This window comes from Salmo salar, chromosome ssa26 (genome assembly GCF_905237065.1).
Source record: "Salmo salar chromosome ssa26, Ssal_v3.1, whole genome shotgun sequence".
In the NCBI taxonomy this organism is placed as follows: domain Eukaryota; kingdom Metazoa; phylum Chordata; class Actinopteri; order Salmoniformes; family Salmonidae; genus Salmo; species Salmo salar.
Genome location: NC_059467.1, coordinates 42,021,310 through 42,165,488, shown reverse-complemented (window position 1 = coordinate 42,165,488; position 144,179 = coordinate 42,021,310). Strand labels below are relative to the sequence as shown.

At 44.8% G+C, this 144,179-nt stretch overlaps 3 protein-coding genes across 8 annotated transcripts; all 3 read right to left on the bottom strand.

Moving 5' to 3' along the window:
• Positions 1–3,398: 3,398 nt before the first annotated feature.
• Positions 3,399–27,925, bottom strand: LOC106587728 (kinesin-like protein KIF23). 5 transcript variants are annotated; one of them, XM_045708377.1, is made up of 24 exons: positions 27,803–27,925; positions 24,222–24,288; positions 23,967–24,095; positions 23,765–23,870; positions 23,519–23,655; positions 23,108–23,226; positions 22,704–22,874; positions 22,440–22,481; positions 21,020–21,132; positions 20,812–20,933; positions 20,188–20,290; positions 19,028–19,107; positions 18,795–18,914; positions 17,629–17,791; positions 17,306–17,467; positions 16,739–16,905; positions 16,408–16,581; positions 13,462–13,668; positions 9,651–9,905; positions 6,028–6,264; positions 4,688–4,776; positions 4,292–4,370; positions 4,101–4,153; positions 3,399–3,977 (listed from the first exon to the last, which is right to left on the bottom strand). In XM_045708377.1, exons 1-24 carry the CDS (start codon positions 27,814–27,816, stop codon positions 3,965–3,967), a joined length of 2,922 nt encoding a protein of 973 aa, XP_045564333.1. In that variant the 5' UTR covers positions 27,817–27,925; the 3' UTR covers positions 3,399–3,964. The 5 variants fall into 5 exon arrangements, with proteins under 5 accessions (XP_045564333.1, XP_045564335.1, XP_045564334.1 ...); XM_045708379.1 differs by lacking the exon at positions 9,651–9,905; XM_045708378.1 differs by lacking the exon at positions 22,440–22,481.
• Positions 27,926–29,299: 1,374 nt separating this feature from the next.
• On the bottom strand, positions 29,300–39,186 carry LOC106587730 (membrane progestin receptor gamma-B). Of its 2 annotated transcripts, XM_014176335.2 has the most exons (8): positions 39,060–39,186; positions 38,564–38,691; positions 36,681–36,886; positions 35,253–35,379; positions 33,906–33,950; positions 31,282–31,378; positions 30,445–30,589; positions 29,300–30,109 (listed from the first exon to the last, which is right to left on the bottom strand). In XM_014176335.2, exons 1-8 carry the CDS (start codon positions 39,111–39,113, stop codon positions 29,865–29,867), a joined length of 1,047 nt encoding a protein of 348 aa, XP_014031810.2. In that variant the 5' UTR covers positions 39,114–39,186; the 3' UTR covers positions 29,300–29,864. The 2 variants fall into 2 exon arrangements, with proteins under 2 accessions (XP_014031810.2, XP_014031811.2); XM_014176336.2 differs by lacking the exon at positions 33,906–33,950.
• A 15,066-nt stretch (positions 39,187–54,252) lies between these two features.
• On the bottom strand, positions 54,253–139,135 carry LOC106562708 (D-glucuronyl C5-epimerase B). Its single transcript, XM_045708959.1, has 6 exons — positions 138,932–139,135; positions 100,669–100,778; positions 85,742–86,271; positions 70,235–70,486; positions 61,006–61,298; positions 54,253–58,679 (listed from the first exon to the last, which is right to left on the bottom strand). Exons 3-6 carry the CDS (start codon positions 86,256–86,258, stop codon positions 57,948–57,950), a joined length of 1,794 nt encoding a protein of 597 aa, XP_045564915.1. The 5' UTR covers positions 86,259–86,271; positions 100,669–100,778; positions 138,932–139,135; the 3' UTR covers positions 54,253–57,947.
• Between the last annotated feature and the right edge of the window lie 5,044 nt (positions 139,136–144,179).

The following is a 144,179-nucleotide window of genomic DNA, read 5'->3' as shown; positions in this document are numbered from 1 at the left end:
CAGTTAAAATATAACAAGAGAGGAAACGGAACACTAGTATGCTCAGTTAAAATATAACAAGAGAGGAAACGGAACACTAGTATGCTCAGTTAAAATATAACAAGAGAGGAAACGGAACACTAGTATGCTCAGTTAAAATATAACAAGAGAGGAAACGGAACACTAGTATGCTCAGTTAAAATATAACAAGAGAGGAAACGGAACACTAGTATGCTCAGTTAAAATATAACAAGAGAGGAAACGGAACACTAGTATGCTCAGTTAAAATATAACAAGAGAGGAAACGGAACACTAGTATGCTCAGTTAAAATATAACAAGAGAGGAAACGGAACACTAGTATGCTCAGTTAAAATATAACAAGAGAGGAAACGGAACACTAGTATGCTCAGTTAAAATATAACAAGAGAGAGGAAACGGAACACTAGTATGCTCAGTTAAAATATAACAAGAGAGAGGAAACGGAACACTAGTATGCTCAGTTAAAATATAACAAGAGAGAGGAAACGGAACACTAGTATGCTCAGTTGAAATATAACAAGAGAGGAAACGGAACACTAGTATGCTCAGTTAAAATATAACAAGAGAGGAAACGGAACACTAGTATGCTCAGTTAAAATATAACAAGAGAGGAAACGGAACACTAGTATGCTCAGTTAAAATATAACAAGAGAGGAAACGGAACACTAGTATGCTCAGTTAAAATATAACAAGAGAGGAAACGGAACACTAGTATGCTCAGTTAAAATATAACAAGAGAGGAAACGGAACACTAGTATGCTCAGTTAAAATATAACAAGAGAGGAAACGGAACACTAGTATGCACAGTTAAAATAGAACAAGAAGGTGGAAACGGAGAGCTCGTATGCCCAGTTAAAATAGAACAAGAAGGTGGAAACGGAGAGCTCGTATGCCCAGTTAAAATAGAACAAGAAGGTGGAAACGGAGAGCTCGTATGCCCAGTTAAAATATAACAAGAAGGTGGAAATGGAGAGCTCGTATGCCCAGTTAAAATATAACAAGAAGGTGGAAATGGAGAGCTCGTATGCCCAGTTAAAATATAACAAGAAGGTGGAAATGGAGAGCTCGTATGCCCAGTTAAAATATAACAAGAAGGTGGAAATGGAGAGCTCGTATGCCCAGTTAAAATATAACAAGAAGGTGGAAATGGAGAGCTCGTATGCCCAGATAAAATATAACAAGAAGGTGGAAATTGAGAGCTCGTATGCCCAGTTAAAATATAACAAGAAGGTGGAAATGGAGAGCTCGTATGCCCAGTTAAAATATAACAAGAAGGTGGAAATTGAGAGCTCGTATGCCCAGTTAAAATATAACAAGAAGGTGGAAATGGAGAGCTCGTATGCCCAGTTAAAATATAACAAGAAGGTGGAAATTGAGAGCTCGTATGCCCAGTTAAAATATAACAAGAAGGTGGAAATGGAGAGCTCGTATGCCCAGATAAAATATAACAAGAAGGTGGAAATGGAGAGCTCGTATGCCCAGTTAAAATATAACAAGAAGGTGGAAATGGAGAGCTCGTATGCCCAGATAAAATATAACAAGAAGGTGGAAATGGAGAGCTCGTATGCCCAGTTAAAATATAACAAGAAGGTGGAAATGGAGAGCTCGTATGCCCAGTTAAAATATAACAAGAAGGTGGAAATGGAGAGCTCGTATGCCCAGTTAAAATATAACAAGAAGGTGGAAATGGAGAGCTCGTATGCCCAGTTAAAATATAACAAGAAGGTGGAAATGGAGAGCTCGTATGCCCAGTTAAAATATAACAAGAAGGTGGAAATGGAGAGCTCGTATGCCCAGTTAAAATATAACAAGAAGGTGGAAATGGAGAGCTCGTATGCCCAGTTAAAATATAACAAGAAGGTGGAAATGGAGAGCTCGTATGCCCAGTTAAAATATAACAAGAAGGTGGAAATGGAGAGCTCGTATGCACAGATAAAATATAACAAGAAGGTGGAAATGGAGAGCTAGTATGCACAGTTAAAATATAACAAGAAGGTGGAAATGGAGATCTAGTATGCACAGTTAAAATATAACAAGAAGGTGGAAATGGAGAGCTAGTATGCCCAGTTAAAGCATGTGGTAATTATTACATATTCACGTGACCGTTTGTTGGCATGGAAACACATGTATACGCGTCATGTCAAATGTGTCTGGTAAGGATGCAGTCTGAGGAACTACTGGATAAAACCTTTGCATTAACACCAACCAATCTACACTGTCCAGACCATGGTTACCATCAGACAATTCTCCAAGTCAGAATAACCTGTAGTGCCATATGGCCAGTCACAAAATAAGTGCCAATATTAAAGGCCCCTGTTATAAAATGTACGGTATCTGCTGCCACCTGCTGTTAGTAATGATTATTACAGGAATTCCCTGTAAAGCTCTCCTCGGTGTGCTGCAAACAGTAGTGTGTTTGAGTCATTACATTATACGGCTAAAGTAAGTCATGCAACATTATAGATGAAAGACACATGTATAAAATGTATCTTCAAATATTAATGAACATTAAACGTGTTCTAGTTGTGTGATGGAATTTGACCATGTAGATAGGCTCCAATTATACACACATATCAGCTAGCCCACATGGAACATGCTGGGCCAGGTTTACAAATACTTCTGAGGCTTAGTGAAATTACTCAGCATACAGACAAGTGGAATCAGGCAACAAGAAAATCTAAAAATTTTCTGCCTTTCATTGCGTATGTTCTTCCCACAAGAAAGATGTTTCAAACCATTGACAGCCCAAAAGCAGCCCTATACAATAAATATGCCCGGACCATTCGCATCATGCTGGTGGAATGTAACCTGCCCAGGAGACTAGCAGATAGTCTGCAGTGCACAAGACTTTAGCAGGGGCCCCACAAAATATACAGATTTGCTAGTGAGCGCTTCTGTTTGACATTTCTCATCAACTGTCAACAGACCAAAGAATGTCGAGCAAACAGCACCAGCCACATAAAAATTTCAGTTTGTTAGCATAGCACATTGCGTGCTTAGCAAAGTCTTAAAGCACTCCCTTCCATTTAAAAAAGGCTGGTGCCTGTGGCTGCCTGGCTGGGGCAAATATAAGGGGATGTGAACTATAAGGACACCAGTTATTCAGACAGGAGTCTGGCAGTGGTGCTGCTAAGATGGGGAAGGTTGGGTTAGGACATTAGGTAGAGTGTAGCACTGTTTCCCCTAACATTACTGCTGACTTAAAGTAATACAATTAATTTGATAGATTGGTACTCATGTTGCCACACCAAATCTTTTTGGATGCCAACTGGTTTCAATTGATTATGTTTGGGGCCTGCAGCGCTACACCTACCTCCAAAGCAAGACCTGCCATTCACATGGTTATACAGTAATATAAAAAAGGTGGTTAAAGATAAGATTCTCATTTCTTGATTTATTTTTTTTACAGTTTTTAAATAGTACATTCCTTCAAAAATACATGTATTTGCAGTCAGAGTCTGACCGGCAGGCTTTAGTAAAGTATATAATTGGGGTCGTTGAACTAGCAGCTTTCTACCATTGATTTTCTGCAGATTATGTGTCTGAATATAGGTCTATACAACAACAAAACAAGTACCTTGAAACAGAGAGAGAGAAAAAAAGAAAGTTACATTTTGTCATCTAAATAATCTTTGGGTGTGAAAACGCAGTGAAGGGAAGTGTCATAGGTGAAGGTAGTAAACTATACAATGACACGCTATACAATGTGATAACTTGTAGTTCTCTTATCTAAATCATCTAATACAAATCTAATTGAAAAATGTCCCTTTTAAGCTACGGTCATGATTAAATACAACTCAGGTCTTGATCATCACTTGTCTAGAAAAACAGTTATATAAAAAGTTTGACTTTAAAAAAAAAGATGCATAGTTTAAAGTGAAGGTAAGTTCACTAGTCCAATGCGCAAGACAAATCCAGCATAGACAAAGATGATCTGTCCAGTTCCTACTTTCTGCGTCTGAAAGAAGGGATGGAGAAAAGAAGAAGTGGAATTTGTCAACAACAGTTGATTAGTCAATACTATGAAAACATGCAATGTTGTCAGTCAAAATCCCTACTGGAATGTGATATAAATGCTCACTTCTGATAGCCAATCTGGAGACCAAGACCCGAGCTTGTGCTTGCCACTGGTGCCTGTTGGGAGAAAACATATTTTATACCCTGGGTCACACCAAATGTCTAGCTGATTTATACCTTTATGAGCAGGTATCATTACAAAACTCTAATGGCCGTTTTACTCCAGCCTAGGTGAATGAGTGATGGACAGCTTACCCTGTTCTCTCTGTCGTTCCAGTCCATCTTGTTCTCATCATGTTGTCCTGGCCCGTCTTCCGATGACCTCCTCTTACGACTTCATGGAACAGAAAATATTCACATCAGGTCTCTGAATGACTTACACTAAAAACATAGCCAACATTTATTTCAAGAAGATGAGACAGTGAGGTAATGTCCTCATCTCAACAGAAGATGATTTCTGATAGGGTTGCAAAAGGTTTCCAGAAACACCACTTGGAATATTCCTGGAAATAAGCATAAAATATGGAATCCTGCAAGCGGGATTTCGGGAAACCTAGAAATGTTGGGAAAGTCATCAGAATTTTGCAACGCTAAACACAACATCTGGCAAAGTGTCTGCATAATAACGGATAGGTTGGCCAATGGGCATACCTTGAAGCAGTTGGGCATTCCTGTCTAAGTGTTTCGATGTCTGTGAACTGCACGGCTTGTCCTCCACCTCTCGTTCTGAACACGTCTCCCTGAAGATGGACAACTATCAGATTAAGAGATGTACCACGCAGAAAGACTCAAAGTGAGGGATACAAATGCATTCCCCTTCACAGGTAAATCAGGTACAGTGCATTCGGAAAGTATTCAGACCTCACAACTTTTCCCACAGCCTTATTCTAAAATGGATTAAGATAAAAAAAAAATTACTAAATCTATACATAATACCCCATAACGACAAAGAAGAGTTTTTATTAAATTTTAAATAAGTATTCAGACCCTTTGCTATGAGACTCGAAATTGAGTTCAGGTGCATCCTGTTTCCATTGATCATTCTTGAGATGTTTCTACAACTTGATTGGGGTCCACCTGTTGTAAATTCAATTGATTGGACATGATTTGGAAAGGCGCGCGCACACACACACACACACACACACACACACACACACACACACACACACACACAAAAAACACAACACACGTGAAGTTAGGAACCACTAAGATTCCAACTGAGCAATCGGGGGTGAAGAGCCTTTGTCAAGGAGGTGACCAAGAACCTGATGGTCACTGACAGAGCTCCAGAGTTCCTATGAGGAGATGGGAGAACCTTCCAGAAGAACAACCTTCACTGCAGCACTCCACCAATCAGACCTTTATGGTAGAGTGGCCAGACGGAAGCCACTCCCCAGGAGAAGGCATAAGACAGCCCGCTTGGAGTTTGCCAAAAGGCACCTAAAGGACTCTCAGACCATGAGAAACAAGATTCTCTGCTCTTATGAAACCAAGATTGAACTCTTTGGCCTGAATTCCAAGCATCAGGTCTGGAGGAAACCTGGCACCATCCCTACGGTGAAGCATGGTGGCGGCAGCATCATGCTGTGGGGATGTTTGTAGCGTCATACCCAAGAAGACGAGGGTGTAATCGCTTCCAAAAAGGTACAAAGTACTGAGTAAAGGGTCTGAATACTTATGTATATGTATCCATTATGGGGTATTGTGTCTAGATAGATTAAATTGTTTTTTCTCTCTCATCAATGTTTGAATAAGGTTGTAACGTAACAAAATGTGGAAAAAGTCAAGGGGTCTGAACACTTTCCATGGTTGTAGCAGTACAAATCTCTATTTGAAACATTATTACTACTACTACTCATTGCTCAGGTATCAATATTCTATAGTAGTCGGAAAGATTCAAACCCAAAAAGGTGAAAAAGTCTAAAATATGAGACAGAAACAAAAAAAAAAGACACCAATTGAGGAATTTTTCCCCCCTCTTTCTTTTTTACCTTGATCAGTTTGGTCTGAATCTCCCCATCGGAGGCAAGCTCCTGATGCGTGAGAACATACTTGTGGCATTTAGACAGAGCTTTCTCGCTGGCCGCTGACACCTTGATTGCATTGGGTATGATTGGCTGCATGACCGTGTCTAAATCCAAATTAGAGAGTGGTTTGTGATCTACCCATCGCTCCCCACCCGCTGAGTGTGAGCGTCTGTGGTGCAGGCGAATCGGTGTCCCCGTGGTCTGGTGGGTCCCATTTAAAACAGTGAGGAAAAGACAAAAATCAGGGAATTATTGACAGTTGTGGTGTTAAGGGCCATTGGGTTAGTAGTAGCAGCGTCTACGGCGGACCGGCGACAGGCATTAGTGTGGGTAGAGTGGGCTGGCAAAACATAAAGCCCACGGTTTATACACAGTATAGTTTGAGGTGTTATGTTTAACAGGTATAAATTGGACAATCCTCTATGCTCTGGAGGTTCAAATGAATCGGATATGATTAAGATAATTTCCCTTCCTGTAAGCTAGGCTAATGGAAGACCAATGACAGGTATACTGTAAGTCAATATACAGTGGCAAGAAAAAGTAGGTGAACCCTTTGGAATTACCTGGATTTCTGCATTAATTGGTTGTCAAATTTGATCTGATCTTCATCTAAGTCACAACAATAGACAGTGTGCTGAAACTAATAACAAATTACTGTATTTTTGTCTATATTGAATACATAATTTAAACATTCAGTGTAGGTTGGAAAAAGTATGTGAACCCCTAGGCTAATAACTTCTCCAAAAGCTAATTGGAGTCAGCTAACCTGGAGTCCAATCAATGACGTTGGTTAGACCTGCCTTGCCATATAAAAAAAAAAGAAACTCAGAAAATGTGAGTTTTCTATTCAGAAGAAGCATTGCCTGATGTGAACCATGCCTCGAACAAAAGAGATCTCAGAAGACCTAAGATTAAGAATGGTTGACTTGCATAAAGCTGGAAAGGGTTACAAAAGTATCTCTAAAAGCCTTGATGTTCATCAGTCCATGGTAAGACAAATTGTCTATAAATGGAGAAAGTTCAGCAGTGTGGCTACTCTCCTTAGGAGTGGCAGTCCTGCAAAGATGACTGCAAGAGCACAGCTCAGAATACTCAATGAGGTTGAGAAGAATCCTAGAGTGTCAGCTAAAGACTTACAGAAATCTCTGGAACATGCTAACATCTGACGAGTCTAGGATACGTAAAACACTAAAACAAGAATGGCGTTCATGGAAGAACACCACGGAAGCCACTGCTGTCCAAAAAAAGCATTGCTGAATGTCTGACGTTCGCAAAAGAGTACCTGGATGTTCCACAGCGCCACTGGCAAAATACTCTGTGGACAGATGAAACTAAAGTTGTTTGGAAGGAACACACAACACTACGTGTGGAAGAAAATAAATATATGCACCGCACACCAACATGAAACCCTCAACCCAACTGTAAAGTATGGTGGAGGGAGCATCATGGTTTGGGGCTGCTTTGCTGCCTAAGGGCCTGGACAGCTTGCTATCAGACGGAAAAATGAATTCCCAAGTTAAAGACATTTTGCAGGAGAATGTTAGGCTGTCTGTCTGCCAATTGATGCTCAACAGAAGTTGGGTGATGCAACAGAACAACAACCCAAAACACAGAAGTAAATCAACAGCAGAAGGGCTTCAGAAGAAAATACGCCTTCTGGAGTGGCCCAGTCCTGACCTCAACCTGATTGAGATGCCGTGGCGTGAGCAGTTCATACCCAACATCCCAGGAATATTTCTGAACTGAAACAGCTTTGTAAAAGAGAGGAATGTTTCAAAATTCCTCCAGACCGTTGTGCAGGTCTGATCCGACTACAGGAAACGTTTGATTGAGGTTATTGCTGCCAAAGGAGTGTCAACCTGTTATTAAATCCAAGGGATCACATACTTTTCCCACCCTGCATTGTGAATGTTTACAGTGTGATCAATGAAAAGTATAATTGTTTGTGTTATTAGTTTAAGCAGACTGTATATTGTTGTAACCGAGATGAAGATCAGATACATTTGTATGACCAATTTAGGCAGAAATCCAGGTATTTCACACACTTTCTATTGCCACTGTATATACACATCAGCTGCCAACATTATGATTGAAACCAGGTTAGATATGAGTTTTATAGCAGCAATCTATAGCATTATGAATTGATGAATGGATTGTTTCATAAGAGTATTATTAGTACTTGGTAGTTTATTAGGATCCCCACTAGCGGTTGCTGAAGCAGCTACTCTTCCTGGGGTACACAAAAAGTCTGAGGAGATTTGTGAATATTGTATATGTGAAAGTGCTGAAAAATGTTACTTACTGTACGTAATACAGCCTACACTAGCGGACAATGTAACATAAAATGGGAGGATAATGGTGATGATAAATGTGATGAGGACACCCTGGTTATCAGTCCTGTGGTGGCCATTACAGACAACCAAACACATATCAAGCAGCTACTGATGCAATTCTGCAGGATGATTGTTTAAGGGTCTACAAGCATAGCAGAACTAGCTACGGTACATCTACACACATACAAACACACAGATTAAAGCCTACAGGACTACAAGCATAGCAGAACTAGCTACGGTACATCTACACACATACGAACACACAGATTAAAGCCTACAGGACTACAAGCATAGCAGAACTAGCTACGGTACATCTACACACATACAAACACACAGATTAAAGCCTACAGGACTACAAGCATAGCAGAACTAGCTACGGTACATCTACACACATACAAACACACAGATTAAAGCCTACAGGACTACAAGCATAGCAGAACTAGCTACGGTACATCTACACACATACAAACACACAGATTAAAGCCTACAGGACTACAAGCATAGCAGAACTAGCTACGGTACATCTACACACATACAAACACACAGATTAAAGCCTACAGGACTACAAGCATAGCAGAACTAGCTACGGTACATCTACACACATACAAACACACAGATTAAAGCCTACAGGACTACAAGCATAGCAGAACTAGCTACGGTACATCTACACACATACAAACACACAGATTAAAGCCTACAGGACTACAAGCATAGCAGAACTAGCTACGGTACATCTACACACATATGAACACACAGGACTACAAGCATAGCAGATCTAACTGCTGTGATATCAGCGTCGCAATTTTTTGTTTCCATGGCTAAAATTAAAACACGAAACAGACCAAACTCTTGGGCCCTTTAAAAACCTGTTATATGGTAAATACTGTGTTATAGCTTGGAACATGACTCTGGAAGACAACATAGTGATGTTTGTTTCAACAAAAGGACTGTTTTCCAGAAGTTAAATCCACTTTGTGTTTCCTTTTCTTGCCATGACACTAACGAGTATCGATACTGGTATCAGCCTGGTCCTAATAGCTAGCACATGTACAGTAGGTAAGTATACAAACCAAGCAGCTACAGTTCTATCCGGGTCTAGGGTGCAGTTCTATCCGGGTCTACAAGCATGGCAGATCCAGCTACTTAAAGTTCACCTCCTGATTTCCAAGACACAGATGAAGCCAAAAGCAGGACTATGCTTAATCTTTGTCTGGGAAACCAGTCCCTTAGGGTGAAATTCTAACACACACTAACCCTTGAACTTGACTCTAGGTCTAGCCCATATGTGTGGCTGGGGCCCGGGGCCTCTGTCTCAGGGGCCCATCGCTGGCCTCTCCTGCGGCCCACACTGCTGCTTCCGTATGGGGTCGTTCTTCCGTACGCTCCGGGTGTCCCGGGGGGGTCCCTACCTATGGGGAACCTCTGCTCCCACTCAGAGATGACGGAGGCTACTGACAGACTACCAGCGGAGGAGGAGGGTGGAAGGGGGTGGCACTGAGCTGTGCTGACCTGGTGGTGGTAGCAGGAGGGAGTCTGGGAGTATTATATGAAGTCTGTAGCATGGCATCTACAACACTGTATTCACAACGTTGTAGGTAACATTGTAACAAATAGAACCAACACGATGCCCTATTCGGGTACATGACAGACAATCATATCTGTTCTACAGCATACAAGTTTCTATCTGAACACTGTAATGTCACAAATGTCAGCAGAGTGAAACAGACACTACATGCAGGGGGCCAGTAACGGTCAGACAGCAGAGTGAAACAGAGACACTACATGCAGGGGGCCAGTAACGGTCAGACAGCAGAGTGAAACAGAGACACTACATGCAGGGGGCCAGTAACGGTCAGACAGCAGAGTGAAACAGAGCCACTACATGCAGGGGGCCAGTAACGGTCAGACAGCAGAGTGAAACAGAGCCACTACATGCAGGGGGGCCAGTAACGGTGAGACAGCAGAGTGAAACGAGACACTACATGCAGGGGGCCAGTAACGGTCAGACAGCAGAGTGAAACAGAGACACTACATGCAGGGGGGCCAGTAACGGTGAGACAGCAGAGTGAAACAGACACTACATGCAGGGGGCCAGTAACGGTCAGACAGCAGAGTGAAACAGAGACACTACATGCAGGGGGGCCAGTAACGGTCAGACAGCAGAGTGAAACAGAGACACTACATGCAGGGGGCCAGCAACGGTCAGACAGCAGAGTGAAACAGAGACACTACATGCAGGGGGCCAGCAACGGTCAGACAGCAGAGTGAAACAGAGACACTACATGCAGGGGGCCAGTAACGGTGAGACAGCAGAGTGAAACAGAGACACTACATGCAGGGGGCCAGTAACGGTCAGACAGCAGAGTGAAACAGAGACACTACATGCAGGGGGCCAGTAACGGTGAGACAGCAGAGTGAAACAGGACACTACATGCAGGGGGCCAGTAACGGTCAGACAGCAGAGTGAAACAGACACTACATGCAGGGGGCCAGTAACGGTGAGACAGCAGAGTGAAACAGAGACACTACATGCAGGGGGGCCAGTAACGGTGAGACAGCAGAGTGAAACGAGACACTACATGCAGGGGGGCCAGTAACGGTCAGACAGCAGAGTGAAACAGAGACACTACATGCAGGGGGGCCAGTAACGGTCAGACAGCAGAGTGAAACAGAGACACTACATGCAGGGGGGCCAGTAACGGTCAGACAGCAGAGTGAAACAGACACTACATGCAGGGGGGCCAGTAACGGTCAGACAGCAGAGTGAAACAGACACTACATGCAGGGGGGCCAGTAACGGTCAGACAGCAGAGTGAAACAGACACTACATGCAGGGGGGCCAGTAACGGTCAGACAGCAGAGTGAAACAGAGCCACTACATGCAGGGGGGCCAGTAACGGTCAGACAGCAGAGTGAAACAGAGACACTACATGCAGGGGGCCAGTAACGGTCAGACAGCAGAGTGAAACAGACACTACATGCAGGGGGGCCAGTAACGGTCAGACAGCAGAGTGAAACAGACACTACATGCAGGGGGGCCAGTAACGGTCAGACAGCAGAGTGAAACAGAGACACTACATGCAGGGGGCCAGTAACGGTCAGACAGCAGAGTGAAACAGAGACACTACATGCAGGGGGCCAGTAACGGTCAGACAGCAGAGTGAAACAGAGACACTACATGCAGGGGGCCAGTAACGGTCAGACAGCAGAGTGAAACAGAGACACTACATGCAGGGGGCCAGTAACGGTCAGACAGCAGAGTGAAACAGAGACACTACATGCAGGGGGCCAGTAACGGTCAGACAGCAGAGTGAAACAGACACTACATGCAGGGGGCCAGTAACGGTCAGACAGCAGAGTGAAACAGAGACACTACATGCAGGGGGGCCAGTAACGGTCAGACAGCAGAGTGAAACAGAGACACTACATGCAGGGGGGCCAGTAACGGTCAGACAGCAGAGTGAAACAGAGCCACTACATGCAGGGGGCCAGTAACGGTGAGACAGCAGAGTGAAACAGAGCCACTACATGCAGGGGGCCAGTAACGGTCAGACAGCAGAGTGAAACAGACACTACATGCAGGGGGCCAGTAACGGTGAGACAGCAGAGTGAAACAAGACACTACATGCAGGGGGCCAGTAACGGTCAGACAGCAGAGTGAAACGAGACACTACATGCAGGGGGCCAGTAACGGTCAGACAGCAGAGTGAAACAGAGACACTACATGCAGGGGGGCCAGTAACGGTCAGACAGCAGAGTGAAACAGAGCCACTACATGCAGGGGGGCCAGTAACGGTGAGACAGCAGAGTGAAACAGAGACACTACATGCAGGGGGGCCAGTAACGGTCAGACAGCAGAGTGAAACAGACACTACATGCAGGGGGGCCAGTAACGGTCAGACAGCAGAGTGAAACAGACACTACATGCAGGGGGCCAGTAACGGTGAGACAGCAGAGTGAAACAGAGCCACTACATGCAGGGGGGCCAGTAACGGTGAGACAGCAGAGTGAAACAGACACTACATGCAGGGGGGCCAGTAACGGTCAGACAGCAGAGTGAAACAGACACTACATGCAGGGGGGCCAGTAACGGTCAGACAGCAGAGTGAAACAGAGACACTACATGCAGGGGGGCCAGTAACGGTCAGACAGCAGAGTGAAACAGAGCACTACATGCAGGGGGGCCAGTAACGGTCAGACAGCAGAGTGAAACAGAGCCACTACATGCAGGGGGGCCAGTAACGGTCAGACAGCAGAGTGAAACAGAGCCACTACATGCAGGGGGCCAGTAACGGTCAGACAGCAGAGTGAAACAGAGACACTACATGCAGGGGGCCAGTAACGGTCAGACAGCAGAGTGAAACAGACACTACATGCAGGGGGGCCAGTAACGGTGAGACAGCAGAGTGAAACAGAGACACTACATGCAGGGGGCCAGTAACGGTCAGACAGCAGAGTGAAACAGAGACACTACATGCAGGGGGGCCAGTAACGGTGAGACAGCAGAGTGAAACAGACACTACATGCAGGGGGGCCAGTAACGGTCAGACAGCAGAGTGAAACAGAGACACTACATGCAGGGGGCCAGTAACGGTCAGACAGCAGAGTGAAACAGACACTACATGCAGGGGGCCAGTAACGGTGAGACAGCAGAGTGAAACAGAGACACTACATGCAGGGGGCCAGTAACGGTCAGACAGCAGAGTGAAACAGAGACACTACATGCAGGGGGCCAGTAACGGTCAGACAGCAGAGTGAAACAGAGACACTACATGCAGGGGGCCAGTAACGGTCAGACAGCAGAGTGAAACAGAGACACTACATGCAGGGGGCCAGTAACGGTGAGACAGCAGAGTAATAGTACATGTGGTCTAATGACACAGCACTTCAACCCACCATGCAACACAACGGTCCATCAACATTAGACTAGTTCCACAGTCAATATCTATTACAATAACGTCAAATCACAATCATTTATAGCTGGAGCGATAGATGGATAGAGAAAGAGAGCGAGGGAGAGACGGCGAGGGAGAAAGAGAGGCAGTGACAGGGTGTAACAACTCACGGGCAGTGGTGAGCGAGATCTCTTCTCAGGGGCGCGAGGCTGATCCGTCTCCCGGGAGGCCCTCTGGGGCTTGTCTGGGGGACGCTGCTGCTCTGAGGTGGCGCTGCTGTTGCTCTCTGATACGATGGCCTTCAGCTGCTTCAGCTTCTCATCCTTCACCCACAGCTTGTTCTGCATCTCCAGCTGCTTGGCGTTCACACGACGCTCCTGAGGTAGCAAGAGAAAGACCAATGTTAACTACACAACTTCAACAAAATGTAAGTAGCACTGAACTACAATAAACACCACACCTACCCTCAACTATGTTTATGACCCACAGTCTGGGGTTAGTTAGCAGCTGAGTGACCCCCCCCCTCACAGTCTGGGGTTAGTTAGCAGCTGAGTGACCCCCCCCACAGTCTGGGGTTAGTTAGCAGCTGAGTGACCCCCCCTCACAGTCTGGGGTTAGTTAGCAGCTGAGTGACCCCCCCCAACAGTCTGTGGTTAGTTAGCAGCTGAGTGCCCCCCCCCCACAGTCTTGGGTTAGTTAGCAGCTGAGTGCCCCCCTCACAGTCTGGGGTTAGTTAGCAGCTGAGTGACCCCCCCACAGTCTGGGGTTAGTTAGCAGCTGAGTGACCCCCCCCTCACAGTCTGGGGTTAGTTAGCAGCTGAGTGACCCCCCCTCACAGTCTGGGGTTAGTTAGCAGCTGAGTGACCCCCCCAACAGTCTGGGGTTAGTTAGCAGCTGAGTGACCCCCCCCTCACAGTCTGGGGTTAGTTAGCAGCTGAGTGACCCCCCTCACAGTCTGTGGTTAGTTAGCAGCTGAGTGACCCCCCCCTCACAGTCTGGGGTTAGTTAGCAGCTGAGTGACCCCCCCTCACAGTCTGGGGTTAGTTAGCAGCTGAGTGAACCCCCCTCACAGTCTGTGGTTAGTTAGCAGCTGAGTGCCCCCCCTCACAGTCTGGGGTTAGTTAGCAGCTGAGTGACCCCCCCTCACAGTCTGGGGTTAGTTAGCAGCTGAGTGACCCCCGCCCAACAGTCTGTGGTTAGTTAGCAGCTGAGTGACCCCCCCCCTCACAGTCTGGGGTTAGTTAGCAGCTGAGTGACCCCCCCTCACAGTCTGGGGTTATTTAGCAGCTGAGTGCCCCCCCCCTCACAGTCTGGGGTTAGTTAGCAGCTGAGTGACCCCCCTCCACAGTCTGGGGTTAGTTAGCAGCTGAGTGACCCCCCCCCACAGTCTGGGGTTTAATAGCAGCTGAGTGACCCCCCCGCCACAGTCTGGGTTAGTTAGCAGCTGAGTGACCCCCCCCTCACAGTCTGGGGGTTAGTTAGCAGCTGAGTGACCCCCGCCCAACAGTCTGTGGTTAGTTAGCAGCTGAGTGACCCTCCCACCCTCACAGTCTGGGGTTAGTTAGCAGCTGAGTGACCCCCCCAACAGTCTGTGGTTAGTTAGCAGCTGAGTGACCCCCCCTCACAGTCTGGGGTTAGTTAGCAGCTGAGTGACACCCCCCCAACAGTCTGTGGTTAGTTAGCAGCTGAGTGACCCCCCCTCACAGTCTGGGGTTAGTTAGCAGCTGAGTGACCCCCCTCACAGTCTGGGGTTAGTTAGCAGCTGAGTGACCCCCCCCCCTCACAGTCTGGGGTTAGTTAGCAGCTGAGTGACCCCCCCCTCACAGTCTGGGGTTAGTTAGCAGCTGAGTGACCCCCCCTCACAGTCTGTGGTTAGTTAGCAGCTGAGTGACCCACCCCCCCCCTCACAGTCTGTGGTTAGTTAGCAGCTGAGTGACCCCCCCCCACAGTCTGGGGTTAGTTAGCAGCTGAGTGACACCCCCCCTCACAGTCTGGGGTTAGTTAGCAGCTGAGTGACCACCCCCCCTCACAGTCTGGGGTTAGTTAGCAGCTGAGTGACCCCCCCCTCACAGTCTGGGGTTAGTTAGCAGCTGAGTGACCCCCCCCTCACAGTCTGGGGTTAGTTAGCAGCTGAGTGACCCCCCCCTCACAGTCTGGGGTTAGCTAGCAGCTGAGTGCCCCCCCTCACAGTCTGGGGTTAGTTAGCAGCTGAGTGACCCCCCGCCCAACAGTCTGGGGTTAGTTAGCAGCTGAGTGACCCCCCCGCCCAACAGTCTGGGGTTAGTTAGCAGCTGAGTGACCCCCCAACAGTCTGTGGTTAGTTAGCAACTGAGTGACCCCCCCTCACAGTCTGGGGTTAGTTAGCAGCTGAGTGACCCCCCCTCACAGTCTGGGGTTAGTTAGCAGCTGAGTGACCCCCCCTCACAGTCTGGGGTTAGATAGCAGCTGAGTGACCCCCCCTCACAGTCTGGGGTTAGTTAGCAGCTGAGTGACCACAGAAAGAGTGGGGGCGGGCTGAGGGGAGGGGGGGGGGGGCTGAGGGGAGGGAGGGAGGGCTGAGGGGAGGGAGGGAGGGAGGGCTGAGGGGAGGGAGGGAGGGAGGGCTGAGGGGAGGGAGGGCTGAGGGGAGGGAGGGAGGGAGGGCTGAGGGGAGGGAGGGAGGGAGGGCTGAGGGGAGGGAGGGAGGGAGGGCTGAGGGGAGGGAGGTCAGAGGGGAGGGAGGGCTGGGGGAAGGAGGGTAACACTTCACTTACACACTCCTTCTCCCACTGGTGGGGTTAGTTACCAGCTGAGTGACCCCCCCCTCACAGTCTGGGATTAGTTAGCAGCTGAGTGACCCCCCCCCTCACAGTCTGGGGTTAGTTAGCAGCTGAGTGACCCCCCCCCCCTCACATTCTGGGGTTAGTTAGCAGCTGAGTGACCAGATCTATTGAAAGAGTGGGGGAGGGCGGGCTGAGGGGAGGGAGGGAGGGCTGAGGGCGAGGGAGGGCTGAGGGGCGGGCTGAGGGGAGGGAGGGAGGGCTGAGGGGCGGGCTGAGGGGAGGGAGGGAGGGCTGAGGGGAGGGAGGGAGGGCTGAGGGGAGGGCTGAGGGGAGGGAGGGTAACACTTCACTTACACACTCCTTCTCCCACTGGTGTTTGGTGTCAGACACCATGCCCTGCATGCGTGCCTCCATGCGCTTCCTCTCCGACAGCTCCCGCTGCAGCCTCTGCTCACGGCTCTCCAGCTCCTGCTGCAGCGACCGCTTGTCCCCCTCATAGATATTGGTGGTCTTCTGAAGAATGTCAATCTGAGGGGGGGCATAAAAGGCATGTAAAAAGTTCAGGGATGTACGAATGCATGGGTTTCAGTGATATAAAAATGCAGCTGAGGTCAGGAGATGGAGAGAACGAGGCAAAGGGGGGGAGAACAAGGCGGGGGAGAGAGATGGAGGACTTAGACTTCACCTTGTATTCCAGCATTTTGGATTTCTTCTCCAGCCGATCCATCTCATTCTTCTGGTTGAACATGATCTTGTCCTTCTCCCCTAGTTTACCCCGCTGTTCATGGATGAAGTTCTCCTTGGCCATCAGGTGGCCATCAAACTCCTGGAGCATCGATTTCAGCGTGTTGGCTGTTGGAAAGGGGGAAAAGGAATGGAAATGAATCCATTGGTACAGATTTAACTTTACTCTTGTCCACTAAAGGTAGACAATATGTTTACACTAACTAAACATTTACATATAGCAAAACATGCCCTAAGAAAAGTCAGATAAACATCAAAAGACAATGATGAATTTTAATAGAGGAAGTCTGACATTTCAAACGCTAGACTAAATGTACAGCTCTAAAGCCCGTAGTATTTTATTAGGATCCCCTTAAGATGTTGCTAAAGCAGCAGCTACTCTTCCTGGAGTCAACACAGAACATTAACAGACAACAACAGAACTACAGTACATACATTTAAAATAAATAAAATAGGTCCTGTACTGACAAAATACCCTTCATTAGGTCTATAGTGGCCTGGTCCGTACCAGTTCTGGTGTACTGCTCAGTGATCATCTGGCGGATGCGGTGCCTCCTCTCCAGCACCTCTATGAGGCGGGGCAGGATCTGCTCATCGGTGGGATCCACCAACTCACAGGCAGGCAGGGCCGGCAGGCTGTCCAGGAGCTGGTTCAGCACCAAGCCATCCTCTGAAAGATCAGTGGAGAACAGATTAACTTCACTTAACATTAGTGCTGCCTGAGGTGGTGGTCACATTGGACGGTTCTAACATCACCCATGTACAATCAGATGATATAGATATAGATATATATCTCTCTCTGTCTCTCTGTGATTATGTGTGTGTACATACCGGTGTTGTTGGGTCCCCCAGGGCGCTCCTCCTGGCGTCGTGACAACTCATCTCTGAGGGCCTGGTTTCGGTGTCTCCGCCCCGCCGCCAGGCTGCAAATGGGCCTGTCCACCGGCCGCGCCACCTCAACCTCCTGGGTCAACTCCGCAAAGCGCATGACCAACTGAAGGAACACACACACGGTTACGTCTTGTTGATATTTCCATTTCTTAGGGCTGTTATTGGGATCTAACTCAGATCAGTTACCATGGTTTCTTAGGGCTGTTATTGGGATCTAACTCAGATCAGTTACCATGGTTCCTTAGGGCTGTTATTGGGATCTAACTCAGATCAGTTACCATGGTTTCTTAGGGCTGTTATTGGGATCTAACTCAGATCAGTTACCATGGTTTCTTAGGGCTGTTATTGGGATCTAACTCAGATCAGTTACCATGGTTTCTTAGGGCTGTTATTGGGATCTAACTCAGATCAGTTACCATGGTTCCTTAGGGCTGTTATTGGGATCTAACTCAGATCAGTTACCATGGTTCCTTAGGGCTGTTATTGGGATCTAACTCAGATCAGTTACCATGGTTTCTTAGGGCTGTTATTGGGATCTAAGTCAGATCAGTTACCATGGTTTCTTAGGGCTGTTATTGGGATCTAAGTCAGATCAGTTACCATGGTTTCTTAGGGCTGTTATTGGGATCTAACTCAGATCAGTTACCATGGTTCCTTAGGGCTGTTATTGGGATCTAACTCAGATCAGTTACCATGGTTCCTTAGGGCTGTTATTGGGATCTAACTCAGATCAGTTACCATGGTTTCTTAGGGCTGTTATTGGGATCTAACTCAGATCAGTTACCATGGTTCCTTAGGGCTGTTATTGGGATCTAACTCAGATCAGTTACCATGGTTCCTTAGGGCTGTTATTGGGATCTAACTCAGATCAGTTACCATGGTTTCTTAGGGCTGTTATTGGGATCTAACTCAGATCAGTTACCATGGTTCCTTAGGGCTGTTATTGGGATCTAACTCAGATCAGTTACCATGGTTTCTTAGGGCTGTTATTGGGATCTAACTCAGATCAGTTACCATGGTTTCTTAGGGCTGTTATTGGGATCTAACTCAGATCAGTTACCATGGTTTCTTAGGGCTGTTATTGGGATCTAACTCAGATCAGTTACCATGGTTTCTTCATAGTCGTCGGCTTTAGGGTTGACACACACAACCATGCGGACTTTCCCTTCACCGTCAAAATAGTTCTTGAACAGATGAGTGACTTTAGAGTCTCTGTAAGGAACCATCTGAAACAAAAACACACAGTATCATCGTGTTACTTTATGACATAATATCAGAGCTTGACTCATCTGGTCTACAGTTTTATCAAGTACACAGAGATTCATTCAAAGTGACCAACCCGGTTTGTTCCACACATCTGGTTCTCTCTGAGGACTTCTATACAGGTGCGTAATGTCATCAGGGACTGGTTGATGTTGCCTGGGGAAAGAGTGGAGATGCCAGGTAAAGATGGGTGCATGTTGTGAAGCTGTCAGTAGGTCAGTACTAGTCTGGGTACCAGTCTGTTTAGCCATGATTCCACTCCTGTCATGCTTAACATGTGGCATATGACAGAGCACAAGGAGTGGAGTGGAATGTTAGCTAAACAGACTGGTCCCCAGGCTAGGTCAGTGGTGCTGTTAGACAAACAGAATGTTAGCTAAACAGACTGGTTCCCCAGGCTAGGTCAGTGGTGCTGTTAGACAAACAGAATGTTAGCTAAACAGACTGGTTCCCCAGGCTAGGTCAGTGGTGCTGTTAGACAAACAGAATGTTAGCTAAACAGACTGGATCCCCAGGCTAGGTCAGTGGTGCTGTTAGACAAACAGAATGTTAGCTAAACAGACTGGTCCCCAGGCTAGGTCAGTGGTGCTGTTAGACAAACAGAATGTTAGCTAAACAGACTGGTTCCCCAGGCTAGGTCAGTGGTGCTGTTAGACAAACAGAATGTTAGCTAAACAGACTGGTTCCCCAGGCTAGGTCAGTGGTGCTGTTAGACAAATAGAATGTTAGCTAAACAGACTGGTTCCCCAGGCTAGGTCAGTGGTGCTGTTAGACAAACAGAATGTTAGCTAAACAGACTGGTTCCCCAGGCTAGGTCAGTGGTGCTGTTAGACAAACAGAATGTTAGCTAAACAGACTGGATCCCCAGGCTAGGTCAGTGGTGCTGTTAGACAAACAGAATGTTAGCTAAACAGACTGGTTCCCCAGGCTAGGTCAGTGGTGCTGTTAGACAAACAGAATGTTAGCTAAACAGACTGGATCCCCAGGCTAGGTCAGTGGTGCTGTTAGACAAACAGAATGTTAGCTAAACAGACTGGTTCCCCAGGCTAGGTCAGTGGTGCTGTTAGACAAACAGAATGTTAGCTAAACAGACTGGTTCCCCAGGCTAGGTCAGTGGTGCTGTTAGACAAACAGAATGTTAGCTAAACAGACTGGTTCCCCAGGCTAGGTCAGTGGTGCTGTTAGACAAACAGAAAAGTAAAGGATTTTTCTATGGGTCCCACGTTGTCAGCTCACCTGCTTCCCGGAGGCGGCTGCCCTCTGCTTTAGTCCTGCTGGTGCGTTCACTCCCTGCCAGGTCCACCAGACACAGCTGGCTAACAGTCACCTGGTTCTTGTCCTGTAACACAGCCAGGCTAGGCTATCAGAGACTAGGCTATCAGAGCTAGCACTGGTTGAAGGCCACGTGGTCCAGTGATAGCTGTTAGCATGCTTGCTCTGTATTGGGTCTTCTAGTGAAACATACATGAGCTAACACAGCTTCTACTAGTGAAGGAGCAGCAGATATTTATTGTGCTAGTTCACATAGTAATTAAAGGATGTTTGAGTTTGTTATCTTAACATTAGGTCAAGGCAGGGATAGAGAGTATGCCAGCCCACCGGGCCCACGCTAGTACGGGTCACACTGGGCTGGTAGAACATTTTCCCAACTAGCCTCCTGGCTAGTGACATTTTATATTTTCAGATATCGCGTGGCACAGATATTAGACCCAGGCTACTAAAAAAAAGTGTGGTGTACTAGCCTGGCTGGCCATGCCCAAAATCCTTGTTCCATCCCTGGGACAAGGTAGTGGATTTTGGCTTCACTTCTATATGAAGAACTGTATCGGCAAGATATAAAGATGCAAGGTTCAAAGTCACCTGTAGAATGTGGTCTCCATCTGCATCCAGCGGAGCTTGTGCAAGTTTGACAATAAACACACTGTGAGAGCGACTGGACTCGCGATTCAGCTGAGTATCGGCAATCCTCCTTTTCTTTTGACCTGGACAAAAGCAAAAACTGTAGACTAATACAATCAGAAGGAAAAAATATTTTTTCTTCAAAAGAAATGACTAAAATCCCACTCACCCCGCCAAAACACTTGGAAGGCTTCCTCTGTGGACTTCACCTCGACCTCTGTACATCCTGACACATACATGTTGTGGTTCTGGTCCTCACGTAAAATCTTTGATTGAGGCAGTCTGCAACCGTGCAGAGCAACAATACGGTTAACCACCACACAGCCTAAAACAAATAAACTAGACTAACCACTAGCAAAAAGTCAACATGACTATGTTAAAACAACGGTTATAACTGTTCAAAACAGTCAACGGGTAAAAGACATGCATTATGTCAAGCTTCCCAGCCGCAGCACAGATCAGTTTCACCACAGCCATTCAAGGATGTGTTTACACCAATCTCATGATAATCAGCAGAGGTTAAAAGCACTACCTCTACAAAGGCAACCAGAGACAGAGGAATAAAAGCAAATAGTTACTCCAAAAGGTAATACTACATGTTTAAATGTATATACTATATAATAACACTACATACCACTCATATTATATGCAGGGTTCTAGATTGGGAGGGGATGTAGTGGAGGGATGATGGTACCATACGTATTACATGCAGGGTTCTAGATTGGGAGGGGATGATGGTACCATACGTATTATATGCAGGGTTCTAGATTGGGAGGGGATGATGGTACCATACGTATTACATGCAGGGTTCTAGATTGGGAGGGGATCATGGTACCATACGTATTATATGCAGGGTTCTAGATTGGGAGGGGATGATGGTACCATACGTATTACATGCAGGGTTCTAGATTGGGAGGGGATCATGGTACCATACGTATTATATGCAGGGTTCTAGATTGGGAGGGGATGATGGTACCATACGTATTACATGCAGGGTTCTAGATTGGGAGGGGATGATGGTACCATACGTATTATATGCAGGGTTCTAGATTGGGAGGGTATGATGGTACCATACGTATTACATGCAGGGTTCTAGATTGGGAGGGGATGATGGTACCATACGTATTACATGCAGGGTTCTAGATTGGGAGGGGATGATGGTACCATACGTATTACATGCAGGGTTCTAGATTGGGAGGGGATGATGGTACCATACGTATTACATGCAGGGTTCTAGATTGGGAGGGGATGATGGTACCATACGTATTACATGCAGGGTTCTAGATTGGGAGGGGATCATGGTACCATATGTATTACATGCAGGTTTCTAGATTGGGAGGGGATCATGGTACCATATGTATTACATGCAGGGTTCTAGATTGGGAGGGGATCATGGTACCATATGTATTATATGCAGGGTTCTAGATTGGGAAGGGATGTAGTGGAGGGATGATGGCTAGATAATTCTGCCATGTTTTTATACTTTTAAACTGTATACACTTATCCTGGGATCAGATATATGAAAGTGCTCCTATGAAACAGCTAGTTGATCAGTGTGGTCCCAGGCTAGTTATAAACTAACCACGTACATCAACTCAGGGATCCGCAGAGGTGTGTCTCCACCGGGTCGCCTAACAAAGACAAAACATTTCACATCTCTAACCTACAATACATCTTACATTGACTGGTGCATTCTTCACACTAAAATTAACTGTAGAAGATACAAATGACAGGAAAGACGTGCGGTAGGAACACTCTTGCAGAATGATTTACTGGTCACCCTTAACATATCTTTCCAATTAAATTACACAAAAATATATAACTACTGGTAGCGCAACAAAGCCTGGACTTACTTGTGTCGTATGGGGTCTATTGGAGCTTCTTCCAGCAGATCGTAGATGTAGTTATTGTATATTTCTATGTAGGACACAAACACACTGTAACAGCTGTCCTCGTCAACTCCCTCACATTTGCAAGCCTCCCCTGGACTGATCATGTCTGCAAACTCTGGATCAGGTTTTTGCCTGAAGGACAGAACCAACACAAAACCTCAGTCTCAAACCAGCTTCAACAATCAAGAAAGTGAAATGGCCATTTCCAATATCATTTCAACAGGTTGTCTTTTTGTCATCCAAATAGTCTCTGAAACACTCAAATCAATGCATGAAAGATGTCAATAACCTAGCATCTATTTACATCTGAGGATGATCACAAATATGTGCACGAAACATGTTTGGCTTCTAAAACCCATGCATACTTTGAGGACGGTGTTTTGGGCACTGCAGACTGTTGATTTGAGTCTCTCTTCTGTCTCTCCAGGAGAGCGTCCACCTGACCTTGGATCTCCATGCCATTCTTGTCGTCGGTCCTAAACACCTACAAGATTGAACATTTGAAAGCTAGACGTATAGGGTTTAGCACTCAATGTAACATTTGGAGAACCTGAAATTCAAATAGTAAAATAATATTGGCTTTTTTGCACATATTAGCTGTTGAATAAAATGGCCAACTCAAAGTTAAGTCTCTCACAAGCACTTGATTGGCTAGTGTACCAATACATCCAGTTCAATGTATAAATCTCTGATGAAAAGACGAGGACAAAAGCATACAATGATGCCCTGTAGGAACAGAGTTTACACCCAGAGATATGACGTAAAATAAGTCTTACAAATCTCTTGGCCTGTAATGGAGCAATGCTGTTGAATAGCATGTCCAGAGAGCGGGGGAGGAGACCACCTTCTCCAGGAGAGCCTGTCATGGTAAACGTCTTTCCACTGCCTGTGACGCCATAAGTAAAAAGCAATCCTATGGACAGCAAAGAAAAACAAAAATCGCCGCTCAACACCCTGTCGAAACCGAATACTTTAAAAACGTATGCATTATTAAAAATAAACGAGCAGTTTCGGTCACTTACCATTCTTGCAGTGAATGAGGTCATCCACAAGTGGTTTGGCAACATCCTCAAACAACTCTATTTGGGAGGTTTGGATCCCAAACACTTTTTTGAAGGAGTACTGAGTCTGTGAAAGAACACGTTCATTATGAGATGACACAGGAAGATGCATCATGGAGCGAGAGAGAGACATGTAATGTAGTTAGCTGTGTTACACCTGTACCTCTTTGTATTCCCCATTGCGGTTGGCTTTGATGCCATCAGGAGCATGCAGCTGAATGGTGGTGCTGCTGATCATTTCAATACAACACTCCTCATCTGTAGCGCCTAAAGGGCGGATACGGCAGTACACCTGCACACAGCAAATCACCATACTGTAAGGCATGTTATTCACTAGCTACGTACAGATTATTTTGTCATTATTAACTTGCTTTTAGTAACTATTAATTGAGGTGACAGCTGACAGTGACCAACTTACACCAACTGGGTCTTTTTGTGTGTGTGATGTTTTCTTCAGGGCTGGCCTCCGTGGAGTTTTGCCCTTTCTGTGAAATGAATGAGAGGCATTTAGAGGTTGAGTAGCTACAGTACATTTACACAGTAACGGACTTGGAGAAAGTGGCTGAAAAAAAAAACACTGCAGCAAGACATGGCTAGCATAACTAACACATAGTTAGATACAAATACAGAAGACAGCAGATCCGACCCGCTTGCTTACAGCTGCACTTGGGTCAGACAGGCTTCCTGTGTAGATTAAGACTTCAGTTAGTGCTAAACACAGCTGCTGGAATCTTGACTAGAACCAGAAAACGTGATCATATTACTCCAGTGCTAGCCTCTCTAGACAGGCTACCTGTCAAGGCAAGGGCTGATTTAAAGGTTTTACTGCTAACCTACAAAGCATTACATGGGCATGCTCCTACCTACCTTTCCGATTTGGTCCTGCCATACACACCTACACGTACGCTACGGTCACAAGACGCAGGCCTCCTTACTGTCCCTAGAATATCAAAACAAACAGCTGGAGGCAGGGCTTCCTCCTATAGAGCTCCATTTTTATGGAATGGTCTGCCTATCCATGTGAGAGACGCAGACTCGGTCTCAACCTTTAAGTCGTTATTGAAGACTCATCTCTTCAGTAGGTACTATGATTGAGTGTAGTCTGGCCCAGGAGTGAAGGTGAACAGAAAAGCACTGGTGCAACAAACGCTGTCTCTGTCTGGCCGGTTCCCCTCTCTCCACTGGGATGCTCTGCCTCAAACCCTAGTGGTGTGGGGGCTGTGCTTTGGCAAAGTGGGTGGGGTTATATCCTGCCTGTTTGGCCCAGCCCGGGGGTATCGTCGGACGGGGCCACAGTGTCTCCCGGCTCGGCCTCCCGTATTTATGCTGCAATAGTTTGTGTCGGGGGGCTAGGGTCAGTCTGTTATATCTGGAGTATTTCTCCTGTCTGAATTTAAGTGTGCTCTCTCAGAGGACCTGAGCCCTAGGACCATGCCTCAGGACTACCTGGCCTGATGACTCCTTGCTGTCAGAGACCTGGCCGGGTGGTGCCAGAATAACAACCTATCCCTCAACGTAACCAAGACTAAGGAGATGATTGTGGACTAGAGGAAAAGGAGGACCGAGCACACCCCCATTTCTCATCGATGGGGCTGTAGTGGAGCAGGTTGAGAGCTTCAAGTTCCTTGGCATCCACATCAACAAACTAGAATGGTCCAAACACACAAAGACAGTCGTGAAGAGGGCACGACAAAGCCTATTCCCTCTTAGGAAACTAAAAAGATTTGGCATGGGTCCTGAGATCCTCAAAAGGTTCTACAGCTGCAACATCGAGAGCATCCTGAGTGGTTGCATCACCTCCTGGTACGGAAATTGCTCGGCCTCTGACCGCAAGGCACTACAGAGGGTAGTGCGTACGGCCCAGTACATCACTGGGGCTAAGCTGCCTGCCATCCAGGACCTCTACACCAGGCGGTGTCAGAGGAAGGCCCTAAAAATTGTCAAAGACCCCAGCCACCCCAGTCATAAACTGTTCTCTCTACTACCGCATGGCAAGCGGTACCGGAGTGCCAAGTCTAGGACAAAAAGGCTTCAACAGTTTTTACCCCCCAAGCCATAAGACTCCTGAAAAGGTAATCAAATGGCTACCCGGACTATTTGCATTGTGTGCCCCCAACCGCTCTTTTTTATGCTGCTGCTACTCTCTGTTTATCATATATGCATAGTCACTTTAACTATACATTCATGTACATAGTACCTGAATTGGGCCGACCAACCAGTGCTCCCGCACATTGGCTAACCGGGCTATCTGCATTGTCCCGCCACCCGCCAACCCCTCTTTTACACTACTGCTACTCTCTGTTCATCATATATGCATAGTCACTTTAACCATATCTACATAATAATGTACATACTACCTCAATCAGCCTGACTAACCGGTGTCTGTATGTAGCCTGTCTTTTTACTGTTGTTTTATTTCTTTACTTACCTATTGTTCACCTAATACCTTTTTTGCACTATTGGTTAGAGCCTCTAAGTAAGCATTTCACTGTAAGGTCTACACCTGTTGTATTCGGTGCATGTGACATAAACTTTGATTTGATTTGTCCCCAGTCCACCTGGTCATGCTGCTGCTCCAGTTTCAACTGTTCTGCCTGCGGCTATGGAACCCTGACCTGTTCACCAGACGCGCTACCTGTCCCAGACCTGCTGTTATCAACTCTCTAGAGACAGCAGGAGCAGTAGAGATAATTTTTTTCACCTTTATTTAACCAGGTAGGCCGGTTGAGAACAACTGCGACCAAAGCAGTGTGACAAAAAACAGACTTCCACATGGAATAAACAAATGTACAGTCAATAACACAATACAAAAAGTCTATATACAGTGTGTGCAAATGAGATAAGATTAGGGAGGTAAGGCAATAAATAGGCCATAGTGACAAAGTAATTACAATTTAGCAATTAAACACTGGAGTGATAGATGTGCAGATACTCTGAATGGTTGGCTATGAAAAGCCAACTGACATTTACTCCTGAGGTGCTGACCTGTTGCACCCTCTACAGCCACTGTGATTATTATTATTATTATTATTTGACCCTGATGGTCATCTATGAACATCTTGGCCATGTTCTGTTAAAATATACACCCGGCACAGCCAGAAGAGGACTGGCCACCCCTCATAGCCTGGTTCCTCTCTAGGTTCCGGTCTTTCTAGGGAGTTTTTCCTAGCCACCGTGCTTCTACACCTGCATTGCTTGCTGTTTGGGGTTTTAGGCTGGGTTTCTGTACAGCACTTTGTGACATCAGCTGATGTAAGAAGGGCTTTATAAATACATTTGATTGACCATGGAGCCAGCGCCATATGTTTCTCGGAAAACTGTCCATTTCGTCCTCATGTTAGGTAGCAGAAGTCATAGCAGTCATTTTGGACTGGCCGTGTCAGCCAATCAACTCCTTTTCTTGTTCAACTTGACATGCCATTCCATAATGGCCGATGTGGCTACTACTAGCTAGCATTAGGACAGATGGCAGTTTACTTATAAACTAACAGTTGTTCAATCTTATTGGTGTAACTATTGGGATAATGGGACAATTCGGAGTACAAGGTATTTCTTCATTCCTGCATTGAGGTACCTTTCCGATATATCTTGCAGTGGTTCCTTCTGCCTTAAACTACACAGTTAGCCTGTCAGACCCTGGTGCAGCTGTAAGCAAGCGGGTCGGATCTGCTGGCTACAAAATCAGCCCACCCTTCAGAAAAGTGTACATATTCAAGTCAACAGCGCAAACTGGCGTCTCAATTTATTGTGTTGGCTAACGTCTATGCTATTATGTTGGAGTAACTTGCTAAGCTGGCAAACATTACATTCGACATGATACTTTGCTAGCTAGCCACAGTTGGCGTGATATCTATCAATCAAGGTTATCTGCCGGTCTAGCTAGTTTAGTTAGCTAGAATGCTAGCTACCTTGTTCGCTATCGTTATTAAACTGCTTACGAATATAACCACAATTTTTAACTAATGAAAACTTTACATAATAGTACAGTATTGTACTTACGCAGGTCTTTGCATTTTTTATGTTGCCTTTGTTTATCTTTCCCCTTAAGTTCGGTGAGCTTCTTCAGTTTTTGAAAATTCCCTCTCGTGTGACGTCACGTAGGTGTTGGTGGTTTTGAGCCAGTAAAAACGCAGACAGCTTCATCCGTATGTGAAGGAAGCCCCGCCCCCACATTTGTGTTGCCCCAAATGACCTTATCTACCCTGACCGAAAACCTGGGATCAGCTGAGTGTGTGCTGCACACTTCTGCATTATCATTTGTTGGGAATAAAACTAACCATGTCTTCAATAATCATTCAATAAAAAAATATTGTGTACAATGTCTATTTCAAGAATATTGTGCTTATGATAAAATCCAAAGTGATCCTCTAGCCTACATGTGGTTAATGAAATAAGAGAAAGTGAGCTAAAGGCTCTTCTTCAAATGTACTACAATGAGAAAACCGTGTTTGGAGTTTGCTGTAGGCCTAGTTCTTGTGTTGCATTCACAGGATGTTTTTGCTCTCTAGTTCATTTCAAGGCAATACACATACACCTTTTATTTATGGGAATTCACAATAAATAACATTACAAAATATATGATCTAAAATAAGACAAGATTTACAGGAGCCAAAGAAAATGTTTAATGTCTAACGGAGAACTATAATCTCTTGGTGACGCTTTAAATAATACTGTACTTAACAGTGTACAGGAAAGCGATGTGACATGTATCATTTTTATCTCTAAAAGGCACATTCACTTTAGTAGCTGACCATCATACATACTGTACACTTAATTAATAAGTTATTGTATCCTTCAGTGCTGATTTTAGTTTACAGTAGACTACCAAAACCCTCTACTGAACAGCCCTTAGACTACAGACTGTGGCCCTAATATTGTTGATATATGTTTGTGGTACATATCCATTGTTTGTGTATAAAAATGATCATGTGATCAATATATTTAGTATAAAAATAATGTGTTTAAAAAGAAAGAAAAATGAAATTGAAGGAATTTTGAAAATTCCTCGTCATGTAACATTCAGTGGATTGATTCTTCATATACAGTTTGACTTCCCACTGCTCCAGTCTCTTCCTGCTCCTCAGTGGATTGATTCTTCATATACAGTTTGACTTCCCACTGCTCCAGTCTCTTCCTGCTCCTCAGTGGATTGATTCTTCATAAACAGTTTGACTTCCCACTGCTCCAGTCTCTTCCTGCTCCTCAGTGGATTGATTCTTCATATACAGTTTGACTTCCCACTGCTCCAGTCTCTTCCTGCTCCTCAGTGGATTGATTCTTCATATACAGTTTGACTTCCCACTGCTCCAGTCTCTTCCTGCTCCTCAGTGGATTGATTCTTCATATACAGTTTGACTTCCCACTGCTCCAGTCTCTTCCTGCTCCTCAGTGGATTGATTCTTCATATACAGTTTGACTTCCCACTGCTCCAGTCTCTTCCTGCTCCTCAGTGGATTGATTCTTCATAAACAGTTTGTGACTTCCCACTGCTCCAGCCTCTTCCTGCTCCTCAGTAGCGTTGGTAAATCAGAGAACAAAAGCAAGGCCTATGTGTTTAGTACTGTGTACTAGTCCTATAGTCAATGTAATACTACCAGAGGTACCACTGTCTGTCCCTCATTGTAGTATATCTGGAGCTCTTGCTCAGCTACCAGTTTATTCATCCATGCTGACATTATGTGAAGAACATTTCATTGCCCCTTCAGCATTGTATCTTGTCATGACTTCACCTCTATCCAACACCAATAAGTCATAGTGGGTCACTTCACTTGTTCACCTCTTCTCCCAAACCCACCCCCACCACAGTGTCCAGTTTAATAATAGTAATATAATACAAATATATGCCATTTAGCAGACGCTCTTATCCAAAGTGACTTACATTCATGCTTGTATACATTTTACGTGTGGGTGGCCCTGTGAATCAAATCTACAATCCTGGCATTACAGGCACCATGCTCCACCAACTGAACCATCCAGTTACTACATCCTGTATACATTGTCATTAGCATGTGGCTAATGGCTAGTGCTAGTGGTACTGGCAGCCCTTGGCTATTGGATGTGACTATGTCTTCTTCTCAGTGTGTTCTCCCCGGGTGGCTGACCAGAGCAGAGGCAGACTAAAGAGGAAGATGATGCCAAGGCTGAGGGTTACACTCAGCAGTGCCGCCCCCAGTGTGTTGGTGAAGGTGATGGGCAGAGAGTACGTGAGGAGCCACGGGCGTCGCATCACCATGTCCTGTTCCATGGCCTCCATCTGGAAATGAGTGCCAATTATGCCGAACACGTGGAACAGTTGGTGGCTGTGACCTGCAGAGGGTGCAAAAGGACTGTGGTTAAATACCTACAGTAGTAGTGGTACAGGAAAGGTACGAAGCAGAACTCAAGGAGGAGAACTGTAACTGGCCAGCAACAGAAGAACTGGCCTCCACAGCATAAGGGGGAAACAGGAAGGCACGGTGAGTCCCAGAGGCAGTGATATAAAGACTACTATGTTGTTTTAATGCTACATATGTCATACCACTAATGTCAAGCCAGTGTTGATCAGTATCCACTGTATTGCAACAAGTCTTGCACAGTACAGTGACAAATCATTCTGAATGAATCAAACAAGCAGCCTTTCCAGATAAACCATGCACTTTGACCTATGTAGTCGAAGCTGCCTGGGGCCAGGCGCTCTGGTAGGTGTGTGGCGAAGAGGAATGCGGTCAGGAAGGCCATGACGATGTGGGTGTGGTGGAGGGGGTTGGTGTTGTTGTCAGTGCAGCCCTCACCCACACACAAGAAGAGCTGTCAAAACACAGTAGAATGTATTAGCCTCGCGTCACGTGACAGGCTTCATCACAGTCACACTCCACATGGCTGTTGAACCAAGATAGCATGGCACAGGTGTAGAATATTAATTTGATCACCCGGTTGTTGCAGGACATTTCCTATACAGCAGGAAACACCAACTTGTAGTGTATTTGAGCTTTAAAAAATATTTTAACATTGGTAATTTACAGTTCAAAATTTCAGACTTGATTTGCCCTAACTAAAAACGTATCAACCCATACAAAAATGAATTATAATCTATAATTATAATCAACATTTCTGTTGCTGCAGGATTATTTTACTGCTGTGAGAAACTGGTCAAATTAAGATCCAATAGCTGAATTTTAGAACTGTTCATAAATACTTGTATAAATAATAAATGTACACCTGCATTCCACTGACTTGACTATAATTATACCATTAACCAGACAACAAAGTGTACAGAGCTTGCTAGGTTTAAAAATATATAGTCGTACAATAATCAGACAATACTAGCTTCAGCTCATTTTCATCCCTAGTCCCACGATCTGGCAAAAACATCACATGAATCAAACATTGACACAGTACACTTCAACATGACAAACACTGTTCGATACTTTTCAACTTTTCCTCAGGCACAGGAGAAGGTGCGTCTGTCACACAGAGGGGTGAGAAATGTAATGACTCACCCTGTAGAAGAGAGGAATGTTGTCGAACAGGTAGGGTAATGCGAAAGCTAGAATGCGGAGAAATTTGCCAAACTTTGGGCTCTTACACTCTGACAATCTGAAACAAAAAAGTTATGGTTGTTTTATCAGCCATCACAATGAGCCAAATCCATGCACATTCATTATACACTGCAAATAATTACGGATTTTAATTAATCAACGTATGCCATCTCTTTGTTCCCCATCTCTGTGCATTAAGGATAGATGAATAGAAGATGCTCTTAACAGCGTCTAGGGAACAAAATATTGCATTACTGTTGCATGGTTATTCAAATGATTAGAAACCCATTTCCCGTTATTGAATTTGGGAATAAACTGTAGCCTTTATGAACTTGCTCCCAAATAGACACTTTTTCAGTGCATTTTTGTATCTAGCATGAACTCATCTTGTTTAAATATTACACAGGACATTTTCATGGTTTTATATTCCCATCACAAATCACTTACAGTGCATTTGGAGAGTATTGAGACCACTGGACTTTTTCCACATTTTGTTACGTTATAGCCTTATTCTAAAAATGGATTCAAATGTTTTCCTTCCCCTCATCAATCTACACACAATACCCAATAAATACATTTTGTAAATGTATTAAAAATAAAAATAAACAGAAATATCACATTTACATAAGTATTCAGACCCTTTACTAAGTACTTTGCTGAAGCACCTTTGGCAGCAATTACACCCTCGAGTCTTCTTGGGTATGATGCTACAAGCTTGGCACACCTGTATTTGGGGAGTTTCTCCCATTCTTCTCTGCAGATCCTCTCAAGCGCTGTCAGGTTGGATGGGGAGCGTTGATGCACAGCTATTTTCCGGGCTCTCCAGAGATATTCAATTGGGTTCAAGTCCGGGCTCTGGCTGGGCCACTCAAAGACTGGTCTGAAAGCCACTCCTGTGTTGTCTTGGCTATGTGCTTAGGGTCGTTGTCCTGTTGGAAGGTGAACCTTCACCCCAGTCTGAGGTCCTGAGAGTTATGGAGCAGATTTTCATCAAGTCTCCCATTCCCTGCCGCTGAAAAACATCCCCACAGCATAATGCTGCCACCACCATGCTTCACTGTAGGGATGGTGCCGGATCCTTCCAGACGTGACCCTTGGCATTCAGGCCAAAGAGTTCAATCTCGGTTTCATCAGACCAGAGAATCTTGTTTCTCATGGTCTGAGAGTCCTTTAGGTGCCTTTTGGCAAACTCCAAGCAGGCTGTCATGTGCCTTCTACTGGAGAGTGGCTTCTGTCTGGCCACTACCATAAAGGCCGGATTGGTGGAGCGCTGTAGAAATGGCTGGAAGATTCTCCCATCTCCACAGAGGAACTCTGGACCTCTATCAGAGTGACCATCGGGTTCTTGGTCACCTCCCTGACCAAGTTCCTTCTCCCCCGATTGCTCAGTTTGGCCAGGCGGCCAGCTCTAGGAAGATTCTTGGTGGTTCTAAACTTCTTCCGTTTAAGAATGATGGAGGCCACTGTGTTCTTGGGGACCTTCAATGCTGCAGAAATGTTTTGGTAACCTTCCCCAGATCTGTGCCTCAACACAATCCTGTCTCGGAGCTCTACGGACAATTCCTTCGACCTCATGGCTTCAATTTTTCTCTGACCTGCACTGTCAACTGTGGGACCTTATATAGACATGTGCTTTTCCACATCATATCCAATCAATTGAATTTGCCACAGGTGGTCTTCAATCAAGTTGTAGAAACATCTCAAGGAGGATCAATGGAAACAGGATGCACATGAGCTCAATTTCTAGTTTAATAGCAAAAACGCTTTTTTAAGGCTGTAATGTAACAAATGTGGGAAAAGTCAAGAGGTCTGAATGCTTTCCGAATGCACGGCTTCAATTAAATTCACTCACTTGCTCTCCTTACCTTTCACACAACCATAACTGCTGTGTCATTGTCAGATCAGATTAGCAAAATAGATTCTGTTTTTGTAGCTTTGAAACACATTCCAGTGTATATGAAGCCAACTCCCTCTTCACATAAAAAACACACGATCTGTTGCTAACTACTGTACATGTGTTCCCTCTCCTTACTACCTCTTCCAACTAAAACCACACTTGATAGTCTATCTATGGAGTGACGAGGCCTACATGTTTTTTTGTTAGCTCACACCCACATAATTGAAAAGGGAGGTGCATAGTACCATTAATATTTAAAGGGCAACTCCGCCACTTTTCAACCTCATATTCATTATCTCCAGCACCAAACCAGTGTCTACATATGTGAAAATGGAAACCAAGTGGTTGATGTATTTGATACCATTCCACCCATTCCGCTCCAGCCATTACCATGAGCCCATCCTCCCCAATTAAGGTGCCACCAACCTCCTGTGAGTCAGTGAGTTAGGTTAGCAGTAGCACAGTGAGTTAGGTTAGCAGTAGCACAGTGAGTTAGGTTAGCAGTAGCACAGTGAGTTAGGTTAGCAGTAGCACAGTGAGTTAGGTTAGCAGTAGCACAGTGAGTTAGGTTAGCAGTAGCACAGTGAGTTAGGTTAGCAGTAGCACAGTGAGTTAGGTTAGCAGTAGCACAGCAGTTGACAGAGAGCAAAAGAAAACGCATGACTAACGGAGACGACATGATGTTTACCTTTTTATGATGTCATGGTTATATTGGATATATGGTAAACCAAGCCTTGGCAGAAAAGAGGAGGGAGAAGCATTGTGAGACTGCCATCAAGCAGATAATACTCAGTAATAATTATGAAGAAATGTAGGCAAATCAGTCAGTGTGCGTTTTAACAACAACGTGTTGGCTTAGTGTACGATGACAAGCGAAGTCACAATAGCTGCTACACAGTGAAGCTAAGCTGAGGTAAAAGACTGGTCCAATTTGCCTCCTATCATGCAAGATATTTTGACAGAAAGGAGCTGAAAGGAGCAGTTTCATTCCCCCAAATTAATTTTTTAACAGCAGTGTGTGTATCAAATCTACATTAAAATGTTTAATGTCAAATATGTGTCCACACAGTAGGATTTAGACTAAATGTGATTGTTTCTGGTTGGAGGAATATTGTCATTTTGTAATCTTATTAATTCATCCAAAGCTAGGGGTCAAGTTGAACAATCACATTCCTTTAAAACCCAGAGCTAATTATACAATATCCTCATTAGCACTATGAGATGCCTGAGATTGAGTGGTTGCTAAACAACAGGCAGGTTGACATTTATTGTTATGAGTCTTGTCCTGGTGTCACGTCCTGACCAGTAAAGGGGTTATTTGTTCTTATAGTTTGGTCAGGACGTGGCAGGGGGTATTTGTTTTATGTGGTTCAGGGTGTGTTTGTGTATGTGTTCATGTAGAGGGGGTATTTGGTTTATATGGTTCGGGGTGGTTATGTATGTAGAGGGGTATTTGATTTATTAGTCCAGGGTTTTGGTTATTGTTCTATGTTCAGTCTAGTCATTTGTATTTCTATGTTTAGTTAATTGGTGTTGGGGCCTTCAGTTGGAGGCAGCTGTCTATCGTTGCCTCTGGTTGAAGGTCCTATAAATAGGTGTGTGTTTGTCATGGGATTTTTGTGGGAGATTGTTGCTGTGTATAGCTTTGTGCCTTACCGGCCTGGTGTTTGTCGTCGTGTTTTTTGTATACGTTTTGGTTTTCCTTCTTTGTCCTTTAATAAAAGAAGATGAGTATACATTTTACCGCTGCGTCTTGGTCTAAACCCTACGACAACCGTGACACCTGGAGGCAGAACTGAGCGTTTTCCCCTTAGATAGGCCAGCTGGCTATATTGTAAACATTCATGAAAACAAACATTTGCTTTTTGGTTTTCATTTAAGGTTAGGTTTATCAGTGTGTTTGGGGTTAAGGTTTAAATCAGATTTGATGACTTTGTGGCTGTGCCAGCTAGTGACCACTGCAGAGCTGCCTCCAGAACAAGGAAAAACGCTAACCTGCAAACAACAGTGGCCTTCCAGTAGAAAGCTCTCTTACCTGGAGTAGCAGGCTAAGGCGGTACAGATGACAGTGTTTAGCACAGCGATGGGGATATAGTACTGGTGGAACAAACTGTTCACCCACTTATCAGGAATCACGTAGGCAGAATATGTTATGGCAGAGCCTGGAGGGGAAAGAAATATGCATAACCAAACATGCAGGAATAGACACAAATACAAACGTGTGTGCATACAGAGGCACTGCAAACTATGTGTATATACCATAGACTATATTGATGTGTATAATATACACACATACAGATGGAGGCTCTTAATTTGATCACCCTGTTTCAGGAGATCTTTCATGCTGTTGCAAACTGGCTCAAATTAAGATCCTACATGTGGGAACTCATGTGGCTAAGGCATTCATGCGTGTGTACACACAAACACACACCGTCACCCTTCAGCATGCAGATGCTGGCAGAAGTGTAGATTCCAATCTGAGGACTGGTTGGTCCAGGACTCAGTATGCATGGTACATGTGGTTAAGCACATTCCTGCATGGATTCCATAACTAATAACACCCTTTGTATGGCAGGTTGGTGCTTCACATTAGTTAGTTGAGGGTATAGTTACCCTGACTGTACATTATGTCCTGTTCAAGACCTGCTACACACTAAGGGATTTTTAAAACTGGGTGCAGAGCTATATAAATGCAAACCATTATGCATGCGTTTTTCCACATCAACCCCTACTGCCACCCCAACTGCCACCCCTAGACACCTTTTGTAAGCCCCTCCAAAATCCAAAAGGATTGAATGGGTGGGCCAAATATGGTCATAAAGCCTGTGGTAGGCCAGGCAGTTGGTGCCATTTATCTCAGACACATGTACTTCCATCAGATCTGTAATGAGGAATTAACAAGCGGCTAGGGGTTGATTTGGGATTGGGGGAAACCACAGAATTAGATCAAATGAAACAGGCATAGATGTGTAATGTGATCAATCCAACACTCCAAATTGTACATCAAAAGTATGACTGGCCAGTGTACCCACCACAGAACATCCATTTGAATGGGACTACATTCCCTTTCTATCAGTGGAGGCTGCTGAGGGGAGGACAACTCATAATAATGGCTGGAACGGAGCAAATGGAATGGCATCAAACAATGTTTGATGTATTTGATACCATTCCACGGATTCCGCTCCAGCCATTACCACAAGTCCATCCTCCCCAATAAAGGTGCCACCAACCCCCTGTGCTTCCTACCCATTCTAACTCCATCAGGGTATCATACAACGACTCTCAGTTAAAAGACCTGCAGGTTCAGAACTCTATACAAATCCAACCCCTTATACATTGACTAGATAGAATCCATACAATGCCTTTCCCTCTAGAAATACACCTGCATAATATAGTAGTCATGTTGCTAGGGGCAACAATGTTCTTTTGAAAATAATTATATTTCTATGACATGTCTACTCACCCAGGCTGTAGAGACTCAGAGCTCCGTAGTCGAAGAAGAAGCAGATGTGTCGCGCGCGCGTTGACATGGTGCTAAAGGTGTGGGCACAGCTAGAGGCCAGCGGGTACACACAGCACGACATCAGGAACACCAGGAGGGGCCATGTGAACGAGTCGCGCCACACGTCCTGCATCAGGACCACCGTCAGCAGCTTCCAGAAGAAGTACCTGTCAGGACACACAGAGGACAGAGGGGGTTAGTTTGGCACTGGAGGACGCATTCCTTTCAGGACCAATTGTTTATCGGGGGAGCAATCGTTTACCAATTTTGTGGTACTTGTTTCAGCATTAAATCAGAATGCAAGTTAATTATGATTCTTCAAAATGAAATAGTTATTTTGGATTGTTCGCCTAAACATCACAGTGATAGCTTAAAAAAAGAAAGAAATCCCCTTTAACCAGCCTGGTCTTTTGTAAGATTACTGTATTCTCCAGTTCAGTCAGCCACAGTGAGTTACTGTATCTACCACAAGGTTTTCCCTGGCCTGTACACAGTAGTTACAGAGGCAGCGGGCTGTGTTTCCATGTCTCTGCACACCTCATTAACAAATAAACCTTATTTGTGGTTTTCCCCATCACTACACAGAGCTGTTCACTAATTGTGGCAACTCATTTGAGAGCTGTGAGAGGAGAGAGAAGAGGGAGACAGAGAGAGAGGGAGAGAGAAATAGAAAGAGGAGTCCTTGATACTTGCAGTGCAGAGGCAAGTGTCTTAACGACTGTCATCATCAGGTAGACACAGTCACATACACCATGCTACACTGCTAATCAACTACTACTTCCTGTGGAAGGCCTCAAGCCTGTGGAATATGCTTCAGCTGCTATTCACTAAAACCTGTTAATTATGTTTTCTGGTTTAGTCCAAATCCAAAGCAACATTGTTCCAGGGAATTGAGAGTGAGAGAGCATGTTTCAATATGCAGTTGCTTCTTTTCTGTCATTAAAATACATGTTATGTTCATTGTTCATATCCAAATTATAAAGATAATAACTAAACATGAGAGAAAAGTTCAACTGTTTACTTTCGTCTCAGTCAAGCCTCCAGTATCACTGACACGAGACTGTCCCCTGAGGTTCCAGTTAACCATCATGTTAAATGACTACACCTGCTCTTTACACGTCCTTAATAAGAAGCAGAGGACTGCCATGGGGGGTGGGGGGGGGTCTGCATTGAATACTACAATGATCCTCAAAGAGATGTTATACGGGTTATTAAATAGTTTGAGAAGTCCCCCCATCTTCTATTAACTACAATTCACAGGATTACCTGACACACATTTAACTATACGGATCATTGTTTTTTGAGGATGAAGAGTTTTGGAATAAAGAATCTAAGGAAAAGAGCTCAGTTTGTTTTAATCTATGAAGGATGTTAAGGTTGTGAATTTACTACAACTCTGTCTGAAGGACACATACCACTGCTGTGACAGGAGTGCACATTTTAGTTCTTACCCAGCACTCGTAACCATTCAACCTTGAATTAGGTGTGTTAGTGCTGGGTAACACTTTATTTAGATAGTCCCAAGTAGATGTTCAGTAGATGTTCAATAACTGTAAACAAATGTCAATGTTTCTGTACAGCACTTTGTGACATCAACTGATGTAAGAAGGGCTTTATAAATACTTTTGATTGATTGAAATAACTATCCACTAACCCTAGCCCTGATTCTAAACCTAACCCTAAGCCAAATTTAGCAAGCAATTGCTAAACAGATTTGTTGATAGTATGAGCATCTACAGAGCATCTTGTGTGGGACTATCCAAATAAAGTGTGACCAAAACATGTGCCCCCATGTGGCGTTCACAAGGAACCCTGTAAGTGTAACAGGGGTCGCTCAGCTATACCATGTGGGCAGGAAGTGTGTCCAGATATTGAGCGTTTCATTGGTCAGCTGGAAGAGGCTGAGGATGCAGTCAGTGGCTGAGCTGCGAGGGTGTCGGTAGCCTGAGATGATGCTGTCCTCATGGAACACCTAAACAAAACAAAACCCAGGGTTACTGCACAGTTGGCCAACACTCATTCACCACACAGTAGTAGGCTATATCTAGATACATATGGAGGGTAACCTGTTTACTCTAAAGACAATGGTGATGATGTTGACATATTTCCCAGTGAAAGTAGGACTGACTATACATTCTTGAGGGGAGTCACAATGATACATTCCTGACATTCTAAGTGGCACGAATAAACACACGATTCAGAATAGTGTTCCACTCAAATTCCATGTCCACATGTCCAACTTCTGAATTAACTGGACTTAAATAGAAAATATAACCTCGACTCTGAAAATAATATTGTAGGATATGTCATTATAAAACGTAGTAAAGTAAAGTAACTTACTTTTGGGACTTGGTTGATGGTGAAGACTCTGGGCAGTTTAATAAGGCTGAGCATGTTGTCTGAGAGGACAGTGGTGTTGACTTCACTTGCTGTATGAACTGAAGCCAGAGAGAGGGAGCATCTTTCCCTTTATAAGGTTGTTGCTATGTTGTTCTGTCGGTTCCTCCCACTCCCCACCCACCCAGAACATTCAGTACACCTGTTCCACTCCTCCTCTCTCTCTCTCCCTCCCATCAGGCTCTGCACACCCCATCTAGTTTCACCCTAAGACAAAAAGGTGTTGAGCAGCTGAGTTCATGTTCACACACAGACACACAAAAATATTCACATTCTTCGAAAAAGCTGCCAAGGGAGAAAACTTTTGAAAAAGGCAACAGAAGTCTAACCAAAAGCTTTCATATTTTGAAAGATAATGGTTTATGAGTTACAGAGTTTGTCTTTGAGAGCAGTTGGCCTATTGTTCTCTGAAGTAAAAACAATGAGTTAATGACTGATTACGGTAGCCTAACAATCACAAAGGGGAAAGAGCACAGCAGTACAGCAAGTTCAGCAGCTTTCACAGTAATGTTTAGAGATTTCAACCCCTGCCTCGCTTGTGTCTGCTTGGTACTCGTGAACTAGGTCCATGGAATAAGTAGCAGAAAAATATATATTGATCTGTCTATGCATGCAGCAAAGAAATGCATAACATTATTCTGGAAATCTACAATCCTCCTACTTGAACACAGTGGCTAAATTAAATATCTAGCTACATCCTTGAGGACAAGATTTAGGTCCTACTGTAACATCAAAGGCAGAACCAAATGATTTCCATAATATCTGGCAGTCCCACATCAGATTCATGTCAATAAGAGCAAATCAATAAGAAATAAGACATGTGAATATGAACTCTTTTTTTTTTTTTGTCTGATTGCATGGTTGTACCTGTTCTGATACTGTACATGAGTGTATGCATGGTTGTACCTGTTCTGATGCTGTACATGAGTGTATGCATGGTTGTACCTGTTCTGATGCTGTACATAAGTGTATGCATGGTTGTACCTGTTCTGATGCTGTACATGAGTGTATGCATGGTTGTACCTGTTTTGATGCTGTACATAAGTGTATGCATGGTTGTACCTGTTCTGATACTGTACATGAGTGTATGCATGGTTGTACCTGTTCTGATTTACTATGCATGGTTGTACCTGTTCTGATGCTGTACATGAGGGTATGCATGGTTGTACCTGTTCTGATACTTGTATGCATGGTTGTACCTGTTCTGATGCTGTACATGAGGGTATGCAAGTCATGGGGAAGAAATACAAAATAAAGACAGGTATTATTTAAGCTATTCATTGTAAAGAAATTTTATCTTTTTTTACCTGCACTTGACAATACATTTATAAAAAAGGTTTTGCAGTGAGGAGTCTTGGTTCAACTTCAAGGTAACAGTGACAAAAACAAGCACTACCTCAGTCTCCAAGGAACCAGCTGTTACTGACATTCATTGTCTTAAGAATCACTTTAGAATGGGTGGCCATTTTCCATTAAGAGACACCTAAGTGAAGGTGTCTGGAGATTAGCAGTGAATTTAGCCTGGTCCCAGACCTGTTTGTGCTGTTTTTCCAACTCCTACAGATGTAGGATCTTAATTTGAGCCAGTTCGCTACAGGGGGAAAATAATCCTGTAGCAACAGGAAATGTGAATTCTTATGTGGATTATAATTAATGGACATTTTTGTAAGGGTTGATACATTTTTCGTTAGAGCAAATGAAGTGACATTTTAAAATGGAAATGATAAACTTTAGAATACTTTTTAAACCTTGAATACACTACAAGTTTGCATTTCCTGCTCGGCAGGAAAATTCTCAGCAACAAAAAGATTGATCAAATTAAGATCCTACATCTGTATGGTCATTGCGTAACAGCACAAACAAATCTGGGACCAAGCCATATTGAACTCTGCCAAATATGCAAACTGAGTTTCAGTCACACCAGATAAAGGCTGGCAATGAATGAAGGGTGTAAATGGCAGAAAGAAACATCTCTTTCACTCATTCCTTCCATGTTAGAAAGAGGCATGTACACATGTCATCTGCCCAGAGAATGAGTGTCACACCCAGAGATGACTGAAAGCTTAAATCAACATTCTTCCATGTTATGTTGTTCAAAATCTGAACACATATTCCACTTTTGCTATAGACGTAGTAACATTAAGTGTGGCCTTTTCTTAGTAATTTTCTGTCATGTGTAAATAAATGTTGTTTTTTAAATTTTATTTTGTTGCTTTGTTCGTTCGAATATAGTTACAAATTATGTTTTATTTCTTTGACTGGACATTGCTAACTACTGTAGCTCTAGGTTTGGTTCACTTGAGGACAGTTCATCTCAAATCTCAGCAACTAGAATGTGTAAAAATTAACCAAGTGTGTAAACTGAGTAACAACTACATGGCTAGGCCTATATCAGCACAGACATGATGGTCCTACAAATCATAGAAGAGCCTGATCTTTTACCTGCAGTACCATTACAAATTAATGTCACATTTTATCTGAAGATACTCAACAATTTGATAGAGTTATGAGTAGGGTCAGGTTAAGTGAGGGTTGGGGTTAAGGGTAACGTTGAGGTTAAGGTTTAGGGTCAATGCAGTGGAGGCTGCGGAGGGGAGGATGGCTCATAATAATAGATTACAGCCTCAAGCCTTCTTGGGTATGATGCTACATGCTTGGCACAGCTGTGGTTCCGGAACTCCAATTTGAGCAGCAGCAGCTGAAAAATGAGCTCCTACAAATATTGAAATTTACATGGTTTTTAGAGTGAAGTACATCGGAAAAAAGCAAAAGAAAACTGCAAGACTGAATAGGAGAAAAAACAAGCAACAAACAAAGAAGATAGGCGTTTTGAAAAATAACTATTTTTCATAAAATTGTAGTTATCTTAGCAAGCTGAATTGTTTACCAGTTGCTAAGCAGTTGCTAGGGACTCTTTTGGAAGAAGCTAGCTAGCTAACGAAGAACAACAAAGAATATCTAGTTAACAGAAGAAAAGAAAGAGAAAATCAGGACAGAAGAAAAAGGATATCAAAGTGAAACAGTTCTCTAAAGACACAGGAGACAATAATACAAGAAACAACACTTCTGTAGCTTGTCAACTATGTGTCTGTCTATCCCTGTTCTCTCCTCTCTGCACAGGCCATACAAACGCTTCACACCGCGTGGCCGCTGCCACTCTAACCTGGTGGTCCCAGCGCGCACGACCCACGTGGAGTTCCAGGTCTCTGGCAGCCTCTGGAACTGCCGGTCTGCAGCCAACAAGGCTGAGTTCATCTCAGCCTATGCTACCCTCCAGTCCCTAGACTTCCTGGCGCTGACGGAAACATGGATTACCACAGATAACACTGCTACTCCTACTGCTCTCTCTTCGTCTGCCCACGTGTTCTCGCATACCCCTAGAGCATCGAGCCAGCGGGGTGGTGGCACTGGAATCCTCATCTCTCCCAAGTGGACATTCTCTCTTTCTCCCCTGACCCATCTGTCTATCTCCTCATTTGAATTCCATGCTGTCACAGTTACCAGCCCTTTCAAGCTTAACATCCTTATCATTTATCGCCCTCCAGGTTCCCTTGGAGAGTTCATCAATGAGCTTGACGCCTTGATAAGTTCCTTTCCTGAGGATGGCTCACCTCTCACAGTTCTGGGTGACTTTAACCTCCCCACGTCTACCTTTGACTCATTCCTCTCTGCCTCCTTCTTTCCACTCCTCTCCTCTTTTGACCTCAACCTCTCACCTTCCCCCCCCTACTCACAAGGCAGGCAATACGCTTGACCTCATCTTTACTAGATGCTGTTCTTCCACTAATCTCATTGCAACTCCCTTCCAAATCTCCGACCACTACCTTGTATCCTTTTCCCTCTTGCTCTCATCCAACACTTCTCACTCTGCCCCTACTCGGATGGTATTGCGCCGTCCCAACCTTCGCTCTCTCTCTCCCGCTACTCTCTCCTCTTCCATCCTATCATCTCTTCCCTCTGCTCAAACCTTCTCCAACCTATCTCCTGATTCTGCCTCCTCAACCCTCCTCTCCTCCCTTTCTGCATCCTTTGATTTTCTCTGTCCCCTATCCTCCAGGCCGGCTCGGTCCTCCCCTCCTGCTCCGTGGCTCGACGACTCACTACGAGCTCACAGAACAAGGCTCCGGGCAGCCGAGCGGAAATGGAGGAAAACTCGCCTCCCTGCGGACCTGGCATCCTTTCACTCACTCCTCTCTACATTCTCCTCTTCTGTCTCTGCTGCTAAAGCCACTTTCTACCACTCTAAATTCCAAGCATCTGCCTCTAACCCTAGGAAGCTCTTTGCTACCTTCTCCTCCCTCCTGACTCCTCCTCTCCCCCCTCCTCCCTCTCTGCGGATGACTTCGTCAACCATTTTGAAAAGAAGGTTGACGATATCCGATCCTCGTTTGCTAAGTCAAACGACACCGCTGGTCCTGCTCACACTGCCCTACCCTGTGCTTTGACCTCTTTCTCCCCCTCTCTCCAGATAAAATCTCGCGTCTTGTGACGGCCGGCCGCCCAACAACCTGCCCACTTGACCCTATCCCCTCCTCTCTTCTCCAGACCATTTCCGGAGACCTTCTCCCCTTCCTCACCTCGCTCATCAACTCATCCTTGACCGCTGGCTACGTCCCTTCCGTCTTCAAGAGAGCGAGAGTTGCACCCTTTCTGAAAAAAACCTACACTCAATCCCTCCGATGTCAACAACTACAGACCAGTATCCCTTCTTTCTTTTCTCTCCAAAACTCTTGAACGTGGCGTCCTTGGCCAGCTCTCCTGCTATCTCTCTCAGAATGACCTTCTTGATCCTAATCAGTCAGGTTTCAAGACTGGGCATTCAACTGAGACTGCTCTTCTCTGTGTCACGGAGGCTCTCCGCACTGCTAAAGCTAACTCTCTCTCCTCTGCTCTCATCCTTCTAGACCTATCTGCTGCCTTTGATACTGTGAACCATCAGATCCTCCTCTCCACCCTCTCCGAGTTGGGCATCTCCGGCGCGGCCCACGCTTGGATTGCGTCCTACCTGACAGGTCGCTCCTACCAGGTGGCGTGGCGAGAATCTGTCTCCGCACCATGCGCTCTCACCACTGGTGTCCCCCAGGGCTCTGTTCTAGGCCCTCTCCTATTCTCGCTATACACCAAGTCACTTGGCTCTGTCATATCCTCACATGGTCTCTCCTATCATTGCTATGCAGACGACACACAATTAATCTTCTCCTTTCCCCCTTCTGATAACCAGGCGGCGAATCGCATCTCTGCATGTCTGTCAGACATATCAGTGTGGATGACGGATCACCAGCTCAAGCTGAACCTCGGCAAGACGGAGCTGCTCTTCCTCCCGGGGAAGGACTGCCCGTTCCATGATCTCGCCATCACGGTTGACAACTCCCTTGTGTCCTCCTCCCAGAGTGCTAAGAACCTTGGCGTGATCCTGGACAACACCCTGTCGTTCTCCACTAACATCAAGGCGGTGACCCGATCCTGTAGGTTCATGCTCTACAACATTCGCAGAGTACGACCCTGCCTCACACAGGAAGCGGCGCAGGTCCTAATCCAGGCACTTGTCATCTCCCGTCTGGATTACTGCAACTCGCTGTTGGCTGGGCTCCCTGCCTGTGCCATTAAACCCCTACAACTCATCCAGAACGCCGCAGCCCGTCTGGTGTTCAACCTTCCCAAGTTCTCTCACGTCACCCCGCTCCTCCGCTCTCTCCACTGGCTTCCAGTTGAAGCTCGCATCCGCTACAAGACCATGGTGATTGCCTACGGAGCTGTGAAGGGAACGGCACCTCCATACCTTCAGGCTCTGATCAGGCCCTACACCCAAACAAGGGCACTGCGTTCATCCACCACTGGCCTGCTGGCCCCCCTACCTCTGAGGAAGCACAGTTCCCGCTCAGCCCAGTCAAAACTGTTCGCTGCTCTGGCACCCCAATGGTGGAACAAGCTCCCTTACGACGCCAGGACAGCGGAGTCAATCACCACCTTCCGGAGACACCTGAAACCCCACCTCTTTAAGGAATACCTAGGATAGGATAAAGTAATCCTTCTAACCCCCCCCACCCCCCTTAAAAGATTTAGATGCACTATTGTAAAGTGGTTGTTCCACTGGATATCATAAGGTGAATGCACCATTTTGTAAGTCGCTCTGGATAAGAGCGTCTGCTAAATGACTTAAATGTAATGTAATATTTGGGGAGTTTATCCCATTCTTCTCTGCAGATTCTCTCAAGCTCTATCAGGTTAGATGGGGAGAGTTGCTGCAAAGCTATTTTCAGGTCTCTCCAGACATCTCCCCAGACCCGGCAGGTTAACCAACCTAAGTGACATGTCCCCAGACCCGGCAGGTTAACCAACCTAAGTGACATGTCCCCAGACCCGGCAGGTTAACCAACCTAAGTGACATGTCCCTAGACCCGGCAGGTTAACTAACCTAAGTGACATGTCCCCAGACCCGGCAGGTTAACTAACCTAAGTGACATGTCCCCAGACCCGGCAGGTTAACTAACCTAAGTGACATGTCCCCAGACCCGGCAGGTTAGCCTTCCCTGTAGCTCAGTTGGTAGAGCATGGTGTTTGCAACGCCAGGCGATTCCCCACGGCCAGCACAGAAAAAAATGTATGAAATTATATGAAATGTATGCATTCACTACTGTAAGTCGCTCTGGATAAGAGCGTCTGCTAAATGACTAAAATGTTAAAAAAAATGTCAAATGTAACTAACCTAAGTGACATGTCCCCAGACCCGGCAGGTTAACTAACCTAAGTGACATGTCCCCAGACCCGGCAGGTTAACCAACCTAAGTGACATGTCCCCAGACCCGGCAGGTTAACCAACCTAAGTGACATGTCCCCAGACCCGGCAGGTTAACCAACCTAAGTGACATGTCCCTAGACCCGGCAGGTTAACCAACCTAAGTGACATGTCCCCAGACCCGGCAGGTTAACCAACCTAAGTGACATGTCCCCAGACCCGGCAGGTTAACCAACCTAAGTGACATGTCCCCAGACCCGGCAGGTTAACCAACCTAAGTGACATGTCCCTAGACCCGGCAGGTTAACCAACCTAAGTGACATGTCCCCAGACCCGGCAGGTTAACCAACCTAAGTGACATGTCCCCAGACCCGGCAGGTTAACCAACCTAAGTGACATGTCCCCAGACCCGGCAGGTTAACCAACCTAAGTGACATGTCCCCAGACCCGGCAGGTTAACCAACCTAAGTGACATGTCCCCAGACCCGGCAGGTTAACCAACCTAAGTGACATGTCCCCAGACCCGGCAGGTTAACCAACCTAAGTGACATGTCCCTAGACCCGGCAGGTTAACCAACCTAAGTGACATGTCCCTAGACCCGGCATGTCCCTAGACAAAGAGGGAAAGAACAAAGTAAACGACCAATAAGGTATTCTACAGGAGGACTACAACACAACATGAAACATCGCACATATTTGTACATCTTTCAAATAAATGTCAAATAAATGTCAAATAAATGCAATGCATTCAATATGCTAATTGTGATGACTTGGTGATTCATTCAATATGCTATTTGTGATAACTTGGTGATTCATTCCTTTGAATTACTTTTAAAACAAAATGGGAAGCCCATTAGGCCTGAACATAAAGACAAACGAGGTTCAAACAGAAGAAAGTCTCTTGTGAGAGCTATACAGATTTTGCCCCTGAGGTATTCTTTATCAAAACATTTTATTTCCTCCCAAGACACCAGTGTGTTTTTGTTACCTGGTAGTGTGGAGTATCTGCCGTCTAGGATTGCATAAAACATCTTCACTGGGACTTGTAACCAGGTGACGGCAAGTAAACATGAACCATTAGGTAGTTTAATGTAGTCTAGTTAATGTATTAATGTAGTCTAGTTAATGTATTAATGTAGTCTAGTTAATGTAGTCTAGTTAATGTATTAATGTAGTCTAGTTAAATGTAGTCTAGTTAAATGTAGTCTAGTTTAATGTAGTCTAATTTAATGTAGTCTAATTTAATGTAGTCCAGTTAATGTATTAATGTAGTCTAGTTAATGTAGTCTAGTTAATGTAGTCTAGTTTAATGTAGTCTAGTTTAATGTAGTCTAGTTAATGTAGTCTAGTTAATGTAGTCTAGTTAATGTATTAACGTAGTCTAGTTTAATGTAGTCTAGTTTAATGTAGTCTAGTTTAATGTAGTCTAATTTAATGTAGTGAATGTAATGACAGTGATATCAAATCATGCTAGGAAGGTGTACACATTCATTTGGAAAGTCTCAAATTGTCTGGAAAGGTAAAAGTTTGGATTTTGGATGAAAAAAAAACAAAAAAACAATTTGGTTGTATTTACAAAAAAATAAAAAATCTCAATGGATTGATAGTGCCACAATCCAATTTAACACCTTAGAAAAGGAAATTGATAAGGAAATTGAATGAAAGAACAAACAGAAGATGTATGAAATGTTACTATTTAGATTGTGCCTTTCACATCGGCCTACACATTATATATGATCATCCTCAATTAGTTATGTTATTATCATGGTGTGCATCCTCAATGTGAGTTTGTGTGGTGCTGAACTGCAAGTAGAATATATTGCATATTGAGATAGTGGTGGTTAGGGAAAACTTTGTGATGCTGAAGGACAGCTCCGCCATTCAGCCAATTGTATCCCAAATTTCACTGATTAAGAGTCGGACACACTTTGTCACAACAGGTAAATTAGTATGCACACTGTATAATTTGGCCTAGCTGACACACAAACTAAAATAGGGAAAATTGAGTGTATTAAACGTTTATGTTACAGGCCTACACTTTACACATGTGAGTAGCCTCAGACTGGTCTCAGAGTAGACCAGTAAATATAAGATAGTAAATATAAATCTGGGACACTCAAATGAGTTTGATATGTTAGGTTTGGTATGGTTACATAAGACAGGTTACTTAAGGTAAAAACGAAAGGAGGGTGGTTGGTCTGGGTGCATGGGTTAGCGTAAGCCACAACAAATTGCAATTTGTAAACATATCCTACAAATTGCAATTTGTAACATATCCTACAAATTGCAATGGACATCCATTAAATAGTACAACCATGTCTGGGATTTCCGTACAGAATAATACGAAATGCTCCGAGACCACGTTGGTAGCCTACATTCAAAAGAAAAGATCACTCATAGGCCAGATGTCCATTTGATGTGCATAATGATGTATTTTCCCACACAATTCTCTAAAAGAGGTTGATGGTGGACTCTTCCTGTGTTGACGTGCACGGGGTTCATGGTGGACTCTTCCTGTGTTGACGTGCACAGGGGGTTCATGGTGGACTCTTCCTGTGTTGACGTGCACGGGGTTCATGGTGGACTCTTCCTGTGTTGACGTGTACAGGGGTTCATGGTGGACTCTTCCTGTGTTGACGTGCACAGGGGGTTCATGGTGGACTCTTCCTGTGTTGACGTGCACAGGGGGTTCATGGTGGACTCTTCCTGTGTTGACGTGCACAGGGGTTCATGGTGGACTCTTCCTGTGTTGACGTGCACAGGGGTTCATGGTGGACTCTTCCTGTGTTGACGTGCACAGGGTTCATGGTGGACTCTTCCTGTGTTGACGTACAGGGGGTTCATGGTGGACTCTTCCTGTGTTGACGTGCACAGGGGGTTCATGGTGGACTCTTCCTGTGTTGACGTGCACGGGGTTCATGGTGGACTCTTCCTGTGTTGACGTGCACGGGGTTCATGGTGGACTCTTCCTGTGTTGACGTGCACAGGGGTTCATGGTGGACTCTTCCTGTGTTGACGTGCACGGGGTTCATGGTGGACTCTTCCTGTGCTGACGTGCACGGGGTTCATGGTGGACTCTTCCTGTGTTGACGTGCACAGGGTTCATGGTGGACTCTTCCTGTGTTGACGTGCACAGGGTTCATGGTGGACTCTTCCTGTGTTGACGTGCACAGGGTTCATGGTGGACTCTTCCTGTGTTGACGTGCACAGGGTTCATGGTGGACTCTTCCTGTGTTGACGTGCACAGGGTTCATGGTGGACTCTTCCTGTGTTGACGTGCACAGGGTTCATGGTGGACTCTTCCTGTGTTGACGTGCACAGGGTTCATGGTGGACTCTTCCTGTGTTGACGTGCACAGGGTTCATGGTGGACTCTTCCTGTGTTGACGTGCACAGGGTTCATGGTGGACTCTTCCTGTGTTGACGTGTACAGGGGTTCATGGTGGACTCTTCCTGTGTTGACGTGCACAGGGTTCATGGTGGACTCTTCCTGTGTTGACGTGCACAGGGTTCATGGTGGACTCTTCCTGTGTTGACGTGTACAGGGGTTCATGGTGGACTCTTCCTGTGTTGACGTGCACAGGGGTTCATGGTGGACTCTTCCTGTGTTGACGTGCACAGGGTTCATGGTGGACTCTTCCTGTGTTGACGTGCACAGGGTTCATGGTGGACTCTTCCTGTGTTGACGTGCACAGGGTTCATGGTGGACTCTTCCTGTGTTGACGTGCACAGGGTTCATGGTGGACTCTTCCTGTGTTGACGTGCACAGGGGTTCATGGTGGACTCTTCCTGTGTTGACGTGCACAGGGGGTTCATGGTGGACTCTTCCTGTGTTGACGTGCACAGGGGTTCATGGTGGACTCTTCCTGTGTTGACGTGCACGGGGTTCATGGTGGACTCTTCCTGTGTTGACGTGCACGGGGTTCATGGTGGACTCTTCCTGTGTTGACGTGCACGGGGTTCATGGTGGACTCTTCCTGTGTTGACGTGCACGGGGTTCATGGTGGACTCTTCCTGTGTTGACGTGCACGGGGTTCATGGTGGACTCTTCCTGTGTTGACGTGCACAGGGTTCATGGTGGACTCTTCCTGTGTTGACGTGCACAGGGTTCATGGTGGACTCTTCCTGTGTTGACGTGCACAGGGTTCATGGTGGACTCTTCCTGTGTTGACGTGCACAGGGTTCATGGTGGACTCTTCCTGTGTTGACGTGTACAGGGGTTCATGGTGGACTCTTCCTGTGTTGACGTGTACAGGGGTTCATGGTGGACTCTTCCTGTGTTGACGTGCACAGGGGTTCATGGTGGACTCTTCCTGTGTTGACGTGCACAGGGGTTCATGGTGGACTCTTCCTGTGTTGACGTGCACAGGGGTTCATGGTGGACTCTTCCTGTGTTGACGCGTACAGGGGTTCATGGTGGACTCTTCCTGTGTTGACGTGCACAGGGTTCATGGTGGACTCTTCCTGTGTTGACGTGTACAGGGGTTCATGGTGGACTCTTCCTGTGTTGACGTGCACAGGGTTCATGGTGGACTCTTCCTGTGTTGACGTGCACAGGGTTCATGGTGGACTCTTCCTGTGTTGACGTGCACAGGGGTTCATGGTGGACTCTTCCTGTGTTGACGTGCACAGGGGTTCATGGTGGACTCTTCCTGTGTTGACGTGCACAGGGTTCATGGTGGACTCTTCCTGTGTTGACGTGCACAGGGTTCATGGTGGACTCTTCCTGTGTTGACGTGCACAGGGGTTCATGGTGGACTCTTCCTGTGTTGACGTGCACAGGGGTTCATGGTGGACTCTTCCTGTGTTGACGTGCACAGGGGGTTCATGGTGGACTCTTCCTGTGTTGACGTGCACAGGGTTCATGGTGGACTCTTCCTGTGTTGACGTGCACAGGGGGTTCATGGTGGACTCTTCCTGTGTTGACGTACAGGGGGTTCATGGTGGACTCTTCCTGTGTTGACGTGCACAGGGTTCATGGTGGACTCTTCCTGTGTTGACGTGTACAGGGGGTTCATGGTGGACTCTTCCTGTGTTGACGTGCACAGGGTTCATGGTGGACTCTTCCTGTGTTGACGTGCACAGGGTTCATGGTGGACTCTTCCTGTGTTGACGTGCACAGGGTTCATGGTGGACTCTTCCTGTGTTGACGTGCACAGGGTTCATGGTGGACTCTTCCTGTGTTGACGTACAGGGGGTTCATGGTGGACTCTTCCTGTGTTGACGTGCACAGGGGGTTCATGGTGGACTCTTCCTGTGTTGACGTACAGGGGGTTCATGGTGGACTCTTCCTGTGTTGACGTGCACAGGGGGTTCATGGTGGACTCTTCCTGTGTTGACGTGTAGTGAGATACTTGCTCCCTTAGCGGCTGCATTGGCTTCACTCAAGTCATGCAGGAAGGAGGACACACACCTAGCGAGGAAGGACAATACACACGCACAGGGAGGAAGGACGCGCACAGGGAGGAAGGGAGGAAGAGCGCAGGGCGGAAGGACGTGTGCCGGGATCAATTTGGACATGCGCCGGGAGGAAGGAGGACACGCCTGCCTCCAGGCTGGATTATCCAGTGACCCTGGCCGGCTTGAGGATCTCTCCTGCCATGGTCCCGTTCGGCCCCAGTTTCCAAGACATTTACAATGTAAGAACATACGTTAAGTGTTGATAATTGTTGCTTGGGCATTCCCATCATCTAATGATTGTGGCGATGGATCGTCATGTGACTTCCGCCATGGAGAGCTCAGTAAAGCAGCCCTGGATATAGTATCACCTGGGACCCCAGAGAGACTTAGGAAACTAATAAGTTATTTCCTTCTATCATACATCTTATGCAATCTTAATAAGTAGTTGGCTAAATCCAAACCAGTTTGTTGGACATTTAGAGCATCGATCTCTGGATGTCTTAGAAAAAACATCACTGTTATGAGATTATTTGACCTCATAATGGAAATGTCATATTCTTGATGCAAATAATGAATAATAAAACACTTTAAAAAATTAATGGTAGTTTGTTGAATTCCAGACAGACTTTCAGGAGAGTTCAATCCTCTTCCCTATTATAATACATATGACAGGTGAATAAAACGCAAGCTCACAGCTATGTCTGCAATATCACACTTCACCACAAGATGTCAGTCTTTTCATATGGAAACATAACAGGGTAGAGTTCTGAACAGTCCTCAAGGTGAACAGCTGAGGCCTACCTTACCACACAGGTTGGGGAATCCTAACGCCTAATATTGGTATTAGCATGGTTTTGAGTATGTCTGGATTGCTTTGGTCAAATGTGTTCATTCAACTACAGTGACGGCTTATAATGGCCAATAAAATACATCAACGTTGTTTATCACCTGAACACCCCCAGAAGCCATATAAAAATAAATATCACTGCTGTAACATAGCGTTAGTAGCCTGGCTATGAAGATAGTATTTTTCAACCTAATTAAAATCAGTTGTTACTAGCTTCTTTAACTTGCACCATGACCCAGTCTTTCTTGAGTTCATTGTGTTCTCTGACAAGCAGTAATCTTTCTGCATATCTTCTGTAAGAACAATGCATAGACACAGTAGCTCCGCTGTAGCGAAAGAGGGAATTCTCAGTGATTGACAACATTTCCTACGGTTTCTGATACGACTTCTAATAGCAACAGATGGGACCTAATAGACCAAATCTACCAGAGGCCTTGACCCACCTATAGTTTTACAATGAAGAATTCCCCTGTGACAAACCCAAACAAAGACCAATGGTTCTGGCCACAACCCAGTAGGTCACAACCTGAACCTACCATTTGGTTTCCACCACATGCTGTGGAAAGAAGCCCTTGGTGCGTAACCACCGCTTTTGAGAGAAATCTACTTGAGGCTAAACACCCTCCTCTTCTGCAGGCAAAACAGAGCCCCCAGTGGGGGCATAATTTGGCCCTAATTTCAAAGTGCAAATGGAAACCGGGCTTCTTGCAGCACATTCATTAGAATACAGTACGTCCTAGTGTGTGTGCTGCCAGTGTGACAGGAGGTCGGTAGAAGGTAGGTAGGTTGGAGTGGATTAGGTCGTCTGCTTGGTTGTGGTGTTCTGGAGTCTGTTGGCGAGGTCGGGTGTGTGTCTGGCAGACAGACACTCCCTGACCCAGTCTGCCCTGCCGGATTCATAATTAATGGTGGGTAAGCAGCTCAGGTCGCTCTCCCTCGCTGGTTGGGGCACGGTTATGCCAGCCTCGCACCCGAGGTCACCTCTGGCTCTAACACAACTGCCAGTTAGTGGCATAATGCACTATATTATTCAGTACAATGCCTATAAGAGGAGAGCCGCGAGACAAAGCGCCAAGCCAAACACTGTAATTAGCTGGTTTGGTAAGTCAATGGCAGCAAATCAGGGAATGATCACATGGTCTTTGGTTAATGATCATCTCTGCTGTTCCATCGTCTGAAATAGATATTGCTAAAACTATCTGCATTCGATAACAATGTTTATTCTGCTTCTGAATTAGATAAGCATCAGTGTTTAAAATAGGTCAGAGTGGGATCATAAACCAAGCAAAGATTAGAAAAAGCAAATCAAATGTAATGAGAAAGTTCCAGCTACCTCTAAGACTTGCAACTTCATAAGCTCCGTCTTACACAATGAAGTGATGACTCGAGGCTTCCTCCATCTTCCTTTCTCCCCCTCTACCTCCCTCTTTCACTCACTCAACTCTTACCTCCCCTGCTTTAATCTGCTCTACTCAAACCCTTCCACCCCCCCTCTCCCTATCCCATCTACAAACGCCTCACACGGACCCAAACCCAATGAGCGTAGGGTCACCCTGGAGCTAATCTGATCAGACAGACAGCGAAATGAACCCAGCTGCAGTGCTCCTCTCCTGGGTCTCCGGACTCTCAAAGCACCATGAATTCCTCTAATGCTATCAGAGCCATCTGAATGGCACTAGAGTAGGTGAAGGATGTGGATGGTCCTGTGGAGGGAGGGCCAATGGGGCCAATAAAGAGACAAAGCCTGGAGTCTGGGAAAGGCCTAATTAAAGGGCTGGGAGACAAACTGGCTGTCAGGAGGAAAGGTAATATCATTAGGGTCTGTGGAGAGAGAGAGAGAAGGGCTGAAGTCTATAAATGTCAGGAGAGGGGAGCTCTGCTGAGCTCAGGTCGAGCGTCCTCAACGAGTTTCCAATTCAATGTGCTTAAACTCACCCGGGTTCCATCCATTAGGTCTTTGCTCAGGTTTGTGTTTTGTGGGTGTAGAGGACTGATCACTTAATGGAAGTAGACTATCGGATTGTAACTCAATCGTCTCGTCCGAAACGAGTTGTGCATTTTGATACACCTTGATTGATTAATCTTCTAAGCAATTAAAGAGTATTAAACAGGAACATGGTTGCATATTTGAAGAAAGATCATTGGACGTCAACATTAAGAAAAATGTATTTATTTTACAACTTTAAAAAGCGACTTTTAAGCACAAAGATTCACTCTTATATATATAAACACTTTTTCTCTGCATAAAAAAATGGTAGCATGTGCACATTGTGCTTGTCTGTACAACCGCTCTCTGGGCGCCCCTCGGCAGCTGGGACACAGTCTACATTTTATTGCATAAGTCACATGTGATCCGCACATGTCAATTTACAGGATAGTGGAAAGAATCAAGTTGAAAAGGAGAGAAAATAAAGACTAGAAAGATTCCATTACACAGTGAAAAACAATAGCAGCTTTCAAAAGGAAGGCGTTGCACATTGTCCAGAAGAAAGAAAATCCAACAGAAATATAGACCAACGAATGGAGCCTGTGATTGTGCTTTACTCAACAACAACAAACAAAACAGCTGACCCTAAAGCAAATCCTTCCACCATGTAAAGCAACGCTAAACAAAACAAGCTGGTAAACTACAACCCCCTCCAGGAGGATCTGCAGTTAGGAGCCTATTTTTCCCTTTGAAATATGACCGAGCACTAACACTAGAGGTACGGTTGCACACATCCCATTAGACAGGCCAGTTTTACATATCTTCTGTTAACTACAACTTCCCACGCTACTCTATTAGAATCTACATTTCAAAAACAACATTTTTCAAAAGGCAGTTGATTCCCCCGTTGTCTCTGAGGGGGGAAGGCAAGAAACTCTCGTTTAAGCATTATCGTTTGTCATCTTGTGATATCTCAGACTTGAGACTGACAAACAAAATGCTTCATGGAAAATATGTAGAAACCAAAAAAAGAAGAATAACACCTCAAACAACCTGGACTTTTAAAGACTTTGGTCTGAACAAAATGAAGCTCTCAATAAACAGGCCCTATCGGTACGCCTCACTGTCCCAATATCTTTTTAAAGAATGTACTTCATTCTTAGTCCCGTCAAAGTATGAAATATGCATAGTGGTATTCATGTAAAGAAATGAGATTGAATAGAAATGATCAACCAATGATTAAGAGAATTAAACAATATCCATTGAATATCCAAATCAGGGGATCTCAAGTTATGACAGGTTCAGAGTGCAATTTCTCAGCAACCAATGACTTGGCCTCCAGAATGAAACCAGAGCAGGGCACAAGAGGGCAAGGGTCACAGAGGGTGAAGAGGTGACCATCTGAACCCTGTGACTGACATGGAACCTGGGAGATCAGATGGAGCAGGTAGACACACACACAACCTGGTCTCAGATGCGTTTGTGCAGTCTTGTGAAATCCTATGGTCATTGTCGTGCTAAAACAGATCTGGGACCAGGCTAGGAAACACAAGGTTGGGGCTTTGAGTTTGAGAACTACTGCACCTCGACTGACACTGAATTTCACTGATAGAGTAAATGAAGGTTAAACCCCATTGACTCAACCATTTCCTCTGCATGTTCTAATGAAAACATGTAGCTCACGCCAAGCTCTTCTTACGGTCTCCTCTCTGACGGCAGTACCAGACTCACACCAGTAGTAGGTTTTCCTTTCATTATTTTATACGTCATTGGCATCACCTCAAAGAGCGAGGGCCAACGTCACTAAAATAGCCGGATTTCGTCTTTTATCAAGTTAAAAAGTGATTTAGGAAAAATGGGAGAAATGGAGTGGTCCTTTGAACAAAGAACATTTGAACCTCTTACGAACTTTAGAATTCCTGTAGCCGGTTGGAGACGGTGAAACCCGATCCATCTGTACCACAAACCATCTTTGATCTGACTCCATATCAGTCAGGATTGAAACAGTCTTCTTGGGCTTGGCCAGTCATTGTTTACCAGTCAGTTAAAAGCTGAATCATTCCTTGCTGCACCACCGACAGGCTCTCAAGACTCAAGCCTATTAACCGTCTGAATTAGAGGTGGCTCTGCAACCCTCTTCACTCACATCCACCTGTCAATAGGCCAGGCAGGGAGATTAAACAGGCCTGAGCCCACGCATGCTAACGGATGGGAGAAAGACTGACTGTCATTAGCTTGCTTTCCGCTAGCGTCTCCGTGTGCCAAGAATTAGGGCAGCGTTCAAAACAACCTCAGCCGCCGGCGATGTTCTTGTTGACAGTGTTCCTCGAACAACATGACGCCTCAATCTGCCCACTCTCTCACACACGCGCAGACACACACACTTCCAGAATTGTAGTGTAGTGATTAGCAAATGATTGATATCATTTCCAGATGATTGATAGAGTAATCAAAATGTAGTGTAGCAGCCAGTATTTCTGACAATGAATGTAAAATAGGATATGATGTCAGTGTTACTGAAACAATAACAATATTCAAATAAATTACATTCATCTACATTTCATTTGCTGATCAGACACTCACAACTGGAGAGGGTTCACGAAAATCAACCCACGGTGAAATAAAAAAAATCAGTGAAATCACTAAGGAAGAATTCAAGATGGATTTATAGTGGACATGAACAGAGCTCCAGTCTCAGACTGAGGGGAGGGCGGCCATTTCCTGGCAATGGGAAAAGATAGGATGTAATGTAACGACTATAGCGAATGCCTCTGGCTCCAGTATGTGAAGGATGATGGGCCGACCCCAGGGAGCTGTAATGGGAGCTGTAATGGGAGCTAGTTGTGGCCGGGGATCAGGGATGCTGCCTCCCATTGCTGGGCTGAAATACAACCCGTGTCCCAGAGCAATCAAACTGACCTGAGAGCAGCTACACGGACACCGCCCCTGAACAGATTAGGACTACGGGGCTCCGCAGGGTTCAATCTTCGCCCCCCAAAATGAGATTGTGGTGCGGTGGTTATGAGGCCTATGGGAATGGGATGTTTTCTGGAAGGGGCGAGATGTTGCTACCCCTAAGAGCTGACCACAAGACAGATCTATTTATTGGATACTGATGTTTTAGGTTGGGATTGGGTTAAAATAAACTGATTCTACATCAACTGGGGTTACTCATGATAATCCAGGGGAGCGACTGTTAGTGAATGACGATAGTAGCTCCTTATCTTTCTACTCTGAACACCAATCAGTGGACTATTTACTTTCATAGAACAAATAACATTTGGTACGTTCAAAACAACTATCATCAATGTTGTTGGAAACCTGGTCGGCTGGGTGAAAACTCTCCTCCAAAAAGAGTCTATAAATTAGTCTCCTCCAAATAAAAGACTCATATCATACTCATCTAGTATTTACAGTACGGTTTCAGTCAGCTAGTTCTCCAGCCGTCCCAAAACACAGATGAAACAGTAAACAAAAAGACAATTAGAGGGGAGACTAGTGAAGGAATAAAGTGTTGGAACAAAGCTATTCAATAAACCCACTCAAGACCTTCTTCTGTAGCATCCTGATGAGTGAAGAGACAAATAGGAGGGGGGGGCACCCTTTTTCTCCCATACACACAGACACACTCCCTGAAGCTACGTTTGCACATAATTACAACAGCTAGCTCGGAATAGACCACAGCTGCAATTACAGTGGCAAAAATAAGACCCGGGACTGTAACGGGCACCACAAACATTTACCGCTTTTAGACTGCAATAGACTGAACGCACCTTTCACCTTCTCTGAAACCTTACCAGATCACACACACTTAGCTACGTAGGCTTTACACACAGATAGATGTGCACACCCACACACATACAAAAATCACCCGGTTCCCTCCCACACCTTCCCCAAAGAGTTTATGGTCCAGGACCGGCTCCTAGTTGTGCTTGGCCCGTCCCCCCTTCAGGTAGCTCTTCCAGCGCTTCACCACGTCCCGGAAGATGGGCGCGTTATCGATGGACGCCAGCAGCTGCAGCTGGTTGATGTGCGTGGTGTGGTAGTCCCAGCGTGCCAGGTTGGGGGCTGTGCCCAGCATGTAGTGCCGCAGGTCGTAGATGCTGCCTGAGCCCGTGTCGTACAGCGGCAGCATGGCCTTCAGGGACTCCATGCCCCTAGAGAACAACAGGCCAGACTCCCGGCCTAGTTTCTCGCCCGCCGTCTCGGCCAGATCGTGGAGACCGAGCAGCGAGTAGATAAAGCCGTTGAGCACGAAGGAGCCTGGTGTAGTGGGGTACTCCTCGTACCAGTCGTACTTGTTCATGAAGACAGCCTTGACGCCGTGCTGTTCAGAGGGCAGCTTGTAGGGGCCGGTGGCCCGCAGCGCAGCGTTCAGGTACGTCTGGTCCTTGGTGAGCAGGTAGGCACGGACCAGAGTCGACATGGCCTGGCCCTGCGCCATGGCGGAGTACCAGCCGGGCTCCAGGGGGCGGAAGCCCTCACCCAACTTGCGTGTGACCATGATGGGCCATCCGCCACGCTCGTCCTGGTTGCGCAGCAGCCAGTCACTGGCGGCGAAGAAAGCAGCCGTGTGCGCCGTGGTGGCGATGGTGACGTTGTCGATGGCGCCGCGCCCGCGGACTATCAGTCGCACAACCCGCCGCGGCATCACCTGGAAACAGGGGGGGGGCAGGTTGTTTTGTTTAACTGAAGCCATGTTTAACATGGTAGGAACATTAACTCTTCCTACCAAGATTCACACAACTTTTACTTCTAAGTTTCTGGTACTTTATAACCTTATGGGTTATATGCTGATTTGGTAACTAACATTTAAAAATATATTTTAACACTGTAAATAGTATCTTATGGTCTTAACCAACATGTTTAAATGTATTGTTTGGTTAAAATGTATTATTGTTTCTATACATTTTGTTGTTTCTCTACAGCAGGGCTCTCCAACCCTGTTCCTGGAGAGCTACCCTCCTGTAGGTTCTCACTCCAACCCTGTTCCTGGAGAGCTACACTCCTGTAGGTTCTCACCCCAACCCTGTTCCTGGAGAGCTACCCTCCTGTAGGTTCTCACCTCAACCCTGTTCCTGGAGAGCTACCCTCCTGTAGGTTCTCACTCCAACCCTGTTCCTGGAGAGCTACCCTCCTGTAGGTTCTCACTCCAACCCTGTTCCTGGAGAGCTACCCTCCTGTAGGTTCTCACTCCAACCCTGTTCCTGGAGAGCTACCCTCCTGTAGGTTCTCACTCCAACCCTGTTCCTGGAGAGCTACCCTCCTGTAGGTTGTAACTACAACCCTGTTCCTGGAGAGCTACCCTCCTGTAGGTTCTCACTCCAACCCTGTTCCTGGAGAGCTACCCTCCTGTAGGTTCTCACTCCAACCCTGTTCCTGGAGAGCTACCCTCCTGTAGGTTCTCACTCCAACCCTGTTCCTGTAGAGCTACCCTCCTGTAGGTTCTCACTCCAACCCTGTTCCTGGAGAGCTACCCTCCTGTAGGTTGTAACTCCAACCCTGTTCCTGGAGAGCTACCCTCCTGTAGGTTTTAACTCCAACCCTGTTCCTGGAGAGCTACCCTCCTGTAGGTTCTCACTCCAACCCTGTTCCTGGAGAGCTACCCTCCTGTAGGTTTTAACTCCAACCCTGTTCCTGGAGAGCTACCCTCCTGTAGGTTGTAACTACAACCCTGTTCCTGGAGAGCTACCCTCCTGTAGGTTCTCACTCCAACCCTGTTCCTGGAGAGCTACCCTCCTGTAGGTTCTCACCTCAACCCTGTTCCTGGAGAGCTACCCTCCTGTAGGTTCTCACTCCAACCCTGTTCCTGGAGAGCTACCCTCCTGTAGGTTTTAACTCCAACCCTGTTCCTGGAGAGCTACCCTCCTGTAGGTTCTCACTCCAACCCTGTTCCTGGAGAGCTACCCTCCTGTAGGTTCTCACTCCAACCCTGTTCCTGGAGAGCTACCCTCCTGTAGGTTCTCACTCCAACCCTGTTCCTGGAGAGCTACCCTCCTGTAGGTTTTAACTCCAACCCTGTTCCTGGAGAGCTACCTTCCTGTAGGTTTTAACTCCAACCCTGTTCCTGGAGAGCTACCCTCCTGTAGGTTTACACTCCAACCCTGTTCCTGGAGAGCTACCCTCCTGTAGGTTCTCACTCCAACCCTGTTCCTGGAGAGCTACCCTCCTGTAGGTTTTAACTCCAACCCTGTTCCTGGAGAGCTACCCTCCTGTAGGTTTTAACTCCAACCCTGTTCCTGGAGAGCTACCTTCCTGTAGGTTTTAACTCCAACCCTGTTCCTGTAGAGCTACCCTCCTGTAGGTTCTCACTCCAACCCTGTTCCTGGAGAGCTACCCTCCTGTAGGTTGTAACTACAACCCTGTTCCTGGAGAGCTACCCTCCTGTAGGTTTTAACTCCACCCTGTTCCTGTAGAGCTACCCTCCTGTAGGTTTTAACTCCAACCCTGTTCCTGGAGAGCTACCCTCCTGTAGGTTGTAACTACAACCCTGTTCCTGGAGAGCTACCCTCCTGTAGGTTTTAACTACAACCCTGTTCCTGGAGAGCTACCCTCCTGTAGGTTCTCACTCCAACCCTGTTCCTGGAGAGCTACCCTCCTGTAGGTTGTAACTACAACCCTGTTCCTGGAGAGCTACCCTCCTGTAGGTTCTCACTCCAACCCTGTTCCTGGAGAGCTACCCTCCTGTAGGTTCTCACCTCAACCCTGTTCCTGGAGAGCTACCCTCCTGTAGGTTGTAACTACAACCCTGTTCCTGGAGAGCTACCCTCCTGTAGGTTCTCACTCCAACCCTGTTCCTGGAGAGCTACCCTCCTGTAGGTTCTCACTCCAACCCTGTTCCTGGAGAACCACCCTCCTGTAGATTTTTCACTACACCCCTAATCTACTGCAGCCGATTCTAATAATTAGCTTGTTGATAAACTGAATCAAATGGGGTTTGGAGAGCCCTGCTCTAACACAATTAAGACCTTGGTGCTGACCTTGGTGGCCTTGACGGCCTTGGTGTTGGACAGGCCCACGCCCTTCCTCAGGTCGGTCAGCAGGTCCCGGGTAACCGTGGACCAGGCGGCACGGGGCCCGATGCCGTAGGTGATGTCGCGGCCGCTGAAGGCGATGAGCTGAGTGGAGGTGACATAGTGGATGATGAAGGGCGCGCCCTTCTCCGTGGTCTCAAGCACCACAGACACACTTCCGTTGGAGGTGAACTTGAGGTCGAAGGAGATGATAAAGTCCTTGGAGTTGCCCAGGGGGAGGGAGACACCTTCAGAGTTCTCTGTAGTGATGGGAGGGAGTAACAACATGGTGGGTTTAATGGTTTCACAGTTCTTCACAGCGCTGGTACTCACTAGAGTCCAAACTTCTCTGAACTAATGAGAATGTGTGTATTTGGGTTTGTTCTCATGGTTACGAACAGGGTGAGGGAGATTTTGAAGTAGGATTTTTTTGTAACAATGCGCTGTATTTAGAAAAAGGCCCATCACACCCAAGACAGTTTGTCTTAAACGTGCAGCATCATAAAGCGCTACCGTGTCATTCTAAGGACAGCTTTCTGTAGGCTTGCATTGTAATAGGACTTTGAGAAGTCTCTCTTCTCCCCCCCCAACAGATGCATGGGTTCTGAGAGAAAGTCCCCCTGGATAGATAGATGGATATATACATCTAAGCGAGAAGAGAGATAGTGGGGAGAGAAGGAAAATAGACCAAGGTGCTGCTCAGCCCATATCCTAATTAGGCCCCTAAAATAAAAATCAATTCAGTTCTTGGTTCTGTTTTTCAGTTCCTTGTTTTTTCAGTTTTTTGCTCTCAAAATCACACTTATAAAAAAAACAAAAAATTGGATAATCTAAGTCAACAACCATACTTAAACCACATCAGGAGACCACTTGAGGTATGGGAAAATTAGTGTGCAGTTACCCTTTAATTCCAGTGTGTACCTAGCAAGAGGCTGTTTAGCTGTGTTTTTGTAGCACACATTTGCATTGTCACACGTAGGTAGAGTTCACAGAACTAATACCCACTGGATTGATGTAAATAATAATGATATTCTGCCAGGTAAACAGAGGCTACTCTGTAGTTAATATTTCATTTAGAATGTTTTTGGGAAGGCCTTTCCATCTATTGGGAGATTTATCATTAGCATCATCGCTAACGGCTACACAAAGTGATAGCAGCACACACCACCCATACAGCATACAGACAGGGAGGAATTCTCCTTGCCTCTTCCGAAAGTTGCAGGAAATACGAACCACTCTGTTCATGTCATGATAAACTTGGGCAAATGAATACATGCTTTTATACATTTAGTTGATTCCCTACTGATAAAGTTCAATACATTGTTGAATTCTGTTTTACTGTCTGGATTCAGTCCACATCTCGCACTGCAACACTTCCTTAGGCAACAACCCAGCATGGAACACAGTTTGACAACACTACTAGGAAATGTTGAATACCTAACACACACACACACACACACACACACTACCAGTCAAAAGTTTGGACACACCTTCTCATTCAAGGGTTTTTCCACACAAGTGTGTGTAAAGCGCTCATCACACCAAAGGGTGGCTACTTTGAAGAATCTCAAATATAAAATATATTTTGATTTGTTAAACACTTTTTTGGTTACTACATGATTCCATGTGTTATTTCATAGTTCTGATGTCTTCACAATTACACTACAACGTAGAAAATAGTAAAAAATAAAAACCGTGGAATAAGTAGGTGTCCAAACTTTTGGCTGGTACTGTATATGTATAGATACACACGCTTCCTTCCAGAATTCATCTTCTGAACTTATCTCAAAATGTTCAGGCCCCTTGTCAGCAGCTAAGCCTTGCTCCCTCCCTCCCTCCTACTAAGTCTGCACCCCACAGCACTCTGAAAACACTTAGCGGAGGAGGCACTATTAAACATTCAAAAAGAGAGGGCACACACAGACAGAGAGGGCACACACAGACAGAGAGGGCACACACAGACAGAGAGGGCACACACAGACAGAGAGGGCACACACAGACAGAGAGGGCACACACAGACAGAGAGGGCACACACAGACAGAGAGGGCACACACAGACAGAGAGGCACAGTCAGGATGGCAGGCAGGGCCCCAGGTTTCTACAGCTCTTTAATGCACTCATAAATCCATTACTTAAGGCAACCCAGAGAGTAAGTGGATTTGTACCGTGGCCCTGTGATTACTCTGCCATCAATAAATGATGGGCCGGGAATACAGACGAGATCCCATCTCCTCTCTGATGGTGCTCATCACCGGGGTTGAGAGAGACAATATGCCAGGTTGTCTGCTGCTGCTCATCACCGGGGTTGAGAGGGACACTATGCCAGGTTGTCTGCTGCTGCTCATCACCGGGGTTGAGAGGGACACTATGCCAGGTTGTCTGCTGCTCATCACCGGGGTTGAGAGACACACTATGCCAGGTTGTCTGCTGCTCATCACTGGGGTTGAGAGACACAATATGCCAGGTTGTCTGCTGCTCATCACCAGGGTTGAGAGAGACAATATGCCAGGTTGTCTGCTGCTCATCACCGGGGTTGAGAGACACAATATGCCAGGTTGTCTGCGGCACAGGTGCACTAATACATACATTGCCTTTATTAAGTATTCACACACCTTGACTTTTTCCACATTATGTTGAGTTACAGACTGGATTTAAAATGGATTACATTGAGATTGTGCGTCACAGATCTACACACAGCACCCCATAATGTCAGTGGAAATCTGTTTTTAGAAATATTTACCAATGAATAAAAATGAAAAGCTGAAATTAGTCAATAAGTACTCCACCCAGATATTTTTATTTTTTACATTGGATAAAAGTAGAGACTCAGAGCTACAAAATGGTATATCATACACTACAGAACAATGGGAAAGTAATTATGCTTTGAAAATTGATAAACTTGTAACCTCACTTTTGAGAAAATGGCCCTTGAATGTTTTGGTACACCTACTGGAGAGCTCTTTTGTCTACACCCATTCAGCATCGTTCACACTCGCTTTAGCCCCACCCATCTCTTTAAGGATTCACATGTAAGGCCATGTACTAAACAATCAAAGACATTAACCTCTTGGGGCTAGGTGGGACGCTAGCGTGCCACCTGTGGTGCACTCCATCAACAGCAGGTGCATTTCAAGAGCGGCAAATTTGAATCCAAATAAATGTCAAAATTCAAATTTTTCAAAAATACAACTATGTTACACCATTTGAAAGATAAACATCTCCTTAATCTAACCACGTTTTACGATTTCAAAAAGGTTTTACGGCGAAAGCATAAATTTAGAGTATGTTAGGACAGTACATTTACAAGAGTTGTGTGTAATGTTTTGTCAAGTCAAAGACAGGGTCACCAAAACCATAAAACCAGCTAAAATGATACACTAACCTTTTACAATCTCCATCAGATGACACTCCTAGGACATTATGTTAGACAATGCATGCATTTTTAGTTCTATCAAGTTCATATTTATATACAAAAACAGCGTTTTACTATGGCATTGATGTTGAGGAAATCGTTTCCCTCCAATAACCGGCAGTCAAGTCAGCGTCACAAATTAAATAATTAAAATTAGAAAACATTGGTAAAATATTATATTGTCATTTAAAGAATTATAGATTTACATCTTTTGAACGCAATCAACTTGCCAGATTTAAAAATAACCTTACTGGGAAATCACACTTTGCAATAATCTGAGCACTGTGCCCAGAAAAATACGCGTTGCGATACAGACTAGACGTCATGTTGGGGAGATCTAAAATCGAAAATACTATGTAAATAATCCATTACCTTTGATTCTCTTCATCAGATGTCACTTCCAGGTATCACAGGTCCATAACGAATGTAGTTTTGTTCAAAAAAGCTCATCATTTATGTCCAAAAATCTCCGTCTCGTTAGCACATGATGTAAGCCAGCCGGACTTCTCGTCATGAACGAGGGGAAAAAATATATTTCCGTTCGTTCAAACATGTCAAACGTTGTATAGCATAAATCATTAGGGCCTTTTTTAACCAGAACATGAATAATATTCAAGGTGGACGAATGCATAGCCTTTTATAACGTATTGGAACGAGGGTACCCAACATGAAGTAGCGCGCCAGGTGTCTAATGGGACATCACCGTTCCATGGCTCTTGTTCGGTCAGATCTCCCTCCAGAAGACTCAAAACACTTTGTAAAGGCTGGTGACATCTAGTGGAAGCAATAGGAAGTGCCAAAATATTCCTAAACCCCTGTGTTTTTCAATGGGATAGGTTTAAAGTCAATACAACACATCAGGTATCCACTTCCTGTCAGAAAATGTCTCAGGGTTTTGCCTGCCAAATGAGTTCTGTTATACTCACAGACACCATTCAAACAGTTTTGGAAACTTTAGAGTGTTTTCTATCCATATATAATAAGTATATGCATATTCTAGTTACTGGGTAGGATTAGTAACCAGATTAAATCGGGTACATTTTTTTTATCCAGACGTGCAAATGCTGCCCCCTAGACCCAACAGGTTAAGACTAAAGGCTGGTTTATACTACGGGTGTGTTTGTAATTTAATTTGAAGAGCAGGAGAGCGCGCTCTGGGCGTTTCGTAAACTCAGAGTGTTGTCAGATTGTCTGTTGGTAAATTGAGCCTTTCGCTCTCTTAGCGTTCAGAGCACACAGTGGACGCTCTGGCACAAGGAGTAGGGTTCATCCCAGCGTTCTGACCTCACAACAGCAGTCAAGCACCCAAGCTAACGTTGGCTAGCTTGCTAGCTACTGCCAGACCCAAAAAATTAGAGAACAGATCACTCCGACCATTTTACTCACCCAGGCAGAGCTGATTAGGCTGTTTTTATGTTATCCAGAACGTTGGTGACTAACTGTAGTGCTGGCAACAATTTAATTCCGATTTTTTTTGCCAACGTTTACTGATACCGGCCATATTCAACGGGTGTTGGGCTATCGTATATTTGTCAGTTATTCTGCGCTCTGGCACACTCAGACGAGAGTGCTCTGAAATCGAGGTAGATAGCTGGTAAATTCGCTCTGGCTAACTCTAGCGACAGTTGTCGCAGTGATATCATGAACATTCTATTGACATGGTTACTTGCACAGTGGAGTCTTTTGTTTAGACATGTAGCTATCTAGCTAAACAATGAACCATAATCCCAATTTATAACGTTACTACTCTGCATTAATTTGTAGGTAGCTAACCAAGCAGGTTCAATGTTAGCTAGCTAACATTAGGCTTTAACTAGCAATGCAAATGGCTCAAATATGAATAATATTACTACACAGATCATACACGTAACGTTAGCAAGCGAGCCTGCTAACGCTAGCTAGCTAAAACATTTACATTCAAATGGCTCTCCTGTGAAGTAGTGACGCATGACATACGCCTAGTTTCCTGAAACCAGTCATAATTATCTGTAAGGTCCCTCAGTCGAGCAGTGAATTTCAACCAAAGACTAGGGAGGTTTTCCAAATGGTACACAAAGAAAGGCACCTAATGGTAGATGTGTAATAAAAAAAAGCAGACATTGAATATCACTTTCAGCATGTTACAATTACAATTACTAATTCAACTTTGGATGGTGCATCAATACACCCAGTGACTACAAAGATACAGGCGTCCTTCCTAACACAGTTGCCCGAGAGGAAGGAAACCTCTCAGGGATTTCACCATGAAGCTAACAGTGAGATTTTTTATTTAGTGGCTGTGAAAGGAGATAACTGGGGATGAATCAATAGCATTGTAGTTACTCCACAATACTAACATAAATGACAGAAGGAAAAAGAAGCCCATACAGAAGAAAAAAATATTCCAAAACATGCATCCTGTTTGCAATAAGGCACTAAAGTAATACTTAAAAAATAAATAAAAAAAATTGGCAAAGAAATGAACTTTTTGTCCTGAATACAAAACGTTATGTTTGGGGCAAATCCAACAATACGTCACCAAGTATCTCTTAGTATTTTCAAGCATGGTGGTGGCTGCATCATGTTATAGGTATGCTTGTCATCAGCAAGGACTAGGGAAGTTTAGGAAAAAAAGAAATGGAATAGCGCCAAGAACAGGCAAAATCCTAGAGGAAAACATGGTTCAGTCTGCTTTCCAACAGACACTGGGAGACAAATTCACCTTTCATCAGGGCAATTACCTAAAACACAAGGCCAAATACACACTGGAGTTGCTTACCAAGACAACGTTCCTGAGCGGCCTAGTTATAGTTTTGATTTAAATCAGCTTGAAAATCTATGGCAAAAATCCCAGAAAGACTCACTGCTGTAATCACTGCCAAAGGTGATTGTAACATGTATTAACTCAGGGGTTTGAATACTTATCTAATCAAGATATGTGTTAATTTTAAATAAATTAAAAACACATTTTCTTCCACTTTCACAGTCTTTTGTGCAGATCACTAACATTTCTTTTTTACAATTAAATCCATTTTAATCCCACATTGTTAACGACAAAATGTGGAAAAAGTCAAGGGGTGTGACTACTTTCTGAAGGCACACGAATATACCAAAACATCTGTACTTTCTAGAAACTAGAACAAAACGGTTTGAGTACTATAATTTGTTACTTTCGATACTTTTGTCAAATGTGTCTCACGAATCAAGTCTATCATCGCTGCAAATGTCCCCCACATACTCACTGTTAGCCTGCACTGGGAGTCTGGGCTGCATCATGTTAGCTCCACATACTCACTGTTAGCCTGCACTGGGAGTCTGGGCTGCATCATGTTAGCTCCACATACTCACTGTTAGCCTGCACTGGGAGTCTGGGCTGCATCATGTTAGCTCCACATACTCACTGTTAGCCTGCACTGGGAGCCTGGGCTGCATCATGTTTGCTCCACATACTCACTGTTAGCCTGCACTGGGAGTCTGGGCTGCATCATGTTAGCTCCACATACTCACTGTTAGCCTGCACTGGGAGTCTGGGCTGCATCATGTTTGCTCCACATACTCACTGTTAGCCTGCACTGGGAGTCTGGGCTGCATTATTTTAGCTCCTCACTCATGATGCACAGAAGTCAACACACTTGAAAAATGTGACACGGCATGTAGAAAAGTTGAAACTGTTAATTATTGTTCAAAAAACAATGTCCATACAGGCTAAAATACTTTACAATGCAAGAAGATACCGGTAGCTTCCAGCTTTGCAGGCTAACTTTCCACCAAAAACATAACTAATTCACTTTATCGGTCTCCCTCATGTCTCTCTCTCTCTGTCAAAGATGTATTGCCTCAGAGAACTGAGGGCTCCGACAGGCCGTACCCCTCTTGGCTCGTGAACGACTTCATTACTAGTTAAAGAGACAGTGGCAATTTTATAAAAGAAGCTACTTCTACGCAAATGTTGTTGATCGGTACAATAACATAAGTGTCACATGGAAGGGAAACAGATTGTCATCTGTACCCCATGAAATCAGCCAAAACAAGCTGAATAACTCAACGCATGCACACACTCCTATTGAATATGCATTCACCTGTATTGTGGATAGACCTAGACTACATCTTGATTTACCCAGTTTATCAATAGATATATACCATTCAAAAAGGTATTACCATGTTGTTGTTATGTAGTTAGATTGTTTAATTGGTTCATTAATACATACATGGCTGTATCTGAAGAAGTCTGACGTAAAACATTTGAAATGTAATGATATTGAACTCAAAAGATGCCCAGCAATTGAACAGAGCAGTACCTGAGTTCATCTGTCTGGATCAAGTGCCATTCTGTGGCTTTGGCTAATATGCCTTCTGTTTTTGCTGAGGTATCATTTTGGTATCGAGCATTGTGATACTAAACCTGGTATCCAAATTAAAATGCAGGTATCGTGACACACTGATGACCCTCCCACTCGTCTGCCGAATTCGCCTTGCTCTTGTTTTCCTTAATAGGATGTCGGTGGGCGGAGCCGGGAGGGTCGTCAGTGAAATGGGACACCTGGGCTCGGGTGTATCCCAGGATAAATGCACCTCTTCCCCATTCATTGGGGAGACTCTCCATGCAGACACAGATTTTGGTTGTGGCTGTTTTTGGTTGTTTGCTTTGGCACCTTTCAACACCCCTCATTATCACATTTATGCACGCGACCACTCACTCACACTAGTGATTACTGACTACACACGCGCCATTGTTAATTATATTTAGTTTACTTTAGTTAAAGAAATACATTTTGTTATTCCTTATCTCCACGTTGTCTCCTTTTTTGTTACGCACTTTGAGCCGGTTCGTGACAAACACACACACACACACACACACACACACACACAGGTACTCAATTGCGCTCACACACGCACTTATTTAGGCCTATCGAAACACATAAGCACTCACACATTCATAGACCACAGCTCTAGCCATATGGGGCTTAGCTAGTGACAACAATTACTCCACTGTCTCCTTATAGAATGGCCCTGCTAATGTTAATGGGGTTTGATCTGCTGCAGGGGGAAAACTGCATTACAGGATGATCAACAAAAGAATGGGCATCAGCGCCCAGAATCCAGGCGCCTCTCTGCCATTGACGACTGAGACATACAGTAGTGACCACAATCTGCTCTGTATGGGATGAGTAGGCCACAGGCTTCCAATCAAATGAAACTCATTGATCCGCTTGTCAGATACCCAAGGGGGGGATTGTGGGGGAGGGAGAGAGAGGGAGAGAGAGGGGGATTGTGGGGGAGGGAGAGAGAGGGGGATTGTGGGAGTTCATTCTAGTAGGGTGACGTTTGTCGTCATGAGTCTTGTCCTGGAGGCAGAACTGAGCAACTTCCCTTTAGATAGGCCAGCTGAAAAGTCAAAATTGGGTTAGCAGTGGGTTAAGGTTAAAATATAATGACTTTGTGGCTGTGCAGAGTTGCCTCAAGAACAAGATTCATGCGGAAAAAAGCATTAACCTGAGTAATTCTATGGGGACTAAGAAAGATGAGTAGAGAGAGGAATAGCCTGGAGATGGAGCGAGAGAGAAGAGGGAAAATGGCCAGACAAAGTTGAGAGCTAGAAAGAGAAATAGACAAAGAGAGCAATCAAGGAGAGGTAGATGATGTACTAATGATCAAGGTCTAAGAAAGCTCTACAGATTGAGGTGAGGACAGAACATTCCAGCCTCATTTTCAACCACTGCATTCTATCCACCACAGAGACAGAAACGCACAAGAATCCATCTACCTCCCCGTACTATAGACATACATGCGCTGCTGCCATCCTACCTGGGGCACTGAACTGGCGCACGGCGGTGGCACGGCCCTTGTCGTGGAGCCGTGTGAGGCTGCAGCCCTTGGGGACCGTCCAGGGCCCGCTGGGTGAGCCCGCGCGGTTGTCCTTCTCCTCGGCCGCGTCGTACAGCTCCACATGGGGTGGCCGCTCCGTCAGGTTCTTGCTGTAGTGGCTCAGGCCGTACTGGGCGATCTGGATGGCATAGAAGTAGCCCTGGGGACCCCACTGGGTAGAGAGGGGCACGCCTGGGGGAGAGAGCTTACATAATAAAACAGTTGAGGCACTAGCATCACAAAGCACTGACGTCACCTGTGATTACAGATCATGCCTGAGCACCCAGGACGCCACTGAATAATGACTGTCTTGTTTTCAGAGATACTTCATTCTTGATACACTGATATCATTTCGATATCAGTTGCAATTCGTTACTGTTGTGCTATTTTGTTAGTTTTTTTTGCGTTGTTTGTAACTTATTTTGTACATAATGTTGCTGCTACCATCTCTTATGACCAAAAATAACTTGTGGACATCAGAACTGGGATTACACACCACGAACTGGAAGAATCTTTTTATTTTAACGAGTCCGACAAGAAAGATACACTGCTCTCCCGGGAACAGGCAAAGATCCGTCATTTGGGTGAAGAAAAGACGGAGGAAAAGGACGCAGATCGGGCTGCCTTCTGAGAACTTTAATCCAGGCAAACAAATCATTTTTACCAGCATGTCACATGTGAAACCATAGGAAAAAGCGTCTCTGGACCACCTTTACTCCACACACAGAGATGCATACAAAGCTCTCCCCTGCCCTCCATTTGGAAAATCTGACCATAATTCTATCCTCCTGATTCCTGCTTACAAGCCAAAACTAAGCAGGAAGTACCAGTGACTCGCTCAATACGGAAGTGGTCAGATGACATGGATGCTAAGCTACAGGACTGTTTTGCTAGCACAGACTGGAATATGTTCCGGGATTTATCCAATGGCATTGAGGAGTACACCACCACCTGTCATCGGCTTCATCAATAAGTGCATCGACAACGTCGTCCCCAGTGACCGTAGGTACATATCCCAACCAGAAACCATGGATTACAGGCAACATCCGCATCGAGCTAAAGGCTGCCGCTTTCAAGGAGCGGGACACGAATCCGGACGCCTATAAGAAATCCCGCTATGCCCTCAGACGAACCGTCAAACAAGCAACAAGTCAACACAGGACTAAGATCGAATCCTACTACACCTGCTCTGACACTCGTCGAATGTGGCAGGGCTTAACTATTACGGACTACAAAGGGAAACCCAGACGCGAGCTGCCCAGTGACACGTGCCTACCAGACGAGCTAAATGCTTTTTATGCTCGCTTCGAAGCAAGCAACACTGAAGCATGCACAAGAGCACCAGTTCTGGATGACTGTGTGATAACGCTCTCGGTAGCCGTAGGTGAGCAAGACCTTTAAACAGGTCAACATTCACAAAGCCACGAGGCCAGATGGATAACCAGGACGTGTACTGAAAGCATGCGTGGACCAACTGGCAAGTGTCTTCACTGACATTTTCAACCTCTCTCTGACCGAGTCTACATGTTTCAAGCAGACCACCATAGTCCCTGTGCCCAAGGAAGCGAAGGTAACCTGCCTAAACGATTACTGCCCGTGGCACTCACATCGGCAGCCATGAAGTGCTTTGAAAAGCTGGTCATGGCTCACTTCAACAGCATCTTCCCGGACACCCTAAACCCACTCGAATTCGCATACCGCCCCAACAGATCCACAGATTAAGCCATCTCTACACTGCCCTTTCTCACCTGGACAAAAGGAACACCTATGTGAGAATGCTGTTCATTGACTACAGCTCAGCGTTAAACACCATAGTGCCCTCAAAGCTCATCACTAAGCTAAGGACCCTGGGACTAAACACCTCCCTCTGCAACTAGATCCTGGACTTCCTGACGGGCCGCCCCCAGGTGGTAAGGGTAGGCAACAACACGTCTGCCGCGCTGATCCTCAACACTGGGGCCTCTCAGGGGTGTGTACTTAGTTCCCTCCTGTACTCCCTGTTCACCCACGACTGTGTGGCCAAACACAACTCCAACACCATCATTAAGGTTGCTGACGACACAACAGTGGTAGGTCTGATCACCAACAACGATGAAACTGTCTATAGGGAGGTGGTCAGAGAACTGTCAGTGTAGTGCCAGGACAACAACCTCTCCCTCAATGTGAGCAAGACAAAGGAGCAGATCGTGGACTACAGGAAAAGGCGGGCCGAACAGGCCCCATTAACATCGACAGGGCTGTAGTGGAGCAAGTCGAGAGTTTCAAGTTCCTCGGTGTCCATATCACCAACAAACTATCATGGTCCAAACACATCAAGACAGTCGTGAAGATGGTACAACAAAACCTTTTCCCCCTCAGGAGACTGAAAAGATTTGGCATGGGTCCCCAGATCCTCAAAAAGTTCTACAGCTGCACCATTGAGAGCATCCTGACCGGTTGCATCACCGCCTGGTATGGCAACTACTCGGCATCTGACATTAAGATGCTACAGAGGTTTGTGCGTATGGCCCAGTACATCACTGAGGCCAAGCTTTCTGCAATCTAGGACCTATATAATAGGCGGTGTCAGAGGAAAGCCCATAAAATTGTCAAAGACTGCAGCCACCCTGTTCTCTCTGCTACCGCACTGCGAGCGGTACCGGAGCTTCAAGTCTTGGACCAAAAGGATGCTTAACAGCTTCTACCCCCAAGCCATAAGACTGCTGAACAATTAATCAAATGGCCACCGGACTATTTACATTGACACCCCCCCCCATTTGTTTTGTAAACTGCTACTACTCGCTGTTTATTATCTTTGCATAGTCACTTCACCCCTACCTACATGTACAAATTACCTCTGACCTGTACCAACCACACCCTGACTCGGGACCTGTAACCCCTGTATATAGCCTCGTTATTGTTATGTTATTGTGTTACTTTATGATTTTTACTTTAGTTTATTTGGTAAATATTTTCTTAACTCTTCTTGAACGGCAATGTTGGTTAAGGGCTTGTAAGTAAACATTTCATGGTAAGGTCTACACATGTGACAAATAAAGTTTGAATATTATTTATATATTATTTATATATTTCAAACTTCATGTTTAAATTAGAAACAGTGAGAAGAGCGGCGGCGGACAGAGCGGCGGCGGACAGAGCGGCGGCGGCGGCGGACAGAGCGGCGGCGGACAAGCGGGGACAGAGCGGCGGCGGACAGAGCGGCGGCGGACAGAGCGGCGGCGGCGGCGGACAGAGCGGCGGCGGCGGCGGCAGACAGAGGCAGAACTTCATAGCTGGGAGTACAAATATAGAAATGGAGAGAGTCCTGCCACAGACAGCGGTAGACACATGTAGAGAGCGAGGGGGGGGTGGTAGAGAAAGTGAAGCGAGACAAAAGTGCCAGCGAGACACGGCCTATTTTAGAAACCAACGGAGAAATAGGCAAGCACACAGAGAGAAAGGAAAATGGCCACATTAAGTGATCAGAGAGACAGACAAGACCGTGAGGTGAAATTCAAGCTAATCTATTTCCAACGTCAGGTACCTGGAGGATAGCCTCCTCGTCCCACTACAAATAGCCTGGGCTGCCTGGCGGGTGGCACCCTGATGAATAGATAGTTTACCTAAAGAGCTCATGACAGAGACAGCAGAACCCACTAGCCATGACAATCACATTAGCGGCTAGCGTTAGACTAGCCCATAGTGTTGGTGGTGGTGGGGGTGATTACTCTGCATTAAGCAGTGAGGGGGTGTGAATCAGTTTGCAATGTTTTATCTTGTACAACAAGACAACACCGGACCAATGGGTGTGAATAGTTTAAAGAAGCTTCCTCATATGTCCTTTCCTTCATCTGCACCCAATGGAAAAAAAGAGGGATCTACCATATTGCTTTCTGCTATCCTCAGTTCAGAGCAGATTAAGGACAAGAGATGAGGAGAGAAAGACAGCTAAGTATCAAGTATAAACCGTCAACACCAGACAAAAGGACGACCAGACAAAAGGACAGCAGAGTTTAGGATTATTAATAATGGAATAGTTGAGGTGGTGACGTTTTCTGAATTTGGGAGCATAGTATTCAGTATTCATTAGTCTGCCTTCAGTTCTCCTTACAAAACCCAGGCAGTTGCCAGGTCGCCCTCCATCCATCTCACACAAACACTCAGCGTGCACATCCATTATTTCTCAGGGGCTGCTGGGTAAAAAAAAAGATGTCTGATGTAGAAAGGATACCTGGCGCATGAAGACTCTCCAAAGAAAAGAAATCATTTTTGGTGTAAAAATGGCTTATAATGGTTTGACTATCGCTTAGATCTTCCTGAGCTATGTCGACTTTAAAGATGATGCAAGCCATTCTCACTTAAAAGTTGATTTACACTAGGGCCGTGTGGCACCAGGACTGCAGCTGTAAGCACCATGGCAGGGGATTGCTACTCCTGCTACACGCTCCAGGAGTTAAATTAAGTCTTAGGTTTGGCGACAGTGTCTGGCCTAGATTCTATTCAGAGAGTCCTTAGCCCCCTCCACACACACACTCCCCTCTGGATGAAGAGCGTCATATACATCATTAGAGGGTGTGTGTGAGAGAGAGACTAGGGGAAGAAAAAGACCGTAAGAACACAGACTAGAAAGTGATAAAGAAAAGCTCTATGGGTTGAGGAGAGGAGCTTCTCTCTCCAGTAATGACAGACAACCTGCTAGAACTTCATTCCTAAAGATTCAACTTCAGCAGCAACTCAGTCACCTGATAAGAGTTTTCCATAAGCTCCGACCAGCGACGAAATAGCCGATAAACTGCTTTGTCAGCCGGCTACTTTTTCCACTTTATTCATTAACTAGGCTTCTTTCCATTTAAAAAGTTTCAATTCGTCAGAAAAGTCAGTAAAGCCTTCTCTCACTCGATTGAACGACATGAATCTTCTAGTGATCTATTTATAGGACAGGCGCCTGTCAGTCAAAGCCAGAGATGACAGGGACACACTGCTGGATTGTCAGTCTGCTGTCTGTCCCGCCTCTCGGTACCCGTGTGATCTTTGTGCGCTCTCGTTGGCTGCAGTCAAATTTATTTTCATGGAGGAGCGTGATCCTCTTCAACCTCTGTGAGTGAATTTACACTTCCAATGTACATTAATGCAAGTGGTAACGATGAGTTAAAATCCACTTCATTATTGTTGAGGCATATTCATTTACGTGTTTCATAGGCCTACTATAGCCAACCATAGAGTCGCGGCCCATAGACTATTTACTGTGCTTTGATTGATGACAAAACAGCAAGTGTTGACCAGTTTATAAAAGGTGTCGAACTGACTGAAAAGTCCATCTTCTAGATCCCTTTGCCATTTATAAATCATACTTTGCTATTTATAAGTCCATGGTACCGCATCGGGACAAGTAAACCAAAAGATCTTTGTATTTTCCTAGGATTCCAAGCTGATGTCGAGAGTTGCCAGTGACCTCTAAAGTGACTCGTCAGTGTAGCCTGGTGATGGTTGCTCGCGAACGAACGGCTCTTTTTGAACGTATCTTTTAGGTGAAGGACTCGAGTCGTTCATTTAGCTCTCCAATTTGCATACTGGTAGGCTACTACTGCTTTTTTGGCAATTATCTGCAGATAAATTATGAAAACATTCGGTTAAGATGTTGAATCCTCGCTGCAGGAACAATAGGTAGAGAAAATATGATAAATAAAACAGATTGAAGGTTATAAAAGCTAATGTCATGGTACGGTATTATTCAGAATATTGATATAGGCCTACTGATTTGATTAAAGTGTCCACAAGTAGTCAACTGCTGCTTTCTGTGTAGCAAAGCCCATGTTAAACACTGGCTTCATTCTTCAATCACACCTGTAGGTCTTTTCATGTCTTTTAATGGGCGCCTGACTTGGTATAAAAGTGGGGGTGCACAATGGGGGGTCTGGGTGTCCTCCCCCTAACATGTTTTTAAATGTTATTTTAAACCCATTTCCCTTCAATTCTATATTGTTTCTCAACAGGGAATCCATGTTTACATGACATTTAAAAAAAATTGTGGGGGGGTTGCCACAATAAAACTGAATTGAAAGAGTAGACTACACTCTTTTCTGACAAGATTACTAATCTACCGCCTTCCCTCAAAGTCCTACCCACAGTGATTGATTGACAGGTCTGAAACCCTACGAACTGACTCAAACACCCTCCCCTCCCCCTGACAATCCCACCCACAATGATTGATTGACAGGCCAATCAATCACTGTGGGTGGGATTGTCAGGGGAGGGCAGGGTGTCACTCATTTCATGGAGGGCCTAGTGTCTGCAGGTTTTTGCTTTTTGCTTTCAATTAAGCCCTAGACAACCAGGTGTGAGGAGTTCCTTACTAATTAGTGACCTTAATTCATCAATGAAGCTCAAGGGAAGAGCAAAAACCCAGACACTCGGCCCTCCATGGAACGAGTTTGACATACGTGTTAAAAGGATAGTTCACCCAAAATGACATTGGATTCCTTATCCTAAAAGTGTCCAAAGCAGCAGAGCCAATAAAATAAATAATTTTAAGAACAAACGTCATTGTGGCAATTCATGTTGCAGTAAAACTGTAAATATGACTAACCTCAATAGAAGACTTGTTTAATGTTAAAATCATTCCCGCGGGCCACCACCCCTTTCTAGGCCCACGGACCAATTTCACACAAGAAACTTATTGAATAATAGAATACACAAGGGGCAATATCGAAATGCTGTCCGCTAGACTAACTAACTAAACTTGTAGTAAGCATGGTCGAATTACTGACCGGGGTGGGGCCCATTGATCATCAGTTATCATATAAAAACTGCAAACATTTGCCTCCGCCCTACAGCCAAATCCACCCTATGGCAAAATCCAAAAACAACTAGCATGCTGAATTCATCCATTTTAAGAAATGTTCATTGTAAAGTCAACAACTCATTTTACCAATCTGGGAGGTAAAGTCATTAACGTATTCAATAATTGAACTGTGTATTTTTCAGAAGTAATATAGACAGAATGTACCAGAGGCCACCAAAATAAAGCTTGTTCTGCAAAACAAAAATCCCTGAGGGGGCATGCCCCCCAGACCGGAACTCCCTGGCTGGCTACTTTCTCCATGTACTTACAGAAAACACTGCTGATATACATTCTAATAAGTCAAAAAATGTATACCTACGCCTCCCTTCTAATATAGAAACGCAAGGCATAAAGCGGACATGACATCATCACGTCAAAATAAATCACTTATTGTTCCGTGAATTGCATTTGTACGTCAAGGAGTTGCCTTTTGAACAAGAAACGTATACAAATGAGTCCACTTGACATCTCCACTCTGACCAAGTCTGTTGTGGAGGAGTCTCTCAGCGGATGGTGAACGCTTTGAGTTGGTCCCAGAGTGATTAGGCAGGGTTAAAGTAGGGACAGAGATGAAAGGAGACCCATGTTTAATGCATTATGCTCCAAGGGGCCTTCACTAAATAACTTTTCCATGGATACCAGGGCGCATCGGGTAGAAACGCTCCCAAAACCTTACGGCTGAGCCCTCGGGTCCCTCTGGCTGTGACGACCTAATTAAATGGAGTGATATATTCACCCCTTTATAAGATGCAAAGTTGCAGTTGAGGTGCGAGATAGTGCAAGTCTCTCCTCGTCTATAGGAAATGGGTGAGATAATAAGTAAGCTCCCTCCAGATTCATACAGTACCACACATGGATTCTGCTCAGCTCCTGACTGACCCATTTTCCGCCCCAGCCAAATGCAGCCCTCCATACCTGTGGTGCAGAACACTGTTGGGTAAAGGTAGCAGCATTTACTACCCAGCTGGACCTAATAACAGGGTGCAGTTCAGCCATGCAACAAATGTAGAGTGACGCAGCAACGAATACATCTGCAGGGGATTGACTTTTTCCATATACAAACTGCTGTCAGTAAATTCCTATGACTGTTCCTGAGACGATTGTTTCCAGTCAGTGGCTTATTTTTCTCATTCAAAAGAAGTTAAAAGGTTTCACATTTTAATGTTGGTCATTTGCATAATTACACAATCGTCAGCAGGTAGTGAGAGCACACGAAATGTTTTTTTTTTTATCACTTCAGGCACATGTATTAATATGTAATATAAAGCGCTGAGCTTTTTTTGTCTCATTCATCAATTAATATCAAATGCAAATTGATGAAGTACAGAGCCCAAAAAAGTTGAGACTTCACTTTCAAGATGAATGACAATAGCTCCCTGAACTGCTACCCTCACAGTCCTCCTCCTCCCCCACACCCCCCCCTCAAGTATACAGGCCACTTTACCAACTAGCATTGGGAAGGGCCAGCATGGTGATAATGTGGTTTAGAGCCAGAGCTTTCTGAAATGGGCTATTGATATATGGGGGCTTTCATTTTAACAAGAGGTGCCTATCAGTAATGACTTTAGTTAAGGCCCGACTCTCATTATAGCAGGCTAGCTGGCCCAGTCCTCATTATAGCTGGCCCAGTCCTCATTATAGCTGGCCCAGTCCTCATTATAGCTGGCCCAGTCCTCATTAATAGCTGGCCCAGTCCTCATTATAGCAGGCTAGCTGGCCCAGTCCTCATTATAGCAGGCTAGCTGGCCCAGTCCTCATTATAGCAGGCTAGCTGGCCCAGTCCTCATTATAGCAGGCTAGCTGGCCCAGTCCTCATTATAAAAGGCTAGCTGGCCCAGTCCTCATTATAAAAGGCTAGCTGGCCCAGTCCTCATTATAGCAGGCTAGCTGGCCCAGTCCTCATTATAGCAGGCTAGCTGGCCCAGTCCTCATTATAAAAGGCTAGCTGGCCCAGTTCTCATTCTCTTAAAGCTAGCATCATTCGTTGTCAATTCCAACACTAACAAGGCCTCCAAACTAGAGTTCCAATGCCTTTTTAATTGGCTTTACAAACAAATCAAGTATGATTATGTTTACAGTAAAAAAAAAAAAAAATGTAAAGTCTAATTGCATTTAGGTGGAGGGGCAGGTGATGCACGTCTTACAAGCCGTTGGTAAATGGGATGTGTCTTGTTAATCAAGCCTGAAATCACATCAGCACAGAACAAGTGAACATTTTTATTTAGCCATCACACAAACTTCACTGGATTCTGCTGATTATCCAAAAGGATCTGTAATTTCCCTAAGAAAAGCAGGTGGTTATCAAGCCATGTCTGATTGAGTTAAAACAATGTGGAAGGGCAAAAAAAAAATTCTGTTCATACCTGATTAATCTCAATGGCTCTTGATCATGATTTTCTGTTCTAGTCAAATCCACCTTCTATTTAATTAATATTACAGGGTACTAAAATGGTACCACATCCATAGAGAACTAAATACTACTTGTTAGGCAACAACACATGGCAGCTACCATGCAAATGACCATAAATACCATGTAGAATAATATGACGCATAGCATGACGCCTGCTATGCGGTCAGAATTTGAATAAGCCAAGAAAGTGAAAGTGGCATATGATGAAATGAACCCCTAGGGAGAGAGAGACAGGACAGGGAGAGGCATCAGAGAGGAGAGTAATAACAAGGAGATAAATGGAAGGAACATGAGAGATGTTCTCTCCTTCCACACTTGGCAGTATCGCTGTGACTTCCAGTAAGGAGAGAACAAGAGACAGCACAAGAACGAGAGCGAGAGAATGAGAGAGCGAGAGAGAGAGAGATGCAGAGGAAACCTGCTCTCTCCATTGTGCTATAGTCACGGCAGAACAAAAACCCAAGGCCATCCTTGGGGAGAATTTCTTGTTTAAACAGAGAAGATAAATGAAAGTGGACTGGCAGCGCAGTAAGGACAGGGACGAACACAGAGGTAGGGCGACGCTTGGTTACACTCCGGCTCAGTAAGTGGAGCACTGAGGACAAAGGCAGACAATGTGTGTGAGCTTCTGAGATACTGTGCTCTTTTCTTGTCGTGTGTTATAGGCGACATATTCACACCTACCCACACACCAACACGAAGCATACTTCACAACCCACAAGATAGACAAATAGAACACACAATTCAAAATGTTATTGGTCACATCCACATATTTATCAGATGTTATTGCGGGTGTAGTGAAAGGCTTGTGTTCATAGGTACAGCAGTGCATTAATATCTAACAATACACAACAATACACACAGATCTAAAAGTAAAAGAACGGAATTAAGAAATATTAGGACGAGCAATGTTAGTGTGAGTGTGACACACACAAACTCAGCAAAAAAAGAAACGTCCCATTTTCAGGACCCTGTCTTTCAAAGATAATTCGTAAAAATAACTTCACAGATCTTCATTGTAAAGGGTTTAAACACCGTTACCCATGCTTGTTCAATGAACCATAAACAAGTAATGAACATGCACCTGTGGAACGATCGTTAAGACACTTACAGCTTACAGACGGTAGGCAATTAAGGTCAGATATGAAAACTTAGACACTTTCTGACTCTAAAAAACTATAAAGAACGATGCCCAGGGTCCCTGCTCATCTGCGTGAACGTGTCTTAGGCATGCTGCAAGGAGGCATGAGGACTGCAGATGTGGCCAGGGAAATAAATTGCAATGTCCGTACTGTGAGACGCCTAAGACAACGCTACAAGGAGACAGGACAGACAGCTGATCGTCCTCGCATTGGCAGACCACGTGTAACACCTGCGGGACAGGTACAGGATGGCAACAACAACTGCCCGAGTTACACCAGGAACGCACAATCCCTCCATCAGTGCTCAGACTGTCTGCAATAGGCTGAGAGGCTGGACTGAGGGCTTGTAGGCCTGTTGTAAGGCAGGTCCTCACCAGACATCAACGGCAACAACGTTGCCTATGGGCACAAACCCACCGTCGCTGGACCAGACAGGACTGGCAAAAGTGCTCTTCACTAACGAGTCGCCGTTTTGTCTCACCAGGAGCGATGGTCGGATTTGCGTTTATCGTCGAAGGAATGAGCGTTACGCCGAGGCCTGTACTCTGGAGCGGGATCGATTTGGAGGTGGAGGGTCCGTCATGGTCTGGGGCGGTGTGTCACAGCATTATCGGACTGAGCTTGTCGTCATTGCAGGCGATGTCAACGCTGTGCGTTAGAGGGAAGACATCCTCCTCCCTCATGTGGTACCCTTCCAGCAGGCTCATCCTGACATGATCCTCCAGCATGACAATGCCACCAGCCATACTGCTCGTTCTGTGTGTGATTTCCAGCAAGACAGGAATGTCAGTGTTCTGACACAGCCAGCGAAGAGCCCAGATGTCAATCCCATTGAGCACATCTGGGACCTGTTGGATCGGCAGGTGAGGGCTAGGGCCATTCCCCCCAGAAATGTCCGGGAACTTGCAGGTACCTTGGTGGAAGAGTGGGGTAACATCTCACAGCAAGAACTGGCAAATCTGGTGCAGTCCATGAGGAGGAGATGCACTGCAGTACTTAACCTGTTAGGGCTAGGGGGCAGCATTTGCACGTCTGGATAAAAAAATGTACCCGATTTAATCTGGTTACTAATCCTACCCAGTAACTAGAATATGCATATACTTATTATATATGGATAGAAAACACCCTAAATTTTCTACAACTGTTTGAATGGTGTCTGTGAGTATAACAGAACTCATTTGGCAGGCAAAACCCTGAGACATTTTCTGACAGGAAGTGGATACCTGATGTGTTGTATTACCTTTAAACCTATCCCATTGAAAAACACAGGGGCTGAGGAATATTTTGGCACTTCCTATTGCTTCCACTAGATGTCACCAGCCTTTACAAAGTGTTTTGAGTCTTCTGGAGGGAGATCTGACCGAACAAGAGCCATGGAACGATGATGTCCCATTAGACACCTGGCGCGCGAGTTCATGTTGGGTACCCTCGTTCCAATACGTTATAAAAGAGTATGCATTCGTCCACCTTGAATATTATTCATGTTCTGGTTAAAAAGGCCCTAATGATTTATGCTATACAACGTTTGACATGTTTGAACGAACGGAAATATATTTTTTCCCCTCGTTCATGACGAGAAGTCCGGCTGGCTTAGATCATGTGCTAACAAGACGGAGATTTTTGGACATAAATGATGAGCTTTTTTGAACAAAACTACATTCGTTATGGACCTGTGATACCTGGAAGTGACATCTGATGAAGAGAATCAAAGGTAATGGATTATTTACATAGTATTTTCGATTTTAGATCTCCCCAACATGACGTCTAGTCTGTATCGCAACGCGTATTTTTCTGGGCGCAGTGCTCAGATTATTGCAAAGTGTGATTTCCCAGTAAGGTTATTTTTAAATCTGGCAAGTTGATTGCGTTCAAGAGATGTAAATCTATAATTCTTTAAATGACAATATAATATTTTAACAATGTTTTCTAATTTTAATTATTTAATTTGTGACGCTGACTTGACTGCCGGTTATTGGAGGGAAACGATTTCCTCAACATCAATGCCATAGTAAAACGCTGTTTTTGGATATAAATATGAACTTGATAGAACTAAAAATGCATGCATTGTCTAACATAATGTCCTAGGAGTGTCATCTGATGGAGATTGTAAAAGGTTAGTGCATCATTTTAGCTGGTTTTATGGTTTTGGTGACCCTGTCTTTGACTTGACAAAACATTACACACAACTCTTGTAAATGTACTGTCCTAACATACTCTAAATTTATGCTTTCGCCGTAAAACCTTTTTGAAATCGTAAAACGTGGTTAGATTAAGGAGATGTTTATCTTTCAAAGGGTGTAAAATAGTTGTATGTTTGAAAAATTTGAATTTTGACATTTATTTGGATTCAAATTTGCCGCTCTTGAAATGCACCTGCTGTTGATTGAGTGTACCACGGGTGGCACGCTAGCGTCCCACCTAGCCCATAGAGGTTAATGCAGCTGGTGGCCACACCAGATACTGACTTACTTTTTATTTTGACCCCCCCCTTTGTTCAGGGACACATTATTCCATTTCTGTTAGTCACATGTCTGTGGAACTTGTTCAGTTTATGTCTCAGTTGTTGAATCTTATATTCATACATGTTAAGTTTGCTGAAAATAAACGCAGTTGACAGTGAGGACGTTTATTTTTTTGCTGAGTTTACATATATATACGCATACATATGCACACACACACACACACACACACACGTTCAAAAGTTTGTGGTCACTTAGAAACGTCCTTGTTTTTGAAAGAAAAGTACATTTCTTGTCCATTAAAATACCATCAAATTGATCAGAAATACAGTGTAGACATTGTGTTAGCTAATCCAACTTTATCATTTTAAAAGGCTAATTGTCATTAGAAAACTCTTTTGCAATTTTGTTAGCACCACTGAAAACTGTTGTGTTGATTAAAGAAGCAATAAAACTGGCCTTCTTTAGACTAGTTGAGAATCTGGAGCGTCAGCATTTGAGGGTTCGATTACAGGCTCAAAATGGCCAGACACAACTTTCTTCTGAAACTCGTCAGTCTATTCTTGTTCTGAGAAATGAAGGCTATTCCATGCGAGAAATTGCCAAGAAACTGAAGATCTCGTACAACGCTGTGTACTACTCCCTTCACAGAACAGCGCAAACTGGCTCTAACCAGAATATAAAAGAGGAGTGGGAGGCCCCGGTGCACAACTGAGCAAGAGGACAAGTACATTAGTGTCTAGTTTGAGAAACAGATGCCTCACAAGTCCTCAACAAAACACCAGTATGTAAACATTATTAAAGTGACCAGTGATTCCATGTCTATGTACATAGGGCAGCAGTCTCTAAGGTGCAGAGTTGAGTAACCGGGTGGTAGCCGGCTAGTGAGTAAGTTCAGGGCAGGGTACTGGGTGGAGGCCGGCTAGTGATGGCTATTTAACAGTCTGATGGCTTGAGATTTTTCCAGTCTCTCGGTCCAAGCTTTGAGGCACCTGTACGGACCTCGCTATCTGGATGATAGTAGGGTGAATAGGCCGTGGCCCGGGTGGTTGATGTCAATTATCTTTTTAGCCTTCCTGTGACATCAGGTGCTGTAGGTGTAAAACACTCACAGAAAATAAGCGACATCCTCACCACACATATCTGATCAGAGATTAAAACCACAGGTACCCACACATGGAGACCCTCACTCCATTGTCTACCAATAGTCCACCATCTCCACGTTGTGAAACAGGAGACCCCTGCGTAGCGGTACAAGCACAAAATGGTGCTCCATTAAGTTGCCACAATCAGGTCTCGTGATCTGCCCGATCAAATCCCAGTTTCATTTGCTTAATGCAACTCAATTGATGGTGCATTATTCACAAGGGGCCAGTGGTGGATTACTCAAGCCTGGTTTCCTGGAAAATTCTCCTGTAGACTGTGCAGCTAAATGGCTCTTAAGCACGTACGGACACTGTCCTTTAAGACGGGTCCGTTCAGACTGCTTTTACATGGCCCTGACGTGCCATGTATAAACTAGTGTGTGATAGAGCTTTAGTAGTTATTTTCCTGGTCCCTGTTTATGGACTTGCAGGGAGGGGTTATGGAGTTGAGGACAAAGGCAATGAATGTTGGGCTACTTTGCTTTCTTACATTTGACTATTCACAGAATTCTTCCAATCCTGGTCTTGGGGTGGGACCATTCACAGGGCCCAAAAAAATCCACATTGCGGAGAATGAGGACGGAATCACGGAATCCAGATATTAAAACGGATTTCAACAATATTCAAAAATGTATTGAACTTAGTAGAAAGCACATTAATTTGCCCAAGACAAGACTAGAACAGAATGCATCAGTGATTCGTATTTTCCTGCAACTTTATGAGTCTGCGCGGCGAGCGTATGCCCGAGTCTGCGCGGCGAGCGTATGCCCGAGTCTGCGCGGCGAGCGTATGCCCGAGTCTGCGCGGCGAGCGTATGCCCGAAGTCTGCGCGGGCGAGCGTATGCCCGAGTCTGCGCGGCGAGCGTATGCCCGAGTCTGCGCGGCGAGCGTATGCCCGAGTCTGCGCGGCGAGCGTATGTCTGCACATTGTGTAGCCGTTAGGGATGATGCTAATTATAACCATCTTCTGTTGATGGAAAGGCTTTCCCAAAAACCTTACCAATTAAAATGTCTACCACAAAGTAGCCTATGCCTACCTGGCAGAATGATATCATGACCATTTGCATCAATCCAGTGGCCATTTGTTTTGAAAACTCTGCAGCCACATGAACGCTACACAAACGTCGGTAACTAAACAGTCTCTCGTTGGTTCATACTACAACCCAAAATCAAAAAAAGATCACATTATGTTATTTTTCTATTTTTAAAATTACAGAAACCTTGAAAAACCAAAACGGAGAAAACAAAATTTTGGGAAAAACAAATAAGATTTTATAAGGCCATACATTCGTGATGGTATTGATCAATAAGTAGTAATTAAGGCGATTAAAGGATTGATAGACAGGCTCTGATTTCCTGTGCGTCAGGTGAATCAAAAATATTGGTTGTAATATGGTTGGCTGGAATTAAATGCCTTTCCTCGTGGACAGTGTCACAGATCAATGTTGGCGCCTCAAGGGATTTGACTCACCTTCCACTCCACTGATGCACTTGACGCGGTCGCGCACCTCCACGTTGTATGCCTCGAAGGACATGAAGACGCCGTCCGGGTGGTAGGGCTCGCGCTGCGCGTACACCTTGGAGTAGCTGTGCTGGAACTCGAAGCGCTCGTAACCGTCGTACTGCACCACCTTGCCGTACACGTCAAAGTACTTCTCCAGCCAGCTGAAAGGAAAGTACACTTCAGCACCGTCCCGCCGACCCTTTATCGTGACGTCGTCGTTAATCAGGCAGTCGATCTCTTCGTACTTGATGCCGGCAGCTCCGCCTACTATGGGCGGCGGCTCCGGGGGCTGCGGGGGTTGCTGTTGGCTGCTAATGCTGGCATCGCCCCCCTTGGCGCTGGGGGGAGGCGGCGGGGCCCGCGGGAGGAAGCGCAGGGCGGTGTCGCTGGAGCAGCGGTTCCACAGAAGCACGGTGAGGAGGGTGAAGAGGGCGCAGATGACGATCAGGGTCTTGTAGTTGACCCGGGCCGCCAGGCAACGCATGGTCACAGCACGCCTGCACAGGGGATAACAGAGACTTATTAATAGTATCATTTGACAACATTAAGTATATAAAACACATACAGTGCCTTGGGAAAGTATTCAGACTCCAGAACTTTTTCCACATTGTTACGTTACAGCCTTATTCTAAAATGGATTAAATCGTCTTCCCCTCTCAATCTACACACAATACCCCATAATGACAAAGCAAAAACAGGTTTTTATACATTTTTGCAAATGTATTACAAATAGAAAAACTGAAATATCAGATTTACATAAGTATTGTGGAGGGGTCTGAAAACTTTCCGAAGGCACTGTAGATACAGGCAGCCTTCCTACTTCATTTGCCGCAGAGGAAGGAGTTTAATGGCTGTGATAGAAAACTGAGGATGGCTCAACAAAAAGGAGGAAGTCGGTACAGAAAACAAATACTCCAAAATATGCATCCTGTTTGCAACAAGGCACTAAAGTAATACTGCAAAAAAATGTGGCAAAGCAATTAACTTTTTGTCCCAAATACAAAGTGCTATGTTTGGGGAAAATACAATACATTACTGAGCACCACTCTCCATATTTTCCTCATGTTATGGGTATGCCTGTAATTGTTAAGGACAAGGAAGATTTTCAGGATAAAAAAAATTAACTGAATGGAGCTAAGCACAGGCAAAAACCTAGAGGAAAACCAGGTTCAATCTGCTTTCCACCAGATACTAGGAAATTAATTAACATTTCAGCAGGACAATAACCTAAAACAAAGCCAAATTTACACTGGAGTTACTCACCAAGAAGACAGTGAATGTTCCTGAGTGGTAGAGTTACAGTTTTGACTTAAATTTACTTGGAAAATCCATCGCTAGACCTGAAAAATGGTTGACTAGCAATGATCAACAACCAAATTTGACAGAGCTTGAAGATATATATATATTTTTTTAAATAAAATGTTGCACAATCCAGGTGTTGAAAGCTCTTGGACACTTACCCAGAAAGACTAGTCTCTGCCAAAAGGTACTTCTACAAAGTATTAACTCAGGGGTGTGATGGTGGTGTAAATTAGACATTTCTGTATTAAATGTAATAGATTGGCAAGAACATTTCTTTTCATATACATTTTGAAATTCAGACTAACAACATGTGGAATAAGTCAAAGAGAATGAATACTTTTGAAAAGTGTTTTTCCCCCCCCCTCAGACTTAAATAAACAATTCCAGGTGAAAGTTCATAGCTTTCCAGGGGAGGGGGAAACACACACACAACTTCTATATGAATAAAATAGTGTAAAACGGCTGTCAACTCAACTGGTTGTAAATACCTGCAGTTAACTTCTGCTATACGTTAGGTGATCAAGAACATTGCCTTCTTCATTTTACCCGTCATATTATTATGAAGCTTACGGTAGTCCCCAGTCACGTGGCATTTGTTTACAAGCATACGACGATGACGACAGACCGGAGCCTTGAGTCGCTTTACTGTTGTGCAGCATGCACCAGGTGATCTAATTACAGATTAGAATTCACAGCTAAATGTTTGCCAGCTAGATATCCTATAACTATTAACTTGTCTAAAATGTGCTAAATGTTTTACAGTTAAATATGCAGCAAAAAAAATAATCAAGCATTCACTTGGTAACAGCAGAGAATCCCCTCTTGGATCAAGAGCCTAGCTGGCTAATATTTGTTTTGTGTAGCAAACTGAGTAGCATTTTTGAGTTGCTTGTATAGTTCAGTAAGAAACTGTACAAAAATGTTTACAACGCGATCATTAGCATTCTCTGGGATTTTACATGTACTTGTTAGCATTGCTAATCCTCAGATTGCAGAGTATTATTGGGGTTTGAAAACCACGGCCCTTGTGATCAGTGCCGATATTACTGAATATCCCCGTATGACAAGGTCGGTATGAAGGTATGACTACCTGGATACCGCAAAAGCAAAGAAAGCATTGGCGTCAACATGGTCCAGCATCCCTGTGGAACGCTTTCGACACCTTGTAGAATCCATGCCCTGACGAATTGAGGCTGTTCTGAGGGAAGGGGGGGCTCAATTTTATGAAGGTGTTCTTAATATTTTGTATACTCCGTGTGCTTCTGCTATACCACTACTACTGTCACCGTATGTGTGGATCAACATCTTCAACAAAAACACATGCAACGTGTTATCTGGGAGCTCCATTGATACAAACAAGAGAGGTGTTGGGATGTGGAGAAAAACAGCACAGATAGTCACTCCAACACTAGCCTACTGCTCTACACCGACAGGTCTGGGCTCCCCAGCTCACGGTTCTAGACAGAGACGACAGGTCCGGGCTCCACAGCTCACGGTTCTAGACAGAGCAGACAGGTCCGGGCTCCCCAGCTCACGGTTCTAGACAGAGCAGACAGGTCCGGGCTCCCCAGCTCACGGTTCTAGACAGAGCAGACAGGTCTGGGCTCCCCAGCTCACGGTTCTAGACAGAGCAGACAGGTCTGGGCTCCCCAGCTCACGGTTCTAGACAGAGCAGACAGGTCTGGGCTCCCCAGCTCACGGTTCTAGACAGAGCAGACAGGTCTGGGCTCCCCAGCTCACGGTTCTAGACAGAGCAGACAGGTCTGGGCTCCCCAGCTCACGGTTCTAGACAGAGCAGACAGGTCTGGGCTCCCCAGCTCACGGTTCTAGACAGAGCAGACAGGTCTGGGCTCCCCAGCTCACGGTTCTAGACAGAGCAGACAGGTCTGGGCTCCCCAGCTCACGGTTCTAGACAGAGCAGACAGGTCCGGGCTCCCCAGCTCACGGTTCTAGACAGAGCAGACAGGTCCGGGCTCCCCAGCTCACGGTTCTAGACAGAGCAGACAGGTCCGGGCTCCCCAGCTCACGGTTCTAGACAGAGCAGACAGGTCCGGGCTCCCCAGCTCACGGTTCTAGACAGAGCAGACAGGTCCGGGCTCCCCAGCTCACGGTTCTAGACAGAGCAGACAGGTCCGGGCTCCCCAGCTCACGGTTCTAGACAGAGCAGACAGGTCCGGGCTCCCCAGCTCACGGTTCTAGACAGAGCCGACAGGTCTGGGCTCCCCAGCTCACGGTTCTAGACAGAGCCGACAGGTCTGGGCTCCCCAGCTCACGGTTCTAGACAGAGCAGACAGGTCTGGGCTCCCCAGCTCACGGTTCTAGATGACAGGTCTGGGCCCCACAGCACACGGGTGATCAATTAAGGAATATTGATTACACAAAGTAGACTAAACCGCTTAAGAAGATGCAAGGTGATTGAGGAACATCTGCAGATGAGTTGATGAGAATCGAATGCAGATTAACTTGAGGAAAGGAACCAGCATTATGGTAAATGTGATGACGAGCAGCATTGGCAATTAGTTGTTTGTGTACGCCTTTGCAGATGCTTCCGCTTGAGGGTTGGGAATGGAAAACATTCATTCAACTACCACTTCAGAGGCTTGCATAGACCAATTGACATAGCGCATCTGTCAGCATTGGCCATTTTAAATGAGCACAGGGGTGGAGGTTGAACAAGGAGTAAATAACTAGAATAGTGGTTTCCAAATAGTGGATCACAGACAGCCACAACCAAAGAGGGACTAAACACTTGTCTACGAGAACGGTATTAAGAACTTGAAATGCTTTGAGGTGAGGGTCAAAACTAGATAAAAGGCTGGAGTAGACGTCTACCAGGCGAACGAGACGCGTCGATTCATTCACCCAATTAACAGTGCCAATCAGCGCGGGTACGAGGCTCACGTCAGCCATGTTGTTTCTGGCATTTCCATCGTCCTGAGAGAAATCAATAGGCAAACCCCCTCACTAATTACAGCTTACGGCGCTAGGAGTTGCAGATGCAGCAACGACAAAGGCTCGGCCTTCCCACAATACAGGAGGCGAGAGAGAGGGTAGAAAATCATTACTTCCAAGAGCATCTCAATGCTTCAGCTTAATCCAGCCACAGCTAAAGGTCAGCACAATGAATGCGCATTAATTCCACAATGGGAGCAATCTGCCCTAGCAACGCCGAGTCAAATTACAACGATAATGGTCTCCAACAAAGTTCTACACCAAGGACAAGCATGTAGCCAGACAAGGGTGACCAGAGTCAGGAAGTTCCAGTTCTCTCTAATAGGCGTGTAGAGTAAAGGCATGATATGATACAGGATATGAGGCAGTATAGGCTACTCTCTTAAGAACAGCCTTGAGTGCTGGGTGATTTAAAAATGTCAGTCAAATGATCAATAATATAATAATGCTCTTAGAAAAAATGTTTATTTTATTTACAATCTGTAGACACTGAGAATAGAAAGGTTCAGAACTTTTGTTAAACATCACAGCTGAAAACTATATACTAAATAGAAACAAAAACTGGATGGTGTTCAGAGATAGATGGGAGGGGAGCTGAAAGATGGGCCTAAAAACAAACAAAATATAACTATTGTAAAATATACAGTGTCCGTATACACTGGAAGTAGAAGCCTAAGTGTTGTTGTCGATTCGTTTACTCCAATTAGGGGAGGAGTGGTAGGGTTAGGGGGAAATAAAGAAAAACATTCACAGTACCAGTCAAAAGTTTGGACACAGGGTTTTTATTTTTTTATTATTTCTACTATTTCTACATTGTAGAATAATAGTGAAGACATCAAAACTATGAAATAACACATGTAGTATCCCACCCAAAAAAGTGTTAAACAAATCAAAATATATTTTATATTTGAGATTCTTCAAAGTAGCCACCCTTTGCCTTGATGACAGCTTTGCACACTTGGCATTCTCAAACAGCTTCATGAGGTAGTCACCTGGAATGCATTTCAATTAAAAACAGGTGTGCCTTGTTAAAAGTTAAGGAAAGAAATTCCACAAATTAATTCATTTCAGCCAAATCAGTTGTTGCGACAAGGTAAGGGTGGTATACAGAAGATAGCCCTATTTGGTAAAAGACCAAGTCCATACTATGCTTATTTGAGCTGTTCTTGGCAAAGGGAAACGACAGTACATCACTACTTTAAGACATGAAGGTCAGTCAATGCAGAAGATTAAGAACTTTGAAAGTTTCTTCAAGTGCAGTCGCAAAAACCAACTGGCCACAGGAAAGAAAAGACCCTCTGCTGCAGAGGATAAATTCATTAGTTACCAGCCTCAGAAATTGCAGCCCAAATAAATGCGTCACAGAGTTCAAGTAACAGACATCTCAAAATCAACTGTTCAGGGGAGACTGCGTGAATCAGGCCTTCAAGGTCGAAATGCTGCAAAGAAACCACTACTAAAAGGACACCAATAAGAAGAGACTTTCTTGGGCCAAGAAAACAATATTTTTTCTTCCAATCGCCATGTCTTCATGAGATGCAGATTAGGTAAATAGATGATCTCCACATGTGTGGTTCCCACAGTGAAGCATGGAGGAGGAGGTGTGATGGTGTGGGTGTTCTTTTGCTGGTGACACTGTCAGTGATTTATTTACAATTCAAAGGCACACTTAACCAGCATGGCTACCACAGCATTCTGCAGCGATACGCCATCCCATTTGATTTGCGCTTAGTGGGACTATCGTTTGTTTTTCAACAGGACAATGACCCAAAACACACCTTCAGGCTGTGTAAGGGCTATTTGACCAAGAAGATTGATGGAGTGCTGCACCAGATGACCTGGCCCGCAGAGTGAAGGAAAAGCAGCCAACAAGTGCTCAGCATATGTGGGAACTCCTTCAAGACTGTTGGAAAAGCATTCCAGGTGAAGCTGGTTGAGAGAACGCCAAGAGTGTGCAAAACTGTTGTCAAGGCAAAGAGTGGCTATCTCAAATATATTTTGATTTGTTGAACACTCTTTTGGTTAATCCATGATTCCATATGTGTTATTTCATAGTTTTGATGTCTTCACTATCATTTCTACAATGTAGAAAATAGTAAAAATAAAGAAAAACCCTTGAGTAGGTGTCCAAACTTTTGACTGGTACTGTATACATTTTAAAAACAGCCTGGTGTTAGTAACCCAGCTGACAATATGAACCCTGAAGATCATATGTTGGTGATCATGTTCTAACAATAGTTGCTGCAAATACATGAGCTGTATGGGGTGGGTTAGAAACACACTTTCCAATAAGAGAGAGGACTTCCATTTGGAAATAGGTCTACACATGCTTCTCTCCAAGTATCAACTGCTGGAGGGTAAAAGTCAACTCTGCACTTGCAGTTACCAACTTTAAGTGTCATGTCATGTGAAAAATCTGCTTTGGCAGACCTCTGCATATGTAAAATATTGCTGTATGAATAAAAGTATCATTGATATTTGGAGAAAAGTCAGCGTAGTGTAGAGATGAATGATTGGGCTGCTAGGAGCTCTGACAATGATGAGAACTCTGGAAGGAAGCCTGGGGACTGCACAGTGAAAGATAAGCAGACTGTCTCCATCTTATCAGGGCCTGACTATAAATAATTGTATCTTATTAGGTGGTTTGCTGCCGGCAGAGCTCAGTCAGTGGCATGGCTACTGGCTATACCACTAGGCTTCACTGAGTCCAGCCAATCACAGCCTGCCTAAACCAGGACAACACCATAGTGACTAGACAAGTGGGCAAGGATAAATCTAGAACTTATTTCGCATTGCTTGTGATTCATTCATGTTCTCGCTCTCACCACCTTTCATGAATCCACATCTTGTGATTCATATGATCAGACTGTTAAAACGGATCTCCTCAAGGTTCTGGAAAAGGAGCCACTTCAATAAAAACCTGTAGCATCTTTCAATTCACTTGTGAACGTAACCCATTTATTATGTACGACTAAACTACAGCTCAGACAACACCACTAGGCTATATCTAGTGGACTAGACAGTAGCAGTGTTTTCATGGATCATTTCGGCCCAAATCCACTTAAGTGCATGAGATATGGATGGGCCTCTGTGTAATCCAAGGGCAATCAGCTTGACTACGGATGTGTTTCCCAGATTTAATCCCTCTGGTAATATCCACAACTTGAACTACAGACTTAGAGGGAAAGTACTCCAAAACAACAGACAACAAACCGGATACGGAGTACAAGGCTGTTGAGGATAAAAACCCTCCATGCCTGACAGATTGTGGGGGGGGGGGGCTTTTCAGCTTAAAATGCGCCAACGTCCTGCTTCGGAGAATTGAAAGATACTTAATTTGACACAGCGGCATGGGACCTGCATTTAAAATGAGTGCATCAATCTGTAGCCAACACACATGACCAAATGCCCTCCCAGTATGCTTTAAGAGTTTATCTGTCACCACGGCGCTCTGCCCAGAGTTCACGCCCACTCCCCGTCCTCATCCTGGTGATGCATGGCCTTCCCAGGGGGCCAAGGGGGAGGGACGAGACACAGGAGGAAAGGAAGGACTATTGAAATGCTGCTAAGCATACTGCTGAGCTTAAAACAGCCTAGCCTTTAGCCTTGATAAATGTGTGTATGGGGGGGGGGTAGGTTCTCCACTGTCTGAGCTTAAAACAGCCTTAATAATAAAGATGTGTGTGTGTGTGTGGGGGGGGGGTTATCCACTGAGCTTAAAACAGCCTAGCCTTTAGCCTTGATAAGGTGGGGGGGGGTGTCTCAGTAATGTGAGAACATCCACTGCCCTTGGCCTCCACCCCAGCCTTGGCAACCTGGCCCTTGGGAGCATAGGGGCTACATTGTCTTTCGATGCTGTCCCGATAATGGCCATCAGAGGTGGGAGGAGGAAGGCTGGCCCTGGCACTAGGGACTGTGGAGTCTGAAAGGACTGCTTTCAGGTTTAGTGGCCTCTGCTCTGAGTGGATGGTTTGGCTCCGGTCACCTTATGGTTGTCAGAACCCTTCCACTCAGAGTTTTTTTATAAACACTGACTGGGCATCAACGTTGAGACAAAATGAAGAGGGCAGCTGCTGCTGCTAGCATGCTGATGATGTAGGACTACATGTGGCGTTTTGTTGGCTTCCAAGGGGTTGGGACGACATGCCATATTGGGCCCAACCTGCCCAGCCAGGTGGGGTTAGGCGACTACGGCGAGCTTGACAGAACGGTCATCAGATATACTGTCCAACACTTCAGGCCATTTAAGTTCCAGGAATAGATCAGAGGCAGGTGCATGCCAGGCTTGCTAAGACTTGAAAATCAGTCAAAAAGCTGGTTGAAATACAATGCATTGCTTCTAGGCAACATGAGCTATGGCAAAACTTACAAACAGTCCTTGAAGACCAACAGAGACATAATAGTATGTCTAACCTTGGACGGTTGGAGCAGAGGTCAATCGATATGTTGAAGAGGTCCATGTCTAACCTTGGACCCCTTCAAACAGATTGACCTCTGCTCCAACCATCCAAGGTTAGACATGGACCCCTTCAACATGTCGATTGACCTCTGCTTCAACTGTCCATGTCTAACCTTGGCTGGTTGGAGCAGAGGTCAAATCGATATGTTGAAGGGGCTTACGTGTTGAGAAGTACCTTTGTGATCAGAGGTCACGGGACTGTAAACACTGAACACAGAAGCCATGAGGAGGGAGGTCTGCGAGTTCCAATTGCTCGCAGCTTCTCCGGTCATCTCTGACATCACTCATAGGCAAGCTCCGATGACAGGCGTTTGCTCATCGGGTGAATGCTGGCAGCAGCTGCGCTGCATTGTTAACGCGTCAGAAATCTCTGGATGCAATAACAGCTGCTTCACAACTACCCAGGATACACCGTGCTCAAGAGTATCTCATTCTGCCTTGGAACGTCAACAGACTGCCAACATACCAGCTGGCCAGTTAGTTTAATGTGCATGTATAAAAAGGGGGGGATACTTTAACCCTTCACACAACAGCAAGAAAACAGAAAAGGGGGTGGTTGGATTGGCTACAGTACGCCTGCTAAAGCCAATCTCCTACTACAAGTTCAGTTTATAATGAAGAGACCGCGAAAAGAGCAAAACAAGTGGGCCTAACATTGTTTTTCAAATGTGAGCAGAGGGTTTGTGTTGTTTTACTGATAACATGGGGAGGGATGAGGAACATCCTGCAGTGTTTAGGTTCATTTCCTGTCATTATCTCTCAATACAAAGGTGTAGCGTCGTTTAGGCAAAAGCACTCATGTCCTACGACCTTTGCCTTCATACCAAAACCACCATCTGCAGTACAAAGGGTGCTAGTGATGATTATTCAGCATTAAGATCATTGGAACCCCATCTCACAAGCACCTAAAAGTATGTTTTCATTGGTATGCTTAGGCAATATCAAGTGTGTATGAATACCAAGAGGGGGGGGGGGGGGAATATTCTCATGCTAGCAGACCTTTTCTTTTTAATGGCAGTCCTCTGGATGTTCTGGACTTTCTCTAGGTACCTGCTTATCTCCCGGCTGATTTCAGAGCAGAATAAACCCTTCATGACATGCCAGCCCACTGTAGCAGCAGAGCCCGGGGATGGGCAGCCCACTGTAGCAGCAGAGCCCGGGGATGGGCAGACCACTGTAGCAGCAGAGCCCGGGGATGGGCAGACCACTGTAGCAGCAGAGCCCGGGGATGGGCAGACCACTGTAGCAGCAGAGCCCGGGGATGGGCAGACCACTGTAGCAGCAGAGCCCGGGGATGGGCAGACCACAGCAGCAGCAGAGCCCGGGGATGGGCAGACCACTGTAGCAGCAGAGCCCGGGGATGGGCAGACCACAGTAGCAGCAGAGCCCGGGGATGGGCAGACCACTGTAGCAGCAGAGCCCGGGGATGGGCAGACCACAGTAGCAGCAGAGCCCGGGGATGGGCAGACCACAGTAGCAGCAGAGCCCGGGGATGGGCAGACCACAGTAGCAGCAGAGCCCGGGGATGGGCAGACCACAGTAGCAGCAGAGCCCTGGGATGGGCAGCCCACTGTAGCAGCAGAGCCCGGGGATGGGCAGCCCACTGTAGCAGCAGAGCCCGGGGATGGGCAGCCCACTGTAGCAGCAGAGCCCGGGGATGGGCAGACCACAGTAGCAGCAGAGCCCGGGGATGGGCAGACCACAGTAGCAGCAGAGCCCGGGGATGGGCAGACCACAGTAGCAGCAGAGCCCGGGGATGGGCAGACCACAGTAGCAGCAGAGCCCGGGGATGGGCAGACCACAGTAGCAGCAGAGCCCGGGGATGGGCAGACCACAGTAGCAGCAGAGCCCTGGGATGGGCAGCCCACTGTAGCAGCAGAGCCCGGGGATGGGCAGCCCACTGTAGCAGCAGAGCCCGGGGATGGGCAGACCACTGTAGCAGCAGAGCCCGGGGATGGGCAGACCACAGTAGCAGCAGAGCCCGGGGATGGGCAGACCACAGTAGCAGCAGAGCCCGGGGATGGGCAGACCACAGTAGCAGCAGAGCCCGGGGATGGGCAGACCACAGTAGCAGCAGAGCCCGGGGATGGGCAGACCACAGTAGCAGCAGAGCCCGGGGATGGGCAGACCACAGTAGCAGCAGAGCCCTGGGATGGGCAGACTTTAGTTTTTATCCCTCTGCTGTTTCCTGGTGGAAAACAAAATCTAACAGCCATCATTGCGATAACGCCCCAGCGCCGGTGAGCTGCCCTTGGGGAGGTATCGGAGCAGAAGTCCCGGTGTTTGTGCAGCCAGGTGTTCCAGCCCCAACTAGACACTCATGACATGTTCAGTGGTCTCTGGGTGAATTCAGGCAGGGGCTCAGACTGCTGTAAATAATAAGCGCTGGCTGGCTGGAGCTCAGGGGCCTGTTAACTCCTATTGTGTCGGAGACGAGAAGGGTGTCCGTGTGTGTGTGTGTGTGTGTGTGAGGCAGCTCGTTAGAAAAGACAAACACGCCTCCCATAAATGTGCTCCACTGTAGGTCGTCTCACTCCTCTTCATCAGTTAATGCATGGCTCACTCAGTAACATTTAGGCGTTGACAGCATCACTACCAAGGTTGAGGCCAAATTCTCCCTTGGTGGTGCCTCAATACAAGGGAAGCGACCGCGACTCAGCTTGAATAAGTCACACTGATGACAGAGTATTAATATGCACCACAGTGCATGTACCATCCACAACATTCAAATGTCTGTTCTGTAATTGTGGTAACACCCCTACACATGCCCTTTCAAGTCTTCAAATGCCTGCTGCTGCCTGGGCGTAAGAACACACCGTCACAGCGAGTTGTATCTCAGAGGAGAGGAGTAGAGAAGGACAGGGGGGGGGGAGCTAGCCCTTCATCACATATTAAAACACATCTTCTGTTAGCAATGAGTACACATTCTTCCCAAAACACCTGCTCCGTCGCCCAATCAGACGTTGGCACACGAAAGCAAATCTGGTGCGATCTTCACTAAAGGATGCCAGTCCTCTGGGTGGAAAGGTTGTCTCTCTCTGAGACTGACTGGATATAGATCATCCTGCAGAGAAGGAGATCATCCTGCAACTACACCTTGTGAAATAATGAATGAATCAGAGTGCAAAGGGATTCCCCAACAGAGTCAGCGGTGAGCTACGTTCACCACTCTAACCTGTTAGTCATCATATTTCAACAAATACTTCAAGAAGTTTAGAAAAAAATTGAGATTTGTCAAAGCAGAAGCTCTAAAAACCAGATGGCCAAACAGTTTCTAGAGTAGTGTGTGTGTCTCCATTTACCAGCTCACCAGGCCTCTCAGGGGAGTAGCAGGACTTCCAGTAGCTCAATACCCTGCTGGACTCCAGCCTTGTTAATCATTCATGGGTGTGGATGCCCTCGTCACTCCAATAGGGCCCAGTTGTGCAGACCTCACATTGATTTGAATAAGACTCTTACTGTAGTCCAATCAAAACTCCTATCCAGATGTTTGCAGTGGAAAACAAAACAGCATATAGGCTCTTCTAGTCTAACCCTGTGAGAATGTGTATTTGGATTAATACAGGTTTTAAAAAAAGAGTTCACTGTGTGAGAACTCCAACTCCAAGCTGATATTCTTCAGACCTCTAACGACCCAAAGAGTCATATGGGCGTTTACAAATGTAGAAAATGGAAGTAAAATGTTTATTTGAAAAAACGATGCCCGTTTCAAGGCCAGGTAAGGCTGAGATATCTACACACGTAGCCGGGTAAGGCTGAGATATCTACATGTAGGATTTATCCTCTAAAGCTGGGCCTATATAATTGAGTAAAGATGTGTTCTGCTGATTTTAGCTGAGGAAGGTCTGTACCGGCCAGCCGGTGTTTACCGTCTGTGCCCTGATAACACAAGACTTAAGCACCAGGTTGTTCTTACCTGGCATTGGCCCTGCATTCCACTGGGTTTCTTCTCTCTATTACATTCCGTTTGTTTAATCACCATAACAAACACACTGAGCTAACAAATTTACTTCGATGTGGCCAACAAAGTAATAATTTCACATTAGCGCTGCACAATGAAACATTGTTTATATCTCTCAGAGCAGGCGGAGAATGGAGGACATTGCTTTGAAGTTAATGCCTCGGTCCAACTCATCGCTAGTCCAGGGATTAGGCAGGTTATTACCAAGAAGCGTACAATATTAGAGACCTACAGAGGGGATTAAACACGCTCCTAATCAACTGGAGAAGAGACGATAGAAAAATAACCAATCTTCAATGCCATTACTGTGACCTTTGCACATAATTTACAAGCAGTGGACAACAACAAGTAGCCTCTGCAGCAGCATAACAGAATATGATTTAGGGACAGAGCAGAGCATGGTATCCTTTCACAGTAAGGCTTACATGGTTAAAACCTCATGACATAGCAGGGTTACAGATATTGGGACCTTGAACATGTGACATATCCCTTCTAGGCGAGTCTTTTGCATGAAGAGGTGGCATAAAAAAAAGCAACCCGTGGAGCTGTAGCTTTGATCGGCGTCTGTGAATCTACACAAGTCCCGTGCTCTCGCTCCATGCAGACTTCCAATTACCAGCCTGATACAGGCTAATAAATCCAGAGCACGTTCAAAGACTTCTCCTTTCCTTTTGCTATCAACTTGATACGGTTTGGGTTTAGGGAAATCCGTCACAGCTCTGCTTACTCAATTAAGATTAGGTCAGATTGGGTCAGCATTAATGCAGTTCTATGGTTCCAAAGTAAGTTACTTTTGAAAAATGACAGGTAAAGTGCCTTCAGAAAGTATTTCACACCCGTTGACTTTTTCCACATTTGTGGTAGAGCCTGAATTTAAAATGGATTGAAATTAGATTGTGTCGCTGGCCTACACACAATACCCTATAGTGTGGAATTATGTTAAGAAATGTTTACAAATTAATACAAAATGAAAAGCTGAAATGTCTTGAGTCAATAAGTATTCATCCCCTTTGTTATGGCAAGCATAACTAAGTTCAGTAGTAAACACTTGCTTAATAAGTCACATGGACTCACTGTGTGCAATAATAGTGTCTAACATGATTTTTGAATGACATACAGATAATTGTAAGGTCCCTCAGTCAAGCAGTGAATTACTAACAAAATTCAACCACAAAGACCAGGGAGGTTTTCCAATGCCTGACCAAGTATGGCATTGAATATATCCCTTTGAGAATGGAGAAGTTGTTAATTACACTTGGATGGTGTATCAATACACCCAGTCACTACAAAGATCCAGACGCCCTTCCAAATTCAGTTGTCGGAGAGGAAAGAAACCGCTCAGGGATTTCACCATGAGGGCAATGGTGACTTTAAAACAACTACAGATTGTAATGGCTGTGATAGGAGAAAACTGAGGATGGATCAACATTGTAGTTACTCCACAATACTAACCTAATTGACAGAGTGAAAAGAAGGAAGTCTGTACAGAATAAAAATATTCCGAAACACACATCCTGTTTCCAACAAGGCACTAAAGTAAAACTGCAAAAAATGTGTCAAAGAAATGAACTTGCTTTCCTGAATACAAGGTGTTATGTTTGGGGCAAATCCAACACTACACATTACTGAGTACCACTCTTCATATTTTCAAGCAGGTGGTGCCTGCATCATAGGTATGCTGCTCATTGGCAAGGACTAGGGAGTTTTTATTTATTAAAAAAAAATGGAATAAAGCTAAGCACAGGCAAAATCCTAGAGGAAAACCTGGTTCAGTCTGCTTTCCACCAGACACTAGGAAATTAACATTTCAGCAGGACAATAACCTAAAATACAAGGCCAAATCTACACTGGGTGTTGGCTAGTAATAATGAACAACTAGTAATAATGAACAACTTATTTGACAGAACTTGGAGAATTATGAAAATAATAAAAAAAATGTTGCACAATCCACATGTGGAAAGCTCTTAGAGACTTACCCAGAAAGACTCACAGCTGTAATCACTGCCAAAGGGGATTCTAACATGTATTGACTCAGGGGTGTGAATACTTATGTAAATGAGCTATTTCTGTAATTTGCTAAAATCATGTTTGCTCTTTGTCATTATGGGGTAGTGTGTGTAGATGGGTGAGGAGAAAAATACATTTTGAAATCAGGCTGTAACAACACGTGGAATAAGTCAAGGGGTATGAATACTTTTTGAAGGCACTGTAGGTACTCACCCTAATCCATTCACCAGAAAACAGCCAACGGATCAGTCATGTCCACGGCCACGGGTTCCCCTGGCTCTAGTTCATCTGGCCACCTACCTCACTGGCCGACTCCTCACCACCTGCAATAAAAACATCACATTACATTGAGTAGCAGTGTGAACACTTAAAATGTTAAAACTTTTAAATGAAATTGGGATCCGTAACATTACGACAAATCCCAGTATGCAGATTGCAGAAAGTAAACAGCATAGTGGGTCAATTTCCACAAGAACTAAGAATGTTGAAGCGCAAGGCTCAACTTCTTCAAATGCTGATGCTCTAGATTCTCAACTAGTCTAAAGGACAGTTTTATTGCTTCTTTAATCAGGACAACAGTTTTCAGCTGTGCTAACATAATTGCAAAAGGGTTTTCTAATGATCAATTAGCCTTTTAAAATGATACACTTGGATTAGCTAACACAACGTGCCATTGGAACACAGGACTGATGGTTCCTGATAATGGGCCTCTGTACGCCTATGTAGATATTCCATAAAAAATCTGCCGTTTCCAGCTACAATAGTCATTTACAACATTAATGTCCACACTATTTCCATAGAGCCCATAGAGGTTAAGTGACCCCAAACTTTTGAACGGTAGTGTAGTTGAGAAGGAAATGCTAATTATGTGAGGTGGAATTGAAGTCGAGTATGGTAGTACAGGTTCAATGCTTAACCATCTGAAAAGGACCGCACCCTGAGAACCAAACCATTGCTGGCAACAGCACAACTGCATTGTGAATTTTATTTAATTAGGCAAGTCAGTTAACAAATTATTATTTACAATGACGGTCTACTCCGGCCAAACCCGACGACGCTGGGCCAATTGTGCGCCGCCCTATGGGACTCCCAATCACAGCCGGATGTGATACAGCCTGGATTCGAACCAGGTACTATAGTGACGCTTCATGCACTGAGATGATGTGCCTTAGAACGCTGCGCCACTCGGAAGCTTATAGTTTTAACAGAAAGCAGATGTTTTTAGTTCTCAACATTAAGAAAATGTTTCCATTTGTCACATCCCTAACAGTGACTACCTACCGATGAGGATGACTTACTAAATATAGGCCTAAATCTCTCCAGGAAAGAAGTTACATATGATCACATTCTAATAAGGTTAACATTTTGGATGAGTTACCAGGCAGACATCTTTGGTTGTTTCAAAAATTGTCCCTAAAAACGTGAAAGCATAATGACCTAACAACCAAGGGAGACAACAACAAGGCCTGTAGAGCAGAGAATGTTGTGTGTGTTAACTTGACTCCGTTCAGCAGAGTGGGCGGCAGCCATTTTGGACTTGGACCACTGACAGGGAACATCAAGAGTTCCCAGACCAAGACAGGGCTCTATCAGTGTCTGCCATCATCAGGCCTACATCGGGAGATCAGACAACTCCTGGGCAAACATGGCCAGAGAGAAACGTGTCTGTGGGGGGGGAAAAAAAAGAGTCTTCTAGTACCCTGCTGATAGGGATGAAAGGCTGTGATGATTCGTAGAAATGAGCGCTTAAAAGAAACATGCACGGATTACATCTCTACAATCAAATTAGGCCAATCAAACAGCCAAGCCTCATCCCCTGGCCTCTCATTGATGTTCATTGGACAAAAAGGCTTAGAAATAGCAGACAATCATATCTATCTGGAGAGAACATAAAGGTCACTCAGACATATGTATCCATACCATGAAAGTTCAACATAAAAAGGCAGACTGCATGGAGGTGGAGTTCACTGGTTAAATATAATCTGGAATATTGAAGCTCCATGTTCTCCTCTATTCAGAGGCCTCTTCATCAAAGGTCAAATGTGCCCAAACTGTGCTGCATCAAATACAAACGATTCATTGTAAATCACTAAAAACACCCTCTTTGGCTAAGCCTGTACCGTTTGGTGGACAAGATTTGAGCCAAAATTGGCAGATGTTGGTTCACTGCAGCAACCAGTGGCACTAATACAAATCGTATGCAAATTGTGGGTAATAAACATGTTGCGATTAAGACGTTCAGGCAACACAATCTTTGGAATAATAGGCTATGGGTAATCTTAGAGAGATCAGCTTTCACCAGGGCATGAGAATTTAGCAGGATATTTATAACATGATCCTCATGCTGAGGCTATCCTAATCCAATAAGTATTGACGTCCATCTTCCTTCTTACTGAAATCAGTACTATTAACTGTGCCCGGGCATTTAGCCTATATTAATTCTAATTTGTCAAATCAGACGATAATATCCAATTGTTCACAACAGGGTTTGTTACAAGGTTCAACACCACACTTCAAGATTTACCAGGGTGAATGACGTTAAATGTTGGCCTTTTTACAGGAGAATTGATCATGCAATAATCAGATCACGCTGTACTTTCCCTTTGTTGGAGGTTTCAAGATAATCCTTTAACAGACGTAATGTTTCTTGAAGTAAATTACGATTGATCTCTTCCACCGCCTTTTTCAGGTCACACGTTTTGTGAGGGAAACCAAAATTATTGCCGTAATGCTTTTTGACCAGGGGTAAATGATAGTCTTACATCAATAGCCAATGACTTAAGGCTCTGAATGACCCATAAATGATGCTGAGGAAACAAACGCATATTTGTAATTGCAACCACTAGGTCATTAACGTACTGCCAATCCATCATGAGCAATGTGTAGAAAGTGACAGGGATACTTCACCCTGCAATTAATCGCGCCCCTATAACGTTCCTACTGCAGAGGCGGAAAGGGCTGTTAAATAAAAGACGGTGTTAAATCACCGCACAAAGAGAGACGATCAATCTTTCATCAAAACGGGTTTAATCGACAAAGCACTCAAATCAGGTATTAGAAAGTTTATAACAGCTGGTAACATACAAGCCCTGTTGTGGGCACAGTGTTACATAGTGGAGCGGATGCTTGAAGAACAAAGAGAGTATCTTCAGTCAAGGCTAAGATGGGGTGGAGCAGGAAGGTGGATGTTTGATTGGGGCCGAGCTGTGTGGGAGGATTTTTCGTAGAATTCCCCCAAATTATAATATTTAATTGCATTTGATCTAGCCATCAGACCAGAGCAAGTACTGACACACCAAGGTGGCTATAGAAGACAAAAATCACACACAACAAGTCTGGGCCAAGAGGCTGTTGAAGTCTTGACTATGGCAAATATACCTTGTGATTCTAAATCATGACTGGTAATTCTAAATTATATCTCCATGCATTTAGTGTTGGTTTAACACAGAAACTAAATCTGTCTTGGTAATTAAACAGCACAATGCTGTACTATCATGGACGGTCATGTGGTGAAGGCCCTGGTTTGAGAGGTCTGGGTGGTGAAGGCCCTGGTTTGACAGGTCATGTGGTGAAGGCCCTGGTTTGACAGGTCTGGGTGGTGAAGGCCCTGGTTTGACAGGTCTGGGTGGTGAAGGCCCTGGTTTGACAGGTCTGGGTGGTGAAGGCCCTGGTTTGACAGGTCTGGGTGGTGAAGGCCCTGGTTTGACAGGTCTGGGTGGTGAAGGCCCTGGTTTGACAGGTCTGGGTGGTGAAGGCCCTGGTTTGACAGGTCTGGGTGGTGAAGGCCCTGGTTTGACAGGTCTGGGTGGTGAAGGCCCTGGTTTGACAGGTCTGGGTGGTGAAGGCCCTGGTTTGACAGGTCTGGGTGGTGAAGGCCCTGGTTTGACAGGTCTGGGTGGTGAAGGCCCTGGTTTGACAGGTCTGGGTGGTGAAGGCCCTGGTTTGACAGGTCTGGGTGGTGAAGGCCCTGGTTTGACAGGTCTGGGTGGTGAAGGCCCTGGTTTGACAGGTCTGGGTGGTGAAGGCCCTGGTTTGACATGGTCTGGGTGGTGAAGGCCCTGGTTTGACATGGTCTGGGTGGTGAAGGCCCTGGTTTGACATGGTCTGGGTGGTGAAGGCCCTGGTTTGACAGGGTCTGGGTGGTGAAGGCCCTGGTTTGACAGGGTCTGGGTGGTGAAGGCCCTGGTTTGACAGGTCTGGGTGGTGAAGGCCCTGGTTTGACAGGTCTGGGTGGTGAAGGCCCTGGTTTGACAGGTCTGGGTGGTGAAGGCCCTGGTTTGACAGGTCTGGGTGGTGAAGGCCCTGGTTTGACAGGTCTGGGTGGTGAAGGCCCTGGTTTGACAGGTCTGGGTGGTGAAGGCCCTGGTTTGACAGGTCTGGGTGGTGAAGGCCCTGGTTTGACAGGTCTGGGTGGTGAAGGCCCTGGTTTGACAGGTCTGGGTGGTGAAGGCCCTGGTTTGACAGGTCTGGGTGGTGAAGGCCCTGGTTTGACAGGTCTGGGTGGTGAAGGCCCTGGTTTGACAGGTCTGGGTGGTGAAGGCCCTGGTTTGACAGGTCTGGGTGGTGAAGGCCCTGGTTTGACAGGTCTGGGTGGTGAAGGCCCTGGTTTGACAGGTCTGGGTGGTGAAGGCCCTGGTTTGACAGGTCTTGGTGGTGAAGGCCCTGGTTTGACAGGTCATGGTGGTGAAGGCCCTGGTTTGACAGGTCTGGGTGGTGAAGGCCCTGGTTTGACAGGTCTGGGTGGTGAAGGCCCTGGTTTGACAGGTCTGGGTGGTGAAGGCCCTGGTTTGACAGGTCTGGGTGGTGAAGGCCCTGGTTTGACAGGTCATGGTGGTGAAGGCCCTGGTTTGACAGGTCATGGTGGTGAAGGCCCTGGTTTGACAGGTCTGGGTGGTGAAGGCCCTGGTTTGACAGGTCTGGGTGGTGAAGGCCCTGGTTTGACAGGTCTGGGTGGTGAAGGCCCTGGTTTGACAGGTCTGGGTGGTGAAGGCCCTGGTTTGACAGGTCTGGGTGGTGAAGGCCCTGGTTTGACAGGTCTGGGTGGTGAAGGCCCTGGTTTGACAGGTCTGGGTGGTGAAGGCCCTGGTTTGACAGGTCTGGGTGGTGAAGGCCCTGGTTTGACAGGTCTGGGTGGTGAAGGCCCTGGTTTGACAGGTCTGGGTGGTGAAGGCCCTGGTTTGACAGGTCTGGGTGGTGAAGGCCCTGGTTTGACAGGTCTGGGTGGTGAAGGCCATTTAGAGATGCTACTAATATCAAATACAACCACCTTGAAGGTGACAGGCATGATAAACCACTATGCATCTTTTTTGACCCACATTGCAACAGGGAACCTCAAAACCCTGTTAGACTGAAGGGGAGGCACTAGAGGCAGGGTGTGACTGGCCAGCTGAACACTGCCTCAAGATACTAGTCACCTGAAATGAAATAGAATAACAGAGCAGTGGTCTTCCAAGTGGCTACGATAGGACAAATAGTACTTACACGCACCGTTAGCAACAAAAAAAAAAAATTGCCCTCGTTGAGTGCAGAATAGTTTAACATTGCTATTCCCTTAAAACCATGTGTACTCCATTTTATAAATAGGGAGACTAGATTAAAAAAATATATTCAATACCTTTGAATTCAGAAAACATGCTGGCAAGCAAGATGGTCAAATCAATATTCCACAGCAATATGGAAATCTCTACTCCTACAGGGCTAGACAGCTGTAATCGTAGCCAAGAAGCAAGGAGATAAATGAGTGAAGTAAACTACACAGCAAGCAGCTCAGTCTTCCGACTCCCTGAGCAGAAAGCAGCTCAGTCTTCCGACTCCCTGAGCAGAAAGCAGCTCAGTCTTCCGACTCCCTGAGCAGAAAGCAGCTCAGTCTTCCGACTCCCTGAGCAGAAAGCAGCTCAGTCTTCCGACTCCCTGAGCAGAAAGCAGCTCAGTAACAAACCATTCCTAATCCTTGGGATGTGTAATGTTTAAGAAGCAGAATGGTTGTTCAACATGATCCAGGGATCTCAGTTCCTGCAGAGAGGTAGCTTAGCACATCTCTGGACTTTAATCTTTACCGTGACACTTATCATAGCCTTCATCAAGTGTCCTTTCATCTGACACTTCAAAGCAGGGGTTGACACCTTGCATACATGCAATGACTCAACCAGGCTCTAACCTACCGTTCACATTGTACATGGTGTAAAGGGGAGTCTATTACGTTAACCTGTTGTGGATAGGGGGCAGTATTTGCACGGCCGGATAAAAAAAACATACCCGATTTAATCTGGTTACTACTCCTGCCCAGAAACTAGAATATGCATATAATTAGTAGATTTGGATAGAAAACACTAAAGTTTCTAAAAACTGTTTGAATGGTGTCTGTGAGTATAACAGAACTCATATGGCAGGCCAAAACCTGAGAAGATTCCATACAGGAAGTGCCCTGTCTGACAATTTATTGTCCTTCTGTAGCCTCTCTATCGAAAATACTGCATCTGTGCTGTAACGTGACTTTTTCTTGGCTTCCATTGGCTCTCAGAAGGCGCCAGAAAGTGTAATGAGATGTCTGCAGTCTCTGGGCTAAGTACAGCAGCAGAGTTTGTTACTGGCCTGCCTGGGGACAGTGACACTGGAGATGCGCGGTCATGTGAATTCTACATTTTGTTCTTTCCGTCTTTGAATGGATACAACGTCGCCCAGTTGGAATATTATCACTAATTTACGAGAAAAAAAAATAATAATAATTATGTTTATTTTAAACAGCGTTTGACATGCTTCGAAGTAGGGTAATGGAATATTTAGATTTTTTTTGTCACGAAACGCACCGGCGCGTCACTTCGGATACTGACCTGAACGCACGAACAAAACGGAGCCATTTTAATATAACTATGGATTATTTCAAACCAAAACAACATGTTGAAGTAGAAGTCCTGGCATTCTGACGAAGAACAGCAAAGGTAATCCAATTTTTCTTATAGTAAATCTGAGTTTGGTGAGGGCCAAACTTGGTGGGTGTCAAATTAGCTAGCCGTGATATCTAGTCAGAATATTGCAAAATGTGCTTTCACCGAAAAGCTATTTTAAAATCTGACACTGCGATTGCATAAAGGAGTTCTGTATCTATAATTCTTAAAATAATTATGTATTTTGTGAACGTTAACCGTGAGTAATTAAGTAAATTCACCGGAAGTTTGCGGTGTGTATGCTAGTTGCTAGTTCTGAACATCACATGCTAATGTAAAAAGCTGGTTTTTGATATAAATATGAACTTGCTTGAACAAAACATGCATGTATTGTATAACATAATGTCCTAGGAGTGTCATCTGATGAAGATCAAAGGTTAGTGCTGCATTTAGCTGTGTTTTTGGTTTTTGTGACATATGCTTGCTTGAAAAATGGCTGTGTGGTTATTTCTGGCAGGGTACTCTAACATAATCTAATGTTTTGCTTTCGCTGTAAATGTGGTTAGATTAACTAGAGTCTTATCTTTCAAATGGTGTAAAATAGTCCTATGTTTGAGAACTTTGAATTATGACATTTTGTGGTTATAAATTTGGCGCTCTGATGTGTCACTGGCTGTTGAATAGTGCGGGACGATTTCGTCCCACCTACCCTAGAGAGGTTAAGGATCCTCACATTAAGTGTTGTTCACATTGGCAGTTTGAAGTGACTCAAATCCTGAACCTACAGCCAAAAAAGCACATGGAATCTGATATTTCAAACCCCCTTCATAGCCTACACCACTGCACACACACCCGGCGTTACTATGACAACTAGCTTGGCCATGTCAGCTAATGACTGCTGTCTGAACACATACAATCCTATTTGGTAACTAACTTTCGGTTTGGACAGTCAGTATTCTAAAACTAATTTGAGCATTCAAGCCTTGTTCACACTGCAGGCCGAAGTATGATGTTACTGCATTGTAAATTCCAGACACTCGTCCTTTCCTGGCGCTCTGAGCGAGCATCCATCAGGACTCCTACTCAGGGTGTGTGTGGGCCTGTGATGGTCCATCTGCTCTGCAGTCATAACACTCATGGTCTTGATAGCTGGCTAATCATGAACTAATCAAGCCATGGACATTAATAGTGGCAGGCATCATTAGCCATCTGAAACCCAGAGCAGTGTCCAGGAAAACTGAGTCAGTGAAACAAAGAGCCAAAATGACAGATATATCTGCTTCCACACACACACACACACACACACACCTCAAATCTGATTCAGAACCAAGATCACCGAATCAACCAGTCACACAGCCAGCTCAGTTCTGATTCAGAACATAGATCACTGAGTGGGTTGAGCTGAAGATCTAAACACAAGTTTTAGAGACTCAATATAAAACAAGCTTCAGTAGACTCTTCAGTGACAGGAGTCCATCACATATTCTGAAGGAATGAACAGTCCCATCATCGCACACCTTCCCATTTCAAGTGATTTGGCTGTCATTTTCATAGAAAAGCGAACAAAAAGGAAAACAGCTGAGAATTTACACATACAGCACGAAGACAGATCTATGACATTTACTGTGAAACGTTGACAGAATGAATCAAAGCAAAGTATTCCAGGGTCTGCTTCCTGTATCAGGGAAGAAAAGACTGAGCTAAAACCTTGTGACGCAATTAAGGTGTCAGCATGTTTAAGTTCGGCTGGCGGCTCACCGAATGAGTGTACTCGCAATACTCCCTAAAAAAGACATTCTGAAAAACAAGTAAAAATCTGAAATAGTACTGTTTGGCCATTTTGAGATGCTGTCGCGAGTACACACTTCCTCAAAATAGTCAGAATTAATCTAAGATAACAAGAAATGTGTAATTGACGTTTTTGACGAGGAAATCTTAGTCACGCAACTTTACATTAACTAATATGTTTGGTGCGGTATTTCTCAATTTAAAGAAGTTGCATGAAAACGAGTCATTTCTCATTTAATGACAACAAACCTTTAGTGAAGAATCCCTACTGCTGACCAATCACCGACGAAGGGGCGTAGACTTCAGCTACCCACGTTGTCGTCTCAAGAAAATGTGCGCCAGAACAACCAACAAAAAAAAACTGACCAAAGTCTAAAACAAACAAAGACATCCCAAAATGTCCTCAATCTATTCAAACTCATCCCAACTGTTTTGACTGGGGGAAGCATGCGGACACCTTTAGAGTTCCTTGATTGGTTAGAATAATAGTGTGGCTGCCTGTATTTTTGTGTAAACAAATACTAGGAAGGCATGAGTCTGTACACCATGTCAGACTCAACACTAATGTATATGAAGATCACAAGCTGCTTCCCTGACAACACTTCAAAGGCTGAGGCAACAAAGCTGAATTCTAAATGAGCACAGAGAGAGCTGGAACACTGAACTACACAATATTTAATCTGGCATCCGATGAAGATGGAAAAGAAAGTGCCTCTTACCAGGCTAATTTCCATTCTGCATAAAATATTGCAGGTTAAATAATAGATGCACACTTGAAAGGGAAATGGAATCTCTCTCATTTCTGATTTATAACAGTCAGTCAGAAATGCTACTCGTAAAATCAGATGGACCAAGAACATCTTAATGCGGACTGGCAAATACAACATCACAAAGCAATATTTAGATTAGAATATGCAAGACAACTACACATGGGTGGGAAACGGAGACATTATTAAGACTTAGGTCTCCAATTTGGTTTGCATACAGAAACTCAGTTTCTATTTTTATCACAGCTGACAGGATTGTTTTCAGCAGTCTCTAGAAGCACATTGGGAGTATCAAGCCAACACAATAACCCTGTCTGATGGGGATAATTAGGCCCTAAATCCTGAGATGGCTACTGCAGAACTACACACCCCTAATATCCTGCTCCAACCCCCCCATCCTCAAATCTCCAAACATGAGTGCAATCTTCACAGTGGATTTAGTGAACAAAGAGGGTTTCAGGGGCCCTGCGTCACACGCTGAGAGATGCGTCGTGGCTGTCACAAGCTCTCAGGAATATAGTCAGTATATTCCTCTGAGTTTTTAACCCAGGCTTTGCATATCATTTGGTGTTCCTCTCTCCCCACGAATGTGGCTCTGCCACGGTTCTCCGTCTCCTCTGTGGATTCCACCCCGATCGAAGCAGCCGTTTTCTACCGCTTCTCCGTCCTTCTCTACTCCTCCATCCCTTTCTCAGCTTCTCCGTCCTTCTCTACTCCTCCATCCCTTTCTCAGCTTCTCCGTCCTTCTCTACTCCTCCATCCCTTTCTCAGCTTCTCCGTCCTTCTCTTCTCCTCCATCCCTTTCTCAGCTTCTGTCCTTCTCTTATCCTCCATCCCTTTCTCATCTTCTGTCCTTCTCCACTCCTCCATCCCTTTCTCAGCTTCTCTGTCCTTCTCCCTCCTCCATCCCTTTCTCAGCTTCTCTGTCCTTCTCTTCTCCTCCATCCCTTTCTCAGCTTCTCTGTCCTTCTCTTCTCCTCCATCCCTTTCTCAGCTTCTCTGTCCTTCTCTTCTCCTCCATCCCTTTCTCAGCTTCTCTGTCCTTCTCTTCTCCTCCATCCCTTTCTCAGCTTCTCTGTCCTTCTCTTCTCCTCCATCCCTTTCTCAGCTTCTCTGTCCTTCTCTTCTCCTCCATCCCTTTCTCAGCTTCTCTGTCCTTCTCTTCTCCTCCATCCCTTTCTCAGCTTCTCTGTCCTTCTCTTCTCCTCCATCCCTTTCTCAGCTTCTCTGTCCTCTTCTCCTCCATCCCTTTCTCAGCTTCTCTGTCCTTCTCCACTCCTCCATCCCTTTCTCAGCTTCTCTGTCCTTCTCCACTCCTCCATCCCTTTCTCAGCTTCTCTGTCCTCTTCTCCTCCATCCCTTTCTCAGCTTCTCTGTCCTTCTCTTCCATCCCTTTCTCAGCTGGTGTCTTACTGTGAGTAGTAGATCCTGCCCCTGTCACAATATCCTGCTGGCAGCATCACAAGTCATTGATCTATTTTAGACAAACCAACAACCCCCCCCCTACCCCCCAATACTGTGACGACAATGACAGAAGAGTAGGGATCCTTCACTGTTTCCCATTTACTCACAAAAGTTCAACCCCGCTAATGTGGGGTTAAAAGACAGAATAGTGAGAAGTGGCAGGCCGAGGCGATAAAACCAAAACAGGCTCTAGGGAGGCCGGGAGTGAGCGCTGAGCGACAGGGGAGCCCAGACTGCAGCGTCTCTGTAAGTACCACTCAGGCTGGGCTCTCTGGCGCCAAACAAACAAGCAGGAGAGAAAGGCAGGGTGGGCAGGCTGCAGCACAGGCCAGCTGAGATGAGAGTAAATAAAAGCTGGACACAGTTTGACAGAGCTGCATAAACAGCCCTAGAGGGCAGAGCCTCCCAGAGTGTCGGCTCTGAAGACTGAGTGTTCATATCCTGGATGAACTCAGAAAACCCATCTTGAAATAGAAGATAAACAAGTAGGACACAGGTCCTAAACTGTCCACACACACACACCTGTTTGCAAAAGCTCACAGCTCTGAATCCAGACGAAGTGTCAATGGTCGACAGAGTCTTAGCTAAACGTGCCCCCCGTCAGACTAGGGGGAACTTGTTGCACTGACACCCCTCCTCCTGCAGTAAGAGGGGGAGGGGGGGCACTTCTAGGGACACTTGTAAAGACAAGAGACTGGAGGATAATGACGTGAGCGTCTGTAGGGCGTCAGGCCACGGTGCTGTCTGAGGAGAGCGACAGAGCTTTCTAGAAGCATTGCGACCCCAGTGTCTGAGAGGCCGAGTCCAGCTGCCTCCGCATAAAGACAAGGCTCACATCCTCAGCACCTTGGTGGTTTTCTGAAAAGGCCACCAACTAGTTTGGAATATTAAACAGTTAAGCCTGTGGAAATCAAAAGGAGTTGAAAAGAGAGTAGGGGCTTCAAAAAGCTTTGATGATATCGCTCCATCTCTTCGAAGGCTTGCTGATATGACAGAGCCAACAAATAAAAAGGCAGGGAAGAAAGGGAATCCAAAAGAGGAGGAGGATTATTCTTTGCCTATCTTATCCTGGCACATGATATAATTCCTCAATCAAAGGCTTGGCTTTTCAATATAAAGTTCTGATTCAGAGCGAGAGAGAGCGAGAGAGGGTGGGAGAAAGAGTGAAGCACAGACTGCCAGAGGGAGTGGAAGAGAGTGGGAAGTGGGACACCAGGAGGGGTTTCAGGACATTTGTCATTCTCTTTCAATAGATCTGAGACACACTGCTTGACACTGATCTCCAATATGAGGCCAGAATGTAATACTGAGGGCTCTCCCCCTGACAGTAACCTCCTAATACAAGCCTTCAACTACAGCGTGGTGTGCTGGGGCCATATCAGAGTCCACTACAGCGTGGTGTGCTGGGGGCCCATATCAGAGTCCACTACAGCGTGGTGTGTTGGGGGCCATATCAGCGTCCACTACAGCGTGGTGTGCTGGGGCCCATATCAGAGTCCACTACAGCGTGGTGTGTTGGGGGCCATATCAGCGTCCACTACAGCGTGGCGTGTTGGGGGCCATATCAGCGTCCACTACAGCGTGGTGTGTTGGGGGCCATATCAGCGTCCACTACAGCGTGGTGTGCTGGGGGCCATATCAGCGTCCACTACAGCGTGGTGTGTTGGGGGCCATATCAGCGTCCACTACAGCGTGGTGTGCTGGGGCCCATATCAGAGTCCACTACAGCGTGGTGTGTTGGGGGCCATATCAGAGTCCACTACAGCGTGGCGTGTTGGGGGCCATATCAGCGTCCACTACAGCGTGGTGTGCTGGGGGCCATATCAGCATCCACTACAGCGTGGTGTGCTGGGGGCCATATCAGCGTGGTGTGCTGGGGGCCATATCAGCGTCCACTACAGCGTGGTGTGTTGGGGCCCATATCAGAGTGCACTACAGCGTGGTGTGTTGGGGGGCCATATCAGCGTCCACTACAGCGTGGTGTGTTGGGGGCCATATCAGCGTCCACTACAGCGTGGTGTGTTGGGGGCCATATCAGCGTCCACTACAGCGTGGTGTGCTGGGGGCCATATCAGCGTCCACTACAGCGTGGTGTGTTGGGGGCCATATCAGCGTCCACTACAGCGTGGTGTGCTGGGGCCCATATCAGAGTCCACTACAGCGTGGTGTGTTGGGGGCCATATCAGAGTCCACTACAGCGTGGTGTGTTGGGGGCCATATCAGCGTCCACTACAGCGTGGTGTGTTGGGGCCCATATCAGAGTCCACTACTGAAGGCTACACGCTACTTCTACCAAGGCATGCCAAATACCACAAATAGCTGTCCTCCTATTGCATTCCTAACCGAGCACTCCGCCCTATATTCTACCCTTGAGAGGACGGAGAGGCGTCGGCCAGAGAGGCGTCGGCCAGAGAGAGGAGGACGGAGAGGCGTCGGCCAGAGAGGCGTCGGCCAGAGAGGCGTCGGCCAGAGAGAGGAGGACGGAGAGAGGAGGCGTCGGCCAGAGAGGCGTCGGCCAGAGAGGCGTCGGACAGAGAGGCGTCGGCCAGAGAGGCGTCGGCCAGAGAGGCGTCGGACAGAGAGGCGGCGGCCAGAGAGGCGGCGGACAGAGAGGCGGCGGACAGAGAGGCGGAGGACAGAGAGGCGGAGGACAGAGAGGCGGAGGACAGAGAGGCGGAGGACAGAGAGGCGGAGGACAGAGAGAGAGCGATATTGGCCTGTGAAGGGAGGAGGGCAGAGACATGCCTCTTCAATCTGGGGGAACTGGAAGATCAGGGGGCTAATGAAACGATTAGATCAACAATGGTCAAGGCAGCAGAAATGACAGCAGCAGAGCATGCCCCTTTAAACAGATTTTAGAACTTGGACGGGTACCAAGGGTTTCCGTTGGGTGATGGATAATTAGTAGCACCTTAGATAAATGACTGTGTATTCGGCGCATGTGACTAATAAAAATGTGATATATAGCCCGTCTGACTTAGTACTTCTCTCATGTATCCTGTATTAACCTGGAACTTCAGGGAGATATCCACAGTTACAAATAAACCAAGCGGACCTGAGCTCATAAGAAAAGCTCATTCAGAGTTCAATATGCAAGGCCCGTAATCTCACCATGCTTAGGAATTCTACGAAAATGTCCGTATTCACATGGAGCCTTGCTAGTAAAATGGTTCAACGTGCCTGTAGATTGAGTGAGCAAGAACAGAAAGGCCTTGGGGGGGGAAATTGAAAAACCTGAGAGATGTACCCCTTCAAACTTCACCTTGTGTACATAGCCTCAGTCTTAGCTCTCTGTTCTGACAACAGTGGCATTAAAAGCTAACACCTGCCTTGACACACATCGAACCCTTAAGCAACAGGCTGAATTTTCCAGAATTCTAAGCTCTCAGCTGAAAATCATATTTTCTCATCTCAAAACGTGGCAGGTAATGGTGTGAAACAAACAAATGATTAAAAAGTAAACCCCTATCGTTTGAAAAATGACAAAAACGCTGTGGTTTCACTTGGTGACAAATACATTTTTTTACAAACAGGGGGCTACGGGGTTGGACATGACGCTGCGCCAGGTCATTTCCACACCTTCTCCAGATGGAGAGGGGGAAGAGAGCTGAGGATATTAGAGTCATCCAGCGGAGCAGCACAACTCTTCAAATCTGCCATCACTGACAGGGCTTTGTCTGAACGGGCTGGTTGGCAAGGGAGAACATTGGTACAATGTTACCAAGGCTAGGTAGTCTTGGAGGGCAATAAGACAGAATGGAGAGGCAGAGATGAGAGGAGAATGACCTTGTTGGTGAGGCGAGAGAATATTTACTCAGCTGCTCCTCACATTAGGAGCACTACAGAAAGTACGGGTTCACTTACTCTTTGCTGCAGATGCACAGACCTACTGCAGATGCACAGACCTACTGCAGATGCACAGACTTCAGCAACATTCATAAAGGAGGAAGATAGACATCACCAAAAACGTGAGATGCACACATTTACTCTAGTACGTGACCATGACTCAAAATGACTGGGACAGGTTTTCTGAACGCCACAGACAGGGATTATATAAAGCAGGAGGTACGTTGTTATTAGAGATGTCATATGGCAAGTTCTCACACGCCACATACATTGCAGAAATGGTGCGAGTAGAACACACCCAAATACATCCAGTGGAAAGCAGGCCAGAAATTGCATGGGTCTGGATTTTCTGGCATATCGCCGCTAAAGCTCAGTAAACTCCAGCAGAATGCTTTTAGAGCGGAGGATTACATGAAATGAATAGCTAAATATGGACTTCTAAAAACCTCTTTATAAATATTAAATGGGGAAGATCAAAAGTAGAAAAGCTGGGAGTCAATAATCACCCCAAAGCTTGTTGTTGTTGCCAACGCTGCTACGATGCCTAGCCTTCACCAGCACACTGCTACGGTGCCTAGCCTGCAGAAACACTCAGAACATTTCCAACACACTAGCTCTTCAGAGGCAGAGGCTCTCTTTTCAAGCTCAACCTGGCCTGACCTCTACCTGGCACCGACCGCCTCCATCTGAAATCCTCTTAGTGAGGCTTCTGAGCGCCTCTGTGGCGGTGGGGTCCCTATGTTGTAATATTCCACTGAGGCAGAATGAAAGGTGCTGCAGTCTCGCTTTGGTGTGGAGAAGATGAAAGGGAGGTAGAGGATGAAGAGCCCAGCTTTCAGGGGTGATGTCACCTGGGTGCATCAGTCATGACAGTGAGGAGCGTTAAGATATGGCTGTGCTACAACCTGCCACTGAAAAGCTGGTTGTCATTTGCTATGATAATGGTTGCTTCACCTTTGAAGGCTATTGTCATAACCTTAGTGAAGGCTTTCGATCTAAAAGATAAAGCACATGAAATTAACATCTTGGTTCCAGCGAGACATGTGTTCAAAGATTTCTCTTGATGTTCTTTGATGTGCAGCCTTGTAATTGAAAGCACATCCAAATATTTTCTCCTTGGTGGCAACAAGGTAACAAATGATCAGCTAGCCCTGGTGTTTATCTGCTACCGCTAGCCCACCCTGGCCGCTTCACAACGTTACAGCCTACGGCTTCACAACGTTACAGCCTACGGCTTCACAACGTTACAGCCTACGGCTTCACAACGTTACAGCCTACGGCTTCACAACGTTACAGCCTACGGCTTCACAACGTTACAGCCTACGGCTTCACAACGTTACAGCCTACGGCTTCACAACGTTACAGCCTACGGCTTCACAACGTTACAGCCTATAACTAGGCAAAATGCAATACAGGCAAGCACTTTCCAGGGTGTGTACACTCTGAACAGGCCCTCAAAGAAAACCTGCAAAGGAGGAGAGATCACTTCCCTTCATACTTTTCTCTGGACTGTCAAGTTTACAAAGACCTACTTGGGGAAAAAGCCAACCAACTACCGTCTCTCTGTTTCTTACAGAATAACACCAATAATGTTTGCCCTTCAAAACATGCTTCCCCACTCCATTCTATTATTTTCCTTGCAATAAACACCAACCATCCTTCCTTTAGAAGTCATTTATCAGAATAGTCCAGTCTCAGGAGAGAGTTAAATCATTTCAAAAAAATCGGTCACATACACATGGTTAGCAGATAATTTTGCTACACTCGCAATAGTCATGTGCTTCTAGTTCCAACAGTGCAGCATAATAGATTACAAAAAATTAAATAGTGCAAAGTTTCCTAAGGACTAGAAGCGAGGCAGCCCTCTGTCGGCGCCATCTTTAGGTTGGATACATATTCTGAAGAAAACAAAGAGCTGTTATAGATCATTGGCCCGACTCCTCATCACATGAGATCTGATGATAGTGGTGACAGGTCTTACATGGGGCCAATGGAGCTGAAGACATCACAGCATTTTGAGCAGTGTGAAGTGTGTGAAAACATCAAAACATGTGAGATGTGTGTGTGTGTGTGTGTGTACACTGAATGTGCACGGTTTAATAGACAGGTTGGTTGTTTAGCAACAAAACCAGATGGGGTACGGGTCCAAACCAGACGGGGTCAAACCAGACGGGGGTCGAAACAGACGGGGTCCGGGGCCAAACCAGACGGAGTACTGTCAAACATAAAGCTCCTGGCTACTATCCAATCAAAGCCATGTTGACAATATCCCACCACTGGTTAGCCACCATTGGCTTAAAAAGCCAAACATAACACCTGGCAATTCATTTCCAGCAATATTGCCCATCTGGCGTGCGTGTTTGTCCATCCCTCCGTATTTTGCCTCTTAGGAGGTGCTAATGATACCCGTCTTGTGGGTCGAGTAGACAAAGACTTTCCCCAAAAACCTTAAATGAATATGTCAATTGCAGAGTAGGCTTACCTGACAGAACCATAAATCATTATTTGATTAAATTGGGAGTCCATTGTTTTGCAAACTATGCCATGACGTGCTGCAGCAGTAGGCCTAACAGCAGAAACATCGCTAGACTGACACATTCCTCTTTCTAGATGGACAACTAAAGGGGAATTAGACAAATTAAAAATGTGTTAAGCATTGAAATGGACTCAGAACATATGGCCGGGATATGATTTTTTGTCTATCAAAATTTGTTTGACGGTATTGTATGTTTTTCAATAATAAAAGTTCAAAATATGCTTTTTCAGTAGTTCATAACCTTAGCGTGATAAGACAAATGTGACTTCAAATGGGGCTTTCTCCATTTATACTGTTCAATCCAACAACAAATTCAGCATTTTCATCAATTTCCGCACTTATTTCCCCACTGCCACGCAGCATGATATGGGCAAAACAATATAGGCCTAGTTAATTGGTGAACTGTTGGAATCATGAAAATTTTATGATTATTCTAATTCTATAGTTGGGATATAGTGGGCAGCACCTTGAATACATTGCTGTTTGACAATGAATTAATAAACCAGGGAGGAATTATTGACAAGGTAGGAACCAAAAGTGTTGGTCGGTCAAATGCAGTATACCCCCCAGCCCTATCAGAATATCAATTAGTTGTTTCTCTACAAATATTGTAATAAGAGTCAATTAAATAAATCCATAAACCAGATAGAAAACAGCATATGGGAAAATACAAGTCATGCCAAATACTTTAAATCAACCATTATTTGATCAGGTATATTTCACAGAAAACACATCTTGTCTCCAGGTCCTTGGTGTACAAGTTGCAGTGTAGAGGAGAAGCTATAAAATAAATAAGTGATACTAACTCGCGACATGTTCATTTATAAAAATAAATAAATGAAGTAGCTCTCATGCTAGAAAAAGGTTAGACCTCTGGCTTAGACTGTTTTCTAAATATATTTGACATGTCAACAAATACATTTTCACAATGAGCACTTCTCAAATATATTGTTACATCTGTTGGATAGCTAGTGAATTTGCCACATTAGCATAAACACCTCAAAACAAGACATTGGATCAAGCACAAGATAAAACTAGCTGAAACAAGCCACCTACGATTCCCCACATGCCAGGATTTATTTCTCTCCCTCTTCATTGTTGCTAGCCATCTGCACATCCAGAATCACAACACACTGACTTCTGCCCCATTGAAGCGAGCACGTCGTTTTCCTGACGTTGTCAACTAACCCGTCTATAGCCGACTGTGGAACAATACCGTTCAAAAAAAGACATTGTTTCAGGAGGTGCGATCCCCACACCACGTAAAGAGGATGAGGAAAGGCGGCCAGCTGATTGGTTCGGTTCCATTCCTCTGTGTGCTCTGCATCAAATCAGATGACAAACGGTGGCTCTCTCTTGACCAAAGTGCTTCATCAGTCTGGGGACCCCCCTCGCCTCAAAGGCTGTTGAGGGAGGGGCCGTTGGGGAGGACGCGATGGAAGAGCTAAAGAAAGAGCTGATGATGGAGGAGCTGGCCTGTCCACGGCCAAAGAAAACAGACTTACCGGGTCTCCAGGGCCAAGGTTGCTCTTATCTTTCAAAAGGGGAAAACTTAATTTGCAAGCCCAATCATGTGTGAGCGTGACTTGAGGCATCCAGGGAGGGAAGTCATTTTATCCTGGGAGAGGAGGAAGTCAGACAGACAGTTTGTATCCAGGCACTGGCTTGTAAAGGCGGCTATTAGAACTATTTAACGAGGCATCATTTCAGACTCTACGGTGGGAGTGGGTGGCGCTCATGATGGAGGAGGGAAAATGGCTGCCGAGGGACATTTTATTATACTGGCTCCATGTGTTAGCAAATGGATGAAAAATAATTGCGTCGTTATTCATACTTATGAAGCCCTACCGCTGTCCTTCCCATGACACAGGTCATATTTGCATAAGCGCTTTCCTCGCTTAGGAGAAACATCAAGGAGTCGCTGCAAATAATGCCAACACAACCTAATAATGACTATCCTAACACTTATTGATATTGAGCAATGGTCTGCATATGTAAAGTATCAGTAGTGTAGTGATGAGCTAAAAGTCATTAAAACATAGGCCTACATGTCAAATAAAGTTCAACCAATGATATTAAAACAAGACACTAAGCAATGTTTACAATCAGTGATGGCTTCTCTAGTTTAGCATTCCGTTCTGGATTTAACATAGGCACGTACAGGCTAATAGACAGTGTGTGGAGGATCACTAAGCTATATCTGCTGAGGAGAGGAGGGCCGCCATGTGGTTTAAGCATAAGCACTCTTCCACCTTGTTTCTGGATGACTGGAGGTTTTTAATATATCGCCCCTGAAAACCTGCTGCTTGGAGGGTGCTAAAGGTCGAGGCAGGAGTTCCCGGTGGCAGGAAGTGAGCTAAAGGTCTGGAGAGGATCTGTCGCTGTCGCTACCATGCACTAGGGATGTGACAAATGGAAAAACACAGGTCTGTAGTGATGCCTCTAGCAGTGCCTTAGACCGCAGTGCCACTTGGGAAACCCAACATGTGATTTTAAACCTAATCCTAACCTCAATCACACTGCTAGCCTAACCTTATATGAAAACAAAAAAAAGCACATTATAGTTTATGAATTTTCATGAGACAATTTTGACTTTGTGGCTGTGCCATCTAATTGAAACACTCACTAGCTCGCTCTGAAACAAGTGTTAGTATTCTCAGAAGTACGACAACTAATCCTTCTCCTCCATTCCAAAAACACTGACTCTTACGAGTCGATTCCCAGATGAATTGAACTTTCACTCAGAAATGGGAATCGACCTGCAAGGAGTCGAGGAATCAATTACTTTGGAGTCGACTCTCCACCACGTCATCGTTAACAGTTGGAAAAATGGCAGAGAGGCAGGCGACGACAGGCAAAGTCCTGTATGGCAACACTGAGAAGTTAAATGAGAAGGAAATGCAGCAAACGTTGCAAGGTGGAATTGAGGTACAGTAATGCTTAACAATCTGAAAGGACGACTCCCCAAAAAAATGAAGGAAAAAAAATCCCCATTCGTCACATCCCTAGTACATGGTTGCGACAGATCCTCCTTAGTCATACATGGTAGCAATAGTTCACCGACTATGCTACGGTAAAAACTTTTTGGGTTAGGTATTTTTTACGTTTTAACATTCACGCCCCTACAATGCACGACCTCCCCAGACACCCGCCTCAACAGGCTAACAGCAACAGCCATTTACAGATAGCCTACTGTACCCACTTGTTGCCATTTTACAAGATAACAGGGAACATTGACATGGAGACCATTTCAAAACGACAATGAAAGCTTTTCCTTTTCTGTGCTTGCTTTTCCAGGTATCATTTGAATCTGAGCATGAATAGAGAATGATGGAACATGTGTAGGTCTAGACATACTCCACTCATTGGCTGTTGTCTAGAACTTTTCACATTTTGTTACGTTACAGCCTTACTCAAAAATGGATTAAAAAAATATATTCCTCAATACACACACACACACAATACCCCATAATTCCATAGCAAAAGATGGTTAGAATTTTTTGCAAATGTATTAAACACTGAAATATCACATTTACATAAATATGCAGACCTTTTACTCAGGACTTTGTTAAAACACATTTGGCAGAGATTACAGACTTGAGTTTGGCACACCCATTCTACTCTGCAGATCCTCTCAAGCTCTGTCAGGTTGGATGGGGAGCGTCGCCGCACAGCTATTTTCAGGTCTCTCCAGAGATGTTTAAGCGGGTTCAAGTCCGGGCTATGGTTGAGGCACTGAAGAACATTGAGACGCGTCTATGTGCTTAAGGTCGTTGTCCTGTTGGAAGGTGAACCTTTGCCCCAGTCTGAGGTCCTGAGCGCTCTGGAACAGATTTTCATCAAGGATCTCTCTGCACTTTGCTAAGTTAACCATTCCCTTGATCCTGACTTATCTCCAAGTCCTTGCCGCTGAAAAACATCCCCACAGCATGAGGCTGCCACCACGCTTCACCGGATGGATGGATGGATGGTGCCAGGTTTCCTCTAGATATGATGCTTGCAATTTAGGCCAAAGAGTTCAATCTTGTTTCTCCTGGTATGAGAGTCCTTTAGGTCCCTTTTGGCAAACCCAAAACGGGCTGTCATTTGCATTTTAGAGAGGAGTGGCTTCTGTCTAGCCACTCTACCATAATGGCCTGATTGGTGGAGTGCTGCAGAGATGGGGCAACCTTCCAGAAGGACAACCATCTCCACAGAGGAACTCTGGAGCTCTGTCAGAGTGACCATCAGGTTCGCGGTCACCTCCCTGACCAAGGCCCTTGTCCCCCGATTGCTCAGTTTGGCCAGACACTAGGAATTGTCTTGGTGGTTCTAAACTTCTTCCTGTCCCTCAACACAATCCTGTCTCAGAGTTCTATGGACAATTCCTTCGACGACATGGCTTGGTTTTTGCTCTGACATGCACTGTCAACTGTGGGACCTTATATAGACAGGTGTGTGCCTTTCCACCACAGGTGGACTCCAATCAAGTTGTAGAAACATCAAGGATGATCAATGGAAACAGGATTCACCAGAGCTCAATTGAGTCTCAGAGCAAAGGGTCTGAATACTTATAGAAGGTGTTCTATTTTTAATACACTAGCAAATATTTCTGAAAACCTAGTTTTCGCTTTATCATTATGGGGTATTGTGCATAGATTGAGAAAAATACATAATTTAAACATCAATTTCAGAAAAGGGCTATGTGGAAAATGTGGGAAAAGTCAAGGGGTCTGAATACTTTCCCAATGCACTGTACTCCTCCCATTGGCTGTTGTCAAAACAGCAACAATGCCAAGAACAGGCAAGACAAACATGGTTTTCCACTTTTAATGCCAACAACTGATCTACGCTCCAATCCATTCTCCTATCATTGTTTGAACAACTGAAAGACAGAAAATTGAGATCAAAACAGAGTGAAAACAAAGTGAAGGCTCTCAGCCAGTTAGTATGACATGAGGGTCATATGGACCTCTGTTGACACTCCGGGAACACCCCTCTATACCATTCAGCTGAATGGGCTCCATGAACTCCTAAACAGACCTGAGAGGACCATCCTGGCAAGGCAGCAGTGTGACTCCACAGGCCAACACCACAGTGTGTGTCTGTGTGGGCATGTGTCCATAGCCACTACTCCTCATGGCAGTGTCTGTCATAGCAGACCACAGGGCAACAGGGAGAGCTGCAAGCTTTCCATTGGCTCAGCAGCAGCCAACTAGATATTCCCAATCCTCAGAGAGAGCACCCCCACCTTTGTCCCTGTGAGCCTGTCTGGACATTCAGGCTATTGCACAAACACTGGCATCGACCAGGAAGTCTAGCCCCGAAGGCAGCACAGACACATTTTTCTAAAAGCCCCCTCCATTCACAACTGGCCATAATGAGAGTACAGTGAATAATAGGATGGGAGCACAACTCCATCTCTGTTGGTCTTGGTGCCGGGGTGCTGAAGCCAGCTCTTTGTTGATGTGGCTGCTGGGGCTGCAGGGGAAGGGGGGCGTCTGAGGATTAGAGCACCCCGGGTCGGGGAGCATTAGTGCCGTCTGGTTTAGGACTGTGAACTGGGCCATGGTCAACGGTGCCCTGAGGGGCCCCAGCGAGGGGGTTAACTGTCAGGCTGACAGCCCCACAGACAGCATGGAGACCACCCTCTACAGACAGCAGTGGTAACAGTGACATCACATTTCCAAGAGCCAGTACTCAGAAAAAAAAATGGCATTAGGGAAAACAAGTGATGTTCGAAAGAGGAAATAGTCTGTCTTACAAAGTTGTGTAATACTTTGTATTTCACCAAGACCCATGATGATAGCAAAATGAGCAATGTCACACATTTAGGCTACTCCATGGTAATATTTAGGAAGACAACATACAGCAGTTATAAAAAGGAACCATTCAGTACAAAATATATAGAAATGATTGGACAGCTGTTTGAATTAAATGAGGCTCTCAATGATGCATGGTCACCACCACACTGAATCAGCTGACTATGGGATGTTGCACCATGTCATCAACAACTCCATAAAAAAAAAAAAAAACACCAAGCGCTGTTCAAAAATGTTAAACATCATGAATCACCCATTACATCAACATTAAAATGTGATATGAATGCCCATTGACTACACAGAAACCACTCAGAAAACAGAAGTCTGTGGGTGAAAGTGTGTAGTTTCTCAAGCCCATATTTTCTCTCTGATGAGACAATAATGGCCTAGCCCTTCCTGACATCTCTTGGCTCCCAGAAGCTCTGCTGTCGTTCCGGGGTGACAAAGTGGCCCTAAAGCAAAAGGGCCTCAACAGAAAGACCATTGTACAATGAAGTGGCGAGATGGGGAGTCATCCATGCACACTTCAAATCAGGACATGGGAGTAACTTCCACAGTTTGAATGCAGGCTTGCATGCTTCAGTTCAAAACAGAACACACTGGAGACATCATGAGCACTTTAAAAAACTTCCCCTAGTCTTTTCTGCATCAGTCATGTATTTATTAACTACTGTTCTAGACACTATTGGAAACTGGAGCCATGTGTCATGGAGACGCATCAAATTAACTATCAATAGGGATCGTCACACCCCCATTGTGACTCAACAAATGAACTGACCGGGGAACTCTTATGGAAACCATCCACAGCAAACAGATCTCACCTCCTGCTAAATTCCACCCCCTCAAAAGTATCCACCCCTCAAGAACTGGGTAAACTTTGCACCGTTAACCCTGTGTTTGTCTGTGTTGCCCTTTTCAAACCAGCAACACAGGCAGCGTATTGATTGCGAGGGCACCGTAAAACCTTTGCTGGATTTGAGGTTTTATCGATCTCTCAAAATGTCTCCAATCCATTAGAGCGTTTATATTCATGGCTCCTTTTGGTTCTTGCAAAGTACAGAAAACTTTGCACGTTTGTTTTACCACAACTGTGTTGAACTTTAATGGCAGGGCTGAATGAAGCCCAGTTGGATGATCCATTTTAGCAGTCTTGCTGACAGCAATGTTAGTTAGCCAGTAACCCAGCCATCAAAATGACCGGAGTGACTTGTGTACCAGAGGGCTGCAGGAAGTGTCCAGCTAGGAGCCAAAGTAGGGCAGGGCCTTCCAGCACTACACTATTATTAGTCTCGATGGGGCGCCTGGCTTAACGCTCCACTCACGGTATCAGAGACTAAACCCCCTCGATGAGCCGACTCAAGTGACTGAAGCATTGGGGCAGATTATGAGTCTACCTATTAGTGTCTGGTTGACAGTGAGCCTATACATTTTTTTTAAAGGCAGCCACGGAACAGGCCAGTGACCCAACATTTTAGAGTAGAGGTCCTGAGGCAACCAAATGAGGCCCAGCTAGTTGGCCAGGCCTGCACAGGCCCATAGTCTTACCAAGAGTCGTGTGCCTATTTTTTCTAAATCTCCTTTGAAGATGGCTACGGGTCGTGTTGAAATTGTTCCTGTAGTTAGAAATAAGATTAACATTCCTGAAACATTATTTGGTTGAAATATAATTTGGTCTGAGAAAATAAGCTAATTGATTACACCCAAATTGGTCCTTTTAATTTATAGAACTCAATAAATATAGTACCTACCATCCAATTTGGACCATAATTATTGTAAGTCATGAGGAATCCAATAACATGATCAAAAGCCACCCATGGACCCCCCCCATGCCAATCCCTCCCCAACAACCATTATCAGTTCCCCATGTCTAACAAGTAGTATGGAGCTACGGCTTGGAGTATTGTTTCGTCACACTATGTAATGTATTCCCTGTTAACCTGGTGGTTTTTCCCCTGTTCTGAGAAATTGGCCATTGAAGTCACTTGCATTATTTAACAAAAATGTGTGAAAATACCAGGTTCTGCCCACTAGATGCCACTGTTCCTGCTACACGCTTTTATAAATGTCACTGGTCTCATGTTTATTGAACAGATCACAACAATTTATTTGCAACTTTGGGTAGAGAGCCATTTGCTTTTGCTCATGATGAAAATAAATAGTATGGTCTGAGATGGTGGGTGTCATGGCTTGCTGAAATTACATGGAACGGCTCCTACGGACGCTCATTAAGAGGTGCTGCAGTAAAACAAAAAGACAGCGGAAAAGGCGTTCTGAAAATCGGTGAAGGCCAATTTACTTCTTCCCATTTCACTTCAGCTTCCTTTGTGCTTGAGACCTGTTCTCAGCCAAACTCCCTATTAAAAATTCCCCTTGCACCTTCCAGTATAATTAGTCCACTGAAATATCATATGCCTCTTAATCAAAGCACTTGGTGGGCCTTGGCAGACTCCCCAAAGCTTTAGCAAAAGTTAAAGGAGAACAGGAGGGAAAGTTCTGCATCTTATCAAGGCACTGCAGGTGAGACTCGCGATTATCAAGACATACCGCTAAGTGCTAATTATGCGTGGACGGGGTTGGTGTCATTGGTTGTAAACTGTCGCTCTTGGAAGCAGGGTTGCTGATGAGTGTGTGTGTAGGCTACGGGTTGAAACGTGGAACTATTGTAACTACCAAGACAGAAGTCACATGAGCCACTGATTACAGCTACAGCTCACGTTTCCATACAACCTAGACAATAAGAAGAGATTTAGGAATGTTAGTAAAAATGCTGCATCATTATTAGGCTACACTGCTGCTAGGACCAAGCCCATTTCTCTAATTATTCGTGCAGTATTCAAAAGACTTCCCTGAAAGACAGGTTGACAGGGGGACTTTTACATTTCCAAGAGATTTGGGTTAATTAAATTTCATAAATACATTAGTGAAAAAGCTGTTATATTGTTAAAATTGGATATTTAAACCACTGCAGCATACTAAGTTGTATTATGTTTAAATAATGGTTTGGTTGTTCGCTAGATACACTTGTCACTGATGACAATGACTTAGGGTCGACACCGTGTAGGTAAGCCTTACTGAAAACAAGCCGATGGAACAATTTGTTAAGAGCACGAGTTAACATGGTCGTGGGTCCTTGAAACGCAATTTAGCCAGAAAACAGGAAGGGAGAAGTTCAAGCACTGCCACATCCCAAAAGGACATGACAATTAGAGGATTTCCTAGTGTGCTCCAGTAGGGTATGAGCAGCACAGAGTGGCCATCTGCCTGTATGCCTGGCCCCAGACGCCCCACCTCTGATAACCTCCCAGCAAACCACCACAGGGCAGGACAAAGCCAAACAAGTGTCATAAAGCCACTCAGTATGCTTTAGGACTCTGCTTTGATGGGTGGCAGGCAAACACCCCAGAGACAATGGCATCTCCTCAGGGCACAGAAATGTTAGCATTCCTTCAATACAATTTCTTCAGCTGGCACTTTTCAAAGCTCATAAAAGCAGCCCATTGTTGAGGGTTGCTTTCCAAAGCTACGGAACAGGAAGTAGAACTACCAAGACTCCTTCAAACAATAAAAGGGGAAAAACAGAAGAAATGTGTATATCTGTGGCAGGAAGCTAGACGGTACAGTCTCTCTTTAGGATAATGCAATGCAGCTGATACAAAAGCCTCACACACACACACTATAATTAGCTTACTTTTTGACAGTCTGATAATCAGCTCAACTTATCATTCATTAATTTAGCCAAGATGATAACTGCTCCCAATAGAATGGGGTGGTAAGCTGAGATAACCAGAACTAATTTAGTTCATCATGCAAATTAGAGACGCCAACACTTCCCTGAACACTACATTCCCCCACACCATTTAGCCTACAGAACCTAGGTTCCTCACGCATGTAGCCTAGTGCTCTGGCTAATGTTGCTTTTCACATCTGTTCAGACACTGGGGGCATTAACCACCTACGTAGTCTATTCCAGTTCTCAAGTAGTCTGAATAACATGACTGAAATAACAGCAACATTTAAAATAAAATAGACTACAGGCCAGGCCTTTAACATTGGGCCTGATGTAGTCCTAGCGAATAGCTAGCCTCACCTACATGTTTCAAACATTACTTTTCGGTTAACTTTCTTTTTTACACCTTTATTTAACTAGGCAAGTTAGTTAAGAACAAATTCTTATTTTCAATGATGGTCTAGGAACAGTGGGTTAACTGCCTTGTTCAGGGGCAGAACGACAGACTTTTACCTTGTCAGCTCAGGGATTCGATCTTGCAACCTTTCGGTTACTAGTCCAACGCTCTAACCACTAGGCTGCCTGCCAACACTAAAGCACATCAAAAGACCCATGTATTCCCAATGACTTTATAAAATAATTCAGCATTTTGCCCTGATGCGCCCAGAACTGAGCCCCTTGAGGAAAGAGATGACACCAGCAGCTGACTGGAGAAGTAGAGTAGAGGCCATTTGTCCACTGTTCGTAAAGTAGCTGGATCCTCTGGCTGCAATCAGCACCTGCCTCTCCAGCTACTGCACCCTTAATACAGGTCTACTTCACATAGCACAGAGAGCCACAGAGGAAAAAAAGCTTTGTAATTAACTGAACATTTGCCCCAGAACTAAAGATTGCTGTTGAATCAACTTAGCACTGATGCTGCATTAATCAAAGCTGTAAATGCATTCGTTTCTAAATAAATGCAGGAATTACAATTTAGTGTGTTCGCAACATCTAAAATATTGAAAAAACCTCACTTAGAGGTGGAGCCAGGCTCAAGAGAATTAGCAAAACAGTCAATACAGCACCATGCATAAGAGTTGTAAGAATTCTTGTAAGAACACAGAAACAATATCCGCTCAGACCAATGTGGTCCAGAAGTTCATCCCACTGAAACAGCAGAGCTTGCAGACACCTGCTAAGGAAAACAGCTGTGGTTGACTATCCTGCTCTTGTCAAGACAGGCAGATCTTTCCATATTCACGTTTCAGACAGGACCTGATTAACCTCTTACATCTAGACGTTCCGCTAGCGGAACACCTGCTCCAATATCCAATGATAGGCGTGGCGCGAATTACAAATTCCTCAAAAATACAAAAACTTCAATTTTTCAAACATATGACTATTTCACAGCATTTTAAAGACAAGACTCTCCTTTATCTAACCACACTGTCCGATTTCAAAAAGGCTTTACAGCGAAAGCAAAACATTAGATTATGTCAGCAGAGTAGCAAGCCAGAAATAATCAGACACCCATTTTTCAAGCTAGCATATAATGTCACAAAAACCCAGAAGACAGCTAAATGCAGCACTAACCTTTGATGATCTTCATCAGATGACACACCTAGGACATTATGTTATACAATACATGCATGTTTTGTTCAATCAAGTTCATATTTATATCAAAAAACAGCTTTTTACATTAGCATGTGACGTTCAGAACTAGCATACCCCCCCAAACATTCGGTGAATTTACTAAATTACTCACGATAAACGTTCACAAAAAACATAACAATTATTTTAAGAATTATAGATACAGAACTCCTCTATGCACTCGATATGTCCGATTTTAAAGTAGCTTTTCGGTGAAAGCACATTTTGCAATATTCTCAGTAGATAGCCCAGCCATCACGGCTAGCCATTTAGACACCGACCAAGTTTAGCCCTGATCAAACTCCGATTTAATATTACAAAAGTTTCATTACCTTTGGTGTTCTTCGTCAGAATGCACTCCCAGGACTGCTACTTCAATAACAAATGTTGGTTTGGTCCAAAATAATCCATCGTTATATCCAAATAGCGGCGTTTTGTTCGTGCGTTCCAGACACTATCCGAAATGGTAAAGAAGGGTCGCGCGCATGGCGCAATTCGTGACAAAAAAAATCTAAATATTCCATTACCGTACTTCGAAGCATGTCAACCGCTGTTTAAAATCAATTTTTATGCCATTTTTCTCGTAGAAAAGCGATAATATTCCGACCGGGAATCTCCTTTTCGGCAAACAGAGGAAAAAAAAAAAAATCACAAAGACGGGGGCGGCCAGGTCACGCGCCTAAGCCCAGAGTCCCTTGATCGGCCACTTGAGAAAGGCGATAATGTGTTTCAGCCTGGGGCTGGGATGACGACATTCAGGTTTTTCCCGGGCTCTGAGCGCCTATGGACGACGTAGGAAGTGTCACGTTAGAGCAGAGATCCTTAGTAAAAGATAGAGATGGCAAAGAAGTTCCAGAAATGGTCAGACAGGCCACTTCCTGTAAAGGAATCTCTCAGGTTTTGACCTGCCATTTGAGTTCTGTTATACTCACAGACACCATTCAAACAGTTTTAGAAACTTTAGGGTGTTTTCTATCCATATATAATAAGTATATGCATATTCTAGTTACTGGGTAGGATTAGTAACCAGATTAAATCGGGTACGTTTTTTATCCAGCCGTGAAAATACTGCCCCCTAGCCATAAGAGGTTAAGCAATGATGGGAAAGGACTATGCATTTCATTCAGGCAAATTCTTTCTAGAGCCATGCCTGACCTGAAGGGGAAGCAGCTACAGCAAGTCCTGTAAACTGCTGAGGTGAAGCGACTTGATCAGACAACCCTGCAAACTAGACAGGGCTGAGGCCAATGTTTCCTCTAATTTTTTTCCAGCACTGAGAAAATGTAAAGTATGCTGAGCGCAAACTTGAACGTAGTGAAAATTCAGTGCAACTTCAAGCCCGTTGACTGAACACTGAGGGTGCACCCACTTTAAGTTATAGTTTTAAGTGGCCAAGGTGACTGAAAATGTTGTTTGATGCAAGAAACAACTTTACAAAATAAAATGCATTATTCCCATACCATTATTACAGATAATCAAACAGTTACCCTCTGCCTGTTGGCTTAGCTTATTTCAAGTCTGTCTCAATACAGCACTGCCCCTTGAAGACAAAAAATAAAAATAAACATTTAAAAAAGTCTTTACCTGACTCGATTTTCAAAGATGTCTAGAAACGCATACATTTTGTGCTCTTGTAGGAAGCAATCACTCCCCTATTGCTGACTACAAATTATTTGTAACTTGGTTATTAACTCACTAACTAGCAAAATATATGAACAAAATGTGCACACGTGGATACATTCAGCTCTCGCTTTGATCTCAAAACAAAAGCATTTACTCACGACCGATCATGCTGTTAACAGTCTAGTTCAAAGTAAATGGCACACATCCATATATGGCAACAGTCTATTTGCCTATAGGCCTACTGCAGCATAGGTCTGTGTAGAGTACGGGCTGAGTAGTGCATGTCAATGCAATAGAATCCTACTCTGATGCTTTCTGCCTATAGTAAATGTATTTTGATTTGGGTAGTGTTGCATTGAAAGTGGCTAACATTACGTTGAGTCGATCACAATTGCCACAGTAAAGGGAAACGTTGATAGCGTTTACAGGGAAAACTCTAGAACAGTGGTCGCCAACCTTTCCTGAGTCAAGATCAGAGTCAAAATGCAAGCTGAGATCTACCGCTTAGATTTATTAACATGACTTAAAAAACGTAAGCTATGCAACATTAACCTGTTAGGGCTAGGGGGCAGCATTGACACGGCTGGATAAAAAACATACCCGATTTAATCTGGTTACCACTCCTACTCAGTAACTAGAATATGCATATACTTATTACATATGGATAGAAAACACCCTAAATTTTCTAAAACTGTTTGAATGGTGTCTGTGAGTATAACAGAACTCAAATGGCAGGTCAAAACCTGAGAGATTCCTTTACAGGAAGTGGCCTGTCTGACCATTTCTGGAACTTCTTTGCCATCTCTATCATTTACTAAGGATCTCTGCTCTAACGTGACACTTCCCACGTCGTCCATAGGCTCTCATAGCCCGGGAAAAAACAGAATGTCGTCATTCCAGCCCCAGGCTGAAACACATTATCGCCTTTCTCAAGTGGCCCATCAAGAGACACTAGCTTATGCGGCGTGACCCCGACCGCCCCCGCCTTTGGGATTTTTTCCTCTGTTTGCCGAAAAGGAGATTCCCTGTCGGAATTTTAGCGCTTTTCTACGAGAAAAATGACGTAAAAATTGATTTTAAACAGCGGTTGACATGCTTCCACGCACGGCAATGGAATACTTTGAATTTTATTGTCAGGAATTGCGCCAAGCGCGACACTTCTTTACTATTTCGGATAGTGTCTGGAACGCACGAACAAAACGCCGCTATTCGGATATAACGATGGATTATTTTGGACCAAACCAACATTTGTTATTGAAGTAGACGTCCTGGGTGTGCATTCTGACGAAGACAACAAAAGGTAATGACATTTTTATAATAGTAAATATGATTATGGTGAGTGCTAAACTTGCCGGGTGTCTAAATAGCGAGCCCGTGATGCCTGGGCTATCTACTGAGAATATTGCAAAATGTGCTTTCACCAAAAAGCTATTTTAAAATCGGACATATCGAGTGCATAGAGGAGGTCTGTATCTATAATTCTTAAAATAATTGTTATGCTTTTTGTGAACGTTTATCGTGAGTAATTTAGTAAAAATGTTAGCGAATTCCCGTAAGTTTGCGGGGGTATGCTAGTTCTGAACGTCACATGCTAATGTAAAAAGCTGGTTTTTGATATAAATATGAACTTGATTGAACAAAACATGCATGTATTGTATAACATAATGTCCTAGGGTTGTCATCTGATGAAGATCATCAAAGGTGAGTGCTGCATTTAGCTGTCTTCTGGGTTTTGGTGACATTATATGCTGGCTTGAAAAATGGGTGTCTGATTATTTCTGGCTTGGTACTCTGCTGACATAATCTAATGTTTTGCTTTCGTTGTAAAGCCTTTTTGAAATCGGACAGTGTGGTTAGATTAACGAGAGTCTTATCTTTAAATGGCTGTAAAATAGTCATATGTTTGAGAAATTGAAGTAATATGATTTTGAAGATTTTGAAAATCGCGCCACAGGATGGCAGTGGCTGTTACGTAGGTGGGACGAATTCGTCCCGCCGGTCCCATAGAGGTTAACCAATTAAAAACAGTACTGTAGTAATAAGGTTTGTGCAGTAAACTTTAGCCAATTATCACTGCATACTGTCTTTCCTGCCAATGCATTGTTGTGAGAGACTTATTTATTATATTCAAGCAATAAGGCACAAGGTGGTGTGGTACAGTTGAAGTCGGAAGTTCACACACTTAGGTTGGAGTCATTAAAACTCGTTTTTCAACCACTCCACACATTTCTTGTTAACAAACTATAGTTTTGGCAAGTCAGTTAGGACATCTACTTTGTGCATGACACAAGTCATTTTTCACAGATAGATTATTTCACTGTATCACAATTCCAGTGGGTCAGAAGTTTACATACACCAAGTTGACTGTGCCTCTAAAAAAACTTGGAAAATTCCAGACAATGATGTCATGGCTTTAGAAGCTTCTGATAGGCTAATTGACATCATTTGAGTCAATTGGAGGTGTACCTGTGGAAGTATTTGAAGGCCTACCTTCAAACTCAGTGCCTCTTTGCTTGACATCATGGGAAAAATCAAAAGAAATCAGCTGAGACACAGGGAAAAAATAATTTGTAGACCTCCACAAGTCTGGTTCATCCTTGGGAGCAATTTCCAAACGCCTGAAGGTACCACGTTCATCTGTACAAACAATAGTACGCAAGTATAAACACCATGGGACCACGCAGCCGTCATACCACTCAGAAAGGAGACGCGTTGTCTCCAAGAGATGAACGTACTTTGCTGCGAAAAGTGCAAATAAATCCCAGAACAACAGCAAAGGACCTTGTGAAGATGCTCGAGGAAACAGGTACAAAAGTATCTATATCCATAGGTAAAACGAGTCCTATATCCACATAACCTGAGAGACAGCTCAGCAAGGAAGAAGCCACTGCTCCAAAACCGCCATAAAAAAGCTAGACTACGGTTTGCACATGGGGACAAAGATCATACATTTTGTAGAAATGTCCTCTGATCTGATGAAACAAAAATAGAACTGTTTGGCCATAATGACCATCGTTATGTTTGGAGGAAAAGGGGGAGGCTTGCAAGCCGAAGAACACCATTCCAACAGTGAAGCACAGGGGTGGCAGCGTCATGTTGAGGGGGTGCTTTGCTGCAGGAGGGACTGGTGCACTTCACAAAATAGATGGCATCATGAGAAAGGAAATTGATGTGGATATATTAAAGCAACATCTCAAGACATCAGTCAGGAAGTTAAAGCTTGGTCGCAAATGGGTCTTCCAAATGGACAAAGACCCCAAGCATACTTCCAAAGTTGTGGCAAAATGGCTTAAGGACAACAAAGTCAAGGTATTGGAGTGGCCATCACAAAGCCCTGACCTCAATCCTATAGAAAATGTGTGGGCAGAACTGAAAAGGCGTGTGCGAGCAAGGAGGCCTACAAACCTGACTCAGTTACACCAGCTGTCAGGAGGAATGGGTCAAAATTCACCCAACTTATTGTGGGAAGCTTGTGGAAGGCTACCCGAAACGTTTGACCCAAGTTAAACAATGCTACCAAATACTAAGGCAATGCTACCATATACTAATTGAGTGTATGTAAACTTCTGACCCACTGGGAATGTGATGAAATAAATAAAAGCTGAAATAAATCACCTCTATTATTCTGACATTTCACATTCTTAAAATAAAGTGGTGATCCTAACTGACCTAAGACAGGGAATTTTTACTAGGATTAAAATGACAGGAATTATTAAAAACTGAATTTAAAATGTATTTGGTCAATATACCACGGCTAAGGGCTGTCCTTAAGCACGACGCAACGCGGAGTTCCTGCAGACAGCCCTTAGCCGTGGTATATTGGCCATATAACACAAACCTCCAAGGTGCCTTATTGCTATTATAAACTGGTTACCAATGTAATTAGAGCAGTAAAAATAAAAATGGTCATACCCATGGTATATGGTCTGATATACCACGGCTGTCAGCCAATCAGCATTCAGGGTTCGAACCACCCAGTTTATAATTCAATATTTGAGGTAGGCTATAAGATCACACCTGTAATAGATACGTTGTGATATTACTTGTGAAGCACAGCTCAGTGAGCATATATTTAAATACTTTGCTGATGGTGCCTGCATCTGATGGTCATTCTCAGCGGAGGGTGAGAGCAGCAGACTGAGGGTCCGCCTCAACACCCCTCCACTTTACCTTTCATACACTGACCAAAAAGAGACACCGTCTTCCAGCTGATGGTGAAACTCGAGTCGCACTGCATTATTTCTGCTTCATGCACAAATTCATGTTGTTACTCCTATGAACAGAGAAAAAGTGAAATATTCCTTGATATTAAAGACCCAAACAACGCAAGCCTATAGATACACTTTCCTACTCATTCATTACTGCTGCACTGCTTGTTGTAGCATTGAGTGGAAATAGGAAGAACACACATTTCATGGCTTATAAAAAAAAAGTGTTAAATACAAAGTGTTGACAGTGCTGAGTAAGAACTTAAACATGAACTCAGTCATAAAAACAGCAGCACTTTGCTGTGTTCATTGAGCCCCTCTCATGGTTTTAAACATTTTGAAATCTCACAGTACCAACTTTGCTTTAGCTTTCTTTAATGCCTGCGATGTTACTGCAGACACGATCATCTGCGCCAACCGATTGGACAGCGGTAGGCCTTTAATGCACTTGATTTGCTCTCTGGGCCCGCCGGGAAGGGAGAGTTTGTACCTTCAGACAGATGAAATGGTTCAAAATGGCAACCGTTCCCCTACCCGGGTGCACCTACCGCCAACAGCAGGAGACAAATACATTTTTTTTTAAAACAAGGACTTATCATCAGGGTTTTTACAGAAATGTTTGACGGTCGACCGGTTGGTGACCACTGCTCTAGAAAGTTGAGTGAAGTTTAATCTCAAGCTACTCTCTGTGGGCTGATATTTCTGCACTGCAGTCCCAGGGAGATGCGCGTCTCGGGACTACTGCGTGTTCGCACACAGCTTAGAGGGAACATTGGCTGGAACAGAAATCTCAAATTAAACTCTGAACCCAATGAGCCCATTATTCATCACATTTCCAGAGAATGTAGTCCCCAGGTCTTTTAAAAAGTGCTTATGAATGAAAAGGCATTTCCACTGATGAGTCTCTTTTGGAAGTCTGAATAGCAACTGATGCACCGTTCCTTTCAGCATCAGCTAGCTCTGCACTTCAATCACAGAAAGAATAATTCAAGAAAGTATGACAAAATGTGCTGATAAAGGACACTCATTGGAGAGAGGACTTTGAAATGGATTTGGAAGGACACGTGAACTACAAATCACAGTCGCTGACTCACTGACAAAAGTGCACACTGCCAAGGCCAAACCATTGTTTGGCATATACAGTGCCTAAAGAATGTATTCACACACACACAAACGGTGATTTTGTCTCCAAGTGTCTGTTGGAAAGCAGACTGAACACGGTTTTACTCTAGGATTTTGCCTCTGCTTAGCTCTATTCTGTTTCTATTTATCATAAAACAACTCCCTAGTCCTTGCCGATTAATATTATACCATAACATGATGCAGCCACTACCATGCTTGAAAATATGAAGTGGTACTCCGTGATGTTTGCGACAAACATAGTGCCCTGTATTGAGGAAAAAGTTAATTTCTTTGCCACATTTTAGAGTTTTACTTTAGTGCATTATTGGAACCCGGATGCATGTTTTAGAATATTTATATTCTATACAGTCTTCCTTCTTTTCACTGTCATTTAGTTTAGTATTGTGGAGTAACTACAATCTTGTTGATCCATCCTCAGTTTTCTCCTGTCACAGCATTAAACTCTAACCGTTTTAAAGTCACCCTTGGCCTCATGGTGAAATCCCTGAATGGTTTCCTTCCTCTCTGGCAACTGAGTTTGGAAGGGCGTCTGGATCTTTGTAGTGACTGGGTGTATTGATACACCCTCCAAAGCGTAATTATTAACTTCACCATGCTCAAAAGGATATTCAATGTCTGCTTTTTTTTTGTATTACCCATCTACCAATAGGTGCCCTTCTTTGCGTGGCATTGGAAAACCTCCCTGGTCTATGTGGTTGAATCTGTGTTTCGAAATTCACTGCTCGACAGAGGAACCTTACAGATAATTGTATGTGCGGGGTACAGAGCTGAGGCAGTCATTATAAAATAAATGTTAAACACTATTATTACACACAGAGTGAGTCCATGCAAATGTATGTGACTTGTTAATCAAATTTTTACTCCTGAACTTATTTAAGCTTGCCATAAGAAAGAGGTTGAATACTTGACTCAAGACATTTCAGCTTTATATATATGTAAATAATTCCACTTTGACCTTATGGGGTATTGAGTGTTGGCCAGTGACACACAATCTCAATTTAATCCATTTAAAATTCAGGCTGTAACAAAAAAGTTGAAAAAGTAAAATTGTGTTGACTTTGTTAAGGCATTAGGCTAGCTAGAGTGCACAGAGCAAAGACTGCTTCTCAGACCAGAGAGATGCAGTCACAACAGCCAAGTGGGCTCAGCCAGTGCACACAAAAGCCCCAAAAAGTCACTGTATCCAAGACTGCAGAAACAGTTTGACAAGACAACGTAAAGCTGGATGAATCTCCTTTAGTTGGTGAAGAGGCTGGATAGAATAGAATTGACTGGGGTGTGTGACAGTTTATTTTTGAAAAGTGGTGTCTTTTTTAAAGATCAGGGGTGCCAAACATTGTTTTCACACTTGGTCCCTTTCAGACAATTTTGGTGAACTCAATGCCATTTGCAAAAAAAATTGTAGTGTGAACATTCCAAAGGAACTCAGACCCCTCAAAAGAGCCCTCGAAGCGAACCGAAACAATCTTCAGAGCTGGTCTGAGCTCCGTTTGCTTCACTTTGTTGGGGTGATGTGAACAAAAATCTCCCCAGGATTACATGTCGTTATTCCGGCACCACACACTAGACTACTGAAACACCGTTTTCCCTGACATAAACCCTCACATTAGTGCCACAAAAGAGGGATGACGTGCAGGTTTGTGGATTTTTTTCTTCTGTTTTGGATATTGATTAGCGATTGTCAAGAACGCACAGAAATGCCTTAAAATGTGTGGAGTTTAGTTCAGATAATTGTTTTGCAATATGTGATCTATAGGCTAAGAGAGCTTCATAGACGGTTTATTCGATTGTGGGGTTTGAATAGTGTGAGGAAATAATATACTGTATTTGGTGAGAATCACAAACTAGGGTACAACATTTATTCTAGCTCTCGAAAGGGGCAGTACCCTACATTGGGTTTACAATTTTCAATGACAGCATTATTTAATCTGCAGTTATTCTGCTATTTATTCTGTTACCATAATATTTACATGTTAATACCATCTTCTGATTAAAATGATTATGTCTCATCTTTTAACTAAATGCAATCTATTAGCTTCCAACAAAGTAAGTAGGTATATCTTGCTGTCCAATGACACATTCTGATTGAATGGCTTTCCTGCCATTTGTAAAAACCCAGAGTGCATTGAATGAATATTGGAAGAAGATCTTGGGTCCTTTCTAAACATAGCAATGTGACTCGGATCACAAAATAGGTGAAGTGAACTGGCAAAAATAGTTGAGTCCTCATTAAAATGCAAGGTTAGTGTGAACACAAAGAACTGAGTTATTTGCTCTTTTTTTAAATCGCAGAGTTCGCTTTAAAGATGACTATGTGAAAAGACCCTTAGATGAATTTGACTAGTTTTATACTATGGTGGCATAGCCAAACTCTAAAACTGGACTGAGGAGGGTAAAATCTACTTTGATTGTGGTTGGGTGGTTATACAGACAGGATAACTCAAGTGTTAACGTTGTACTGTCTGGTAGTTGGAAATAGTTAGCTAGTTTACTCGCCTAAACTCAGAAGTTCAGAGTTGAACGCATGAGAGACTGGCCACGTAGCAGGAGCTGGCTAGAATGTCAAGAGGGTGAACACTGCTAAGTTACCCAAATGTGCTTTCTTTTCTTTATCCCTTTACACTGAACAACATACCTAGTTAGTGTTTTTGTGCAACTTGCAAAACATATAGCTAGCTAGCTAGCTAACGTTACCCGCTGTGGTTGTACGAGTGTGTCTACCAGAAGAAGCTAACGTAGCTGCCAGCTGATGTCTTAAAACATTGCTGGCTAGTCCACTACTGTAACCTTAGCGAGCTAGCTGGCAGGCTAACTTGTACATGTAACTTCAATGCACCCTATCAAATACAATGATAGCTAGCTACTTAGCTAGCAAACAAGCTAGTACGGCAAATAGAGACATTTCCGTTGCTATACTGTCTGAACAAGGCACTACATATGACGGTTGTCCTAACTAGCAGCTGGCTGTGTATGTGGAGAATGGAAAATTATTGCAAACAGACGTTAGCATTACATGGGCAATAATAAACAGAGAATGCTGAAAGATGTGTGACTTACCTTCGACAAAAGCTCAATAAATGTCCTGTTCAGATATAGTGCTGAATATCCAGGGATGCTGAAATCAATGACTTCAGTGCAGGTTAGGTAGATAGCTGGCTTCTCTCTGAATGTTCCTTTTCACAAGAGGCAGTATGCCTTACCTTCGCGCAACATTTAATGTGGACACAATCGCGCATCTGCTTCTCACTGCTAGCACTCTGACACCGCGAGACAGTACGAGAGGGTGGAGATTTGACGAACCAGTGAGAGGCCCCGGTGAGAAAGGCAATGGCCAATGAAATCGAAGATTATCTTTTTTTTTTTCATTGGCAGATTCAGATATCTGACGTTAGGGGTCGCGGTTATGCACATATACAGTCATTTTAAGTGATCTGTCTGTTATTTTAACTAAATGGGATAAAAGTATGTTTCATTCAATATGCTTCAAAGCAAAAACAGTTGTGAAAACATAAATTGTGATCATATATGGCCCTCAGTTTCAAATGATCTGGTAAGGAGGTTTTGATTCATTATGTATACAGCTATAGGCTACAAGGTATATTGTGGAATGTGGATGGATGCTACAACTCTGTATGAATATTAGCAGAGGTGCGATGGCTACCTGCTATCCAGAGACCAAGATCTAGTCTGTTGTAATCAGTCACTAACATTGAATTTCTGCATAATTAGACTAAACTTATGTTGAACCCTCTCAAGTGGCATTGTAATATGAGTTCTGATGTTGTGATATTATTTTTTTAGTTTACCTTTATTTAACTAGGCAAGTCAGTTAAGAACAAATTCTTATTTTCAATGACGGCCTAGGAACAGTGGGTTAACTGTCTTGTTCAGGGGCAGAACGACAGATTTTTACCTTGTCAGCTCAGGGATTCAATCTTGCAACCTTTCTGTTACTAGTCCAACGCTCTAACCACTAGGCTACCTGCAGCCTTAATGAGTTCTCATGTTGTGTGATATGAGTTCTGATGTTGTGATATGAGTTCTCATGTTGTGTGATATGAGTTCTCATGTTGTGATATGAGTTCTGATGTTGTGTGATATGAGTTCTCATGTTGTGTGATATGAGTTCTGATGTTGTGATATGAGTTCTCATGTTGTGTGATATGAGTTCTCATGTTGTGTGATATGAGTTCTGATGATGTGATATGAGTTCTCATGTTGTGTGATATGAGTTCTCATGTTGTGATATGAGTTCTCATGTTGTGATATGAGTTCTCATGTTGTGATATGAGTTCTCATGTTGTGATATGAGTTCTCATGTTGTGATATGAGTTCTCATGTTGTGATATGAGTTCTCATGTTGCTCTTTTTTGGCCTGTTTTAATTTGAGAAGAAAAAAAGTCTTGAGTCATCCCTGTTCAACATAGGCTGTGACCTGGCTGAAAACGTACAACACATCTGATTTCATGACAGCAGTACCAGAATCCCATTTTTATGAGCACTAGACCAATGTTTAAGTGTGTCCTACTCTGTTTGTGTACAACCGGGCTGGGAGCTGTACTCATTAACCTGAGAAACAGCGAGGTAATTGTGGTATTTTCAGACATATTTACTCCAGATGAAACATTCACAATGTAAAATGCATTGAGCAAATCAATAACAAATGTATTTTTGTTTACTGCAGATTAGGGGACTTTGTGTGTGTGTGTGTGTGTGTGTGTGTCTGTGTGTGCAGACTGCAGGCTATAATTAAGCTAATGAAGCAGGTTCTCATAAGAGCATGACTTCTTGCATTATAAAACAACAATATTTCTGGATCTGTGGTGGTGCTCAGTCGTGGCAAATGCAGGTTACAAATGCTTTGTTAGCGTATCATTACGTGCTTTGCCTAATAGATCGATCAATAGAATTGTAATCATGTGTGGAAAATGTTTATAAACAGTAAACATCATAGACAGGGTTAGGCTGCATCGTCCACCCACCACCCTTAAAAACACACAGCCGTTTGTAATTCCAAAATTTTTCATTTTATTCAAAAAACAACAAACCTTTGGAGGCCGTTGTCAAGCTCTTTCTCATATTCATCAGCTTACACGGTATCCTTTGATCAGGCTCCCCTAGTCACCTCCATGCATTATTCACTATGTTCCTGTGAGCTGGAGTCTTTTCACCCCCCCCCGGGGTCCTGGTCCACTCTGCTAAGGGAGGAAAGGAAACAGGCTGCAGGCTACAGGGTGCTGTGGGTGTTATAGGAATAACATGCCAATAGTATGCACCATTTACAAGAGTTGCTTTTTAATGGTCAGCCAAATAATCAAGTGGGCGTCAAAGATAGTAGTGTTGTGTATTTGTTATTTTCAGTGTGTGTGTGTGTGTGTCATTTTTTGTTTTGTGTGTGTGTGTGTGTGTGTGTGTGTGTGTGTGTGTGTGTGTGTGTGTGTGTGTGTGTGTGTGTGTGTGTGTGTGTGTGTGTGTGTGCGTGCGTGCGTGCGTGCGTGCGTGCGTGCGTGCGTGCGTGCGTGTGTGTGTGTGAGAGAGAGAGAGAGAGAGAGAGAGAGAGAGAGTGAGACAGAGAGAGTGTGTGTGTGTGCTATCCCACAGGAGTGCCTGTCCATCTCCAACATAGAGTAAGAGACAGTCTCTCAGAAGTAGACAGTCTTTCAGAAGTAAACAGTCTCTCAGAAGTAGACAGTCTCTCAGAAGTAGATGGTTTCTCAGAAGTAAACAGTCTCTCAGAAGCAGGGTCTCTCAGAAGTAAACAGTCTCTCAGAAGTAAACAGTCTCTCAGAAGTAAACAGTTTTTCAGAAGTAAACAGTCTCTCAGAAGTAAATCGTTTCTCAGGAGTAAATAGTATCTCAGAAGTAAAGAGTCTCTCAGAAGTAAACAGTCTCTCAGAAGTAAACAGTCTCTCAGAAGTAAACAGTTTCTCGGAAGTAAACAGTCTCTCAGAAGTAAACAGTCTCTCAGAAGTAGACAGTCTCTCAGAAGTAAACAGTTTCTCTGAAGTAATCAGTCTCTCAGAAGAAAACAGTTTCTCAGAAGTAAACAGTCTCTCAGAAGTAAACAGTTTGTCAGAAGTAAACAGTCTCTCAGAAGTAAACAGTCTCTCAGAAGTAAACAGTCTCTCGGGATGTGTGTGTGTGTAAATTCCCATGTGTACATGTGCTAAATTTTGGAGGTGTGTTTGAATGCTCCCTGGAAGCTTGTTGACAAAAAAGCTCAAATTGGGATGATGGAAATCTGGACCCAAGATGCCAGGGGTGCGTTCAGTTCGGGTTCAACATTTGCTAATTGCTTGACGGTTTGTACTGAATGACACATGTCCGTAAAACAATGTGCGATATGGTTGTGACCATTTTAAAACACAAAACCTGTGCAGCACATACACAGTCGTTCTCTGGGTCACCATAACCACAACATTCTTCAACTGGTCATTCAGCACACTGTTCTTCAACTGGTCGTTCAGCACACCGTTCTTCAACTGGTCGTTCAGCACACCGTTCTTCAACTGGTCGTTCAGCACACCGTTCTTCAACTGGTCGTTCAGCACACCGTTCTTCAACTGGGCGTTCAGCACACCGTTCTTCAACTGGTCGTTCAGCACACCGTTCTTCAACTGGTCGTTCAGCACACCGTTCTTCAACTGGTCGTTCAGCACACCGTTCTTCAACTGGTCGTTCAGCACACCGTTCTTCAACTGGTCGTTCAGCACACCGTTCTTCAACTCGGCGTTCGGTACAGTTTCCTTTGAATTCACCATTGCACACCATTCTGTCAAACTGAACGCACCCAGCTGTATAATAATGAGTATGTAACTTTGCACTAATACAGGGGGGGAAAACGACACAAGAGGAGGGCAGAAGGAATTAAGTAGGTCTATCTTGTTTTGGGAGAGGATGTGAGTGGAAGGTTGTTAAAACGACAGAGGACATTACGGCACCTAATCACATTTCCTGGCAGCCATGTTCTCGATTCCCTCATCCAAGAACATGCAGAATGTTATTGAAATTAATAAGCTTAGTGTTTTTATCCCTGTCCCTATGCGCAGAGGCTGATGTCTGGCACTACCCAGGTAGCTACCTCCAATGAAAAATATGCTCAAACACATGGTGGATATTATTCCATAGTAGTGTGAAAAAGCAGCATTCACAACACTGATAGGAGCTTTAAATACGCATCCAGCTTTACAGTACTTATAACTGCACTGACAAAATTAGGAATTAGCGTCTCATTAAAAAAAATAAGTCTGGATGAAGATACTAGATGTGGACTGAAGAAGTTACATGCATATGCTCATACTACAGGTTTAGGCAAAAATATGTTATTATTAGGTTGATCAAGGAAGTGAAGGTAACCTGCCTAAATGATTACCGCCCCGTAGCACTCTTGTTGGTAGCCATGAAGTGCCTTTGCTCACATGAACAGCATTCTCCCAGATACACTAGACCCACTCCAATTCGCATACCGCCCCAACAGATCCACAGATTAAGCCATCTCTACACTGCCCTTTCCCACCTGGATAAAAGGAACACCTATGTGAGAATGCTGTTCATTGTCTACAGCTCAGCGTTCAACACCATAGTGCCCACAAAGCTCATCACTAAGCTAAGGACCCTGGGACTAAACACCTCCCTCTGCAACTAGATCCTGGACTTCCTGACGGGCCGCCCCCAGGTGGTAAGGGTAGGCAACAACACGTCTGCCACGCTGATCCTAAACACTAGGCCCCTCAGGGGTGTGTACTTAGTCCCCTTCTGTACTCCCTGTTCACCCACGACTGCGTGGCCAAACACAACTCCAACACCATCAATAAGTTTGCTGACGACACAACAGTGGTAGGCCTGATCACCAACAACGATGAGACAGCCTATAAGGAGGAGGTCAGAGACCTGGCAGGGTGGTGGTAGGACAACAACCTCTCCCTCAATGTGAGCAAGGCAAAGGAGCTGATCGTGGACTACAGGGAAAGGCGGGCCGAACAGGCCCCCATTAACATCAACGGGGCTGTAGTGGAGCGGGTCAATAGTTTCAAGTTCCTCTGTGTCCACATCACCAACGAACTATCATGGTCCAAACACATCAAGACAGTTGTGAAGATGGTACAACAAAACCTTTTCCCCCTCAGGAGACTGAAAAGATTTGGCATGGGTCCCCAGATCCTCAAAGAGTTATACAGCTGCGACATCGAGAGCATCCTGACCGGTTGCATCACCGCCTGGTATGGCAACTGCTCGGTATCTGACCGTAAGGCACTTCAGAGGGTAGTGCGTACAGCCCAGTACATCACTGGGGCCAAGCTTCCTG

What these genes read in the sequence shown, in the direction of transcription:
- LOC106587728 (XM_045708377.1), bottom strand. An exon ending in CTGCGGATCCCTGAGTTGAT is followed by an intron (nt 21,133 to 22,439) that starts GTACGTGGTTAG and finishes GCACGGTTGCAG; the next exon opens with ACTGCCTCAATCAAAGATTT. An exon ending in CTTCCAAGTGTTTTGGCGGG is followed by an intron (nt 20,934 to 21,019) that starts GTGAGTGGGATT and finishes GCTTTTGTCCAG; the next exon opens with GTCAAAAGAAAAGGAGGATT.
- LOC106562708 (XM_045708959.1), bottom strand. Translation starts at nt 86,258, where the DNA reads ATGCGTTGCCTGGCGGCCCGGGTCAACTACAAGACCCTGATCGTCATC. An exon ending in GTGCATCAGTGGAGTGGAAG is followed by an intron (nt 70,487 to 85,741) that starts GTGAGTCAAATC and finishes TCTCTCCCCCAG; the next exon opens with GCGTGCCCCTCTCTACCCAG. An exon ending in GCGCCAGTTCAGTGCCCCAG is followed by an intron (nt 61,299 to 70,234) that starts GTAGGATGGCAG and finishes CCATCACTACAG; the next exon opens with AGAACTCTGAAGGTGTCTCC.
- LOC106587730 (XM_014176335.2), bottom strand. Translation starts at nt 39,113, where the DNA reads ATGCTCAGCCTTATTAAACTGCCCAGAGTCTTCACCATCAACCAAGTC. An exon ending in TCTGAGTCTCTACAGCCTGG is followed by an intron (nt 35,380 to 36,680) that starts GTGAGTAGACAT and finishes TTTCCCCTCCAG; the next exon opens with GCTCTGCCATAACATATTCT. An exon ending in GCCTTAGCCTGCTACTCCAG is followed by an intron (nt 33,951 to 35,252) that starts GTAAGAGAGCTT and finishes TTTTCTGCCAAG; the next exon opens with GCTTGGTTTACCATATATCC.